Below are 124,868 nucleotides of genomic sequence, written 5' to 3'. Positions count from 1 at the left end.
GCCCGTCATAGAAACTGAAGACAACGTGATCAAAAAACAAAACAAAAAAACCCCCGAAAAAACCAAAAAAACAAGAGGAACAACAGATAATAGAAACAATTACACAGAAGATCCAGATAGTGGAATTATCAACCAAACTTTTAAATAACAATGCTTAGTGTATTCAAAGACATATAAGACAAGACCACAAATTATAAATTATAGAAAAGAACCAAATGGAGGGGCTTCCCTGGTGGCGCAGTGGTTGAGAATCCGCCTACCAATGCAGGGGACACGGGTTCAATCCTTGGTCGGGGAAGATCCCACATGCCACGGAACAACTAAGCCTGTGTGCCACAGCTATTGAGCCTGTGCTCTAGAGCCTGTGAGCCACAACTACTGAAGCCCGCACACCTAGACCCCGTGCTCCACAACGAGAGAAGCCACCACAATGAGAAGCCTGTGCACTGCAAGGAAGAGTAGCCCCCGCTCGCCGCAACTAGAGAAAGCCCACACACAGCAACGAAGACCCAACCCAGCCAAAAATAAATAAAACAAATAAATTTATTTAAAAAAAAAGAACCAACTGGAAATTCTAGAACTTAAAAATACAATAATAGAAATTAAGAACTCAGCAGATAGTTTTAACATCAGATTAGACACAAATGAAGAGAGAATTAGTGAAGTAGAAAATGATACTAAAATATTACAGCATAATATAGTTGTTAAGTATCTGCTGTGTGCAAGGTACTGCACACACTGGGGCTACAGAAGTGAAAAAAAAGGACATAGTCCCTGTTATTATGGAACTGACATTTGAATGGGGGAGAACATTAAAAATTATGGTAATTTAAGATTTCAGTAAATGCTATGAGGAAGTCAAAAGGGTGGTGTGAGAAAAGAGAAATGGGAGGAGGACATATTGTAGGTTAGTGTTCAGGGAAGACCACTCAAAGGGAATGTTTGTGCAGAACAAGAGGGACCTGGGTGAGCAAAACACCTCAGACCACTCCCTGTCCCAGTTTCACAGTGTTCTTTAATGACTGTTCCCAGGGCCTTGCACAGTCTCACAATGGGCAAGTGCTCAATATGTACTTGAGCTCAGTGACAGAATGGAACACAGCAAGGATGGGGAGAAAGGAAGGGGGTTGCAGCACATATTACAGTATGATCTGCCCTGCAGCTTTCATCCCCACTGAGAGAGGGCTGTGATCCAACAGCGCCACAGAACATTCCAAGGGAAACCTTCATCCGTTTGTTCATTCATCCATCTGTCCATCCATTCATTTCAGACAATTTATTGACACCTACTGTGTATCAGGTAAGATGAATGAGTAAAGATCCCTTCCCTTGAGGAGTTCATAGTCCAAGAAGGAGACACATACAGAAAAAAATCACAAAAAGGAATAAGGAATGCTATAATGGCAGCAGGCCTACTAGAATGTACAGTGTGATTCTACTTGGGGGGAGTGGGGGTATTCATGGAGGAGGGGACATTTGAACTAGTTCTTGAAGGATGGAGGGGGATTTTCCCAGGGGGAAGAGGCAAAGGAGGATGTTCCCATTGGAAGGAGAGGCCTCAACATAGGAGAGAGCATGATAGTTTCTGGAACATTGAGAAGGACACATAATATGAAGGTCTTAAATGTCAACAGGATAAAGGGAAGGCTTGACCCAAGGCGCCTGTGATGTGGGTGGAGAAGAGGGGGAAGGTGGGAGAGATAGCCAGGTTTTTATTCTGAAGGAATGCTTGGACTGAGAGGACCTCTTTCTCCGTTATTATTTACCTCTCCCTCCTGAGCTGCTAGGAGTTGATAAACTCTTTAGCCCCAAAGGGGTCATAACTGATAAGGGTTTTTCAGGAAATGACCTAGAAGCAAAGTGGACTCTATTCTCAAGAACAGAGGCCTCCGGAACCCTCTAACCCTCTAACCCTGTAACCGTCTACTTCCTCATCCCACAGGTGGGGAGCAGACCCAGAAAGAGCCTCCCTCCTCTCATTCCAGGGCCTTTGCACCATTGTCAGGCAATAAGCATCCACCCCAGGATGGAATCAAGAAGAGGCCAAGTGGCCCCCACCCCAGAAGTCCAGAGGGAGTCCTGGGTGAGCTTGGAAGCTGGACAAATTTTCCTCCAGTGTCCTTCTAACACTTAAATTTTTTTTTTGGCTGCACTGGGCAGCACGCGGGATCTTAGTTCCCTGACCAGGGATCAAACCCGTGCCCCCTGTAGTAGAAGCGCAAAGTCTTAACCACTGGACGGCCAGGGAAGTCCCTAGCACTCAAATTTTATGTAAGCCTGGAGACCTTGGAAAGATTTCCAGAACCATCTAAGATGGGAGATAGAAAAATATAAGTCAGAAAAATAACTATTAGGCAAGCTTAGACTCTTGTTTCATTTTCATAACTTTGTTTTTGGAAAACATCTTTTTAAAAACAATAATATGACAACGTTATGAGAAATTTAATTTGCACGATAACCCTACAAGGTGGGTTCTATTAGTATCTCTATTTTCCAGATATGGAAACTGAGGCTCAGTGGAGTAGCTGGAGCAGCAACAGCCAGCTAGTAAGTGACAGAGCCCAGCCCCGTAGACTTGTTAAGTATTGGTGGCCCATAATATTTCCTCAATAAATGATGACCATCACTATTTTCCAAGTTTCTATGATGAAAATGTATACTTTTATAATAAGGCCCTGACTTCTCCCAATAAATGTTTTTTCAAAAATAATAAACTGGGACTTCCCTGGTAGTGCAGTGGTTAAGAATCTGCCTGCCAATGCAGGGGGCACAGGTTCGATCCCTGGTCCGGGAAGATCCCACATGCCGTGGAGCAACTAAGCCCGTGCGCCCCAACTATTGAGCCCACGTGCCGCAACTAACGAAGCCCGCATGCTCTGGGACCCATGTGCCGCAACTACTGAGCCTGCGTGCTGCAACTGCCGAAGCCCGGGCGCCTAGAGCCCGTGCTCCACAGCAAGAGAAGCCACTGCAATGAGAAACCCACGCACCGCAACGAAGAGTAGCCCCCGTTCGCCTCAACTAGAGAAAGCCCGTGCTCAGCAATGAAGACCCAATGCAGCCAAAAATATATATATATATAATAATAATAATAAACTGCACGCCAGGTTAAAGGGCTCCCACTTCCCTCACAGGAACGAGATATTTGCTGAATGTCTGCCTACTGCAGAATCTCAGGCCATGCTTCCGGCCCTGGGTAGGAGGGAGGTATGTTGTAAACTCTGATGCTTGGGTAAATGCCAGTTCACTCCCCAGTCTTGCTGACGTGGGAGGCAGCGGGCACACCAGGACCCATGAGGCCAGAGCCCCCTGCCTCCCATTGCTATTGGTCCTTGCTTACCTTTAAGAGCAGAAGGAACATGAGCAAGGTGACAGTAAAAGGTTGCTAGTCCCCTGACTATGGCTCCAACCCCCCAAAACACTTGGCCCCAGCATGACCTCGAACTTTCTCATCTCATATATCTCAAGCCTCTGAGAACTTTCTGGGAGCAGCTCAGTGGCAAGAGAGCTCTCCCACCTCCACTTTCCAGTCACACTTTCCACCTGAACCCTTCCCTTGGCCATGGACCTGTACCACCTGCACCTTGGCTTACCTGTGCCTGCCTGTTTTACTAAAGTGGGAGCTTCTGGAAAGAGCACAGATTCTGGAGGCAGACAGTTTTGGGTTTGAATCCGCTTTTCTGCTTTCTACCTGCATAGTCTTGAGCAAGTCACTTTACTTCCCTGAGCTTCAGTTTTCTCATCTGTAAAGCTCATAATTTTGGCATCTGGCACTTGCAAGACACTCATTAATTGGTAGCTTCCTTCAGTCTTCAATTGGTGTGTAAAGAATGCCTCAAGGAGGCTGCCCTCCCCTAAATGCAGTAGATGAGAAAGTCAAATGGAAAATATTAGTAAGTGCAGTTTGAGACACGCAGAGAAAGGGCTTTGGTGGTTAAGCCAAGGCATAAGGAAGTGGGTGCCAGAAATCATAGACACCCAGATCATCACAGCTGGAAGACTGAGATAATGATAATGCTAGTTAAAAGCAGGAAATGTTTTGAAAACTTATTCTGTATGGGTATTGTGACATTCATTATCTCATTTAATTCTCATGGCAACTCTGTGGGGGTGGGTATTATCCCCATTTTACAGAAGAAGAAATTAAGGTGAGTAACTTGCCCAAGGACACACAAGTCAGGATCCACGACTCCAGAGGCCTAAGTCCATGCTCTTAACTAAACTATCTCTAGTTGCTTTAATCCAACACCTTATTTTTTCATGTGAGACTCGGGAGGGGAAGTGTTTCACCCAAAATCACACAAAGTGTCTTATCCAAAGGCAGGGGGAGTCTCACCCAAATTTTTACACAAGGAAACAGAATATGAGCGTCCCTTCAGGGCGCCGTTAGGTCAAGAATTTAGCAGAGAAATTCAGATTTAAGAAACATTTATTAAGTACTTGCATCATTTCCATTCATGCTTAAAAGAACTGCCCCCTTAGTACTGTACTGATCAGATGAAAAAACAGGCTCAGAGGGATAAATGTAATTTCTCCCAAAATCAATCTAGCAAAACAGTGGCATTGTCGGGATTACACATTCAGGTCCAGAGGCTTCCAGCAGCTTCGTGAATCTAATCCCAGGTTCTCCGCTTTCTGTGCCTTGGGGCGACATGAATGGACCGGACCCTCCCTTTCCCCAGACCCAGAGTCCGCTCAGAGCGGTGGATTCTGGGACTTGCAGTATCCAGCGATGAGTTTAGACTCCGTGGGCCAATAGAATTCGAGCACAGACGGCTGTACCCGCCTCCGCTGCCTGCTGGTTGCTCAGGGACACCCCTCGAATTAGCCAATGAGAAGCGCACGGGTCCTGGTCGCCTGGGAAACCGTGTGACAACAAGATGGCGGCGCCGCGGGCGGCTCTGCAGCCCTGCGTGGTGAGTCACGGCCCCAGACCTTTCTGCCCATGGAGCCCCACACACAGTCTGGGGCCCTCACCCCGAGAGCCTCGAGGACACTCGAGGCCCGCGGCCCGGCAGAGCCCCCCGCTCCCTGGGAGCAGATTCGGGACCCCGCCTACCATGGCTCCGCGTGGAGGCAGGGGGGGCGGCGACGCGGCTCCTAGGGCGGGACTGGTGGTAGAATTCACGTGGTGAGCGCTTCCAGCTGGGGATTTAGGGGTTGAAGGCGTACAGCCTGCTGGTCCCTGTCGGCGCTGGAGAGCACTGGGACCTGTTGGGGGATAAATTTGACTCCCAAAGATGTAGAGGCATAAGACAGAGCTTTCCTCTCAAAGCTTGAGTCTGAAGGGGCAGACAGCCTAACCTTTAGCCGCCTCCGGCTTGAGGGGGAAGACACAGTCCTCCCAGGAAGACCCCAAAGTGAAGGGCGTAGACCAGGGTCTCCGGTCTGAGGGAGGAGACACAGCCCTGCACTCAGGAGTCCCCAGGCTGATAGGAAGATACAATCGTCATCCTCACGGGTCTCCTATAATCCATGGGAAAATGGATCTGGAGACAGTGTGTTGGATTGGCCTGGAGTGAGACTGGAACCGGGGAAGTCAGTTTGGGGCCATTATGACAGCCCCAAAGAAGGGCAGTGAGAGTCCCACTAGGATGGCCAACAGTGGTCATGGAGAGGAGGAGCTATGTGTGAGAGACTTGCAGAGTTTAACCTGCAGGATTTGGTAACTGATGGGATTAAGAGGGAAAGAAGGAGGGAAAATTGTTGTGTTTGGATGATGGGGTCCCATTAAGAAGGGGGAAGTGGGAGGAGCTTATTTTGAGGGAAGATGTTGGTTTTGGTTTGGAGACCAGGTCCTTTTCTTTCCTATGATAGCTTTATTGAGCTATAATTCACATACTGTATACTTCACCCCTTTAAAATGTAAATTTCAATTGTTTTTAGTATATTCATAGAGTTGTGCAGCCCTCACCACAATCAGTTTTAGAACATTTTCATCAGCCCAAAAGGAAACCCTGTACCCTTTAGCAGTCCACCCCCACCCTCCCCGTCCCCCTTTAACACCTCCTACCCTAGGCAACCACTAACCTACTTTGTCTCTATGGATTTGCCCATTCTGGACATTTCATATAAATGGAATCATAACAATTGGTGGTCTTTTGTGACTGACTTCTTTCCCTTGGCATAATGTTTTCAAGGTCCATTCACATTGTAGCATGTATTTCATTCCTTTTTTGTTGCCAAATAATATTCCATTGTAAGGGTATACCACATTTGTTTATCCATCCACTGGTTGATGAACATTTGGGTTGTTTCCATTTTTTGGCTATTATGAGTAATGCTGCTTATGAATAGATATACAAATTTTTGTGTGGATGTAAGTTTTCATTTCTCTTGGGTATATACCTAGGTATGGAGGCCATAAGATAACTCTGTTTAACCTTTAGAGGAACTGCTAGACTGTTTTCTACAGCAGCTGCACCATTTTACATTCCAACAAAGGTTCCAGTTTCCCCTCATCCTTGCCAATGCTTATTAATTTCTGTCTTTTTGACCAGTTTCTTTTGAGGGGTCATTATGGTGATGAGAATTTGGAGAAAGGAGGGATAATCAGGTCTGGTGGGAGTTCATGCAGGGTAGTTTTCACTACTAAAGGCACAGTGCCTGGGGCTTTTTAGTGTGATGAAAATGTTCCAAAACTGATTGTGATGGTGGTTTCGTAACTCTGAATTTATGAATATACTAAGAACCAATGAATTGTATACTTTAAAAGAGTTAAGTGTGTAAATTATACTTCAATAAAGCTGTTTTTTTTAAAAAAAAAAAGGTCACATGCTATTTGATTCCATTTATATAACATTCTTGAAGTAAGAAAATTATAGAGATGGGAAACAGTAGTGGTTGCCAGGGGTTAGGGATAGTGGTGAGGAGGAGGATGAGTGTGATGCTAAAGGAGTAGCACAAGGGAGATCTTTGTGGTGATGGAATAGTTCTGTACATATTGTTTTTTAATATAAATTTATTTATTTATTTTTGGCTGCGTTGGGTCTTCGTTGCTGCGCACAGGCTTTCTCTAGTTGCGGTGAGCGGGGGCTACTCTTCGTTGCAGTGCGTGGGCTTCTCATTGCGGTGGCTTCTCTTTGTTGCGGAGCACGGGCTCTAGGCGCGCAGGCTTCAGTAGTTGCGGCATGTGGGCTCAGTAGTTGTGGCTCACGGGCTCTAGAGCACAGGCTCAGTAGTTGTGGCGCATGGGCTTAGTTGCTCCACAGCATGTGGGATCTTCCCAGACCAGGGCTTGAACCTGTGTCCCCTGCATTAACAGGCAGATTCTTAACCACTGCACCACCAGGGAAGTCCTCTGTACATATATTGATTGCAGTGGTGGTTACACAGAATCTATACAGGGGATGAAATGGCATAGAATGACGCACAAATTATACAATGGCAATTTCCTGATTTTGATACTGTGTACAATAGTCATGTAAAATGTGACTATTGGGGAAAACTGTGAAGGATACACAAGACCTCTCTACTATTGTCCTAATTTCCTGTGAATCTATAATAATTTTAAAGTAAAAAGTTAAAATATAACTAAAGAACAAATAAAAGCAAAAAAAAAAAAGAAAAGGAGTTAGCCAGACAAGGGAAGGGTGTGGGTAGGAGTAGGGAGACCATTTCGGGGGAGCAGGTTCCAGGTCTGAGGAGCCATGTGTGCAAAGAAAGCCCTGGTGCATTTCAGGGCCGACCGTTCAGAGTGGCTTAAGTGGAAGGTGCGATGCGGGGGGACTGTGGGTGATGATGGGTGAGGTCCAGAGACACAGGCAGGGACAAGATCATCCATGTTAAGGAATTTTGAATTTTTTTTCTGTGGGTGAGAAGGAGCCACTGGGAGTACTGAGCAGGGAAGTGACATGTCAGCTTTGGGTTTAAGAAGATTCCCCTGGCAGTGTGTGGAGACTGGTGAAGGGAGCCACAGGGGCCGTCACACTTGGCCACACATACCCTGAGGATGCCCGGACAAGACGGCAGGAACTGGGCAGGCTGGGGGCAGGTTTGGGAGGCTGGATGCTGGATGATGGGGATCAGGAAACTCTGGGCCTTGTCCTTGGAGGGCACCTCTGAGAAAGGGGCGGGGCATGAGTCCCAAACTCCAGAATAAAGACCAAGGGAGCTGCCTCCTGGTGATGCAGGTCCCCTTGGCTGGGCAGATTCAGGGGCTGGTGGAGGCCAGTGCCACATGTTTCCAAAGTGGAACGAAAGATTTGATTCAGGCCCTTATGGAGGTCGTTTGATTCTTCGATTTCTAGATATTAGCCACGTGATATTTAATTCACTGAATAGAGTAGTGACCGTTAATTGCATCCCTGATGTTCATTCATCTTTCCAGAAGGAAGAGGAAAGGAAGGGAAATCAACAGTTATGAGGACCTTCTATGTGCCAATAACAGCAGCAGCCACAGTTCACATTTTTAAGTAATTCCTTTGAGCGTGGCTCTGGGCTAGGTGCTTTATGTGTGTTACCCCTACCTGGCTGGCACTATTACCATCCCCACTTTACGCTAAAGGAAACTGAGGCACAGGCTATACTGGAATGGCAGAACCTATCCAGAGTCTGGGCTCTTGACCTCCCTGCCATGCAGGGTGTCTTGGTAGAATCCTGCCTTGGGGTTGCCCCTCTCTGGCTCTGAGAAGTTGGAGGTGGCACCTGGTTCTGGTAGAAGGGGAGGGGACACCTGGGCGTGATGACCAGCTCCTTGGTAGATATACAAAAGCCCCAGGCCTGCTGGGTAGTCTTGTACCAGGGCTTGAAGTCCGGGGAAGTCCCAGTCTTCCGGCCCACCTCTGCACCCCATCCCACCCCCATCGCCCTTTCCCAAGCACTGCTAGGCCAGAGACCTCCAAGAGCAGAGCAGAGAGCTGGATATCCAGCGGAGCAGGTGGACGTCAAACATAGGGATCCTGAGGCCAGGCTGCCTCCAGAAACTTCTGCAGAGGCAGTGGGAAGAAGTGAGGGGTGCCGCCCCCTGGACAGTGCTCCTTCCTGGGGAAAGTCGCCAGGGCAGAGGAGGTTTCAGGCCGCTCCCTGGTCCTGAGTGACTGTCCCCCAGGGCTGACTTCTTTCTTCTCAGGGAGTTCCTGACAGCTAGAGACTGGGAGTAGAATTATGAGCTCACCTTTGGCCTCCCTTGGCAAGACCCGGCGAGTGCCTCTGCATTCGGAGCCTGTGAATCCGGGGTAAGGAGCCGGCCTCGTGGGATCTTTGTGTCCATGCCCCTGCCTCCTCCCGGCCCCTCCCATGGACTAGGAGATTGACTCCTAGTGTCCTGGGGAAAACGATAAGAAGTTATGTATCTCTCTCTGACCACCTTATCTTTCTCGAACCTTCTTCTGGGAGGCTCTCCATGTGTCTAAGCACACACTGGGCTGTGCCATTTAGTGAGGTGTGGGTTGTGAGGTGGCTCAGCAGCCATCTGTTTATTCATTGCTCATGAATTAGTTTTCAAACACTGATGGCCCACCTGTTCCAGGCCCGGCCACATGTTGGGCTCTCAGTGAAGAGAATCCTGTTTGTCCATCTATCAGTTTCATCTTTTCAAAGCATTTTTTACCTCTCTCCTTGCTCTTCGGAACCCCACTTTGAGTCATTTGCATCATGGCCAAGGAAGTCCAGAGAGGTTAAGTGACAGGCCTGGAGTCCTGCAGCCATTTCAGAGCAGAGCTGGGGCTGGGCTCCTGGGCTTGGGGACTCTTGTAATCTTCTCTCCAAGGCTCTGCCCTTCAGCTCTTCCCCATCCTTCTTTGTTGGGAGGAGTCGGACACCCTGAAGCCTGCCCCTTGGCTCACCCCTGGGCCGGGATGGGATTTGGGGGTGGATGTCCTCAGGAGACACCTTCTTTAGGATTGATGGGGGACCTGGTGCCAGAGCCTCCCCCAATGGCAATCCAGGGGGTCCTAACTTGTCTGTCTTCCTTCTCCTTCCTGCCCCATTCCCAGGAGGCGAGGGATAAAAATTTACGGAAATGGTAAGTGTGGGCTCTGCCCTCGTGTCCTCCTCATGTCCTTGCAGTTGGGCGGATGGAGAGAAAGAGCATGATGAACTCCCGTCAGCCAGAGTGGCTGGCCAACTGCAGGGCTATCTGCAGCTCTCGGATTTGGACACCCCGCACCCTTAGTGGAGATGTCATCACTAACATTTGAACCCCTCCACTCACTGTGGGGTTGGCCGTGAGGGGGCAGACCCCAGCCCTCCTTCTCCGACAGCCACCTGCAGCCCGTTACAGCCTTTTCTCCCTGAAGCCCAGTCCTCATGTTGCTGCCCTGCCTCCTGCAGGCTCAGACCTTTGCATCCCAGCCCCCCTTTAGCCCCCAGCGTGGTGCTGGCATTGGCCACCCAGGTCCCCCCAGGGAGCCAGGTTGGGAGAAGTCCAAGAAGAGGCCTGTTCTGGTTGGATCCTTGCTCTCCAGCATCCCAAGTTTTCTATCCTCATATGCTGGGGGGACAGAGAACAGGCTGCTTCATCTTGACCAGGGCCCAGGGCCCCCGTTTCGCCTGGGCTTCAGCCCCAGAGCAGTGACCTGGGCATCCCTGTCTGCAGAAGATGAGGTGGACGTGCTGAAGGACGCGCACGGCTCAGAAGAAAGGATCTCTGTTCCTTCCTGCTATGGTGGCATAGGTGCCCCTGTGAGTAGGCAAGGTGAGTGCAGAGGCCCGAAGGGGTCTGTGTCCCTGGCAGCAGGAGAGGCCCCGGGGAAAGGGAGGCCCTGAGAGGCATGGCACCTTCTCCCACCTGCTGGGTCAGAGGCAGCTGCTTCTACTCCTGGCTGACTGTGGCCCTGGGCCTGCACCCCAGACCTGTTCAGAGCCTGGCTTGGCGTAAAGCCACACACAGGTCCGGCCGTTAGCTCAGGAGGTCTGGCAAAGCCCCAGGGCGGGCTGTGGCTGGCACCTCTGGAGTACACCTGGCTGGAATCCCCGTCAAGAGTGATGTCAGTGGCTCTAGGATTCAGGGTCCAAGAGGAATGAAGGGCCTGGGGGTGAAGTTCAGCCTCCGGGCATCTGCTTCCTGCTTCCGCAGGGCTCTGGACAAGGCCCAAGTCCCCTAGACAGTCCCCCTAGCCTGACCCACACCATCTGCAAAGGGCTGTGGCAACACTGCAATAGTGGAGGTGCCCAAAGTAGGCTGGGGCTCATTGGGGCGGCTTCCCAGAGGAGGTAGGACTGAGCAGTCCTGGGCACGGGAGATGTGTGGGCCGGCAGGGTGAGCTGTGGGGAGCACTGGGCAGGGGCAGGGTCTGAGCTGGGAGTCTGGGGGAGCTGGGGATGAGGTTAGAGTTTCCCACTAGCTGTGATATCTTGGGTGAGCAGCTTCCTGTCTCTCTGTCTCCGTTTCCTCCTGTGTGAAGTGGGAATGGGAGGAGGTGATCCTCCACCGAATGCCCCCTCCGCTGTACAGATCGGGAGGGGGTTGAGGTGGAAAAGGAGACCGGAAGAGCCCGGCCCCACAGCCATTCGGTCACAAAGCCAGGGTCTCCATCACCCCAGGGGGGACGCTTTCAACAGCAACCACGGCAACTGGCTGTTCCCCAGGTCTCTCTGCCTCTCCCCCGCCACCACCCCTCAGCCCACTCTCAGCCAGGGGCTGCCCCTGCCAAGCTCACAGTCAAGGACTTGCCTGTCCTGTCTCACTTCTCTGCAGGGAAACATTCCACACGGTTCCCTGCTCCCTCTTCTCAGAACACCCCGGGCTCTTGGCCTCCATAACACAGCCTCCCTGCCGTCCTCCTGCCCCCTCCTGCCCCCTAGGCTCTTCCCTCTCGGCTCCCTGCCAGCTCCAGCTTTTCCATGTGACGTTCCTCCTGCCTGGGATCTCCTCTCTCTCTCCGCTCCGCCTCAGACACGTGCTGTCGTCCATGTGCTGACAGTTCCCAAATGTCTATATATCAGTTAAGAAGCTTTTGACTAAAGTCAACGAAAACCCTGATTCAACCAAGGAACATCAGGGGGCTTTATTATCCCACATACCAAGAAGTCCTAGGGAGACAGCTCAAAGACCTTGTCAGAAGCTCAGGTTTCTCCACCTTTCCACTGAACCATCCTTGGGCCTGTCAGCTCCACATGGTCGCGTGGTTACAGCTACATTTCCGGCTTCACACAGAGAGAGACAACATCCAGGGGAAGAAGGGGGCCTGTTTCTTCCCATGTCTCTCTCTGGTTTTCTTTCACAAATGTTTTAACTTGAAAATTTGTCAGCAAACAGAAAAGTTGAAATAATGGTACAGCAAACACCCATACGTCCTCAGCCTAGATTCAACAGTTAGTGACATCTTGCCATATTTGTTTTCTATCCATATACACATATGTTATGAACACAAGTGTATTTTTTGGATGAGCCATTTAGAAATCAGTTGCAGATATCATGACATTTCAGCTCTAAATACTTCCCTTTGCATCTTCTAGGAGTAAGGAAGTATGTAACCACGATGCCGTGATCACACCTAAGAATATGAACAATTCAGTAACTCTCTCTAACATCCCAGTGTTCCAAAATATCTCTCATAGCTTTCCCCGCCCCCCCCAGATTTAGGTTCTAATTGAGGGTCATGCACTGCATTTGATTGTTATACTTCTTTAGAGCAGAATCCCTGCCTATTTTAAAAAATGACACTTTTTGAAGAGTCCAGGCTACTTGTCCCGCAGGATGTCCCCTGTAGTGATTTGTCCGGTGGTGTTTAACTTGCTCCTCTATCCACCGTATTTCCTGTGAATTAGGGGTGAGATTAGAGGTGTGAATCAACTGAGAGTGAACATTTTTTTTTTTTTAATATTTATTGGAGTTTAGTTGCTTCAAGGGTGAACTCTTTGACAGTGTTTCAAGGTGATGTAACCCGTATGTTGTACCACTCCCTTGTATATACATCTTCAGTGCATTACAGAATCTCTGTGCCTCAGTTTCCCAAAACAGTTCATTTCCTCAGAAAAGCTGACATATGAAAAGTGTGTAGAACTGTCCCCATTATCTCGGTGGCAGCTGTTGTTACCACCCTTATTTCCACTGCTGGGGAGCCCGCTCCCTCTCCCCCTCCCCTGGACCCCCATACCTCAGCCTCAGCTCAAGGCCCGGGCTCTAGGACTTTGTCTGGTTGGCAGTCCCTGTGTACCACGACCCGGAGTTGATGGCCGCCATGGCGAGGAAAGTGCGGGATCTGGAGCGGCAGGTGAAGGCCCAGGCGGATGAGATGCTTTCCAAGGTGGGGCCCCAGTGGGGAGAGGGCCAGGGTCTGGTCTGAGGGATGGAAGGGCCTGGGCTGGGGAGGCCAGTGAGGCTACTATTGCAATAGGCCATGGTGGATGGGTTCTAGAACCATCTCCCTGACCAAACCGCCCAACTCGAGGGCCAGGTCTGGCCTGGGACTGACCTGGGTCCCTGTGACCTGAGCAGAGAGGCTAGGGGTCTTCTCCACATCTGAGCAAGGCCTGTAGACCTCAGATTGGGTGGCAGCAGTGGCTGCTGAGAGCTGGGCACTTGGGGGTGCCCACCCCCTGCCCCCACCTCAGTGGGACCACAAGGGCCATCTGAGCACCAGAGCAGCGCCAGAGCGGGGCAGGGGCTTTAAGCCGGGTCTTCCCATCTGGAAGGGGCGCCCTGGGGCTCTGGGAACCACCAGGTCTGCTCCCCTCCTGCCTCCTTGCTGCAGGATCGGAAGATACGGGCCTTGGAGGAGCTGGTGGAGACCCTGCAAGAGCACCAGGGTAAGAGGCCCTCTCTGTGGGCTGGTCAGCCCCCCTTTGTACCCCTGGGCCGGCGACCTCTGGGTATCAGGGCTGCAAGAGCGTCAAGCTGAGTCCTGTGGTGGGGTCTGGGCAGTGGAGCCCAGAGGGGAGCTGTGACACCCAGGGCGGTGCCCTTCTGTGTGGGACTGAGTCCCCCGAGCGCAGCCCTAGCCCAGCCCTGAGCACAGGGCCTGCCATCCAAAGCCTGGAGGAAAGGCAGCCCCCTCAGGAGCCTCGCTCGGGTGGGGTGGCGGCCTCCCGAGAGCCAGGGCGTCCCCTCTCAAGGTCAGGGCGAGAGGCCAAGAGGTGCTTCTCCGGGGATCCCTCGAGTTCTCGTGGAGCAGGTTCTCCAGATGACCCTCAGGCCAGAGCTCTCGTCATGGCCGGAAGTGGCCTGGCAGCCTCCGTGCGGGGGGCACTGGAACCCCTCCCCGTCTTTTCCTGAAGGCACGGTGACCCTGCAGCGGCAGGAGGAGCTGGAGACCATGTGCGCGCAACTGCAGCGGCAGGTCGGGGAGATGGAGGTGAGGGAGGTGCCGGCCCCGGGCTGTCTGCCCCCAGGGACTGGGTCAGAGCCCACCTCTCTGGGGTCCCCTCACCGCACATCCCACACAGGGGCCCGGGGCACCCCCCACCCCGTTTCAGGCTTGGGCTAGCCCCTCCCCCTTCCTCAGTGTCGTCTTGAACTACTCTCCCCTCCAGCTACGGGGACCTGCCTCTGCTTCTTTGACCACAAAAAGCTCTTTCCCACCTCAGGACCTTGGTCCGTGTTGCTCCTTCCACCTGAAATTGCTTTTTCTACCTTCCCCTGGCGAGTTTTCACTGATCCTCAGTCTCAAGTCAAGGTGGGAGCCCTTTCCCAGGGGACCCCCTTCACCTCTGACCAGGGCAGGTTCTCCATCCTGGGCTTTCTTAGTACCACATCTCTCTTCCTCTGGGGACCGTGGACTCCACGAGGGAATGAGGGAGGGACCACTTTTCTCCTGTTCGTTGCTGCGCGCCCAGGACCTGGCAGGGGCCTGGTCATGCGTGTTTACTGCATTGGTCATGGCCATTCCCTGCCTCTGGACATGGCATCTCACTCACCCAGTGTCACCTTTCTTGCCCTCGTTCACACAGCAAGGCTTGAACTGGAGGGACCCCAAGCTCAAGGGAGGGTCCTAGACATGCATACATCCTCAGGGTCCCCCACTGCCTCACCGGCCCCACCAGAAGCTCCTCCTGCGGTCTAACCTCTCCCTCTCCACACAGAGTTGGTTTCCAAAGCCCCAACCTAATTTAAGACCACAGACGCAAACCCCCAAGCAGCAGCTGCAGCTGAGGGCCCTTCCCACCCAGGCCTGTTCATACCCAGGGCTGCGGGTAAACAGCTGCTCCCTGAGCGGCCTGCCAGGACTGCCGGCAGCCCGTGGGGCTTCTCTGAGCAGCTGCCACAGGAGTGAGGGCTGCCCCCTCATGGCAGAGGGCATTGGGGCTCCCACATTCACGTTGTTCACACATTTATTGCTTCATTCATTTAGCAAACTCAGACAAAATATCTCCTGTGCGCCCGGCACCCTGCTGGGCACTGGGATGCAGACAGGGTCCCTGCCCTCATGGCACTGACAGTCTAGAGGGGACAGACACATAAACAAGTACACAGGAAGAGACACAAGTACGGAGTATGGTGAAATATTTAAAAGGGTAACACATTAGAGACTAGCTGGGACATGGGCCACTCCCTGCCTTGGGAGGTGGGAGCAGGGAGGCATGACTGTTTGGGCCAAGTTCATTTTGAGATGCCTGTTGGACATCTAAGTGTAGATGGCTAGAAATTTGAAACTGAAAAGGAGGAACATATGTTGCAAGAGATGAAGGCAGAAGTGTGCCCGCTGGGTTAGGCAGCGGGCAGGTTGCTGATGGCTGCTCGTAAGCAGTTGCAGTGAGTTGTGGAGATGGAGGCCAGGCTGGAGTGGGTTGAGGGAAGGAGTGGAGATGAGGAAGCAGCAACAGGAAGCACAGACAACTCAGAAGTTTTCCTGTGGCAAAGGCGCTGGGAGGCCAGCCCTAGAGAGGCCACACGTGGGACATGTGGGTGGACATGTCCTCTCAGACCTGCAGAGCAGGTGTCCCTTCCTCTCCTCCCACTCGGGCCAGACCCACGTGGCTCCCTGCCGCCATAATGGCTGACTTAAGTGAGTTCCTACTTGTGCCAGGCCCTGTGCTAAGGACATGACGTGAATTACCTTATGAGTGCTCACAAGCTTCATTTTACAAGGAGAAGCCTGAGGGTCTGGGAGGTGAGGTGGCTTCCCAAGGCCACAGCCAGGAAGTGGCCAAGACCCCCGGGCCCATTGCCTCTATCCAGTCGGCTGGGAGCTGAGGCCTGAGGCTGGGGGCTGGGCTGATGCCACCTTTTCTCCTGGAAGGGGCTGAGCTGACAGCACCCCCGACATCTCCCTCTTCTCTCCCCACAGCGGTTCCTCGGTGACTACGGCCTGCAGTGGGTGGGCGAGCCCATGGATAAGGAGGACTCGGAGGATGGTGAGAGGGACTGGATGACGGCCAAGAAGTTCTGGAAGCCAGGTAGAGTCGGGGTCCACCCCGGCCCCTCCTGCAAAGGGAATTCCCCTACAGCTCCTGATGGCCCACAGCTGTCCAGAGGCCAGCTCATTCATGCCCCTCCTCCCAGCACAAGGTGCCCCAAGGCCTCCCACACCTTGCCACTGACACAGGGGCAGGAGGGAAAGGCGTCAGCCTCCATCCCTTACCACCTAACCCTAGACTCTGCTTGCTCATCTTTCTAAGGCTCCAGGGACCCAGGGATACAAAACGTAACAAGACCTCATTTGTCTCAGGCACCATAGTTTACAAAATGTCACCCATTCAAAAGCTGTGGCCTTTAGAAGCAATCCCCCTGCTTTGGAAGCTGCCCCTCAGTCCAAGGGCTCAGCCCCCTCTGTGGACTCCCTTTCCAGGTTCATTTGTAGCAAACTATTGAAATCTACCTGCATCTCTGGGCCCTCCACCACGTTTTATTTTTAACTCAACTGCTAATATCCCAGGGGATGCACTCCAGAGATTTGGGGCCATAGAACTGGCTACTTCCTTTTTATATATATATATATATATATATATATATATATATATATATATATATATATATATATATATATATATATATATATATATATATATATATATATATATTTTTTTTTTTTTTTGGCTGCATTGGGTCTTCGTTGCTGCGCGTGGGCTTTCTCTACTTGTGTTGCGGCGAGCGGGGACTACTCTTCGATGCTGTGCGCAGGCTTCTGATTGTGGTGGCTTCTCTTGTTGTGGAGCACGGGCTCTGTGGCGGGCAGGCTTCAGTAGTTGTGGCTCGTGGGCTCAGTAGTTGTGGCTCACAGATTCAAGAGCTCAGGCTCAGTAGTTGTGGCACATGGGCTTAGTTGCTCCGCGGCACGTGGGATCTTCCCAGACCAGGGATCGAACCCAGGGATCGAACCCGTGTTCTCTGCATTGGCAGGCAGATTCTTTTTTTTTTTTTTTTTAAAGATTGATTGATTGATTGATTGATTGATTGCTATGTTGGGCCTTCGTTTCTGTGCTAGGGCTTTCTCTAGTTGTGGCAAGCGGGGGACACTTTTCATCGCAGTGCGCGGGCCTCTCACTATCGCGGCCTCTCTTGTTGCGGAGCACAGGCTCCAGACGCGCAGGCTCAGTAGTTGTGGCTCACGGGCCTAGTTGCTCCGCGGCATGTGGGATCTTCCCAGACCAGGGCTCGAACCCGTGTCCCCTGCATTAGCAGGCAGATTCTCAACCACTACGCCGCCAGGGAAGCCCCGGCAGGAAGATTCTTAACCACTGCGCCACCAGGGAAGTCCCAGAACTGGCCACTTCTGAAAGCTGGGTCCATTCTCTTCAAAGAATGGAGGTCGTTGCCTGGAAGGTAGTTCTCCAGGCTCTGTTGGTCACACCTGGGTCCTCATCTCCACCGCCTAGCCCAGGTGTGACTTGGGTACTCGAGTTCCGTTCTCTGAGCCTCCAGTTCCTCATCAGTAGATGGGGGTGTATTCTTTCCCATGGAGTTACTAGGAGTCAGTGGGTTGGACGCAGGACCTAGCACTGACCTCGCATGTCATCAGCCCCACAAGTGGGAGCTCTCATTGTTTTCCACGGTCAGAAGGCAGTGGCAGTCTCACGGGAACATGAGCTTGGCTCCCGGGGGACTGTTTGGAAGACAACTGTACTTTCTTAATTTCATAAGTTTCCTGCTGGGTAAAAACCCAGACTGAAAACATGAGAGTCCCACCTGCTGCACTTTGGCTAGATCTCCCCCTAAATCTCAGGGGAAAACCCCCTCACCCTTGTTTCAAAAGCATCACTTCCCATTTGCACCATATTTGCCACTTTTCAAGCATTTTCACAAATAGCCTTGTCACGGGCCAGGGGTTATTCCATTTTACAGATGGGGAAACTGAGGCACTTAAGCAGTCTGAAGACTGTTGAGTGAAGGGGGCAAGACTTAAGGCTGGGAGCCCACTGGGAGACGATTACAGTCATCCAGGCCGAAGATGAGATGATGCCCAGCATAAGGGTGATACTGGTGGGGCTGGTGAGAAGGGGCAGAGCAGAGAGATTCAGGAGGGGAATCCATGGCCTTGGCGATTGCTCGAACATTAGGGAGGGGGTGGGGGGAACCTGGGATGACCCTGGGAAGCACGGCTGTCGGGGAAGATGCCCAGTCCATTTGGGACACGGCAAAGCTGGGGAGCTGTATGGCCCCCCGGGCCATGCCAAGAGCTGCACCCTGGGCTGAGTGCTATGGGAAGTTCTCCCTGGGTGAGAGGTGAGACCCTGGCAGGCAACTGCCAGAAGCTGTAAGAATGTCCCTTCCTGGGGTCTAGGGCCAGAGGCCTGCCAGCACTGTGGACACACACACACGCACGCACGCACGCACACACACACACCGCCCCTGTGTGGTGAGCTGGGCTCAGGCCTCATGTGGCCTTGCTGACTAGTTGGAGGGCAGACTTCCTTCTGGCCAGTGGGGGCCTCCCTGCTCCTTTGGGGAAGGGGTGAGACCAGACAGCTGGTTTCTGGACCTGGTTCTGTGGATTCTACCCTCTCCTCTCAAAAAGAGAGCAGCCCCCAACTGCTCTGTGTTGTTTGTTTTTGCTCAGAGTACGGCTGTTCTAAAGCCACTTGTTCTAAAGCCTGGCCACAAGCTCCTGATTTGTGTCTTTTTTCTTCTTTTGCCTTTTGATTCTTCAACATGGAGGGGCCTCAGTTTAGCTCTTCTGACAGATGAACAACATGTTTTTCATTTCTAGCAGTTTTTCCTCCTGGGACTGCCCCCCCCCACCCCTGTCCTGGCTTTTTCCCTTCCTCTCCCTATGGCCTTGTCCCCAGGTGCCAACTTGCTCCTGCCCCAAGGGCCCTTGGGTCCATGAAGCCAGCCTCTGGCTGACCCTGATGCTCTGGCTTGTTTCTCTGGCTCTCCCTCTGTTGGGTACCACTCCCCACAGGCCCTGGGGCAGCAGGCCAGTGGACTGGTGAGCTGGGGCATCTGTATTAGGCAGACTGGGGCTGATTCAAACATTCTAGAGCCTGGGACTCTTGCCTTAGGGAGGAGGGTCAGTTGGGCCCATGAAGGGGCTCAGGGGAGAGGAAGCCTCGCAAGGGCTTGGCCTCAGGCAAGATCATTCACCCCTTCCCACCAGTATGTTGAGTAGCAAACAGGATGCCCTGCCAGGTGCTTCAGGGTATGCGGAGACATGAAAGGGACAGTTCCGGCTCTGGTCCTACCACCTTCGGGTCAGGTGTTGAGCCTCAGGGCTGAGAGCTCCAGCCAACTCTGAGCTCCCCCCCCTCCTCCCCCCTTCGCCTCTGAGCTCCTCACTCCCCCCACCCCTCATCAAGTCCCTGCCCTCTCTCTACATCTCCCCCTCCCCCTCCCAGCTCCCACCTCCCCAACCCTTTTCCCCAAGCCCAGGCTCCGGCATCTGTGTGGGAGCCTCTTCCCTCCCCTGCTCAGGAAGCCAGACTGACTCCACCATGGGCTGTCCTTGGGCTGCCCTTGAGCCCCTGGAACTGGCCTGGCCTAGACCCCAGGCAGGCTGGGCTCCTCCCACCTGCCCTCCCACTAGCTCGGGCCTGTGCTGTGTCCTCCAAGTGCCCTGGCCCCTTTTCTCCCCTCCTGTGAAGCTCAGCTCAGACCCCACCTGCTCTAGCACATGTGCGTGGAGTGCCTGCTCGGCGCCAGGCGCTGTGCCGCCCTGCAGCTGCCCCGGGCGCGTGGTTAGGGGCTCTGCGTTGCAGTGAAAGCCTTAAAGGCTCTGGCTGAAGAGGGGGGCCTGGGTCAGATCGTACCCTGTGTGGGGAACCTGCCTCACCTCTGAGTCCACATCCTCATCTGTGAAGTGAGGAGATGGTACGATTGACCCCTAGGCCCTGAATTGAGAGCACTGAACACCACAGTGTGGAGTATGTGGAGTGTTCTCTCAGGCTGACATGCGGTCGGTGAATGATGACCGTGTCCATTTACTGCTCCGCCCCTGCTGTGCTCCAGAGTGCCAGCACAGGGCTCGACCCGAAGGCCAGGGCACGTGCACATGCAGGTGATTGGCAGGCATTGCCTGGGTGCCCTTGGCCTGGATGGTCAGAGCCCGCTGGGACGATCCTCTGTACAGGAGGAGGTGGGGACAAGCAGCGTGATGATCAAAGCAAGTCCTGCCGAGTCGCAGGCTGGCTGTGGCCCTGGCAGTGACCAGACTCTCGGAGCCCGTTTTCTCTCCGCCGGCTCCTCGGAAGAGCAGAGTGAATGTAGGTGAAGTCCCCAGAGCAGGGCCTGGCGTGCAGGTGTGTGGAAATAGTGGCTCTGTTTCCTTTCAACTGCCTTCGCCTGCGGTGCTGGGACGGGCCTGCTGGGGCGCGTCGGGTGCTGCCGGGATTTCACGGCAGCAGGTTGTCCTCCCAGTGAGGGTGCGAGGGGCCAGCCCAGGGCAGGCTCACCACTCACCTGCGCTAGGGGCAGGGTCTGGCCCTCCTCTGGGCCCTGCAGCCCCACGGTGGCACTTAACACATGCCACTGTCACTGTCTGTCACCCTGTCTCCTTCATTCAAGTATGAGCCTGAGGAGGGCAGGACTCTGGGCATGGGCGTGGCCATGCTGCTCAGGGCCTGGCAGAGCACGGGCACTGCGGACATACTTGCTGGATGGCGGGGTGGTGGGGTGGAGGGACGGATCCAGTGCTTCTTGAGCACCCACTCTGTGTCAGGCCCAGGGCTGGATGCTCTTGCCTGTGTTTAAGGAGTGACCGGTGTAGCTGGAGAGACAAATAAGCAAACAAAATGACACCAGCCTGTGATGAGGGTCAGGAGTGGCCCCAAGGGCTCCAGAAACCCAGGAGGAACAGAGGCCCAGGCTCAGGGGCAGGGGCTCCGGGCAAGGCTTCTCCAAGGAGGTGGTGAGAGAGCGCCTGAGCCCTGTGATGATCAAGAGGGTGGGGTGTTAGTGACAACAACAGCTCTGTCTGCCAGGCACTTCCTGTGAGCCTCACAGCAACCCTGGAAAGTGGGGCTGTTATTGTCTTCATTTTATAGAAGAGGAAGCTGAGGCCCAGAGATGTTGGCCCATGTGCCCGGGGTCACACAGCTTGGAAGTGGTAGCCTGGGCTGTAGGGCTTCCGAGTGTGAGCGGGGGAGCTTGTTGAGGGCAGGCTGGGGAGCCAGGGCTCTGAGGGTCTTGGGAGTTGGGCCAAGGAGCTTGGACTTGATCTCCATGCCTCTTCACTCCCCTTTTAAATAAAATCATGGGCTCTCAGAAGTTGGATGAGGCCTCAGAGATGATCTCCCTGCACCGTACCCCTCCTTGGAAAGGAACCCCAGTGAGCAGTATCTGAAGAATCGACACTGAGAGGCAGCCTGTGTGGTCACTGAGGACAGAGGCTTAGAGTCACCTGGGCCCTGCAAGCTGCGTGACCCGGGGCATGTCACCTTACAAGGCCCAATTTCCTCATCTGTAAAATGGGAGAAGGAAGACCTGCCTCTTGGTGCCTGACACATAGTAAATGCTGAGTCATCATCACAGTCAGTTCACCCCTGGATCTTGCGGGCAGGATGAAGATTTCTATTATCTACCCATTCCCTGGAAAAGAAAGCTGCGGCTCAGAGAGGAAATGCCTCACTTGACCTCTGACCTGCCTCATCCCATGTGACGTGGCTGCACGGGGCCAGGCTTCTGTTGAGCACTCCCGGCTGTGAGAATAAGGCTCTTCCTTCCTTACTGCGGTTCCTTCTCCCCGGCCCCTTATCTCACCTCCATTCTGCTGCATCTGATACCTGCCAGGCCCACCCTGCTTTCACTTCTCCACCCCCGAGCCCTGGCTGAGAGCCTTCGGGGCTGATTTTCTCGGCCAACTTTTCTTTTCTCTTTCATTGCTTCTTGGCATCCTCCCCTGGGTTTCCACCTGCCCCTTCCCCTGTCGACGCGTCAGCTCCCTGAAAAAGCCCAGGCCCCAGGAGGCAGCTGGATTAGCAGTCCACGCGCGCATCTGAGTTGTCCTATTGGCTGTGCTTTGTGGCCTGCCTTGGCCAAGTCATGTGACTTTCTAGGCCTCACTTTCCCATCTGTAAGAATATAGGGATGGGGGCAGGTGTTGAAAGTGATGAGCTTTTCTATTGTTATTTTTAGGTTTACCTAGGTGTTCTGAAAGTAGTTAGTTAGTTGTTAAAGGAAAATAGTGTCTTGAGATTGTTCTGGCTCATACCAGGGATATCCAGGATGTTCTGTGAGTTTTTCTTGGGACTCTCAGGGACTCCAGGGGACCCCAGGAAGAGGGGGGCGCAGGTGCAGCCCCTGCAGCAGTAGGAGATGTAGGTGAGAAGGGAAGGCCAGCTGGGGCCTACCGTTTCAGCAGCCACAAAGGCAACAGGAAACAGGGCCGCCCACATCTGTACTTCCCCGGTACAGCCACTGCACCACTGTGGGGAAAGGAATTGGGTCCCCAGAGTCCTGACCCACATCCTGCCTCAGCCTGGCTGTCCTGGTGAAAAACAGCTTCCAAGAAGGCCCAGAAAGTCACCAGTGTTTTATAGGGTTACACCCTAGTAGATGACTTAGTTCGGGGCCAGATCCCTTCAGGACTGAGAACAAGCTCCTGGCCTGTCCCCCACCAGCATCCCACCTGCCCTGTATTCTTTCTGCTCTGGCATCTGTCTTGGCTGTCTCCATTACCCCACCTGCACCCCGTGAACCTTATGAACAGCTCTATGGACAACACATTTTTCAGAAGAGGAGGCCAAATACATGTGCAACCCAAGGTCTCCCATGTCTGTTCTGTCCAGCAGGTGTCCCGACCCTCACCTCTCTCTCCTGATGGTGCAGATGGGTGGAAAAACAGACTCCAGGGTCAATCCCCTCTTCTAACTTGCCAAGTGGCCTGAGGCAAATCATTTTTCATCTCTGTGGGCCTGTTTCCTCATGTGTAAAATGGAGATAAATAACCCCTGCTGTGTGGCCTCTGGGTTGGCCTGAGGTCCATTTGTGCACGGTAGAGCTGGTAACAATAACTAACACAGACAGATGCTTGTTGGAATTCTTACGTGGTCATCTTGGACCCTCACAGCCATCCTGGTCCTATCATCATCCCCTTCTAGAAGAGAATGCTGTGGTGCAGAGCGTTAAATGACTTGACCAAGGTCACACAGGTAGAAGTGGAGGAGCTGGAATTTGAGCCCAGACAGCTGGGAACTCTGCACTGTGCCTTTCAGCTGCTAACCCAGTGCCTGGCACATCTGATCTGGGATCTGCTCCTGCTCCTGCCACTCACTGTGTGTGTCCCCTAGGCCAGCCATTAACCTCTAACCCTTAGTTTCCTAATATGGAAAATGGGGATGTTTATGGTCCCTACAGCATAGGGTTGGTATGAAGAAAGGATGGGATAATAGATGTTAAACCCCTAGCACAAAGTAAATGCTCACTAAAAGACAGCTATTATTATTATCTAGTGTTAGCTGTCCTTCCTCCTCCCCAGGTGGTCACTTAAGGAGATGCTAAGGCCCCTGCCCAGCATGGGAGGGGGCTGTGGAAGCCAGGGATCTGGAGCACACAGCAGCCGTGAAGAGAGGCTCATGGGTGTCAATCCTCTTTGCCAGGGGACTCACTGGTACCCCCCCAGGTGGACTTTGACAGGCTGCTGGCTAGCCTGAAGGATCTCAGTGAGCTGGCGGTAGACAGTGACACCCAGCTGACACCAGTGCCCAGCAGAGTGCCACACTGTGTCCTTGAGCCCATCCCACTGAAGCTCTACCGGAATGGCATCGTGATGTTCGATGGGCCCTTCCGGCCCTTCCATGATCCCTCCACACAGGTAGGAGTGACGGGGAGGGGAGACAGGCCTGTGCACCCTCAAGCCACCGTGGTGGCCCACCCCCTGCTCACCATTAGTTGGAGATGATGGGCCCAGCTCACCCCCAGCACCCAGGCTCATGCAGAACCTCCAGAACCGCGCCCCCCCCCCCCAACCATGTCCTGGGACTCTGTTTCCAGAGTCTGATCCAGAGAGTAATTGGCCCCATGATCCCGGGGCCCAGAGCCTGCCATCTAGACAGGAAGCAGGGTGTAGGGCACCGCACAGGTCCAGCCAGGCCTCACTCTACCTCTCCCCCTGCAGCGCTGCCTCCGAGACATATTGGATGGCTTCTTCCCATCAGAGCTCCAGTGGCTGTACCCTGATGGGGTCCCCTTTAAGGTGATGGGCTCTCCTCAAACCACTCACTCCCAGTGTGGGGATTTTGGAGGCGGTGGGAATGCTTCCTCAGGCATCACCTAGGGGCACTGCCCCACCTCAGAGACCCCAGTCTGATGACCTCCAGAAGGAGGGTGAGCCTGAAACGAGGCTGGGAAGGGAGCAGGGAGGCTGCCGTGGCCATACTTGCTGCATCAGCAGTGGGGAAAGCATGTAGCTGAACGGCAGGCAGTGCCCCCTTCTGGCATCCTGAAAGCAGAGCCCTCAGCTGCGTGGGACCACTGCCCCTCCTCCCCAGCATTCAGGACACCTGGACAGCCTGGGGAACGTGAGGAGTCCATGCAAAAGTGGCCTGGCTCCCCCCAGAGGCTCCTGGAGCCTCCTGGTTGGGGTGGAAGGCAGTGCCGTTGGGGGGCAAACGTTGGGACTAAAGGACTTGAGATGGAGCCGGCCCCCTGCTGTGGGGGCAGTCGCAGTGAGATGAGGGTGCTGTGATGGGAGCACATGAGGCCGTGTCCCAGAGGGTGGTGCGTTAGTTCCACAGTGAGGGCGTGTGAGGGAGTGTGTGCCACCATGGCTTGGAAAATAGCATGAGTCACGACCAGGGGTGTTTGAGATAGTTCATGCCAAGCAGGGCTTTGCCCTCTCCTAACATCCTCGTCCCGCCCCTCCTGGTCTGCTCCCGAGAGGGACTCTGTGAGGAGGATGTCAGTACTGTGGCGCCAGCTGGCGTGATGAGGGGAGCTTGCAGGAAGAGCAGGGCTCAGGTGGGTGGGAGCAGCATGAACTGCATGCAGCTCTCCTGCTCTTTCCCAGGGCCTCAGTTTCCTCATCTGTAAAATGGGGTTTGCATCAGACCATCCCTTGGGCCTATGCCTGGGGCCTCTGTTTGGGCAAGTAGGGGTGGGCATGGAGCCCAGGGCTGAAGAGCTGTGCCAGCAGCTGTTTCCCTTCCTTCTTGCCAGGTGAGTGACCTGCGCAATCAAGTCTACCCAGAGAATGGGCTGGACGCGTTCCCAGGCGAGAGCCGAGTGGTAGGCTGGCAGAGGATTCGAAAGCCCTTGGACAGGATGGAGCACCCAGGTGAGCTCGGCCCTGAGGCTGAGCCAGGTGGTGGGGGCACTGTGCAGGACAAGCTCCAGGTAGCCTCCTCCACCATCACACACAGTCTCTGCCCCAGCCAAGGCTCCCAATGCCCTCTCTGCAGGCTCCACGATGACCGCCGAGAAGTTTCTGAACAGGCTGCCCAAATTTGTGATCCGACAAGGCGAGGTGATTGACATTCGAGGTCCCATCCGGGACACCCTGAAGGTGAGGCCAGCCCTGGCTCCCTCAGCCTTATTGGCGGGGTTGGTGGGGGGGTGGGGGGAGGCGGGCTTTACCATCAACCCTGGCCCAGCCTACCAGAGCAGCGGCTTATCTGGAGGTTCAGGCTTGAGGGCCCCTGAGGATGGCCTGGATGGAGATGAGTTCCTCAGAGCTGTTCCCCTGTCTCCTGGAAACGATGGAGCTGGTGAGCTCTCAGGACTGTCTCCTGGTCTCTCTGAGCTGGGACCAGAGAGCAGCTGGCCAACGCAGGAGTGTGGCTGTAAGAGTGGGAAAGTCAGGGGAGTCTAGGTTGGGGGTGAGCCCAAGTTCAGGCCACCCTCTACCGAAATACACCTTCCTGGCCTTCACAGGACTCATCCTCCTCTCTCCTCACTCACTATCCTGCTACTCCTCTCTCATCTCCACCTGTGAAAGATACCAAACCCGTTTCCCAGAACTCTGCCTTCACCACACATGGCCAAGTCCTGTCAGATCTGTCTGTCCCCAGAACTGCTCCCGAATCCATCTCTTCTCTCCATTCCCGCTGCCCACCATCCTAGCCTAGGCTCCAGAGTGTCTTCCAGACAACTGCAGTGGCCCCTCACTGGCCTCCCACCTCCACTCCCGCCCTGCCAGCCATCCTCCCCCAGCAGCCTCTGTGCTTTTTTAAAAATGCAAATTGGATCTTGGCTCTTCCCTGTTGAAACCCTCCAGTGGTTCTTAGGTAAGGCCTGTCATTCCTTTCTGGTCCTCTTCCCACCTCTAACCTTTTCTTTTCTTCCAGTCCAACCTGATTCCCAGCTTCAGCCACATGAATGCTGATACTTTCTCAAATATATCACCTCTTCTCAGAAGTCTTCCCTGACCTATGCTGTCTGGAATATCCTTGCCCCCCATTCCATTTCTAAGGACTCCTCTTCATCCTTCAGTCACAGCTCAGGTGTCATTTCCCCAGGGAAGCCTTCCCTGACCCATGCTAGGTTAGGCACTCAGCCTGGTCACTGTGTGGGGTTCTGTCTCCCCCAACTAGAATGAGGGAAGGGAATGATGGGGCCACCTCCCAAAGCTTCCGTTCTGTTTCCTCTCCTTGGGCCCCCGTTTACACAGAATACCCCCTCCCCCTTTGGCTCACTGGTCTCATCCATCCCTGGTCAGGAGAAGTCCCCTGTAGGGGTTGGGGGGAGGGTGTGACTGGCAGGGCCCAGGGCTCTGTCCACTCCATCGATGCCTTCCAGAACTGCTGCCCATTGCGTGTCCGGATCCAGGAGATCGTGGTGGAGACGCCTGCCTTGACTGCTGAGCGTGAGAGGTGAGGGCAGAGTGGAGAGGTGAGGACCCTGGGACTGGGCTACCAGGGGGTATTGACGGCCTCTGGGTCCGCAGGAGCCAGGAGTCTCCGGAGTTGCCCGCGCCCGCACTCTCCACGCTGCGCATCAAGTCTGAGAATGGTGAGCAGGCCTTCCTGCTGATGATGCGGCCGGAGGACACAGTCGGTGATGTGCGCACCCTGCTTGCACAGGCCAGGTGGGCGCGGGGCTCAGCTGGCGGCCACAGCGGGGCTCTGGCCCCACGACCCGACCTGATTCGTTCTTCCCTGTCCCCAGGGCCATGGAGGCCACCACCTTCGAGATCTTCAGTACGTTCCCGCCCACAGTCTACCACAATGATGCTCTCACGCTGCAGGCCGCGGGCCTGGTGCCCAACGCCACGCTGCTGCTTCGGGTGCGCCGGGCTCCGCCGCCCGCCCCCGGCCCCGAATAAAGCGCCCACCCCGACACCGGCTGCTCTGCGAGGCTCTCTTGGCAGGGCAGCCCAGCAGCATTAGCTCCGCCGAGGAGGGGGCGGCGCCGAGCCGCCCCTCTGTAACTCGAGCCCCAGCTGGCGGGCCTGGCCGCTGGGTCTTTGTCCTCTAGGTTCCTCTTTCTGCCCAGAAGGGCTAAGCTGCTCCAGGGGAGAGAGGGCCCGCCCCAGCCCCGCGCCTCATGTGCCAGTGTGCAGATCCCTGCGCACAGACACGCGCAGAGCCACAAGCACGTGGGGACACTTCAACACTATGCACCAAAGCCACTGCCCCAATGCTGGCAGAACTGCATCTGGGCACCCACTTCCATAACACACCCACACCTAGCCGAGCTGTTGGGACACAGACAGGTGGCCACGAGGCACAACCACATTACTGACTGGCATGCAAACGTGCAGTATACACCAAGGCAATGGACACCATCACATGCATGTGCACTGGAGGGTGACCCACCCACACTGTCTCTAGAAACCGTTGGTCCACACAGGTATGTGTGTGCTGGGCATATATCCAAACACACGCACTATCAATCACACACAGAGGTGCCACACGGGAGCACAGCCTCAGCACAATCACATCTACCAGACTTGCTCAGAGCAGGGACCCAGGATGTCCAGGCCACACCAAACAGACACGATGCCAATGGAATGGAACGTTTAATTGTTTCTGCAGTGCTCCCGGATGGGGATTGCGGGGCCTTTGGCAGAGCCCTGGCTAATGGAACCAACAAAGGTGCCCATCAGCCAGTGCCAGGCAGGGTGGCAGCCTCAGGGCCAGGCTGAGGACAACCAGCACTTGGGCTGTTGCTTAAGACAATTTCTGAGACTAGTGGGTAAGGAATGTTGCCTTTGTATAGAGGAGAGAGGGCTACAGTTAGAGAGGGGAGGAGATAGGTCTTGGGTTGGGGGGAGGGGCTCCAAGGTCGGAAGGTTAGGAATAATGGAGTTGTCACAAGGTCCTTCATGGGTGATGGCTGGGGGGAATGTGGTGACGGAGTCCAGGGGGCTGACTCGGCTCAGGCCAGTTTCAGGAACTCCTGCAGTGTGTTTTGTTCCACAGCCTCCACAAAGAGCTCATAGTCCTGGGGGAGGGGACAAGAGGTGGTCACCTGAGTGCTGGTGCTTTGTCTCAGGTCTGACTCTGGCTGGTATCCTCCTACAACACTCCCTCCACCCCCAACCCCCAGGCCCATACTCCACAGTACTGGTCCCCGTTGACAATCTGGGGTGGGGTGGCCTTGGGGTTGCCCGCCAAGGCTCGCATCTCATCCCGCAGGGCGTTGTCTTGGGAGATGTCCACTAGCTGGTACTGGATGCGCTTCCCATCCAGGATGCGGGTCACCTCGCTCTGCTGGGACTTGATCTGGGGGCAAAGGGCGGGCAGGGGTTAGTGAGCAGACTGGAGGGTTTATGGGGGAACCCTGGGCAGAAAAAAAGGGACTATGGCCAGGAGCTTTTGTCCCACTGTCCCGCTCCACTCCCTAGGGGAGGGTTCTGGCCACTAGGAGTTGGGAGGAGGAGTCAGGATTGTGGTGGTGTGGAAGGAGAGAGGGACCACCAACCATGAGGAGGGGAGTCAGAGTGAACATAAGTGAGATAAATTAAGGGTGGGGAGAGCCAGGAGCTCGGCAAAGAGAAAGCAGGGCAGGCCTGGGTGGAGACGGGGAAGGCGCCACCTCCGCCCCAGGTACACACACAGTGGAGGAGAGAAAGGGCAAGATAAAGACATGGTCAAGGATCAGCCTGGTAGTGGGGGTGCAGAGGACCCAGGATGCCCGAAGGAGGTGTTCAGTGTTCAGGATGGGGCCGCGGAGCCTGCCCCCACCCAACTCAGGAGGCCGCCACCCCCGGGGGCGGGTCCCAGGCGCCGGGTCCAGAGCAACAGGACCACCACCCGCGCTCTACCCCAGGGCGCGCACTCACTTCGCGGGAGCCGGTGACCGACGTGCTGTAAACGCGCAGGCCGCTCATGCTGCGGATGGGCCGACGGGCCAACGGGCCGACAGGCAGACGGGGTGGCGGTGGCAGCAGCTGCACGGCCTGGAGACGAGGCCGCCGCGCTCAGGAGCGGTTTCCTTCCTGCTCAGCCCGCGAGTCATCGCTCTCGGGACCAATGGGCGGCGCGGACAGGCGCGCGGCCGGGGCGGGGCCTGCGCGACCCCGCCCCGCGCAGCGCCGGGCCCCCTCCCGCCCCCCTTGGGGACCGGGAGCGCCGAGGATCCCCGTCCCACGCAGGGCCGCCCTTTTCAGCCCTCCGAGCTGGGGCTGACAGTGTGAGGCTGGGGAGCAAGCTGACTGCAGGAAGGGCCGGGGAGGGCGTGGGTTTGGCAGAGGCCTCCCCTTCAGCCTCGCGCGGGTTTGCTGCACCCAACTAACTACCCACCCCCGGTGCCACGACAGCGCTGCTCCGCTCCGGGCTTTGAAGTCTTGAGCTGTTTTCAAACCTAAAGTTCCCCCGCTGGGGAGCCTCGCTTCACGGGCTGCCCCCCGACCCCAACACGCACACACTGCCCCAGGGGCCACCCACACGTAGCTAACCCCGGGGCACACCACAGCACGGAGGGCCTCTGATTAGAGATTTTCCCAGAGTTCCTCTCCGCTCAGATCGGCAGGTTTAGACAAGTGAGGGTGGTGGCAGGAGACTGGGCCACACCCTCACAGAGCCAGATGGAGGCCAAGGTATGAAAGAGGCTTCTAGTTCTGGACTGGGTGGAGGTAGAGGTTGGTGTCAGGACTCCTGAGAGTCTGGGCCCTTGTTAAAGATCCACCGCTGGTCTTGGGGTGGCCCCAGCCCCACGCCAACTCCTCGCAGCAGATGGCACAGGGTGCAGAGGAAGCAACCAGCCCAACCTTGGACACTCAGCCATCTGTCTGGGGTTGGACATGACACCCCTCATTAGTCCGCCCAGGTCCAGGGCTCCGAGAACAGCCCAGGAAGACAACCCTAGCTCCTGGAGGCAAACACAGAGTCCTGCCTTGCTCTGGCGAAGCCACTTCCTTACAGCAACCCACAGGCAGCAGACTTCCTCCTCAGAGGATTACTGAAACTCAAATGACAAACTTGCTCTGTGACTCAGGGCAGCTTCACCCAACAGAAAGTGCTGTGGGAAGAGATCTTATCTGTCCCCACAGAAAGAGAGGAGCAGAAGTGGTAGAAATATGGACATGAGGCTGGACCTGCCAAAGTTCCCTCCTTGCTGCTGTTTGGAGAACTTGGCTAAACACCCAGGCTTTAGCTCCAACAAGCCAAAATGAGGGGTGGAGTATGAGCTGACGGTGATGGAAAGCAATGGGAAACCAAGGAGTCTGTTAAATTTTTATTTTGTAATCAAAATAGGCAATACAAACCAGTTGACATAACAAGAATTCATATAAATAACTGCTTATTAACTTTATGAGGAAAAATACCCGTGAGCATGGTGGCTGGGCTGCCAATACAGGGTGGAGACCAACCAGGCAGCTCTGCCTTTAGGAGGCAGGAGCCCAGAGGCTGAGGGGATGGCTGGGTGGGGCTGCTCTGAATGGAAGGGATAAGTCACTCCATAAATAAAACACAAACTTGTAAAAACACTTAAGAAGGAGTCTCATTCAGGCCAGGAGTGAGGTCCAGGATGCTGCCCTGCCAGCCCAAAGCTTAGCAAGAATCTCCCAATGGCTGGCTCTGGACTCCTGAACTACTCAGTGCTCCCCCTTCCCCACACATGGCCTGGCTTGGCCTGGCTCCAGATCTAGAGGAGGCCTGGGGCTGGCCCAACAACCAGATACAAACAACTACGAGATGCTCCCTCAACGAGGAGGCAAGAGAAACCAGAAAGCAGAGGGTCCAAAGGCCCCGGAGAAACAACGAAAAATACTGAAAGCTGTACCTTAAAGCTGACCTGTACTGGGTACTCTGAACTCTCAAGGAGCCCAGAGCAGGAAAGGGAAAGGACCCCCAATCCCAAACACAAGAGAGGCACAAATCAGAAGGCTGGGCACTGGCCCCAGCCCCGGGGGGAAAGGGGTGAGCAGCTTGACAGTTGCCCTGCGGTATCCTGGGGGAAAATCCTGCCCAAACCCAGAACCATAGAGGAGTGAGTTTGCACTCAAAGCCCAAGAAGGGGGCAACCTGGCCAGCCTGAGAACAAAGGAGAAAGGGCTGTGCTAACCACACGACCAGGGTCCCAAGGGCACGGGACAACTAGAGTGGGGTCTCCTGTAAACGGGCATGGTAGCACAGATGAAGAAGCCCCAGTTATAATCCCTGGGCTCCCAATTCTAGTTAGTACTTTGCTAAGGAATAGATCACCCTGAGGCATCTATGAGAACAAGAGCCCTGAGGAAGAAGCAGTGGGACTGGGCCTAGGAAAACCCAGAGCCAGCTCAGGTCCCAGGAAGGCTGGCACATGGGGCCTGAGAATTCTCAAATGGCCATTGTTACTGGTACTCAGCCTTTCCTGGCCCCTCTAAGGAACTCTGGGCATCAGCACGACCAAGGTATGCAGTGGGAATGAATGTGGAGCCATCCCAAAGGATGGAGAAAGGAGGTAAGCGGCCTGCTTGCCTTTGACGTCAGCCTGCAACTGGGAACAGTCTGTGAGGACTTACCAGTCTACCTGCAAAAGTTAATTATTAACTCACCCTCAAAGGGTGAATCAGGATGACAGGACAAATGCAATCCAACAAGGCAAAGCCAGAGTGGGGCAGGGCAAACAAAATTCTCTAATCAGCCCTTGGCCCCAGATGCAGGCTCATACCTCCCCTCCATCCCTTCTCTCTGGGAATAGCAGCAGACAAGAGGCAAGAGATTGTCAGGGCAGGACCTGCTGGACCGGGCTCTCAGCAGACCAGATTCTCCCTTGGGGAATACAGCCTGTCCCACCCCCAGCATTCCTCACTGTGTGACACAGTTTTCTCCCATGTCCTGGGCGTATCTGTCTGACATGGTGGTCCTTAAGTCCTCGATGTCACGGCGTAGCTGTTGAACCTCTTCTAGTTTCCTCCTGATCACATCCGGCTTCTGAAAATCTAGCTGAGTCCCTGCGTGCTGTGTAGCTGGGGAGGAGAGCATTTCGAGAGATTATTAGTAAGTCACTCAGGAGGCACTTCCCTGTGAAAAGCGCAGTACGGATATGCAGTACCATAAGGCCTGTGGTCTTGGAACATGGCACTTTTCAAAAAGCACCTAGGGATAATGGGCTGAAATCTTGCTGCCTAAGGGCCACGTTTTTGTTTGTCCTTCACCCAGGTACCCCATAAGGATGCCTGTTTCCAAAACAGATTTACTGAACGTCTACTTTGCAAAACACATAAACTCCCAGAGGGTGGTGACCAGGTCTACGGAGCCCAGTTCACACATTACCAGTAATGATGGGAAAGGTGGATAGGGGTGAGAGGAGAATGAAAGCCACTCTCTCCTGGGTCCCAGACTGGCCTGAGGACTCACAGTGAATGCCCAGAAGCAGGGAGAGATTGGGGTCATGACCCTGGGCCCTCTGGGTCACAATGCTACAGACAGCCTGCAGATCTTGAAGGCAACTGGCCAACTCCTGATGCAGCTCAAATGCCAGCTGGGCCGTGTCTGATGAAGACGGGGACCCTGACTGGGCCTGGCGCAGGTGTTCTTGGAGCGTCAGATTCTTCTCAATGAGGTCCTGGTTCTGTACTGAAAGCTGAGCAGATACAGAGGCAAGCGCATTAACCCAGGCCCAGGGAAAAGCAGAGTATCCGCGCATGAGTGTGGATATATGTATATATGTGTGTGGAGGGGAAGCTATGAGTCAAAGGCGATGTCCCCCCTCCCTGCACTCCCCTCTTCCCCCTCAATATCAGGCCTAGTTTCTCCTGCAGGTAGGTTGGGCTCACAGGGCTGCAGCATTGGAGGGGAAACTGCACCCCAGCAGACTGAGTCAGCAGCCTCCAGGTTTCTGTTCAGGAACCAGAGAAGATACTCCCGCCCCTCGGAACTCTATCTGAAGCCAGTCCCTCAGCCAACTCTGTTAGCCAGGCTATCAGAGAAGGCTTAATGTGAACTGTGAAATCTGAGGAGACACTGGTTTCAATCTCTCCCTGCCACCCTGACAAAAGTGGCCACCAGCCAGCCGGATCAGAGTGTGTCAGAGGAATAAAGCAGGTAAGAAAGACAACATGACAGCTAGTGGCCACTGGGTGGGTAGGGACGAGGCGGGGCTGAAGAAGCTGGGGACCTGGAGGACATCGTGCTGAAATGTGTCCTGCCTTTTCAATCCTTCACCTCAGTGGAGTCAGGCTTCACTACAGAGACCAGCTATTCACGTCTATCTGTGCCTCTTTCCCTCCCTTTCCCAGAACAGCTTAATGCACACTCCTTTCCTTCCTACCTCTATTCTGTTTTAAAGACACTGAATAGAGTTTCTCCTCCAGTCCCCGCCCTCCACCCACACTGGGCCATGTGACAATCCTAGTTCCGGGAGACTCCTTCCTCAGCACTTGGGCAGTGACCTTGGCCGCCCCCTGCCGACAGCTCTGTTTACTCCATGAGGATCACCAAACCTTCAATCTTCTTGAACCCTTCATCCCTAACCCCACAAACCTGTGGCTGTGGGAATACAAAATAAGAGTGATTTTCCATATCCAAAAAGCATTCCTGGGTAATTATGGCCACTCAAAGGCTTAGGACCTTTAATATAAAGGATGATGCAATGTCCCTTCTTACTCCTCTGCCAAAAAAGCTTAGCAGGGACCTCCCAAACGTGGGGGGCTCCTGTGGGAGAAGGGATCGGGAGGATACACAGAGAAATCAGGTTTGTAAAGACAGTACCAAGAGGCCTAGCTGTTGCTGCTCACCTCTTTCACAGCTGTGCGCAGCTGCTGCAGGGCTGTCTCCCTCCTCTGGGCCTCCTCTTTCAGGGCCTGGCTTGTTCCTTCTTCTTGAGCCACTTCCTGCTCTAGGCTCTGAATCCCATGGCAAAGAGGGTGGGAGAACACATCAGGGGTAACAAGTCTACTTCAGACCATATCGCCTCTGGTCTGGACTATATACATAGTAAAGCTCCACCCCGCCCACACACTGCTGCTAAGAGATTATTTTACAACAGCCCTGATCTGTGACTTCGCATCAAAACCCTTCTCTAGCCCCTGACCATGTAGCAATAGAGGCCAGCTCCTCAGCAGGGCATTCTAGGCCAATCTGGCCCTTACTTACTTACTTTTTTTTTTTTTTTTAATGCAATTGAAAACACTTTTATTCTGGTCTTGTTAAAATTACTTTTTCTTTGGATGAAGTCATGAAAGATTAGACATTGACTTAAGAGATGGTTACTATTGGTAAGTTTGTAATAGATCAAATACTTTGGATATTAGAGAACATGGGCATTATTGAATTATTATTATTTTTTTCACACACACACACACTGTATTTTATTTTTATAAGAGATAGACTGACACCAAGTATTGTACATGGATGACCACAACAAAAGCAACAATGATTTCAATTACCAAACATGAAACACACTCATACTCTTACTTACTTTTCTAACCTTATCTCTTTCTACCCTCCGCACAGCCTCTACTCCAGTCACACTGAGCGACTAACTGGCCTTCATCCCCAAAGGTTCCAGTTCCAATACTGTTGCTCACTCCTCTTCCCCTTTGCCCAGAATGCCCCTCTGCTCTGCCAGAACCTTCCTTAATCTGCAAATTAGATCCAATTAATCCTAATATTGCCCTGCTACTCATACCTCCATCATGGCTCATGAGTACATTTGTTGGCTGTGCACATGATTCCTCCCTCCACTAGACCATAACTTTCTTGAGGGCAAGGAACGTCCATTGAATTGAGTTCAATTATTTATCGAGCACTTACTGTTGACAGGCACTGGGGATACTAAAAAGAATACCAAACTATCCCTGTCTTTGAGGAGCTCACAGCCAAATGCCCTTGACAATACTGTATATTAAATGCTTTTGACAGAGATGAGAAGGGGTAGAGAGAGCACTCTCTCAGGCACCTAATCTAGTTATAATGCGTGTGTGCGTGTGTGCGTGTGTGTGTGTGTGTGTAGGGGTAGTCAGGGTCAGGAGAGGGAGGTATTTATATTTGTTATCTTCTGCCTCTCATTCTGGTTCATTCCAATTTCCCCCCAGTTTTGAAACTGACTTGAATAAAGTATAAATAATATTTCTGAACTTTTCCATTTTGTATTAATATAAAATTTAGCAGCCAAGGAGAATGTCTCACCACTATGAAACACCCAAGGTGACCATTTTGAATCCACCTAATTCCACCAAAGTCTCATCATGGGTAAATATACTATTTTAAATGCTGTGGAACCTCAGAGTTCCAGGAAACATACTTTGAGATCCACTAAAAACTACTAAAATCCTGGGATTTTAAATGGATGTAGGGAATTCCCCGGCAGTCCAGTGGTTAGGACTCTTCACTTTCACTGCCGAGGGCCTGGGTTCAATCCCTGATCGGGGAACTAAGATCCCGCAAGCCGAGCGGTGCAGCTAATAATAATAAAATAATAATAATAATAATAATAATAATAATAATAATAATAATAAATGGATGTAAACACTCACTAGGCTTGACTATCTCCTTACAGGACTTGAAATATGTAAACTAAATAGACCCACATAATGGCAAGGGTAGGACTGCAGCTTTCAGTTCTTCCTCAGTGGACGTGCATCTCTCCTGTTTGGTGTGAAAACCTCTTTTAGAGTCCAAAGAGAATCTGTACCTAGGATTTCTTGGAGAACCCAATTAAGGACACTCCTACTCTGGCCCAAAATAGAAACCAGGAGTTGTCTGATTTTTCCTTATTCTTCAACCTCCTACATTCTATCAGTCACTGATTCCTCTCAATTTTACCTCCTAAAATTCATTTAAGTCTGTCCCCTCACAACTCCTTCTTGCAATGCTGCCTTATGCATCATCCTTCGTCATCTCTCACTAGGATTTCTGCTACAGTCCACTGGCCTCCAGCCTTGTCGCTCTCCAAGTGCCAATATTCTTCCACACTCAAGCCTGAGCTGCAAACCTGACCACATCATGCCCCAATTAAATACTATAGTAGATTCCCATCACCTACCTAAAGAATAAAAGCTAACTTAGTTGAACAGTGCCAGCCCTCCCATAGCCCAGTTCTCCATTTACCACCTTACTTCAACAATATCAAACTGCTTGCAGCTCCATGTGCAAACCCTGCTGTTTCATGCCTTCATGTTCCTACCCATGCTGTTCCTTCTATCAGGAAATACCATACTATCCTGCACCTCCTCACTGACTGGCTAACTCTTCCTCCTCCATCAAGAAGGCTCATGAGAGCTTCCCTGGTGGCGCAGTGGTTAAGAATCCGCCTGCCAATGCAGGGGACATGGGTTCGAGCCCTGGGCCGGGAAGATCCCACATGCCGCTGAGCAACTAAGTCCGTGCACCACAACTACTGAGCCTGCGCTCCAGAGCCCACGAGCCACTACTACTGAGCCCGCGTGCTGCAACTACTGAGCCCGTGTGCCGCAACTACTGAAGCCCGCGTGCCTAGAGCCTGTGTTCCGCAACAAGAGAAGTCACCGCAGTGAGAAGCCTGCACACTGCAACGAAGAGTAGCCCCCGCTCGCCGCAAGTGGAGAAAGCCCGTGCGCAGCAACGAAGACCCAATGCAACCAAAAATAAATTAATTAATTTTTAAAAAAAAAAAGGCGGCTCATGATCTCCAGAAACCCTTCCTTGACCTCCCTACTTCCACTGACTCTTTTATGCTCCCCCAGGGTAATACGGATGCTCTAACAGTACTGTGCTAAAACCCCTTCCCAACAAGAATGTAGGCTAAAAGCACTGATTGGGTCTCATTCTTGTGCTCCTAACACCGAGTAAATTGCATGGCAGAGAATAGTGTTGGTTGAATTCTAGAAATTCCATCATTAAGTCCTGCCCACCATGTCTCAAGGACTCCAGCTCACCTGTACTTGTGAACGCAACTGATCAATCTTCTGCTGTTGCTTCTCCACAATCTGAAAGGCAAAGTTATCAAGGAAGGCTGTAAGCACATGCTGATAGTGAGGTCAGAGGGCAAGAGGCTGTACTAGGATCTGTGGTCTGGCTCTTAGCCCAACTGGCTACAGCCAGTCAATAGTGAGAACAGAGTGAAGACAAGTTAGCTCTACCTACAGAAATATAACCCAGACTCCCTATCCTGGCTAACTAGCTTCACACTCCTGTGCTCTAGTCACAAAGAGGTTTAAACAAAGAGGAATGTAGTGTGGACCTATGACCACCATGGGGAAGTCAGGTGGAGAGAGACACCCTCACCCTGATGATTGTAGGCCAGTAGAATCAACTTCACAAACAGCCAGTGTATATTCTGGTTCTTTGGTAAAGGACATGACTGAAAATTCAGTTTAATGAAGCTTGCCCTATCCAGGGCTGTGACAGTTATCATTACTTATAGCTTTGGTCACACTGACTGTTCGAGGAGAGAACCTAAACAGGCCTAGTTTCCTGTCCTTTGAGACCTCAGGTACTCTCTGAACCATTTCTGGGTCTTCCTTTTTGCTGACCTTCAACCAGTCTCACTGCTAGGCCCTGAGCTCCTTCTTTTCTGCTGAATTAGAGCCCCCCTCACTGAGTAGAACTTTGCCCAATGCAAGAGGTTCTGAATAGGGCCTGAGCCATGAATGAAGTGCACCAAGCTTCAGCGCACCATTTTGGAGCATATAAATTTGGATGTTCAGAGGCATGTTCTTCCCTAACTTTGCTTGCCAGTCATAAGGATGAATATCTAAAATGCAAATTTATTACGCAGGGATGACTTCTCAGAAAAGAGAGAAAAACTCTAGGCAGCAGATCCTCGGGGGCTCAGGGTCAGAAATTCATGGTTCCCTACCAATACCCAATCTTTTCTTTCCTCTAAGCCTACCCCGTTACAGCCTGGACACCCTCAGTCACCTTTCGAAGGGAATCACATTCCTTCTGCCAGGACTCCATTTCCACTTGGGGACCTTCTCCCCGTTGAGCTGTATCTTCTCCACTGGCCGCCTCCACACACTGCTTATCTTGCAGGCTGAAAAACAGTGGCCTCTTAAAGAACTCTGAAGTTAGAGGGATGTGGCTTTGATTCCTGATTCCGCTACATACTGTATGTTTTGGGGCAAGACACTTACGCCCTTCCAAGCCATAGGTGGGGATAATGTCTTAGGTCTGTATAACGTAGGGAGTGCCACACAGAAGCTGCTTGCTCAGTCTATGCTAGTTCCATTCCCTAGAGGTCAGCATCTATACAATGGGCTACCAATTCTCTACCTGCCCAAGGTTTTTTTATTCCTTGTTTTGATATTTAAAAGTAAACATTCATCACATGTATTTAAATTATAAAAGTCACATGTATATAATGCAGAAATTTTAGAAAATACCAAAAAAATCTTTTTTCTTTGCACATACAGTCTGGGGCAGACCCAGCTATGTCCCCTAACCTTGCTTCTGACTCCAAATGTGGTTGAATATGGGATGAGAAATCCAATCCATCCCATTAGCAGCTGGATTTGGTCCAAGAGGCTGTTGAAACACAGCCACCACATTTTCAGAAACTGCTATTAACATGGAGGAGGCTCCCAAGACACCGTGAGAGTACATTATGGCATCTAGTTTTGTTCTCAGAACCTGCTGTGGCAATCGAGAGCAATCCCTAGGGCTGAGGAGAAGAAACAGATGCTCCTGGTAAGCTTTACCTTGCAAGATTCAAAATGTGGATAACCCCCAGTCCTCAGCACCAGGATCTACTTTTGCAAATATAGAGATACTCATTTTCCAGTTTATAAAGTGCTCCCGTTCATTCAACACATACATATTCAAGGATTATTATCTAGTATTATTATGCCAGGTACTGAGTTGGAGCCTTCCAAAGGATACAGTGACAAATCCCACCCCACTGCACCACTATACCCCCCATATTCCATCTCAAAGACATAGTCCTTGTCCATAAACAGCTTTCCTATTACTTACAATCCAAAGTAAATGAAGCTCAGAGAAGTGAAGTGATTTGCCCAAAGTCACACAAGTAGTGAGTGGGGTAGCCAGGACCAGAACATAGCTCTCCACTCCTTTCCTCAACCCCACAGGGGTATTTACCTATGTCTAGTGGAGGAGAATTCTGCTTCCCTCTGTCTCAGGCTTTCCAGTTGAACCTCCTTCTCTCTGCAGGCTGCCTGGGTCTCCTCCAGCAAACTCTCCAGCTCAGTCACTCTCTCCTGCAGCTCTGTGCTCTTCAACTCAGAATCCTTAAGCTGAAAGACAGGATTCCATGCTTAGGTCAACAGGCCAAGGAAGACTCTGTCTGGGTATCTCAAAAAATTTGCAGTTCAGTTGTGATATGAGTGTGGACATGACTCCTTTGGGATTTTCCTTTCAGGAAGCCACAAGGTAACTGCATGCAGCAGAGGCTGAGAAAGCCCCCCTGCTTGGCCACTCCCTTCTTGCCCCAGGTATGCCCCGACATTGCTGCTACCTGCTGGCTCTGCTTCTGATGGTCTTCCAAGGTGGGCAGGTCAGCCAGGTAGCGTTCCAAGGTCTCAATACGCTGCTGCTTCTCCCGGTTCTGCTCTGATTCCTTCTGACATTTCTTTTTCAAATTATTGATATGTTTATCACGACCCTTGACCTATTGGGAAGAAATGTCGAGAATCTGTCTCCATTGACTCCTCTACAACCCTGAACACCAACTTTTTCTGAAGTGATGTCTTTGCCCTTAGGGCTATAAATGTTTTCCACTACAATGAATGCAGGAAGCTGATAAAATTTTGCCATTTGAGATTAGGGCATAAAATGCAGAGGTAACACACAAGAACCTTCTAATCAAGGGCAAGGAAGGGGGGCTCCTTTGGCAGTTTTCAAAAATTGGTAGCTCTACTGTATAATAAGGAATTTGGGACTTCCTTGGTAGGCCAGTGGTTAAGACTCCGCATTTCCACTGCAGGGGGCTTGGGGTTCAATCCCTGGATCCCTGGTTGAGGAAATTCCGCATGCTGCACAGTGCAGCCAAAAAAAAATTTGTCTGGTCTTTGTCCAGCTTTCTGGGAGGTAACTTCTAAACTCTTAGAATATCCCAAATAATAGAACAGGAGTTATCTTTGTTTTTCTTAGTGGACCAGAGCCCACCATAAATGCATTTATGCTAATGGGATGACCCAGAATGCAGACTGGTCACTATAAAGACCAATGGAGTTGAGCCCAACTCCCTGTGAAGAGGGGACAAAGACAGGAGATTGAGTTCAATCATGCCTACATAATAAAACCCCAATTAAAAATTCTGGACACCGAAACTCAGTGGAGCTTCCTGGTTGGTGAACACATGGATGTGCTAGGAGGATGACAGGCTCTGATTCCAAGGGGGAAAAGGTATGGAAGCCCTGCTTTGAGGACCTTCCCAGACCTCAACCTATTTGTCTCTTTATTTAGCTTGTCCTGATTTGTATTTTTATAATAAAACTGTAATCCTAAGTAATCCTGAGTTCTGAGTTGTTCTGGTGAATTACTGAACCTGAAGGGGTCATGGGAACCCCTGGATTTATAGCCAGTTGGTCAGAAGTATATAGGCAGTCTAGGGAACCCAAAACTTGCAGCTGGCGTCGGAAGTAACAAATAAGCATAGTCTTTTGGGGGACCATGCCCTTAAACCTGTGGAATCTGATTCTAACTCTTAAGTGGTCTGCATCAGAACTGAATTGCAAAAGTAAACATAACTGTACATACAGTAAACATACAGCCAGTCTGGTCTGTTCTGGTGAGATAGATAATGCATTCTTCCCTAAGCACCACATATGATATAAAGCTAAGCAATCATCTGGAAAGGCTAATGAGACTCTAAACTCCTTGAGAGGAGGGGCTGTGTCCATTTTGCTTATTATCATATCCCCAACACACAGCACAATGCTTGGCACTGAGCAGGCAATCAATTAAGATTTGTTGAATGGGGATTCCCTGGTGGCGCAGTGGTTAAGAATCCGCCTGCCAATGCAAGGGACACGGGTTCGAGCCCTGGTCTGGGAGGATCCCACATGCCGCGGAGCAACTAGGCCCATGAGCCACAATTACTGAGCCTGCGCGTCTGGAGCCTGTGCTCCGCAACAAGAGAGGCCGCGATAGTGAGAGGCCCGCGCACCGTGATGAAGAGTGGCCCCCACTTGCCGCAACTGGAGAAAGCCCTCGCACAGAAACGAAGACCCAACACAGCCATAAATAAATAAATTTTAAAAAAGTGAATGGGGGAGACTTCCCTGGCAGTCCAGTGGTTAAAAAGACTTCACCTTCCAATGCAGGGGGTGCTAGTTCGATCCCTGGTCTGGTCGGGGAGCTACGATCCCACATGCCTCGTGGCCAAAAAACCAAAACATAAAAAACAGAAGCAACACTGTAACAAATTCAATAAAGAATTTTAAAATGGTCCACATCAAAAAAAAAAAACATCTTAAAAAAACAAAAAAGTGAATGGGGGGATAAATGACTTGGAGCAGAGGAGTTATAATCTGCAGTAGGAGTTACAGACAACTTGGAAAACAATGTGCCCTTCACAACCCGCAAGAACCCCTGTACTTGAAGCACCAGATACCTGAGGGAGGTATGTATCAGCCATAGACCTGAAAAATAGGGGGATTCACTAGAAGTCTATATTCAGGTTAGTTGGATACCATTCTCGCCCTAGGTTTCCCCAAAAGGAGACTGAAGATTTATTCTCCGGAGAAAGCAACTGAGAGTCAAGCTCAGGGATATCAGTCACGGCAGAGAGAGAGAGAGTGTGAAGCACTGTGTTGAAAATAAGTATAAGTAAAAATCTATGTATAGAACTGTGGGACTTTAAACCTAATCTCCTTCTCAGTGTTGAGAACCCAAAGGCCAAAATCATTCCTGTCCCCAGTCTCCCCACCAGGCAGCAGGCTGAAGATTCTTTCCTAGAGATAGTGAGATGAGACATTCAGATACTGATATTTGAGGGTTCCCAAGTGAAAAGGGCAGACTAAGTCTGATCATCCCACAGGGAAGCCCACCAGGCAACTACCATGAACCCAGAGCTTCCACGCAGCTTTAAAATACTACTGATACGTTTTTGTTGTTTGTTTGTTTTTTTCCGGCTGCAGCGCACGGCATGTGAGATCTTAGTTCCCCAACCAGGGATCGAACCTGTGCCCCCTGTAGTGGAAGCGTGGAGTATTAAGCACTGGACCGCCAGAGAAGTCCCTAAAATACTACATTCTTAAATATGAGCACTCTTTCATTCAAGGATCACCAAGCCTCTAACAAGAAAGACACCAAAACAAAATAAAAAGACCTGAAGGAAACAAGAAACAACACTATGAGCAGATGAAGATATCTCAAAAGGTATAATCAATATCATCAGAGAAAAGATATTGCATTCATGAAACAGAAACAGCAAAAAATGCAATAAAAGAATACTATTCAGAAATATAGAGGTATATATCAGAAGAAAGAAAAGAGGTGAGGACAGATAATTCTGTGGAGTGGGGCTGGGCACAGAACCACTAATTTTTACTATAAATATGTTGATATTTGATAACATGTTGGTTATTTAACTTAGATACATGTATTATTTTGATTAAAAGTTTCTTTTTTAACAAGCCTCTAAGTCTATGCTGTACCAATGGCACCAACATCACCTGAGAGCTTATTAGAAATGCAGGATCTCAGGGCCCCCTTCCCTCCCACAACTACTGAATCTGTATCTGTATTTTTATCATGATCTCCAAATGATTCTTAAGCACATTAAAGTTTAAGAAACACTGCTTTAGCTGACTTCAATGCAAGTGGTCCAGAACTAAACATTATTAAACTGGTCCCCCAAGAATGTCTGCATTAGTGCAACCTGTGAACAGAACCAAAAGATTTAGCTCCTTCTATGATAACCAATCTCACCCTAAGGCAATTCTAAGAGCACTGGCAAAAATGTTAAAACTCCCAAAATATCTGCATATATGGGATTCTTCACCTACTTTTTAGGTAGAGTGAGGAGAAAACAGGCTGAATGATGTACCACAGGTACATCTTGCCACAGTACAATCTCGTATGACTGCCCAGGCTGATTTTCCACCCAGGCCAGCTGGTAGCCCATCACAACCTGGGACAGTGAGGGATTATACGGCTTTCCCTGTCTGTGGTAGTTTTGTGCAGATGAAGCAGAAAGGAGGGGTTCCATTTCTAACACACCAATCCTGCATAAGAAGTCAATGTAGGGGGTTTCACCCAATTGGCTCCTCCAGGTTCCAAGAATAGGGGTCAGAAACAGCTTAGGGTCTGGCAGGAGAGGGCTGACTGCCAACTCCTTTGTGAATTAGAAAGCTATCAGTTCCTTAGCTCACCCTTTCTTCCTGTTTCTTCCCCTCCTCTGAATGCTTCTGCAGTGCCACTTTGAGTGACTCTCTGATGAGCTGGACTTCAACTTCTGAAGCAGAGAGTTTCTTTTCAAGCTCCATCTTTTCTTTGCTCAAGGCGTCTGTCTTCTGTGCAAACTGTGCACGTAAGAAAGTGTTCTCTCGCTGCAATTCCTGCAGAAAGATTCTCAGTATATAACTGTTCCTTACCCTGACAGTCCCATACACATTACTTATACCTAGTATACTTTGTGGTCAAATATCACTTTTCTCTAAGAATTTCTTTAAGCAGTGCTTCTCAAAGTGTGGTCCTAGGACTAACAGCTTCAGCATCACCTGGGATTTTGTTAGAAATGCAAATTCTTAAGCCCAACTCCCAGGCCCACTGAATCAGAAACTCTGGGGATGGGTCTCAATCTGTGTTTTAACAAGCCCTCCAGGTGATTCAGATGCATACTCATATTTCAGAACCACTGGCTTAAAGCAATACTTGATGAGTTGTAGTATAACAAAGGAATACAGGACACTGTATCAGAAGACCTGGGCTCAAGGCCTGGTTCTCCTCCACTCATTCTCTACATGACTTCAGGCAAATTCTTCCTCCTTGGGCCTCAATTTTCTCATCAGTAAATTAGAGGACCAAACTAGATTTTATCTAACGGCCCTTCTTACATTAACATTCTGATTCTACAAGATGGAACACTACCTTAACAGGCCCACTAGGTGGCAAAGCCAGTGCAGTACTATAATATGTCTAACAGACATCACTCAAAAGCCCCAATTACAGAAGAAGCTTGGCCAACTTCTTTTAGAGCTACTGACCTAAGTGAGAGTGTGGTTTCCTTCAGTCGCTCCTAGACATGGAAGAATAAAAGTGGGAACGGCTCTAAATCCTGTATTACCTCTGCTTCCTCCTCCATTTGGCCAGGGCTGGTATATTAAGACTTCTCAAAGCATCACTCAGTTCTAGGGTCTTACTACGTACCTTGCTCTGCCTTCCTTTTCTCCCAAGTATGTCCTGATACCAAGGCACCTGGACTTCCACTTGATCTACCCTCAAGCCTTTTCTGCCCCCACAAGGGCAGAACAGAAGATACTTTATAATTAAGATGTTTACTTTTTGAGGGCAGGGACACCTTATATCACTTGGTCCATTTTCTATCTCCTGGACGCCTAACAGTGCCAAGCACAGGGAAGATACTGAGTTATGACAAGCAGAATGCCATCCTGGCTGCCAAGGCTTACCTGCAGCCTCAGCAAGCAGACATCCCCAAAGGGGGCAGGGCGGCCCAAAAGAGCACCGTGGACTTGTAGTTCGCTCTCTCGCACTTTCTGCTCCAGCTGAGAGATATGTTTCCTCTGCCTGCAAAAGCCAGAATAGAATGAGGTCCAGGGTCCTGACACAAGGTCCTGCTCACTTGCAATATGAGCCCCCACTTTCCTTAGGTACAAACCACACTTTGTAAGCAAGGACCTTGGATTCTGGTCAGTGCTGTTTCCTGGAGGAGGAAGAGCAAATGAGAAAACTGACAGAGGAAATGAAACATCAGCTGCGAAGAGCCAGCTGCCTCCTTTAGGCACTCCTCACAGCCCCTGCAGAGATATGCAACTGGCCTATCACATTACTCACATACTGGACTAGGCTGCTTACTGACCTAGCTCTACCATGAGGCAAGGCAGGGTCCTAAACAGAGGAGGATGTGCTGCCCTTGGGAAGACCTCCTTAGTGGGGGCTGGGACAGCAGAGTCTAGCCCTATGACACCCCTTGCCCCCTTACTTGTCAATAAGGAGCTCCTTTTCCTTCAGAAGGTTTTCATTACTGTTCAAGATGCTGATCCACTGTGCTGGGTCTAATGTGGGCAATGAAGGAGAAAAAGCAGCAGGATGGTGGCAGATGGCTCCATTCTGAAGCTGAAAGACAAGCAGGCCCAGAGCGGCTTAATCTTGACCTATAGGCACCTGAAAACACCTGCGCTACAGCTGGGTCTGCAGTCAAGGCTTACTTTGGCTCAGTCTGAGAAGGCCCACTGTTTATGAAATAATTTTAGCTCTGATGTATGACTGGAAAGAACCTGCTAGGGAGACTTCTGCCAACTGGACACTCCCTGCTCAGAAAGGCTCCAGTTTCTAAGAAAAGGTCAGTTGTCTTTCATTATCTGGCAACAGAAGCTAACCAGGAGCTAAAATGTCCTCACCAACCAGGAAAGGAGAATGTGTCCTGCTTCCCTTCTTCCCATTCTTAAGCAGCACAAGGACTTTTTTTTTTTTTTAAACCCAAACGTGTTATAGTGGAAAGAACCTGGGATCCAAAGATAGTTTTTGAACCCTAGAACTCTGCCACTCACCAGCTCTGTGACCCTGGACAGATTACTTATTCTAAGAACCTGGTAAATTTCTACATTTACCTCATCAGAGTGCTATAAGGATTAAGTAAGATTCTGTATGTTAAAGTACCTAGCCTAGTGACTGGTAGATAAATACATACACACACAGTCAGTGTTGGTGTCCTGACTCTGGGTTTCCCTTTATAACCCTCTGCTTTGGAGAAACTATCTGGTGTTCAATTAGACCACCAACAGATTTGATGACATTCACAAGACTTCATTTCCTATCTACAAACATCTTTCCTCCTTTTTACAAATGCTTTCTTTGGAGTCAAAACTTACAGGACAAAACCTATACAGTTCTAAGATCAGCACAGAAACTGCAAAATCCAAAGAAAGAAGGGTCTCTACCTGCATTTGCTCCATCTGTAAACGGATCAAATCCAGCTGCTGCTGACAAGTGCTGAGCTCACAAGATCGCTCGCGGGGATGCCAAGGGTCAGGATTCAGTTGCCACACCTGAGAAGGTAGAGGCTTGGAGAGCCCAGGGGCAGGCTGGAGTCCCAAAGGAAGAACCCCGCTGCCACTAGGGTGTGGTCCATTCCGCTCACATACCGCCCCACTGCCTGGTGCCTTCTTGGTCTCAGGCAACACTTTGTATAACTCCTTGTTTGTGTCGGTTCTTGGGTTGTGGAAGAAGACTCGGTAGTGGGGATCTGAATAAAGTGTCTCCATCATTGCCGACTGATTGAGGGTAGACTCCATATTGGGAATATCAAACTTCCTCGCCTCTTCTTCTCTTTCATGGCCCACTGCTGGAAACCAGGACTGCTCAACTCCATTCTCTCCAGCAGCACCACAAAGATACATGAAATCTCTAGACAGGCCAGGAGAACGTTTCATTGCACCGAGGTCTCCATTTCTTGTCATCCCCACACTTTCAGTCAACCCTGACAAAGGAAGTTTGGAAGAAGAGGGTCCGGCAGGAGAATTTGCCTTGGCAGGATAGGTCCCCAAAGTAGAAGGCATCACATGGGCTGTTGGAATGGTTATGTGGCTTTTGATGGGCTGGAAAGAAGGACTGCTACTTGAGCTGCAAAAATCTGCGGAGAGAACAGTCTTCCATAAGTCAAAATTGAGGCAGCAAGCTTTCTTGACTTTGGCTGCTATGCCAGACATTCTCTGCCCGTCCTAAGACCAGGCAGAAAGCGTACTGTCATCACAAGTATCAGGCAAAAAACACAGCAGCCTAAACAGGAGATGTGTGTTCTAGGATCTCAAATGCCATTCACAAGGCAAACCAACAAAAGGCAACACTGGCTTCACTTTTAACTTATACTCTGTCCTTTGTATTTGAATAAAAAATCCTGCCAGTCAACAAAGCTGAAAACTGAACTTAAAAAAAAAAATCACTTACTTAAGGGAAATGGATTAGATCCTACTCTTCTAAGGGCTGGGCAACTCTAAGCTATAATCCAATCTAATAAAAATGTCTTTTCCAAGGGCTGCCAGAATCCTCTGTGATCTCCAAAAGCTCCCCTGTGAAGGTGAGCAATGAATCTAAACTATCCGAAAAATAAGGCGAACTGGATAGTGCTGCTTTGTATCTAGGGCAGGGAGCACAGCATCTGAATCAGGATTCTGTTCTCTCTCCCACACACCAGACCTGACTGCCGGGATATGTGAAGTTATTCTTAGTAACTCTCAGGTTTCATTCTAGCACAGTGAGCACTCTCAAGTGGTAAACAGTGAAATCCTCTATTTTATATTTTGCCTTTTATTTACCCCCTTGTTTGTATACAACTGTGATTTTTCACTTTCCTTCAGACTGGATTTATGTTTCCTTTAGCTCCTGCCTAGTCTTGGGAGACAACTCGCTGACTGGCCCTGCTGTAGAAGGTTTATTTCTACATATTTCCAACTTTCAAGTGCTACCCTGAAGAGGACTACGAGGTCACAGAATTAACGCGGGACAGTGGGCTGCAAGTGAAGAACAATACAGGAATATGAGGAAACACACCTGTTACCTTCAGCAGGCAGAAAACTGAGTGAGGGGGACAAGGAATATAAACGTCTTCCTTTTTCAACTATGTCTAGTATTCTTTTCCAAACTAAGCATGTCTACCACAGAGAAGAGTAGACCTCCGATTTGTTTCTTTTCATTTTCCATCAACCAACACAGAACACGCTCAGCTAATGAGGACAGATACTAACCTTTTCCAGAATTATATGAGTATAGATCAGCTATCATCTTCTCATATGGGTTTGTAAGCAGCTCTTTAAAAACACAGGCAAGCCAAATTATCCCTTATAATATATGCACAGGGTCTAATTTCCTCTACTCAGATGATCGTGGGATATATAAAATGCCATACTAAAAACAAACAAGAAGCAAAACAACCAGTAATTTTTGATGACATGCATCAGCTTCTCAGGACCAAGAAAGGGCATTTCAGAGTCAAAGGACACAGTTTTTGATGTCCCAAAACTTAAATACAGAACTAGTCAACAGGGTTAAGGTAGACTGGTGGTGATGAAGACTTCTAAGACTAGTAAGCTCTCTACTTGAAATCTTCCATAATGGCACCATAATATCCACTCTCACCAAGGGTCCCCACTCCCAAATATAATTATGGAACAGAGGACAGTAAGACTGTGGTTATGAGGGCTGCTACTATGCTGAACTCAGCAACACCTCCTTCCATTCTCCATCCACAGCACCACTCTCTCTCAAGACTCACCAAATTCAGTTTTGAGCCCATAATGCCTAAAGCAGTAATGGCAAAACCAAAGGCAAGAAGAAAGGTACCAACTGCCCAAGAGAATATGGTTTTTCTAATTTTCTGGTGAGTGTGGTCCACCTACAGATGATGAAGTGAGGTCTTTGTCAGCATTTGTCACTTATCTATTTGGTTTATCTATTTATATTAAGGCAACTGTGTAATCCTCAGAAAGTGCTATAAAATGTCAAGTTACATCACACTTTTAAGTCTGGTTTGTGTTTTAGAGCATTCTGAAACGAAATAGCAACACATTTTCAAAAGGGCCACTATCTTCTACAATTTTCAAAGGCTTTCCAAATTTAGTGTATGGGATATGTGATTTTTATGAGAAGTTTACAATTCCCCAAATCACTGGGTTTTTGCCACTTCAAGGATATGTTTCTAAATCTCTCCTTTCCTCAAACACACTCCCTGCCCCTCAACCCCCATCCCCCCCAAAAGCAATTTGTTCTTTCTAGCAACCCCCCTTTCTTGGTAAGGGGTAGACTTAGCTATTGCTAAATTTTGATCACTTCTGCCTACATCACTTACTGGTTTATGAAGTATGGTAGTCTGAATTAAGCCAGTGACAATTTCAGTCTTTATCAAAAAACTGAAAGCCTTCTGAGCTCTCCAGTACCCACCTCTATCCTGTCCCTTGAGAATCTTCAAGGTAAAACACCTTAGAGAAGGGCAGAATCAAAAGCCTAAATGGGGAATTCCCTGGTGGTCCAGTGGCTAGGACTTTGCGCTTTCACTACCGTGGCCTGGGTTCAATCCCTGGTCAGGGAACTAAGATCCCACAAGCTGCACAGTGCAGCCAGAAAAAAAAAAAGCCTAAATGTCCATTGACAAATGAATGGATAAAGAAGATGTGGTACATATACACAATGGAATATTACTCACCCATAAAAAAGAATGCAATAATGCCATTTGTGGCAACATGGATGGACCTAGAGATTATAATACTAAGCGAAGTAAGTCAGACAGAGAAAGACAAATATCACGTGATATCACTTATATGTGGAATCTAAAAAAACGTCACAAGTGAACTTATTTACGAAACAGAAAACAAGACTCACAGACTTAGAAAACAAACTTATGGTTACCAAAGGGGAAAGGTGTGATGGGGGAGGGATAAATTAGGAGTTTGGCATTAACATATACACACTACTATATATAAAATAGATAATCAATAAGAACCTACTATATAGCAGAGGGAACTCTACTCAATATTCTGTAATAACCTAAATGGGAAAGAATTTGAAAAAGAATAGATAGATATATGTATAACTGAATCACTTTGCTGTACACCTGAAACTAACACAGCACTGTAAATCAACTATATTCCAATATAAAAAAATTTTTTAAAAAAAGAAAAAAAACCCCAATGAACTATATTTTATACCAGTCGTAAGTGTTCTTGTCAACTGCACTCCAAATAAACCAAGCTACATTCATGAACAAAGTGAGCAAGAAATAAGATTAAGATAAAGATCACGGTATATATCAAACATGGCAGAAAAGACACCTTAGATTCTTTTAAGAGAAACTTCTAGACCGATAGCTTTGGCCACTACGTCAAGGCTACTACAATTTAAAAAGAACACACTACCAGGAATTCCCTGGCGGTCCAGTGGTTAGGACCGGGCGCTTTCACTGCCAGGGGTCCGGGTTCAATCCCTGGTTGGGGAACTAAGATCCTGCAAGCCATGTCACACGGCCAAAAAAAAAAGATGGGCTTCCCTGGTGGCGCAGTGGTTAAGAATCCGCCTGCTAATGGAGGGGACACAGGTTTCGAGCCCTGGTCCGGGAAGATCCCACATGCCGCAGAGCAACTAAGCCCATGCGCCACAACTACTGAGCCTGAGCTCTAGAGCCCACGAGCCACAACTACTGAGCCAGCGTGCCACAACTACTGAAGCCCGTGCGCCTAGAGCCCATGCTCCGCAACAAGAAAAGCCACTGCAATGAGAAGCCCACACACCGCAGTGAAGAGTAGCCCCCTCTCTCTAGAGAAAGACCCTGCACAGCAATGAAGACACAACACAGACAAAAATGAAAATAAATAAATTTATTAAAAAAAAAAAGAATGTACTATGCAATTAATATATATATTTCCCCAAAGGAATAAAAAGCACACAGAGTCACACACAATCTGTGTAACAATTTGACTGAATGAGATATAGCCAGTCAATTCAACGGGGGGAAAAAATCTAGACCATTGTTTGATTTTTATAAGTCCTATTATTTACTCAGAATGAAAAAGGTCCCATGACTGCACATGCAGACAAAACCTTAACAAGTCACAACTACATTGTCAGTAACACTTTTGATTACACAAGTGATGGAAAGAACACTACAGGTGGGAGATCTGAATCTGATAACTAGTTGTGTGACATCAGGCAAGTTACTTAACCCCTCAGGGAATTTTTGCTACTCACCTGCAAAAAAACTGGATTAAGTGATTTTTAAAGTTCTGTCTACCTTAAAATCTATGATTCCATTAATTCAATATTTATTGACACTGGGCCCATGTACACACAGCTGTCAAACTATTAAAATTAAATCCCAGGGACTTCCCTGGTGGTCCAGCGGTTAAGACTCCCCACTTCCACGGCAGGGGGCGTGGGTTCCATCCCTGGTCGGGGAACTAAGGTCCCGCATGCCACGTGGTGTGGCCAAAAAAAAAAAATAAAATTAAATGCCAGGTGTCCAGGAGTCAGTAGTAGTAGTAGATGTAGTGGATGTGTTTGTTTTTCTCCTTTTCATTCTTCTTTTATTTTTTCCAAACATTTTTCTTTTAAATGCTTTACTGAGATATAGTTCACATACTGTACAATTTTTACCCACTTGAAACATACAATTCAATGGTTTTTAGTACATTCACAGAATTATGTACCCATCACTACAATCAATTTTAGAACATTTTCATCACCCCCAAAAGAAATCTTTTTACCCTTTATCGGTCATGCTGCATTTACTCTAACTTCCCTAGCCTTAGGCAACCACTAAATCTACTTTCTGTCTCCCTACAGATTGGCCTATTATGGATATTTCACACAATATGTGGTCTTTCGCGCCTGGCTTTTTTACTTAGCATACATGTTTTTAAAGTTCATCCAGTTTGTGGGGGGTATTGGTACTTCATTTCTTTTTATGGCTGAATAATATTCTATCATATGGATATACTTCATTTTACTCATCTGTTTGTCAACTGATAGACATGGGGTTGTTTCCAATTTGGGGCTATGAAGAATAACGCTGCTATGAACATTTGTGTACAAGTTTTTGTGTGGATGTATGCTTTCATCAATTCTCTTGCGTATATATACCTAGATTTGCTGAGTCATAAGGCAATTCCATGTTTAACCTTTTAAGGAACTGCCAAACTGCTTTCCAAAGCAGCTACAACATTTTACATTCTCACCAGCAATGTACAAAGGTTCCAGTTTCTCTACATTCTCACAAACGATTGTTATTATCTTTTTGATTTTAGCCATGCTAGTGGGTGTGACATCTTATCAGATGCACCAAGTACCAAGGTAATTAGTTTTGTGACTTTAATCAACTCATTTAATCATTTTGAAACTCAGCTCTCTCATTTGTAGATTGGAAATAAAGTATTTCATAGAGTTCTTAAAGGTATTAACGAAAAAATATAGAAAAAATTTAGCACAGTATGCATCATAAAGTATTTGATAAACAGTAATTAATTATTATCATTAGGTTTTCTGCCCTCCTAGGAACCCACCATCTAAATGAAAAAACAAAATACTCTTGTAAAGGACAGCCTGACAGTTAATACTTAAGTGCAAAAACAAGTGGCAGAAAAAAATAAAGATATAAAATTGCAAAAAGGAAGATCAGTAATGGGAGGAAGAAATTGGAAAAGTTTTTTCAGACACGTCATTAAATCATGAAAAATAAGATAAGCATAGCTGGGAGGGGCAAGAGGAGATGAGAACAGCACAAAGGGGCCCAGATTAAAGAAGGAAAGAGCTCAGGTAACAAAACAAAAAAAAAGGTTCTGCTCGTAGCATAGTTAGACAACATACCTGGTGACAGTAAGAAATATGTTTGAATGGGATAGGGCCATATCACAGAATTGGGGACTCTGACCTTTATCCTCAAATAGAAACAACTGAGGATTTGCAGGAAAGGGAAACTATGAAATCAGGCTTTTAGAAAGATTAATCTGGCAGGAGAGGGAAAGACCTGATCCAAGAAACCTATTAGAAAGTTGTTTCAGACAGGACAAACAGTAGAAGTTGAGAGGAAGGGACCAGCTGTGAGGAGCATAGGATAAGAAGAATCAAGAAGACTCCTTGACTGAATGGATTGACTTATGAATACTCTGGAAATGACAATATACGTGGAATACAATTTGAAAATGACAACACATTTTGGTAAGCAAATCATTAATCCAAACTTACCCTCCGCAATGTCTGAGCATGATGTGCCTATGGCTGTGTCCCCACTGTCGGCTATACTTGAACAGCGGCTGAAGCGGCTCCGAAAGGCCTCCGAGATAACTGGGGTCTGCCATTCAGTCCCCAGGGAACCGCCCCTCTGAATCACATTGGAACCTGAAACAAGTGGCATTTCCCACCTTTAGTGTGAACCTGCTCATGTAACCCCACAAAACTTTTTTTAAAAATCACTTAAACCTATCAGAGAATAGTGGCACCCCACCCCTTTCTTTCTCCTGTGCCTATTTCAGCTACTCTGAATTAGTTAATTTTAGGGAGGTTTTTTTAAAAAAATATATTTATTTATTTATGGCTGCATTAGGTCTTCGTTGCTGCGCATGGGCTTTTCTCTAGTTGCGGCGAGCGGGGGCTACTCTTCACTGCAGTGCGTGGGCTTCTCATTGCAGTGGCTTCTCTTGTTGCAGAGCATGGGCTCTAGGTGCACGGGCTTCCGTGGTTGTAGCAGGCGGGCTCAGTAGTTGTGGCTTGCGGCCTCTAGAGCGCAGGCTCAGTAGTTGTGGCGCACGGCCTTAATTGCTCTGCGGCATGTGGGATCTTCCCGGACCAAGGCTCGAACCCGTGTCCCCTGCATTGGCAGGCAGATTCTTAACTACTGCGCCACCAGGGAAGCCCAGTTAATTTTAAATGGAAATAGCATAAGAGGTGAGAATGTTCAAAGACAGAAATAAAAACTACCAAGAACCCAGGGGTACTGGGACAGTAATAGTTAATAGCAGCTCCATTCTTTGCAATCTAGAAGCCACAGCACTTTACAAACATGATCTCATCTACCTACTCACTGAAAAGTATTATAACCCCTATTTGGCAGAGGATAGAGCTGAGATTTGAACCCAGGTTGTTCTGATTCCAATACCCACATTTCTTTCCTACAGGGTTTCTCAACAGGTGCTTTTGGCATTCTGGGCCTGACAATTCTTTAATGTATAGTCTACATATTACAGGATGGTTAAGCATTCTTAGTCCCTCCCTATCCACTAAATGCCAGCAGCAGCTCTCACTCCATCCCACCATCACTATAAAACCTGAAAACATCCCATATGTTTCCAAATGCTCTGCAGGGTAACAGGCAATCCAGTCCCCTGCTGAAAACCACTGCTTGACTGCATCAGGGTACCCTTGTGGTTAGGGTAAATCCAGATCAAGGTGAGTCTTATAAGTTAATCTGAAGAGTCTGTGGGGCGGGGGCAAGGCAAAGAAACTACTAAAGTTTCTGAGCAGGTAAGATGAAACAAGACTGATGAGATTTATTTGACTTTATCAGCTTGTTGTTTGAGGGCTGGTAGATACGAAGTGTTCAATAAATACTTGATTTACTAATATACTAGCAAAGAGTTAAATTCAAATTATTTTTTAAAAACCGCTATAATTTTTCTAAACTTTATCTGATGATCCATGTAAACAAACAAACAGGTAATGGTAGCTACTTACCCATTTAAAGCGTCAGAGTTTGAGCTGAAATCAGAAAATACGGTTCTACAGACTCTTATGATTTAGTGGGAAGCAAATGATATTTGAATTTAGTGCTTCTCCCATCTTTTGAACCTACTTTCTTCTACATTTGCTCTTTTTTGCTACCCTTACTTCTGCTTTCTACTGAAGACAACCTCACTTTCCCCAAGAACTCCTTTTATTCTTTGGGTCTCAGTGGACTGCCTGATTTGAAAGAATCTATATACACACAGTAATCTGTAACAATTTCTTTCTTTTTTTAATTTTTTGGCTGTGCCGCATGACATACGGGATCACAGTTTCCCCACCAGGGATCGAACCCGCATCCCCTGCATTGGAAGCCCAGAATCTTAACCGGTGGACTGCCAGGGAAGTCCCTGTAACAATCTTTAATAGAAAACACAGCCAAAAATCAGAGCATCTGATCAGCATTAAGATTAGCCAGTGTTACTATACTAAATTAACATAATTCTGGCCAGAAGCAAAGAAATTTGACCTCCTGGTGAGTCTATATGGCATTCTCTCTCTAGTCAGTGTACAATTTATCAGGTCTTTTGAAATGTGAAAATCAATTGAGGGTCTCTATTACCATGTTCCTGGCCTCCTACTGGAAACCACTCCCTGTTACTACTACTGATCTTCTTCACCACTACCACTTTTCTGTTCACCCACTCCATACATCAATTCTAAAAGTGATATTTGCTAAAATAAAAATATGTTTTAGTGTAGTTATAGAGACTTATTATTTCAAAATTCAAGTCTGAAAGCTGGTATCACGTCATATCAGCAGCATCCTTATCAAATATTAAGACCATTATCAATCAAATGAGAGACAACTGAAAACAAAGCCATCAGAAAAGCAGTGAGCTTTGTTAGGAATTGCTACATTCCAAAAACGTGCACTATACACATAAGTGTCATAAGAAATTGTATAATTCAGTCCTAAGACAGTGCGTGCCACACAGCAATGTTCAATAAATATTTGCTGAATGAACCTTGAATTGATTCAACAAATGCTTTTAGAAGTGCTTATTATATGCAAGGCAGTATGCCTAGCAGAACATATCTACCAAATGTCTGCTATAAGGCACTGTGGGATTTTTCAAGTTAAAGAAAACACACCATTAGTTCCATCAAATGTACTCCTTTCTTCATAAATCCCCCCAAATTCAAAAGTTATATTTCTAAAATGTTACTTCCTATTTGAATATACCATATCTACTTAATATTGTCTACTGAGTATGTATATATATTTACATGTTTTAATATATATATTAAATACATACACAAACTTCTAACATATCAACTTAGGATATCTACTGAGCTTTCAAAACCCTGTAAATCCATTCTAGAGATAAATTCGTGAGTCTCTAGTGACAACACAAGTGAGACTGTTGGCATCCAAGAAGAATTCCAATCTTTGTGGGCTAACAGATGACTGACCCACCCACAGGACTACAAAGACAACATAGAACACAGTAATTTATGCTGTGTTTTTCTGATTTCAAATGGAACTATCTTCCAAAGTCATTTTGTTCCAATCCTTTATGTGTCCTCCTCTCCCAATCAATCACGTGGTCTTGTTGGAAGCGACGTAGGACCAGAGATAAATAGTTGTTCTCTCAGAGAGACCTATTTTTCTATTCAGTGTAGCCCCATGTCATTTTTGTTCTTTAAGCACCAGCCTTTCAGTGAATGCTTGTTTGTTCAGTATTTCCTTTTAAGGAAATTTCTGTTATAAAATAATAGAGGAAAGGTCAGAATTTAACCCAGAAAACTTTGACTACTCACCTGGTGATGCGGCATGAGAGATCCGCTCACTTGGGTATTTCTCCTGCATGGCCATCAACACAGTTATTTGAGCCAGCTGTAGAATGAAGGAACCAGTCAGATCTCTCCACTATCTTTTAATTCCCTGTAACTTGTTCTCATTCAGCTGAAACTGTCAAAAACACACAGAGTATTCAAGTATTCTTCCACATGTTTTACTCCTGAGGATGTTTTTTTAAGGAAAAGCAACTCCCAATATTCCACTCTACTTCTCCTGAAGCAAGAAGAAAAAACCTAGAACCAAATAGAGATTCCCAATACTGATCCTATTAGGTCTAGAACCCCTCCAATCGTTGCAAAAATTAAAAATAATGTTACTTTTAATTAACAAACATTGCCATGGATCTTCTTACCCATGGGAACAGGTTGGAAGAGTGAGGTGGAAAAAAAACTAAATAACCGAACCAACAGTGAAGTATTATAGCTTCAATTATGATTAACGTAAAATGAATTCCCCGATTCCTTCCAGTATTGAAAGTTAGTCATATGATGTACAAAGATGGATTTTTTGGTCATAAGCAGAACCTCAATACTCAGCTGGGAACATGAGGTGTTCTTCCCATTACCCCATTCCTTAAAACATTTATATTTATTCTAATGGTAGGTTCTGAGAATTTAGCATAAGTCTGATTACTATCTATGTAAACAAAAGCTTTAATTAACTGTAACTAATAATAGCAAATAATAATATCTTGTAAATGCATAGTAATTGAGAGGCAGTACAGAGTAAGAGAAGTGGTTCAGAGTATTGACTTGTTTTTATTATAAATTTATTTATTTATTGGCTGTTTTGGGTCTTCATTGCCGTGCGCGGGCTTTCTCTAGTTGTGGCGAGCGGGGGCTACTCTTTGTTGCAGTGTGCAGTCTTCTCATTGTGGTGGCTTCTCTTTGTTGTGGAGCACAGGCTGTAGGCACGCGGGCTGCAGTAGTTGTGGCTCGCGGGCTGCAGTAGTTGTGGCTCGCGGGCTGTAGAGCGCAGGCTCAGTAGTTGTGGCACACGGGCTTAGTTCCTCCACGGCATGTGGGATCTTCCCGGACCAGGGCTCGAGCCCGTGTCCCCTGCATTGGCAGGCGGATTCTTAACCACTGTGCCACCAGGGAAGTCCCCAGAGTATTGACTCTTGATCAGACAGTTCGGGTTTGAAGCCTGACACAAGCAATGTATTAGCTGTGTAACCTTGGGCAAATTTCTTTATATCTTTGTGCCTCAGTTCCTTCATATAAAAATGAGGATAAAGACAGGACCTAATTCATTCTAATTCATTTATAATTAACTTACAATGGTGCCTGACACATATTAAGTGCTTAATTAATGTTTTTGTTATACTTGGCATATTAACATTTTATGTTAATAAAAAGTGACACAGTACAGTCCTCAGAAGATAAAGTACGAATTTAGAAACTCTGAATTTATAAGAGCCCCAAAAGAGTTTAGGACAAACCCTGTCAACAGAACACAATTCTGAAAGGTGAAATTTAACTTTGGAGTTGGGGGGCGGTGGGAAGCTATATGGTACTATTTCTCTGATGTGCTTTACTGACCTCTATAGTCTCCTCTTAGTAACAACAACACAAACCCTCACTAATTCATTGCATCTACAACAGAAATTGTACCATCCCCTGAAATCCCAGGTCTCTACATACTGGGTAAGAGAACCTTTGTTCAGTTAAAAAAAGATTCCATTTATGGCTAGTATTATTCAGTGTTTTATTCGTGACACAGAAGGACGCCCTACCTGCTAGTCATACTGAATCGTCAATATCAAAACGTTTTTAATCCTTTTCTTTTTTTTCTAAAGGGTTTTTCCTCCAGATGTGATTAAATTAAGGATCTTTTCTTTTATTTTGGCCTGGCTGCACTGCGCAGCATGTGGGATCTTAGTTCTCCCACCACGGATCGAACCTATGCCCCCTGCATTGGAAGCGTGGAGTCTTAACCACTGGACTGCCAGGGAAGTCCCCCTTTCTTTAAAATATAACAAAATGGTAGGCCCATTGGATTCTGAGACCCTTCCAAATTCAGAGGGGTTGAAAATGGGATGACAAAAGAACTCTCAGTTAAAGATGGAGTTATCCTATGACTCTAGTTCCACTCCTGGATATATATTCAAGAGAAATAAAAACATAGTCAACACAAAATCTTGTACATGAATCTTCATAGCAGCATTATTTATAATAGCCAAAAAATAGAAAGAACTCAAATGTCCATTAGCTGATGGATAAATAAAATGTGGTACATCCACACAATGGAATATTATTAGGCAACAAAAAGGAATGAAGCACTGATACCTGCTACTGAAAACATTATAGTAAGTGAAGGAGGACAAACACCAAAGGCTACATGTTGTATAATTCCATTTATATGAAATGTCCAGAACTGGCATATTCATAGAGACAGCAGATCAGTGGTTGTCAGGGACTAAGAGGAGGGCAGGGAGAGGGGGAAATGCGGAGCAATTGCTAATGGTATGGGGTTTCTTACTAGGGTGATCAAAATGTTCTGAGATTAGATAGTGATGATGGCTTGTGAATATACTAAAACCTCTGAATTGCACACACATAAAATTGAATTTTATGGTATGTGAATTATACCTTAATTAAAAAAAAAAAAACTCCAAGGAGTAAAACAGTACAGAATAAATAATTTTAAACTTCTTCCTACTTAAGTTCAGAAGTAGATGGTCTACTGGTGGAAATTTTTAGGACCAATTGAAGGAGACAGACTTCTTGAGATAAAAGTGAGAGAAATGAATGTATAAGAAGTTAACACAGGGACTTCCCTGGAGGTCCAGTGGTTAACAATCCGCCTTCCAATGCAGGGGATGCGGGTTTGATCCCTGGTGGGGGAACTAAGATCCCACATGCCGCGGGGCAACTAAGCCCATGTGCCACAACTAGAGAGCCCAAATCACAATGAAATACCCCACAGGCCACAACGAAGATCCCGCATGCCGCAACTAATACCCGATGCAGCCACATAAATAAATAAATTAATTAAAAATAAATAAATAGGGCTTCCCTGGTGGCACAGTGGTTAGGAATCCGCCTGCCAATGCAGGGGACACGGGTTCATGCCCCTGTCTGGGAAGATACCACATGCCGCGGAGCGGCTAGGCCCGTGAGCCACAACTACTGAGCCTGCGCGTCTGGAGCCTGTGCTCCGCAACGGGAGAGGCCCGCGCACTGTGATGAAGAGTGGCCCCCTCGCCGCAACTGGAGAAAGCCCTTGCACAGAAACGAAGACCCAACACAGCTAAAAATAAATAAATAAATAAATAAATTTTAAAATAAATAAATAGCAGTAACACAAATAACCAATTACACAGCCAAGAAAGGTAAGAATGAATGGAGGCAGACAGAAGAAAAGCACCCAACATTGATAGTTTCCATTTTCAAAGTTGTTTAAACTACAGAACTATGCATTCAACAAATTTAACATGTATTAAGTACAAGCATACATCTTTTTATTGAACTTCACTTTACTGAGCTTCACAGATTGCATTTTTTACAAACTGAAGATTTGCAGCAACCCTGTGTTAAGCAAGTCTGTGGGTGCCATTTTTTCCTACAGCATTTGGTCGCTTTGTGTCTGTGTCACATTTTGGTAATTCTCGCAGTATTCCAAGCTTTTTCATCATTATTACATCTGTCATGGTGATCTGTGATCTTTGATGTTACTATTGTAACTGCAGATGTGGTGGAAATAGCAAGAGGACTAAAATTAGAAGTGGAGCCTGAAGATGTGACTGAATGCTGCAATCTCATGATACAACTTTTAACAGATGAGGAGTTGCTTCTTATGGATGAGCAAGGGAAGTGGTTTCTTGAGATGGAACTACTTCCGGTGAAGATGCTGTCAAGACTGTCGAAATGACAACAGAGGATTTAGAGTATTACTAACTCTGTTGATAAAGCAGCAGTAGGGTTTGAGAGGACTGACTCCAATTTTGAAAGAAGTTCCACTGTGGGGAAAATACTCTCAAACAGCATTGCATGTTATAGAAAAATCGTCTGTGAAAAGAAAAGCCAATCAATGCAGCACACTTCACTGCTGTCTTGTTTGAAGACATTGCCACGGCCACCCCAGCCTTCAGCGGCCACCACCCCGTTCAGTCAGCAGCCGTCAGCATCGAGGCAGAATCCTCCACTAGCAAACCAGCAAAACGATTACGAATCACTGAAGGCTCAGACGATGGTTAGCATTTTTTAGCAATAAAGTATTTTTTAATTAAGGTACATAGATTTTTAAAAGACATAACGCTATTGTATACTTAACAGACTACAATATCGTGTAAACATAACTTACATATGCACTGGGAAACCAAAAAAATTTGTGTCTGGCTTTATTGCAGTGGTCTGGAATTCTACCCACAATATCTCTGAGGTATGCCTGTCCTTACTACCCATCAAGCATTGTGCTAAAGACTCTATAGTATCATGTGTTATGCTGAATGCTCATATCAAACCTATGAGGTAGTTACTACTATTATCCTCATTTTATGGATGAGAAAATAAAGGATTAGAAAGGTGAAGACTGTACAGTTAGGAAAAGGTTTCAAAGCCAGGACTGTGCTCTAATGCTACAGAAGTCTAGTCAGCATTCTGTCTGTGACAAAAAGAAATAAAGGAAGTTACTAAGGCACCACAAGTTGGAGTTTCTATGCCTCAGACATAGCCAGAGCTTCAAGCCCTAAAGCAGTTAGGAGCAGGGGCAGCTCATATCATTTCTTCACTCTGCCCTTGGTCACCACCCAGGCTCTATTTCCCAAGTTACTACCCAAGAATTAGATTTTGGCTGTTATAAGTATTCTCCCCTTGAAGAATTATAATCTTAGTGTGGAACACACTTGGCAGCTGTTGACAGAACCACATCAAGACAGGAGAGGATTTGAAGGGAAACACGGACAGCTGACACAGACACACTAAGAACCTCACACCATCACACTATTTTCATCGCCTTGATCATTCATTAAACCAAACCTAAAGAAAGAGAAGCCAAATCCTTGCCAAGGTGTTGCCTTTACAAAGAACAAGTCCTGAACACCACCACATAATAATAAAACAGACAAGGCCTAGGGGCAAGTAATGAGGCATGGTTCTCTTAATCGTCCTTGTATCACTACTCCTCCCTTCCCAGCACACAGTACTCAATTCATCAACCAAAATTTACTGAGTGCCTGTTTGCCTGGCTCTGTGCCATATCGTGGAAGTAGATGGTGTAAAAGACAAAACAGGGCTCTGATCCTCCCGGTTTAATGTGATGAAATAAGTTCTGAACACCTTCTATTGCATAAATAAGCTTTAACACACTTTCTGTTCATCCAGAGAACCAGCTCCTCCCTGTCTATAGCAGGGTGCCTCATGCTCTGTGCTAACGACATTGGAGGTCGGGTAAGTCTTTGATGTGCGGTTGTCCTGTACACTGCAGGCTGTTTAGCAGCACCCCTGACGTCTACCCATCAGACGCCAGGAGCAATCCCCGAGTTGTGAGAACCAAAAATGTCTCCAGACACTGTCAAGTATCCCGTGGGGGGCAAAATCGCGCCGGCTGAGAAACTCCAGCCTAGCGCCTTCACAAGGGCTCTCTGTCCCCCGACCTTCCTCCTCTATCTTTTTCCAAATCTCGGCTCAAACTCCACTTCCTCGGGGAGGGCTCCCCGCCCCCTCAGACTCCGTCGGCGCCTTGGGTTCCGCGCTCCCGTACTTCGCCACCCTGCACTACTGAGTGCTGGCCGAGCAACCACCCGCGGGACGTCTACTCTCCCGGGGCTGCGAGCTCCTGGAGGGCAAGAACTTCCCTCCCGCCGTGCCCTGGCGACCGGCACTGGGCCCGTCCATCGCAAAGGTCCCGAAACTGCTGCGGAGTGAGTGACGGGGAGAGAGCGAGGCGATGAGGGCGGGAGGCCACTGAGACCCAAGGAGGCGAGCGGGGGGCATTATTTCAGAAAGCCGCGGCGTCAGAGACCCAAGACGAACGGCTCAGTCGCTCTGCGCATGCTCTTCGCTCTCCCGCGGCCCTCCCCACCACGGAGGCCGGTCGAGAGTGTCTGAGGCTCCGCCAAGGCTCTCTACGCAGGGGACAGGGTCTGTCAGTCCGACGGGGGCCCCCGAAGGGAGGAGGACTTACGTGAGCTTGAAAGCGGGCAGCGAAATCCCCCACTCAGGGACACCAACCACTGCGACCACGTCGGCGGCGGACAGCGCTTCGGCGCCTCAGCTCGCTTAACGGCCGTTACACACCCGCCAGGCCGCGCGCCTCAGAGCGCGCACCGCCCCGGCACCGCCCCTTTCTGCCCCCCCTGCGACCAATCAGAAGTCGGGCCGCGCGGGTGTCCCGCCCCCGCACGCCACCCTCGGCGCAGAGAACCGACGGATCTCTCTGCGCATGAGCCCGCCGCGGCTCTCTGCCTTTGCCTCTACCCCTTGGCGGGTCTCGCCTCTGGGCGGAGCCCTGTTCACCCCGGCCTGAAGCGGCCTGCTTGGCCTGTGCAGATCGAGAAGCTGGCAGCCAGCGCAGCTCATTCCGGGATCCCACCCAACCTGCCCACCCTCCTCCCATTCCTCACCATCTATCTATCAGTACTCCCACTTGAAGCAGGGGGTGACGTTGTGACCAGGAGTTAGGGTGTGGCCAGAGTCACTGTCTTGTCAGGGTCAGGGCTTGGTCTGGATTAGAATCAGTGGTCGATCTGTGATCAGGACTCAGGTTGAAGGGTAAGGGATCAATCTTGCCTCCCTACTCAAACTCGGTCCCTAGGAAAAGGAACTAAGTTTATTTGCATTAATACATACTTGAAAAATCAGACTGAAATTGTTTAAAAGGAGGAACAAAGCCATCAGCCAAAGTACAGTAAAATTCCAGGTATCTGGAAACTCGACTTGGGAGGGAGAGGCATTAAAAAGTTGTGTGATACAACATGATAAATATAATTAACGGTGCTGTATTTTATATATGAAAGAGTAAATCCTGAGTTCTCATCACAAAAAAAAAATATTCTTTTTTATTTCTTTACTTTTGCATCTGTATGAGATGATGGATGTTCACTAAACTTACTGTAATCATCATTTCATGATGTATGTAAGTCAAGTCATTATGCTGTACACTTTAAACTTATACAGTGCTGTGTGCCAATTATAATCAACAAAACAAAAGAAAAATAAAAGTTGTGTGATTTCTTAACTTTGAAGAACCAGACATAAAGAGTTAATTACCGGACCAAATTCACTCTAGAGGAAGGGCTCTGGGGTTCTATCACTTGCCCTCTCTTATAGTGTTTTAAGGTAAGAATATAGATGGCAGAAAATAACATTTAATCGATAATGAATCTGGGTATGATATGATAGATGAATTTAGGGAGTATTCTCTGAAACTAAGACCAGAAGTCTTTATTAAAATATAAATGGTAAGGATAGGTGTGTAAATGAGTAAATTTGTGGACTGGTGGGTAGGAAATAGGCTGGTGGGTGGTGGGAACACCCACTTGATGGCTTCTATTTCTTTGGTGAAAAGCAACTGTAAGAAGGGAGGGAACAGAGGCATGTAGAGGGCTGAGAAGAATGGGGAAGATTTGAAAAGCTGATGCGGAGAATGGAAGAGAAACCAGACTGGGAACAGTGGAAGTGCTGAGATTTAAATTTACAATTGGCAAACAGTACATTTGTACAGTTTTCTCCAATGGGTATCTATATTTTAAAGGTAACTCCATTATTATAATACCAATTTTCAAATGTGAATGACTCCTCAATCATATTTTAATGAAAAATTTTGGCACTAATCTCAGAGAACATACACAATTTTTAGTTACGACATAGTAAATCTTCAGTTACTTTATTATTTTAAAACACTTGCGGGACTTCCCTGGTGGCGCAGTGGTTGGGAATCTACCTGCCAATGCAGGGGACACAGGTTCGAGCCCTGGTCCGGGAAGATCCCACATGCCGCGGAGCAACTAAGCCCATGCGCCACAACTACTGAGTCTGCGCTCTAGAGCCCGCGAGCCACAACTACTGAGCCTGAGAGCCACAACTACTGAAGCCCGTGCGCCTAGAGCCCGTGCTCCGCAACAGGAGAAGCCACTGCAATGAGAAGCCTGCTCGCCGCAACTAGAGAAGGCCCGCGCGCAGCAACGAAGACCCAACGCAGCCAAAAATAAATAAAATAAATATATTTTTTAAAAAATTTAAAAAAAACACTTGCTGCACACTATTTACAATAGCCAGTCATGGAAGCAACCTAAATGCCCATCGACAGACGAATGGATAAAGATGTGGTACATATATACAATGGAATATTACTCAGCCATAAAAAGGAACGAAATTGGGTCATTTGTAGAGACGTGGATGGATCTAGAGACTGTCATACAGAGTGAAGTAAGTCAGAAAGAGAAAAACAAATATCGTATATTAACGCATATATGTGGAACCTAGAAAAATGGTACAGATGAACCGGTTTGCAGGGCAGAAATAGAGACACAGATGTAGAGAACAAACATATGGACACCAAGGGGGGAAAGTGGTGGCGGTGGGGGGGTGATGAATTGGGAGATTGGGATTGACATATACACACTAATATGTGTAAAATGGATAACTAATAAGCACCTGCTGTATAAAAAAAAATTAAATTAAATTAAAAAAAAACCACTTGCATATTTCAGTAAGATATATGAATGGAACTATCACCTGACATGACTGAAAAAACACTAGAGTTGGTCAGTTATGTCCCACCCTAATTTAACCAAGGAAAGTGAGAAAATAAACTAACTGCATCTTCGTAATCATGTAATTAGAGCTACTTTCACATGCATTAAGTGTTGTCTGGTGGATTATTTTATAAGCATCTATTGTTACACAGCACAGAGGCTTCTTTAACATGGTCAACTAAATATAATTTAAGTTCAATAGCTTCCTTGTTAACTTCATTTTGTTTCACTCTATTTTCTTTTTGAGATATTTAAGCATAATATAGTCAATGATATTTTTCCCTTATCCTTTAGGATCTATTTTAAATACAGGCAAGGGTTAATGCCTTTGTCAAGAGGGATATTTAAACAGTTTCTACTCCAGACTTATAAAGTGAATATGAATTCCCAATGAAATGTAATTAACTGTACTGATTTAATAAGTGTGTGATTTTTATGTACATGAAAAAATAATATGGATTAATCATTTGACTTAATTTTTTTCTGGAGCTATTAAACCATTAAATGACAAGAAGAGATTTTGCAAATTAAATGTTGAGACTGTTAAATTTAATTTTTATTTTGTTGCTTGAAACAACATATTTTCCCAAGAAATTAATTTCTAAATGATCATAGATATCAATAAAAGTAGTATTTCAAAAATGAAACAACAAAAAGAGGCACAGGGCCTTCTTGTGATTTTGTGAAAGTGCCACCTCTGTCAACTTCTAAAGCCTGTCCTGCTTCCCAATCACACCACCTGCTTCCTGCACTCAACTGTCCTCTCTGTAAGGTCCAAGCCTGTGTCTTGTGTACTATTGAATTTCCAGGGCCTAACATAGTAGATTCCAACCTGTTTCTGAATGAATAAATGATAGCATACTGTTGCCTGTATCCACCCTCTATTAGGAAATGGGAGTTAATGAAGTTGGAAATAATTAATGGTCAGAACAATATTATATGGACACATTTAATCCTAATTCTGAAATTAAATAGCTCTTGCCCATTCTGCAGAAGAAAGGAGACTTGGAACCAGTTGGCCAAGGCCCAGCAACTTACCCTAAAATGAGAGTCATGGAGTCCCCATGTTGAAGCAGAGATCATCTGGTCAAATTCTTTTGTTTTACAAATGGGGGAACCGAGACCCATAGAGAACAAAGCGACTTCTCACATGCACACACACACACACACACACACACACACACACCCCATTTCTCATAAAGCCTTGAAGCTTTGTGGTCTGATAACACAGAAAAGGAGTCAGACAAAGTAGGAAAGTTCCCTGCTGTTTATTGGTCATACCCTCTGCCCTGCCCCTTACCATATTGAGCTGCCCAATCCCACCATTGGAAGAGTTCCAGAGATGGGAAGGGAAGGTGGGATGAGGAAGCACTGCCCAAGGCTCAGTGGTCACACTCCTAACCAGATAGTAGTTGGGTCACACATGGATTCCATCTTCACCCTCAACCACTCTGGTCCCTAACAAGAGGACAGACTACTTGCCTCTCCCTAAATCTTCCTCCACCCTACCCTTGGCCTCAGGGAACTAAACTAAAGGCTAAGGACTAGAGTTGGGGGAGGTGTCTGGGCAGGATTTTATCCTAGCATCCAGCCTATCGCCATCAGAAGAAAGACGGTCATCCAGGATCCTGCAGGAAAGAAAGAAATGATTATAAAGCAGAATTAGGTGGCTTTGAGAGCCTGGGAAACTTTTTAGGCTTAGATACTCCACTTTGAGGATTGTTTTGTAAGTCATTCATGCATTCTCTCAACAAAGCCTTCCTGGGACTCACCATGTGCCAGTTCTTCTGTTAGACTGGGGGTGAGGTGGTTAGAGACACAGAGATGAACTCTCTATCTCAGTGTGGACCCCACTCAACCCCTCTCACTTGTTTTACCTTCATGGCCTTGTATCTTGAAATTTCAACCCCTACCGGAAATCATTTCTGGAAAACCTCAGGTTCTGATGAGGGATAAAATTCTAAATACGACTACTAACAACCTCACAATGACAACTCTACCATGTACAGCTGAGGAAGCTGAGACTTAGGGTAACTGACCTCTCCCAAGTCACATACTGTTAAGCAGGGACGAGATCCAAGACCAGCACCCTCCAGAAGCCAGTGTGCACCCCCAGACCCTGGCACAGTCATCAGAACTTTATCACAGCAATCGCTGTGCACCAACCTGCCAAACTCCTGCTACTGGAGGCACTGGGCTCTGGAACCACAAAGGAAGAAAGATTAAGCTTAAGGAGGCATCCTGACAGTACAAAGTTAGCACACTCCCATCATTGAAAGATTGGGCAAAAGAACCCTTTGTTGAAGCAGGGACTCAGAAGGGTGTGATGATGAACCTTCTGCCTCTAAAGAATGGACTTACTAAGAAGATAGGCTTTCCCGCAAGGGTCAGAGCTTTGGAAGGTTGTCAGGGAATAGAGAGAAAGGAGAGATGGTTTCAGACCAGCAAGGAGGATTTACAAAAAGCATACTGGCACAAGGGACAAACAGACTGGTAGAAGACTGGTCTGGTGTGGCAGGAAAGATGAGAATGGGAGGAGAGAAGTTTAATGAGTGAGAATGGAACCGGGACAGGGTGAGGGGAGGAGACCTCTCCAGAGCAAAGGAGGCTGAGGGGGATATGGGTTTGGGGAGGATACGGACTAGAAATGAGGGAGGAGTCTGAGGACACGCAGGTAGGAGGAGGCTCAGTGAAGGGTCGGCGTCTCAGAGCAGGTCAGTGGGAAAATCTGGAAGAGGAGTCAAGGAGGCCCCCATCTGATCCAGTTACCACTTGATCTAATGAGCCCGAACACCATCCAGCCAGCGCCGCTCTCCAGACCCTCCCGAGCGATCTCCCAGGCTCGATTCCTCCCAGGCGGACTCTTCTGACTACGGGTCTGCGGGGACACAACAGAAGGGTAGCGAGGTCTCTTCCCGCCCCAGCCTGGGCGGGCCTTTGTCCGAGACCCCCAGGTAGCCCCAGTGAGTTCTCCAAAATCTTGCCCTTTAGGTCAATCCACAGGCCCCTCGCCCTCGGCCCCGCCCCCTGCAGGATAGGCCAATCCCCAGCACCGCCGCCCTCCAGGCCCCTCCTTAGTCAGGCCCCTCATTCGTGCCTCCCCTCCTTAGTCCCTGCAGGCCGCTCCTTAGTCCCCTACCCGACTGCATTGCTTGGAGTCCGGCTCCTCAGCTAGCCACCCGGAGCTGCGGCCGGCGGAGGCTGCAGCGACTGCCCGGAGCCTCTAGGGCTGTCTGTCTGCTCACCGGCGTCCCGCCCGCTTGTCACACAGGGTCACTCGGCTCTGCAGGTAGAGCGTATCGCTGGTCGAGAAGCGGAACAGGTTGAAGGCCAGCGTCACCTCCAGGGAGGCCCCGTTGGCCCGCAGGCCCCCCAGCAGCTGTTGCTGACTGGGCAGCTGTGGGGAGAGGCAGCGTCACCCACTGCTAGGAGCCCCGGCAAACACTGATTTCCCCTTTTTTGCTTGTCCTGTGGGTGTAGATGCTGGGTCTCATAATGAAAATTTACATGCGTTATTTCGTTTCATCCTCACATCAGTGCTAGGAGGACGACAGTTTTGCCCCCCTCCTCTTTCTTCCTTTCTTCTTCCCTCCCTCCCTCCCTCTCTCTCCCTTCCTTCCTTCCTTCCTTTCTCTCCCTTTCTCCCTTCCTTCCTTCCTTCCCTCTTTCCCTCTTTCCTTCCCTCTCTCTCTCCCTCCCTCCCTTTTTTCTTTTTCTTTCCTTCCTTCCTTCCTCTCTCCCTTCCTTCCCTCTTTCCCTCTTTCCTTCCCTCTCTCTCTCCCTCCCTCCCTTTTTTCTTTCTTTCTCTTTCCTTCCTTCTTTTTTTTTTCTAACACATTTTCTCCCCCTCTGTCTTTTCCTTTCTTCTCCTTCCCCTCTTCTATTATTATTTTGATGGTGTGGTGGTAGTAAATCATGGCAAGATGATCTTTAATTTTTTTGTTTGTTTTTCTAAGGCTCTCCCCTTCAATAAAGTTTGCTTCTTGACTGGGCATAGCTTATCAGTGATCACTTATTAGCAGTAACTTCTCCACATTAAAAAAGGAAACTTTAGTTACTGGTGGCAAACTCTGGTAGACATAGAAAATTCTGAGCTAAGAGATTTGGAGATAGGCTTGAACTGTTCACGTTATTGTCATGGTGACTTTTTTTGAGGTAACAATAACCTAGATGTAACCCTTTCACTATAACTGGTAGTATTTGGATAGACCTATGGTGTAGAGTCCATGGGCAGAAAGAAAGTCTTATTATACATAGGCCCTGTTCTAGGTGCTTGGGAGAATTAGAGAACTGAGTGAACAAAACAGACCAAACCTCCTATTCTCTTGTGGGTGAGGGGAGACAGACAATAAATAACTTAATAAAAAAAGTAAATGAGCTCATGTAATGTAGTATATAATAGGAGGTGATAAGTAGATAGAAGAAAGAAATAGGGATCTAGACTGGATGAGTGGAGGGTAGTTGCAATTTTACATAGCATGGACGGGGTAGGTTTCATTGAAATGGTGCTATTTTAGCAAAGACTAAGGAGATGAGAATTTGCCATATGGGTATCAGGGAGTTGAGGGTTCCAGGAAGAGAAAACAGCCAATGCAAAAGCCTAAGGGACAGCAAATTATCTTCCCACTGAGTTACCAGCCACACAGTCGCTACCTCCTGTGGGCATTAGGGAGTCACCTCTCTGAACTCTGTCTCTTGTGCTTCCTGAAGCCCATTTAGTCTTTTTTACCCTGTGATCTTTATTCCAGGAATCAAACTCACCATCAATAAGTCCATTCTAGTTTCCCCCCTTGATGGTCTTTTTCTTTTTTAAAGATGAGGAAACTGAGGCTCAGAGAAGTTAAGTAGGTTGTCCAAGTTTCTTCAGGTAGCAACTTGGCTACAGTGCCCTCCCATACCCTTAATCACTAGGTTCTCTTTCCTCCTGACAAAGGAAGAATTGCATGCTAGGACTGTTTTTGAGGTATTTCAGAACTGGGACTCTGGAGCATGAGTAGACCAGCATTATGTCCTTGGTCTAGTCATTAAACTCTGTACCCTCTCTAATCCCGTCATCTTTAAAGTGGGGGAAATAATACTTCACAGTGTTGTTTTCAGGTATAAATGAGGTAATGAATGATTCACTGTGTTCTGCGAAGACTTGTTAATAGTAATGAAATACAACCAGAAGGCGGGAGACACAGCTCCTTCCCTAGACCATGAGCTGTTGAGGGTAAGGACTTGGCCCAGCACTTAGCAAGGTCTCCTACTTCGAGTTGTGTGAACTGAGCCTAAGTTTCTCCATGTATAAAATGGGAACAAAAATATAACTATCTCATAGAGTGTGTTGTGAGGCTTAAGTGGGTTAATATATGTGAAGTGATTTGAACAGTGTCAGGCATGGAGTAAATGTCACATATATTACATGGTGTATAGCACCCTGAAATGTTAGTTTTGTTTTTGTTTTTTACTTTTATCACCGTAGGTCCTCAGTAATTGTTTGAGGAAAGAATACCAGGAATGAGTGTCATTAATTGGCTGTAATCTTGGACAGACCTTAATCTCCCTGCGCCTTAATTTACTCATCTGAAAAATGGGAATGGTAATAATACTTGCATATTTTTCAACAAACATTCACCCAGCACTTACTTTCTCCCATTGTCTATGTACCAGCGATACAGAGAAGAGTGACAGGATCTGTGCTCATAGGTACAAAACCATCCAGCACAAGCTACAGTCCAAGAGCTAGTGTGGCACTGAAAGGAGGTTAACAGAGTCCAACAGGTACTTACCTCTCCTTCACAAAGTAGTAGGTGGCCTTAACAGCACCTGTCCTGGAGATGTTGGTGCTGATAAAGACCTCATTGGCCACCAGGGCAAATCTGTCTGGGTCACTGCTTGTGGCTTTGAGGACCACGTAGAGAGGCTTGCCAAGGGGAACCGGTCTGTTCTCAAGTGGAGATGAGAGCTGAGGGTCTGTGAGGATGCCAAGGATGACAATGGTGTCCCCAGTGCCCGGAATATGGATGGTGATACATGTGGAGAGGGATGGGAACGAGACCCTCACCACAAAACCCTAGAGGTAGGGGCATTACTCGCATTCTGCCTTGCACCCTAGGTCACTGAGCACTGGTAGCCATAGAGAACTAGGGGAGGGGAGGAGCAAATCTGCTAACCTTCCTCCTGGACCTCGTAGAAAGTGAGGGGCCACATCACAGATCCCCAGACCCCAGGACCCTTGAAGCCATCTGAGGCATCCTACCTCAAGGTAATTTACATAAACAATCCATAATGCATTACTTCACAGAACATCTTTTTCTTCCAATAATACTCCGAGTCTCAATCTAAGAGGTACCTATGATGGGTGGGCATGGCGGGGCAACATCCTGAGGGTGTTGACTCCTTTTGCCTGGATTATAGGTAGCAGTGGGAACTCGAGAGCCTCCGCAGGGCCCAGCCCAAGAGGCAGCTGACAGAAAAGAACTCACGGGAAGAAGACCACCGGGTAGGGGTGAGTCTGGCTGACATTTACCACCAGAGGGTACATGCAGCTGAAGTTGAGCATTGTGGAGCCAGTATTGGTATAGTCAGGGTGAACCTGCAGAAGCTGCGCCTCCAGAGAATAAAGGGCATGGCTGTTGTTGGTCTGGAAGAAACAGGGAGGCAGCCATTACTCTCAGATCTCCAGGGGAATCACTTTCTTCCATCACCATTTGCTTCAAGTTGTTGATTTAAATAAGAGTAATGACTAAAGTTTACTGAGCGTGGGTTGTATTCCAGGCACTGTGGCCTGACCACTACTCTCTGAGGAGGGTTCTGTTATTAGTCCCATTTTACAGAAGAGTAAACTGAGGTTTTTTTTTTTTTTTTTTTTGGCTGTGCCGTGAGGCTTGCGGGATCTTAGTTCCCCGACCAGGGATTGAACCCGGGCCCTCAGCAGTGAAAGCACAGAGTCCTAACCACTGGACTGCCAGGGAATTCCCAGAACAGTAAACTGAGGCTTAGAAAGTTAAAAGATTTGCCCAAAGCAACTAACAAAGCCAGAATTCAACATCTCTCTGATCCCAGAGCCCATGTTCTTAACCTCTGTGCCAGTGGTTCTCAAATTTCAATGTGCATTTTAGAATCTCTTGGAAAAAAGTAAAAGAATCACTGTGGGGCTTGTTAAAATTGCCAAGTCCTGGTCCTTATCCCAAGATTCAGGTATCTTTTTGGTATTTCATTGTTTCCATAGGATTTTAAAAAAAGAATCAAAGTGATTTGTTTTGTTGCTATAAATCAAGCAGTTTATTAAAGAAAGAACACTGATAGAGAATTCTAGGGGCAGAGCCAAGGACTTAGCTATTACATGTTGAAACTGCCGATTCTGTTCTATGACTTAAGCAAGAGAAACCATGAATCTGTGGGTGGCAGAACAAGACACTGGAGGAACTAAATCACCCACCCCACCCTGCCGTTAGAACAAACTCTAGTTTTCAAAGTGAGCCCGGGGAGCTCCAGAGCCTCTTTGAAGGGGCGTTAAAGCCCCCCTATGCGCTAGGGGGAAACTGACCCAGCAGGGCACTCTTCCTCCTACTCCATTCAATCAGACCTGCCCTGCTTTTATATATTTATTTTTATATTTGGCTTTTATGTAAGATCCCTTCCAAGGAAAGGAGGTGACAGCACAGTGAGCAGTTAGGAGCACAAACCAGCTCTGTTAATAACTAGCTGTGTGACTTGGGAAAATCCCTCAACTTCTCTGAGCCTTAGATTGCTCATCTGTAAAATGGGAACCTCACAGGATTATTGTGAAGATTTAGTGAGATAGCGCACGTAAAAAAGAATTTGACCCACAGCACATGGTACACGGTAAGAAATTTATAAATATTGGTTGTGGTTGTGGTAGTTATTATTTTAAAGGATTCTGTGGCTGACAAGTTTGGAAACCAATTTCCCAGTCCATCAATCATGGCACCATTTATAAAGGCATTCCCAATCTGATGGGGGACAACGTGGTCTCTTCCCCAAAATGACTGGTCTGACTGCTAAGACTTGACTCCATTCCAGAGAATTATTCTTCTGTTAAATGGAAATAAAGTCACAACTTGTGCCCAATCATTCATTTCCCAGTCCCTCCCCCCAAACACACGTACAGCCCAACTTCCTATCAGAGGGCCCCTCCCAGATTGCTCACAGAGAGGCGGAGTCCACAGGTACCCTCCTTCTTCTCCATCGTGAAGACCTGGACACTAAGACCCTCCTCTGTCTTACTGACCCTGGAGCATCCTGAAAAGGCACCTTCTTCCAGGATCCAGTGGCGAGTCTTCAGGAAGCAGCTGCTCAGGACCACCTCAATTTCCTGCGGCTGGCAGCGCAGGGCCACCAACACCCTGGATAGTTCTGCAGGAGGACAAGAGCCAGGGCAGAGGCCTCCTGAGGCTCCTGGGATGATGCCATGGGCAAGGGTACGCATTCTAATCTGGGTGGAGGAAACACTGTGGGGATATTAGCCCAACCCATAACAACTCGCTTAAAGGAAGACTCTCCCCAGTGGGAGGTGAGACCCCTCTGCCATGATTGCACTGGGGGACCCTGATTCCTGGACTTAGCTGATCCACTCAGAACCACTTTCCCAGGAACTGAGCCTGAAAGGAGGCGGTATAAAGCTTGAGAGTTGTGAAGCAGCCCTTTTCTGCCATGTGGGCTGAGAGGCAGGACAAGCCAGTGTGTGGAGAGGGGAACAAAGGAGGTACAGGTGCAGAGGGGGAGAAGCAAGACTGAGAGAAGAGAGAGGCAACTCCCTGGGTTCCACCACATGCATGGTTCCAAGTCCCTGGAGACCCTGGTTGGAGGCTACCCTTGGGCTCTATGAGATGCCCTTGTAATAAATTCTCCTGTTTCCCCTTCTCCAGCCCTGTTGGTTTCTGTTACTTGCCTGGCAGATTATTTTTGGAGATATTAATTTGTTTTGTTCTTTGATTTCCTTCTCATTCCAGCAGGTAACCTGGGCCTTGGGGGTTTTTGAGGGACCTAAACTGTCTGAAATCAATGGCTCTTTCTGTCTTATAAAAGCCTAAACTCCCAAAGAGACAGAACTGAGGGAGGGGAGGGAGGGAGTGCCTTTGAGAGCCATGAGGGAGAGGGGTGAGTCTTCAAGTCCTTTTTAGAATTTCTTAGTTTCATGAGGCAACAAATTTTGTTTTCTTTTGTTTCATGTTTTCAATTTTTTAATTAATTAATTAATTTTGCTCAAGCCAGTTAGTGTTGATTTTCTGCCCTTGGCACCACATGGTGCCCTGATACATGTCGGGCACCAGTGGTTTCGGGTGATGAAGGAGAAGCTAATATCAATATTTAACCCTTCCCTCTTTCTGTGTCTGCTCTTTCCACACTTGCTGTTGAATTTGGGATGAACTGCTTATAGTCATTAAATAGTAAAATGTTATGGAAATACTAAATATTTCTGGACTTGTTTTATTACTTCGAATTTAAAGATTTTGTTTTCCTTTCCTTTTTTTAAAAGCTCACTGATTCTATCTTGGAAGGCATGTTTGGTCAGAGGGATGGGCCGCAGTATAAGAGCAGGTGCTTTGGGAGTTCCCTGGTGGCCTAGTGGTTAGGATTCCAGGCTTTCACTGCTGTGGCCCAGGTTCAATCCCTGGTGGGGGAAGTTACCCCACCCAAAAAAAAAGAGCAGATGTTTTGCACCAACCTGAGTCGGTGGCAGGGGAGCAGTATAAGTCAGTCACGTAACTTTCTGCTATTGCGATCAATAGTATATTGTGATATGGAATGCCAAATAATAATATCAGTAATAGCTAACACTCAAAAACTGATGCCCTGAAGTAAATGTGATCATATTATCCCCAGCAGAAGAAAATGAGTCATGATTCAAACCCAGACAGTCTATCTTGCAGAGTCCATGTTCTTACTCACAGGGAAGAAAGTTAACACGAAAAGAAAAGGTGTCTCATTCTCAATGCGTGAAAACACAATGATATACTTCCTATATTCTGTGGAGGGACACATGTTGCATTGTACAAGTGGGCACATAACCCTGGTCTCCCCAGGAGAGTTTGTTGAGATGGGGACAAACCTCTAATGAGCCAAAATTTGACTAAAGCCCCCCTGGATCAGACTTGTCATCCTGGTCACTTCTACCTTGCCCAGCCGGCTCAGCTCTCATCTGAATTCCCTCGTTGGCAACAGGGTATATTCCAAGGTACTGCTTATATGTTCCTAAGAATGAGATTTCTGGGGACATTCTTGGAAAATGCATGCCATAATCTGTTTTAAAAATCTGGCTTTGAAAGGAGTCACAGTGAACAGTGGAATACTAAATATTAAAGGCTCTGAAAAGTCCTACAGTCAAGAAACAGTTTTGTTTAATCCAGTATTTCCCAAGTATATTTGACAATACAACCCTTTTGTTTTAGTGTAATGTCTATTGAAATCCCATAGCATTGGTGTCCCACAAAATACATTTTGGAAAATACTGGCCCATAAGTTACGCACTGCCTAGTTTTAAATGTAATAGGAGCTTCATCCTAAGTCTGGATTATCCAATAGACCAAAACAGGAATGCCAAGGAAATATTTTTTGAAGAAATTTGATATTTTAAAAAGCAGTGTAGGACTTCCCTAGTGGTGCAGTGGTTAAGAATCCACCTGCCAATGCAGGGGAGACAGGTTTGATCCCTGGTCCAGGAAGATCCCACATGCCACAGAGCAACTAAGCCCATGCGCCACAACTACTGAGCCTGTGCTCTAGAGCCCACGAGCCACAAGTAGTGAAGCCTGCGCATTCTAGGGCCTGTGCTCCGCAACAAGAGAAGCTACCGCAATGAGAAGCCTGCACACAGCAACGAAGAGTAGCCCCCGCTTGCTGCAACTAGAGAAAGCCCACGCAGCAACGAAGACCCAACACAGCCAAAAAAAAAAAAAAAAAAAAAAAAGCAAGCTAGTCATTTTAGGAAAATCAGAATTTTGCTAACTTGAAAAGTTTTGGGGGGTTAGATTTATTTCAACTGTAGGAGGCATATGTTTGGGGGACACCATCATCTTTTTTGGTTCCCAGGACCCAGCTTCTGCCCTGCCAGAGGGTGAGCCTGGGAGTTAGTTGTTCTGCTTCTAACACAGGGACACCCTGTGAACCCAGCCACACTGGTCTTGCCTCAACAAGATTTTTGCCTCAGTTTCCCTGTCTAGCCCTCCAGGCCTGTGTTGGGGCTACAGCCTTTTTCTTTAGTGGATCATCATCTACTCCCCCCAGGAAGGCTTAATCTCTGGTCAGTAATTAGAATCCTGGGGGCTGGGGGTTGATGAATTGTCCATTCTACCTCTGCTATATACTGAATATTTGCACACACCCCCACCCCAAATCCATATGTTAAATCCTAATGTCCAATGTGACAGTATTAGGAGGTGGGGCCTTTGGGAGGTGATTAGGTCATGAGGGTGGAGCCCTTATGAATGGGATTAGTGCCCTTATAAGAGAGACCCCAGAGAGCTCCCTTGCCATCATGTGAGGACACAGCAAGAGGACAGCTGTCTATGAACCAGGACGGGGGCCCTCACCTAACAGCAAACCTACTGGTGCCTTGATCTTGGACTTCCAGCCTCCAGACATGTGAGAAATGTTTCTGTTGTTCATAAGCCACAGTGCATGGTATTTTGTTATAGCAGCCTGAATTGACTAAGACAAATTCATATGCTCAGCTACCTTTCCTCTCACTAGAAATCACCTCTGCCCAGATGGACTCTTTAGATGTCAATGTCTGACCAAACCTCACTGGCCCTCCCACACCCTTTGGACATGTGTTCATCCGGGCCTTCACAGAGTTGTGAAGAGTTCTTCGCCATATGACATGAGTTCCTCAGACTTACCTGAGTGGGCATAGTAGCTGTTATTGCACATACAAACTCTCCTGTCCGCCGGGTATTCATCCGAAGCACAGACTCCTGCTCCAGGACTACTGTTCTTGGTGTGTTTAGAGGAGGCTTGACTGGCTTCAGTGCTGGCAGCAGATTTTGTCATCCCCGAGGAGCTGGGGATAAGGGTTGTTGAATGAGCAGCTGTTGTCTCAGGTGACTGGGCCATTGCAGTGCCAGCACTGGGGGCTGATTCCACTGGATGGGAAGGTGCTTGTGTGATGGTGTTGTGATGTCTTCTGGACAGCGTGCTCATCGTGGGGCTGTTATTGGGGTTGAGGGTGCAGCGGTAGTTACCCCTTCGGGAGTCCCAGGCATGTCTGTCCCCAGGTGGTCACGGTTAGCGAAGTGGTGTAACTGCACTGCTTGTCACAGGTAAAGATTCTTTCACATCAGTGATTTCGTCCAATGTTGTGGGGGATAGCGTTGTAGCCGACTTCTCAGAGACAGTGGTTCTCATGGACCCCAATGATGTGACGTCATTGCCTGGTGTGTTTAAGGCCGTTGGAGCTGTGATCGTGGCTGACTTTTGGAGAGTCAGCGGCCACTGATGACTTCAATCCATTGGCTCTGGAGCTTGATGCGAATGGGGTTGCAGCTGGAGCACACTGGTTCTGTTTTGAGGGGTTTGCTGACGTGGCCATGCTGGATGAGACTGTGCTTCTGGTTGTCCCTCCCTGGTCCTTCAATGTAGAAGTCACCATGGAATTTGGCAGCGTTGTGCCCTCAGAGGTTGTGGTGATAACTGTATTTAATCTCTCCTCTTGAGTCTCATGTGCTGGGGTTGTCTGCTCAGTGGACCCAGCAGAGCTGCTGGCTGGTAGTGAAACTGGAGGAGCAGCTGATGTGGTATGCTGCTGGGACTCAGATGGTTCTGTCCTGCCGGTTGTTGGTGAGGCGTTAGGTGGAACTGCAGGGCCATTGTCTCTCCCATTGTTGGATGGAGATGAAATTGTGGAGGAACACTCTATAGTTCCCACAGTTCCAGAGTCTTTTGTGGAAGATGTTGTAGCTGACCCCCAGGTTGTCATAATGCCTGTAAAACGAACAAACGAACAAAAAGAAACCTATATACCTGTTCCCTCCACCAATCCAGAGTTCTTCTCAGATGTTCTCACTTTATCAAATATCTTTATTGGAAGATTCAATAAAAATGATATCAACACCAACTACATGGGACTTCCCTGGTGGCGCAGTGGTTAAGAATCCACCTGCCAATGCTAGGGGGCACGGGTTTGAGCCCTGGTCCGGGAAGATCCCACATGACGCGTAGCAACTAAGCCCGTGAGCCACAACTACTGAGCCTGCGCTCTAGAGCCTGCGAGCCACAACTACTGAACCCGCGTGCCACAACTGCTGAAGCCTGCGCACCTAGAGCCTGTGCTCCACAAGAGAAGCCACTGCAATGAGAAGCCCATGCACCGCAACGAAGAGTAGCCCCCATTTGCTGCAACTAGAGAGAGCCTGCGCACAGCAACGAAGACCCAACGCAGCCAAAAACAAAAACAAAAAACAAAACACCAACTACATTATTACTGGCGCGCATTCATTTATGTGCCAGCTCTGTGCTAATAGATCTCAGCTGATGCATGCCAGGGAGAGCGAATTTAACTAATTCTGGCAACTATGTCTCATTCCACTCAAGAACTATTACAGAGACAGAGTCAGAAAAAGATGGAAATCTATTATCACACTTGATCTTTGATTTCTCGATGCCTTTTTTGATGTGAGTTTCCTACTGCATTGAATATGATTATAATATTTAAAGATACACAATTTTTTTTTTTTTACAACGTGACCCCTAATCAAAAGCCAAGTGCTTCATTTAGTGCAGTAGCAGTCAAAGATAATTTTGACAACCTTTGGTTTTTCACTTTGTCTGAGTAAGGTGCTGTTCCAATGTGCAAGTGTTGGTGCACTGAATCCTCACATCCACCCTGAAGTACGGACAATTATTTCTATTTATCAGATGAAGAAACTGAGGCTCAGACAGGTGAAGGCATCTGTTCAAGGTCACACAGCCAGGAAGTGGTGGCACTGGATTTGAAATCAGATCCATCAGATCCCAGAGCCCAATGTCTTCCCTACCACGCTGCACTGCCTCACAAAGACATTGCTTCATTCTCATGTCCGGGCCAGCCACTCTCTCTAGAGAAAAAGGCCCAAATCAGCTACACTGAGCTGGATCCCTTGGAAACCTTCCTCTTTCCTCTGGGCAATGGGCAGAAATAGGAGCATCACCCGATGCCCTGTCATTGCAACCTTGGTCTTTGTCAAAGGACTAATTCAGAAAACTGGAGGTGATAGGCTTGTCCTTCCCACAACCTAGCTCCAAAGAGGCACTGACCCTTCTCCCCACCCCCGCCCCCATCTGGCATCTGCTCCTTCCACCTCCCACTTTCTTCTAGCCCTGAATAGAGCTAAGGGGTCACAATAGGGCAGGAGTGCTGGCCAGGATGCACGGAAAGAGTGGGGGATCTAGGCTCTAGACCTGGCTCTATTACTGACTTGCTGTGTAGTCTTGGGGAAGACCCCCACCACTCTCAGTGCTTCTACATCCCCCTCAGCACAGTGAGGGACTTGGGCTTAATATCGCAAGAGTCCTCTAAACTCTAGTGATCCGTGGGTACGTTTGCAACAAAATTCCAGGCTGAAATGAACAGATGTCTTGCTACGGGAGTCTCGAGTTTTTATTTGCAGGAAGAGATGTTTCCACTGGATCTGATTTTATGTTTTTTCCATGTGGTTAACCGGTTGTCCCTGCCCCGTTATGGAAAAGTCCATCCTTTTCCCACTGATCTATTTGTCATGCTACCTGTTATTACACATCCAGACTGATTTCCCTGCTCTTTCATTCCATTGGTTTGCTTGTCTATTGTTGCAACAACACCACATTCTCTTACTTTAATGTAAGTCTTAGTATCTGGTAGATTGAGTCTCCCATCTTGCTCTTCAAAGTTATCTTGGCTATTGCTGGCCTTTTGTTCTCCCTTATGTGTATTAGAATCGCATATCAACTTCTACAAAAAACCCTGTTAGGATTTTGATTGGAAGTGTGTCGCAATTAAAGATTTGGTAAGAATTGACATTTAAATGATATTGAAGTTTCCTGACGACAGCAGCTCCTTTGAGAAGCAATGGAATGTGGCCTGAACTCTAAAGTCAGACCTGGGACATACTCCCAGCTCTGATGAGGGGACAGATCACTTTATGTCTCTGAGTCTCGGTTTCCTCAACTGTAAAACAGCAGTGATAACAATACCTACCTCACTGGCGGTCATGAGGATTAAACGAGATAATGCATGTGAAGCACTTAGCACAGTGCTTAGCATACAGTAGGTGCTCAATAAGTAGAAACTGCTATTGATAATAATTATCCCCTTCTGTGCCTCTCACCAAAACTGGTATCTGCTTCCTGGGTGTTCTGCCAAGGATACTCCTGGCCTTGGAAAAAGTCATGACTCATGGGATTGCTTAAACATGTAATTTCCTGCCACCTCCCAATATCTTCCCCGATATTGCCCTAGGAGCTCAGGATCCAGGGCTGCACTCCTCCGTCGGGCTCAGTGAGGCATTGGGGGTGGTGGCTGATCTTTGCTGGAGTAGGGCAGGGGTCCAAGCCCCTGGGCCCTCAGTTCTGGGCCAGATTGAGAGGGAACTAGCCTACTGAAACCCCAAGCTATTGGCCCAGCCCAGATGGAAAGGACAGACAGAAAAGGGGAGACAGCTGAGTTGACAGACAGAATGGAGGGAATAGACAGACAAATATAGCATCCTGGATGAGGATGGATGGGCAAAGCCAGAAGCTCTTTGGAGGTCATCCCATCATGTTCCTGCCCCCAAGCTCATTGGTGCCCCAAGCCTTTCAGACAATTTAGGGGTGGGTTGGGGGATGGCTGTGCTCACATGAGATCTTCCTGGGGACACTACCTGATCTTCCACCACCTTCTTCCCCTCCCTGGTGAGCCAGAAAAAGGCTGTGAGCCCCCCCAGAGAAGGATGGATGGAAAGGGTGTATGTGGCTACTTACCAGGCAGATTGAGGGCTCCATTCCCAATAAATAGCAGAAGCAGCAGCAAAAGCCACTGGCTGCCCATCGTTCTGCTGGTTGATGGTCCTGGAGTCTTGGCCCAAACAGGGGAACAGATAGCACTCCAAGACAGTGAAGCACTGCTGGGGTGCCACCTCTCACCTGCCTGCTGAGTGCACCACCCCTGCCCCAGTTGTCCAGACTCCTTCCCGGCAGGCCCCAGGGGGCTTTTCAGGGCTGGAAGCAATGCCAGTGGGAGGGGATGAAGGGTGGAGTTTCCCATCACCTGCAATCAGTGGGCCTCTGGGGATTCCCATTCCAACTGGTGAATATCCCCAAGGCCCCTAGTTGTCAGTCTTTGCTGAACAGCTGGGCAGAACTCTCACACAACATCTCTTCCAGCCTTCCCCTCACACAACATCAGGGAACCTGAGTCTCAGCCATACAGCTGATCTCATCAGTCTCCCAACTCTGGGGCTGAGTGCTGGCCATTTGATTTTAGAGCTGGTGCTCAATCTTATCCTCTCCCGATTGCACAGATGGGGAAAATGAGGCCCAGTGATTTGCCCAAGGATGAGAATCCACCAAGGCAGCTCTTCATAGTGCCCGCGACTGCCACAGCTTTCTCAGACTCTGCATTGCCTAGCTCAGGAACCTGCTGTGGCTCTCGATGGTCTTTGGTATGGAGCTCCCAAAGAGGTCTCACAGGTCCCAAGTTCTCCACCGGACTTCATTCACCTGACCCTCAAATTCCTCCTGATGCCTTCCAGGAAGCTTCAGTGCTCTTCTCCCCCAGAGAGCCTGCCAGGACCCACACTTCGACCAGCCGTTCTCCATTGATCCAGGACAGAGCTTCCTGTACCTGCATGACTTGGTCGATGGTGACCCCATCAGACTAGAACTCCCCAGAGTGAGCACCAGTCTCCTACACCTTCAGACACAGGGAGAGGGTAGGGTGTCTCCTTCATAAGAGAGGCACTCCCAACTGTGAGGAACTGTGAGCACCAGATTTTCACCCCCAGAATTTAGGACCCTAAGGGCAGGGATTATATCTCTACCATTAAGTCAAAAATTTTCAGGGTGTGGATTTTCTCTCCCTTTAGACTGGAAGCTCTGGAGGACAGTCAGTGACTCTCCCATTGGACAAACAGGCTTTTGAGGGTCAAGGCTGCCCCAAGGGTTTGGAGATCCACCAGGCAGACACATTGATCCCAACACAAAAGTTTATTGTTGATACAGATACCTGGCCCCACTGGCCTCACCTTTCTTCTCTTGGTGCTTGGGCCCACTTAGACTCCATCTAGTTCTGGTCTAGCAGGATACCAGGGATGCCCATCCTTAGGGCAAATCCTGGCTGCCTTGGCCAGCACCCCCTTCTGTGCTCATCCTTGTGGTAGGGCTCCCACTCTCATCCAGCATCCTTCTCCATCCCGGCTCCTCTGGACCTGGGGCTCACAGGCACAAGCCCTAGAGATGCCGCCCCCTTCCATCCCCAGGCATCTGCCCGGGTGTAAGGGAGAGGATGGGTTCAGGCCAGGATGTGCCAGGTCATGCTAGTGATGCAGAAGATGCAGTGGCTGGGTGTGTGTGCTCATGCCCGTTGGCTCCCGTCCTGCCCTCTCAGCGGCTGGACTTGTGTTTGTTCAGGAGTACATTTGTGTTGGATTCCTGAACCTGCAAACCAAGAGGTCTTCTTGTCAATGCCCCAACCCTGACATGGCAGACACCCCCTTACTCCCCTCCTTCAGCTCAACAGCTGTTCATCCAGGCCTGGCAGGAAGTCCTTCACGTCTAACTCTAGCCTGCCGAGTCTGCTCTCCGACCGTGGGAGCTCAGGCGGTGGACATTCACAAGGCTCCCAGTCTGATGGTGTGGGAAGCAGAAAGAAACTAAATATTGTGGGAGTGTGACTTTTTCTCCATAGACTCTTCCTCCCTCAGGAGGCTGCTCCTCTTATGCACCCTAGACAGGACCTGGGGGTCCTATGCCCCCAGTGGGCCTGAGTATCTGCCACTAAGCAGGAACCGAACCGCTCAAGTCTCACTAAGAAAGGGTAGGTTTGACAGCGTTGAAGACCGAGATGGCTTCGTGGGTGGAGCCCTATGGGAGGGGCGGGGCCTCCCGGAGAAGGAAAAGTTGGAGCCTGACCAGATTGGCGGTGACTGCTGGGGTGCTTGGGAGTCTAGGGGGCGGACCAGATCTTGGAACAGACAGAGACCTTGACTAATGGGGTTGAGGCTGAGCTGGGTGGGGTGGCGAGGTGAGTACCGATTGGGTAGGAGAGGGAAGCTTCACCTTTTCCCTGTTGACGAGCGCAGTGATCAAGTCTTGCTGACAAGTCATCTCACGGATGGCTATGGAGGACCCGCTCGCCCTCGACAGGCTCCACGACAAGTGCCTCTGCATCAGCTCCTCCTCCTGCTCCTGGTTGAAGCGGATGGAGCGTACTTCGTCCACTATCCTGAGGGCGGAGGGGTGGTGCGTTCCGAGGGTGAGGGTTGGAAGGCTGCCCTCCCATCTCTTCCCTGGTGTCCAGCCCCCTTCGCCCTCCCCCTTTACTCTGAGAGAGGCCGAGGCTCGAGGCTCTTGTGAGATGCGAGGAACCGGGAGGTCTGGATTCCAGTTCCCTCACCGACAGGCTGGCGAAACCTGGGCAATTCACTTAACCTCTCTGGGCCCCAGGGTCCGCATTATAAAACGGTGAGGGCGTGAGGCCAGAAGAAGCTGAGGCTTCACTTAGCCCTGACTCACGAGACTCGAGGGTACCCCCAGTACCCGCCCTACGTGTTGAGCTCATCTCGGATCTCCTTGTACTGCGTCAGGTTCTCCTGTATTGCCTCGAGCACCAAGCAAAAGTTGTCGAATGTGTCTTCTGAGAGGTTCGTCGGGAGGCCCCCCATAAATGGCTCCTGGGGGACGCCAGATGTCTCCAAACGGGCGACCACGCAGTGCACCAGCGGCAGCTCGTTATTCCCATTTCCCTCCTCGTTGCCTGTCTGGGGAGGGGGAAATGGAGAGGGAAGGGCGGCTCAGCCGGCACCCCCTCCCCTTGCCCCTTCCTGCTTGGCTTCAGGGAAGATGAGTCTCAGGACACCGGGGTTCTAATGCCCCTCGTTTCAGCTCTAACCAATCTTAGGCTCTCTCCTTCGCTGTGGGAGCTCAACTTGAAACGCACGAGCCCATCCCTCACCTTTTTGGAAATTCTCACCCCTTTTCAAAACTTAGTGCTTCCCCCACCATTTCACTCCTGATAAATCCTACCCAGCAAACTTCTGAAACCCTATCTACTCTCAAGTCACAGCCCACAGCCCTCAACACTTTAGGCAATACTCCACACTACACTCCCCAGCCTTTCGGAAGCTCTACCCCTGAATGAATAACACTATAGCTAATATTTATTGAGTTCTTAGTATGTGCCAAGTACTGTTCGTTTACCCATGAAATTATCATAATAGCCCTATGAAGTACTATTATTATTTCCATTTTACAGGAGAAGAAATTGAGGCTTAGATTGGTTAAACGCCCTAAGGTCACTCAGCTGCTTAGTTTTTAGTTGCCATAGAACGAGACACCTAGGAACCCCACACCCCTCAGAAGCCCCCGTTGGTGAGCTGGCGGTGGGCAATGCTGCCTCCACGTCTCAGGCTTGGCTTTCTTCAGGCCCCCGAGTGTGCGCGCGCACACAAACACACGTGCTCAATTCAGCACTCATATACACTCTGCCCCTCCCCCCCTGCCCTCCCCATCTCACTCACCTCACTGAAGGCTATTTGACGCTGTTGCCCCTGTTCGCCTGCCTTCATCATTTGCTCCAGATTGGTGGTCACCACGACGACCAACAGGTTGATGCCAATGAAGGCACCGACGGTGATGAAGATGGCAAAGTAGATGGCGCCCCCAATCTCCACTGCGTACTCCCTTGTCTCCATCCTGGAGATGGCAGTCAGGGGCCCTATCACCTCCCTGGCCCTTTGGGCCTCAGTTTCCTCGTCTATGAGATGGGGAAATTATCTCAAGGCCCACTGGGACTTCTGCTGCCTCACTGCTGTTGTGGAGATCTAACGCCTTACTCCTAATTGTCCCCGCAGCTGCTTTTTACTGAGCACCAGCTGTACTGCCAGACAGTGGGCGGTCCTCAAGCCAGCCCTGCAAGGTGGGGATTTGTACGTCAGCATTATCGAGTTTAATCTATTGGCTATATTCTTTAGTCATGTCGTTCTTATTATAAAAAGTAATTCAAGCTCATTATAGAAAGATCAGAAGGAAAATATACAGGAAAAAAATCCCACCCACTGTTAATACCTATTGTAAATCTCCCATAAAATATTTTCCCAAATAATAGTTTTCTCTCTCTTGCTATGCATGTGTGTGCATGTGTGTGTACACAGTGCCAGTCTCTACTAATTCTCACAGCAATCCATGACACGGTTAATAATGTATTATAATCCCCAGCTGACAGATGAGGAAACTGAGGCTCAGACGGCTGCACGGCTAGTGCAGTGGAGCAGGCTCAAAACCCCAGGCCACCTTTATTGCACACTCCATGATTTTTCCACTGCCTGCATCATAATGGGTAATGAGTGCAGAAGCCCCTTTACCAACTGGGCTTCTACTCTCACACGAAGGAGATAAAAAGAAAATCAGTCAGGGGGACCCACTCGCTGGAGTGGACTGGAAACAAATAGGGTTTAGGCTTAATGGGAAAGAGGTAAAGAACAGAACCCAGGGAGCCATCTGTGGCCAATAATGACCTTGGGCAGTGGGTCTCAGAATGAATAAATGAGACCCTAAGCTCTCAGGAGTCCAGGCAGTTTGGTGGGCTCCAGTGTGGGCTGGGAGGCTGCCTTGGAACCCTAGGTGCAACCACAGACCTGCTCCCTTGCCCAAGGCCTAGTTGCCCAGCTGCTGAGCATAATGGGAGAAATCTCCATGAATAGCCTGCAGTGGGACCTTGAATGGGTGGAGTTTCATTGGGATATCGCTTCAAGTAGACTGCAAACCCAGAGGTCTCAGCTCCAGGGAGTCTGCTTTTCTGCAGTTTAAAGCCCCAGGCATCCCCCTCCTGCTGTGCCATCCTCATCCCAAGCCCTGGAGCCGCACTCCCACCCAAGAGCCCGTCTCCCTCCCCAGTCAGTTTTTTGCCCCTGGGAGCCCAGCCCCTCCCTGCCTAGCTCGCCTGGACTGGGCCCCCCCTCCCCTGGAAGCCCCATGGGCACTCACTGAAAGTCACCGTAGATGTCCACCCAGCCATCCTGGGTGATGCAGATGAAGAGGGTATACAGGGCAACCTGCATGTTCTGGAAATGCATGGGCACGAACGCACCAAAGAGAGTGACCCCAAATACTGAGAACACCTGCCAAAGAGACCAGAGACCCGCCCGGACTTCACCCGAGGGCCTTGGGGACAGGACATGCAAATGAGCTGTCAGGGGAGTCACAGGGCTTCAGGCCCATAGCCTCTTCCTCTTCTCCAGACACCCTGTATCCCCAGGGACCTAGGGGCCTGTTCAGGGAAGGGGAGTAGCCGGGGCCAGGGGAGGGCACTGACCAGCATGAAGAAGAGGATGAGGGCCACGATGTTGGCCATGTCGGGGACTGACTGCAGGATGACACGGATGATCCGGGCCAGGGGCTCCACTGCCGTGCACACGTGCACCAGACGAAGTGCCCTGTGGCAGAGCCTCTCAGGGGTGCCCCTCGGCCCTTCCCAGACCCCTCCTCCTCACCATCCCCCCACCTGCCCAGAAAGGCAGAGCTGATCCCCACCTGGTAACAACTCCTTCCTCTCTTTCCCAGGGTCCAGACAGGTCCCTTCTTTTCTCAGAGTTCCCAGCTTACCTGAGGGTGTAGGTGATAGAGATGGCACTGAGTTCATTAACGAAGAACCCCAGGAGCAAGATAAAGATGATAAGGAAGTTGAGGATGTTCCAGCCGTCCTGGGGGGTGGGCCAGCCCCAGCAGGGTCTGTCAGGGCCAGCCCATGGGTTCATCCTGGGTCTGCCCTCCCTACACCCCAAGGATGGGGGACTCAATGGTCCTCTCGAAGCAGGGCCAGTCATCTGCCATCCACTGCTGTTACTCATCCTGCTGTCGCCCCAAACATGCCACAAAACGTGCATGCGCTCGCTGTCTCATACACATGTCAACAGCCAAGCGCAGTGTCTGAAGCACACAGTGGAGTCTCTCACATATACACAGCCAGTTCCTAAGCTGAGCGCCCACCTTGGCTAGTGCACTGCTGACAATGGCCTTGCCCTGCAGTTAGGTGACCTGAGAGTGTTTGGATGCTCCAGCTTTGTGTGACACACACTACAATTAATAATAAAATGAAAATAAATACTGATTAAAACATTAAGGAACAGTGCTTCAATAGCCAGGTCAGAGAACTCTCACTGTAGAAGAAAGGCACATTTTGCAAGCCCTTTGTCCAATATGGCACAAACTCTTTTAGAATGGGGATGGAGGAAGGAAGCTCATGTGTATGACAAATTCGAGCACAACCACTACAGAGGAGAATTTGCTCTAATAAACAATCCGCATTTACCTTTGACCAGTGATCCCACTTCTTGAAATCCGACCCACACAAACTCTAGTACAAGTACAAAATGACATCCGTAGAAGGCTGAAAATAACCAGTGTTCAGCAATTGGGACACTGGTTGAATAAACTATTGCACATTCATTCAGTGGAGTACAGGATAAGGAGAAAGATCTCCATGTACTGATATAGAAAGATCCATTAAGTGACAAAAAGGAAAGTGCAGAACAGTGTTTACAGTATGTTACTGTTAGGAAAGGGAAGACTAAAAATATGTACATATTTGCTTATGATTGCAAAATAAACACTAGGAGGATAAACAAGAGATTATAAATAACAAAGATTATCTGAAGAGGGTGGGGATGAGGGGAAGGGATGAAGGGTCAGGAGTGGCAACAAGAATTCTGTGTGTGCCTTTCAATAGTCTTTTTTTTTTTTTAATTGTGGTATAGTTGCTTTACAGTATTGTGTTGGTTTCTGCTGTACAGCAAAGTGAATCAGCCACAGGTACACATATATCCCCTCTTCCTTGGATTTCCTTCCCATTTAGGTCACCACAGAGCACCGAGTAGAGTTCCCTGTGCTACACAGTCTGTTCTCATTAGTTATCTGTTTTATACACAGTAGTGTATACATGTCAATCCCAATCTCCCAATCCATCCCACCCCCCCTTCCCCCCTTGGTATCCATTCGTTTGTTCTCTACGTCCGTGTCTCTATTTCTGCTTTGCAAATAAGTTCATTTACACCATTTTTCTAGATTCCACATATATGTGTTAATATATGATATTTGTTTTTCTCTTTCTGACTTACTTCATTCTATATGACAGTCTCTCAGTACAGTTTTGACCAATATGTAGCTGCATTAAATATTCAAAAAGAAAATGATTTTTAATGGAGAAAAAGTTCTTAAATTTATTAGGCAGTCCAATAAACACAAGCCCTCCTGGTGTTTCACATTCAAAGTGTCGGTGCCTAAACATACACAGGGAGACACAAGTCTGCCTGTCTACAGATCCATCCCTCTATCCATTCAGTATTAAGCTCCTACTATATGCCACACCTCAAATCATATCCTGAAGATATAGGATTTCTGCCCTGCTCGGCTCACAGACTACTTTGAGGGAGGTGGATAGACAGTTAATTTTAACTCCAGGTGAGAGGTGAGTACAAAGCATTAGGGAGACAGAGCAACAACTAACCTAGCCCGGGAGAGACAGGAGGACTTCCTGGAAGAGAAGACATCTGCATGAGTCTTAAGCTGTAAGTAGGAGGAAAGCAAGTGAGTAAGTGGCAAAGAGATTTTATAGACTAGGGGTCAGCATGGGCATGAGGTGAGAAACAGCAGTGTGTGTGTGTGTGTGTGTGTGTGTGTGTGTGTGTGTGTATGTGTGTGTGCATGCATGCACTTGAAAGTGTGTATTGGGGAATGCCACTACAAGCAGCCTGATGTAGCTGGAATACCCAAGGGTAAGGCCAGGAGTGATGAGGCTGCAGAAGCAAGCAAGAGCCACATCATGGAAGGCCTTAATCACAGTGAGGCATTTAGACCTGATCCTATAAACAATAGGGAGCCACTGGAGGAGTTTAAGGGTACTTTGTCTTGGGCCTTTGGAAAATTACTTTGATGGCAGGTGGGGTACACAGGAAGCCATAGCAACATCCTGGTGAGAGAAGACAAAGTAGGAGCTAGAACAGGGATAGCAGAGATGCAGAGGCAGCAAGAAATCTGAGAAATATTTAGGTGGTGAAATCGTAATTAATAGGCTATGGAGGTGAGAAGGAGAGGGAGGAGCCACACGAGGGCCATAGAAAAGGGGGCACTGGGGGCAAAACTTTGGGGATCCCCACGTGCCTGGGTAATATTTGAGATATTAACTTGCAGACTTTCCTCCCTCCCCTGCATTCTCCCTTTCCATCTACCCATTCAACAGGGAGCAGTCCTTGTACGCTGGGATCAGGGGAGGGGTTGGGGGTAGGGAAGGAGACAGCAGAGGGCCTCTAACAAGCCCTGGCTTTTGGCCCTGGGAGGCTGGCCCCAGATGAAGGTTAGGGTTTGGGACATTAGTTCTCAGCCATTAGTGCTGGAGGGTGGTTTTGCCTTCCAGAGGACATCTGGCAATGTCTGGGGACATCCTTGATTGTCACAGGTAGGAAGGTGCTAACGTCATCTAATGGGTAGAGGCCAGGAATGCTGCTAAACATTCTACAATGCACAGGACAGTCCCCTGACAACAAAGAATTATCCAGACCAACATGTCAACAGTGCCGAGGTTGAGAAATCTTGTCCTTGAGAGGACAAGCAGAGTGGCTTGGAAGAACAGAAGATTCTCAGGCTTGCTCCAGTTCTCTTGTGCTAATGAAACACTGGAGCTTAGCTTTGAAAGTGCAGGCCCCTTGAAAGTGCAGGCCTTCCTAACCGCTGCTAAAAGCGAGACAGGCTGGGACCTGGGACCCTTGGCTGCAGTGCTTGCACCTGATACACATCTCCTCGAGCAACAAAATACAAAGCAACTATAAGGGACTAAAAATAACTGCCCGCATGAGCAGCTGGGGCAAATTATGGACAAAAAGATACAAAAGGCCCAAATGCCACTTCTGAAGAGCAGGGAGCAAAGGCAGGGGGTTGGGAGCAAAAGCAGGGTACTGTGCATGCCCCCTGCACACAACATCACCAAAGGGGTGGGCAGACCACCCAAGCCACCCCTCCAGTCCGACCCCAGGACAATCCTCTACCCTCACCCCACATAAGGGACAAGCTCATCCCCCCTCGGGAGCGAGTGAGCAAGGGAACTTGTTACTTGTTCTCTCTCCCCCCTGCTGCAGCAGGGGCCCCAATAAAGCCTTGCCTGAATTTCTTGTCTGGCCTCTGATCAGTTTCTATTAATTAAGGAGGCCAAGAACCCTGGCCGGTAACAAAAGAAATCTCAGGTCTACAGGAAGGAAGAAATGTTCTGTCTTATGCAACAGATGTCTGCCTGTAACCTAGAGCTAGTTCTGAAAAAGTGGTGCATTGAAATGTTCACAAAAAGCATGGTACCTATTCTCCTCTCCAGCGTGGAGACATGTAAATATGCACCATCCTATTCTATCTTCTGTTAATAAACATCCTCCCAAGTGTTGTTTTCACAAAGCAGTCTTTAAGACATCTGGGGCTTACCTGGTGGCACAGTGGTTAAGAATCCGCCTGCCAATGCAGGGGACACGGGTTCGAGCCCTGGTCCGGGAAGATGCCACATGCCGCGGAGCAACGAAGACTGTGCACCACAACTACTGAGCTTGTGCTCTAGAGCCCACAACAAGAGGAGCCACCGCAATGAGAAGCCTGTGCACCGCAAAGAAGAGTAGCCCCTGCTCGCCACAACTAGAGAAAGCCCATGTGCAGCAACGAAGACCCAACACAGCCAAAAATAAATGAATAAATAAATAAATTTATAAAAAAAGAAAAACAAAAAGACATCTGGACTTCAGAAATATTGTTCTAGGTTCTACATTCTGTGTTCTATGAAGTGACATCTCTAACCCCTGGAAAGCTTGTAATTCTAATTGGTTTTCCTGGTAATGGTATTTAAATGATGATTCCTTTTTATGAAAGGTATAAAAATCTGACGTGTTCTTTTTTAAAGCCTCTTCTTGCACATGCCCAAAGGCAAGATAGATCCCTTGACTCCAGAAATTCCTTGACTCTAGAAGTCCTATTCAAACAAAGAATTTGAGTCTTTGTCTCATTTTATGTAATGTTAAGATCTGTTCCCACCCAGACAGCTTTTTGATACCCTCCAGAATAGGGGTAGGCAAACTATAGCCCAAGGGCCAAATTGACCAGCAGCCTCTCTTTTTAAAGACTCTCAGGTTTAGAATGGTTTTTATATTTTTAAATGGTTAGCGGGGAAATCAAAAGAAGAATAATGTTTTGTGACATGTGAAAATTACATAAAGTTCAAATTTTAGTATTCACAAATAAAATTGATTTGGAACACAGCCATGCTCATTTGTCTATGTACTGTCTATGGCTGCTTTTGTGCTCTCACAGCAGAAGTGAGTGTTTGCAACAGAGACTGTATGGCCCACAAAGCTTAAAATATTTATCTGACCCTTGTGAAAATTAATAAAGGGAAACCTCACTACAATGGAATTGGGAGGCCAAAAGGGGGAGCTCTCACACAGTATCACTAGATGTCAATTACAGGATGAATTGTCAATTACAGATTTCAACAGAAAAATCCCAAAGGGGAAAGAATTATCAATTACAGGCCCCAACAGGAAAAGATGAACATTGCATCTCCTGCAAGAAATCGACTATTCCAGCAACTCAGCCAATGAGAGACCATCATCGCCCTGAACTCTCACTTTTCTCCAGTAGATTTTGGTTCAAAACAACCCTTCCCAACTTCCTCCTTTTTCTCTATAAAATAACGTTCCTCTCCATTGTTTGTTGGACTAGCCTATGGCTTTTGCTGTAGTTTGCTAGTCCTGATTTGCGATTCCTCTGCTATTCCCAAACAAACCCTTTTTTGCTGGTAAAATAACTGACTGTTTTATTCTTCAGGTCAACACCCTTTACAGAAAATCTTTGCTGACCCCTGCTCTTGAACCCTGTAAATTAAGGTGGATACTCTCAACTGTATTTCTCCGATAAGGAAATGAAGGTTTTCCCAAGATCGCAGAACTAGGGAAGGCTGGGTCAGGAATTGGAACCCCAGGAGGCTGCACTTCGAGTACAAATTACTTTCTGCAACATCACAGACATCTCAGAAGTAGTTAGTTTCTCCTTCTGCATGAGCACGCATGCACACACATGCACACACCCCCCTCCCCCTATGCACCTTGCAGGGCCAGGTGCACAGGGATGGGGATGGGGATGGGGTGGGGTGCCGTCCCTAAGGAGGAATAGATGTGATGGCAGGGAGGGCCCAGGATCTCACCTTCCAGAAAATCCAGAAGCCATTTAACCAGCCGAGGAGAAGTTCACAGATAAGGATAGTCAGCACAATATCATCTATGGTAGAGAACAACTCATAGTGTTTCTACATGGAAGATAGAGAAAAGGAAGGGCAGAGAGGTGAGTAGGGGGGTGGCAAGACCAGGGAGAGAGCATGTCTGCAGGGGAGGGGAAGCCCAGATTCTTATTGCTCTTCATCCTCAGCATCTTTGTAGCTCCCTTTAGAGCACCCCTTCCATGTATGTGCCAGGCACCATGCTAAGGCCACAAATGTATTATTTCATGTTACCATCACCATCGTCCTATGAAGTAGGGAACCTCAGAGAGGTGCCCAAGGTCAGACAGTTAATGATAAAGACTGTTGTCTGACTACAAACCCTTGTTCTTAACCTCTAGAGTAGGAAAAGGGAGGTGGAGAAAGGCAGAACAGACTCCAGGATTGGGAGGAAAAGACCTGGCCCTTGAGATGGAGGACACCAAGCCCCATCCTTGCTTCTCTGAGTGTCCCAACCACTCCTGCTGCTCCAGCTCCCAAATCCCCCCAGCCAGGCCTGACCAAACTCCTGGGTATCCCCCTACTCACGGGTCCAAGACATGTTCCCTGGGTGGATGGATTGATGGATGGATCCATGACTTTGAATTCTGTTTAAAACCCAACTCATGTTCACGCAGTCTCCTGTTAAGCTGTGACTCTGCTATAGTTTGGGACGTGAACAGCTCCCAGCCCCCGACTCCACCCTGGCAGCTACCAAAGTCACCTGGACTCCTCCCTTTCCTCACCTCCATGGCCCACAGACTCAGTGCTTCGAGCCTCTTGCTCCCCACACCTTGCCACCAACCCCATCCACCAGCCAATGCGAGGCTGGGCAGAGTTTCTTCTTCTTTTTTTTTTTTTTTTGGCCACACCACGCAGCATGCGGGATCTTAGTTCTCCAACCAGGGATCGAACCCAGGCCCCCTGCAGTGGAAGCGCGGAGTCCTAACCACTGGACCACCAGGGAATTCTCTGGGAAGAGCTTCTGAAACTCAGATGGGACCTAAAGTTTATGGGCTTCCAGCCTGTTCCAAATTCCCAAAGGGCATCATGGGCCAGGGACGTCTGCCTACAACAAGGAAGGGCTTTCTTTCCCTTCATCTTTCCCTTCAGCTCTACCCCACTGGCCACTGGTGGCAATAGGCTCTCCTTACTATTTATTGAAAGAGCTTCCTAAACAGTCCCCCTGCCTTCTCCAAGTCATGAATATCTGTGGCTAAATCAGAGTTGCCTTCTCCACCCACAAAGCTTCCATGGCCCCCTATGGCCTGCAGGGTGAGATTCAAAACCAGTCTGGCATTCACAAGTCTCTAGGATTTGACCTTCATGGGCACATATCCTATATCAGGGTTTTTAGCATTTTTGACTGGGACTCAAAGAAATATATTTTACGTTTTACACCATAATGCCTTCTCTCCCTCTCCCCTCCTCCCCTCCCTCCCTCTCCCCCACTACAATTTCTACTTCATTCTTTTTCATTTTATTTCATTCTACTTCAAAATGCTGCTATCTACACTCAGAACTCATTTCATGAGCCATTGACGGGTTTTGATCTGCCCTGTAGTCCACGCATTCTGCAAACCTTGGCAATTGGGTTTCTGCCTCCACTACATCAGAGGCAGCTCTTGTCAAGGTCACAAGAGCTAAACAAGGGATGCTTCAGAGTCCTTTCCTTGCCCTGTCTCCTGGCCACATCTGACCCTCTGCCTGCTCCCTTGGTAATGCGCTCTCCTGGGGTTCCTCCCACTCCTCTGGCCACTCCTCCTCAGCATCCTTTGGCATCTCCTCCTCTATTTTCTGCCCTCTACTTGGAGGCTCTCCTCAGAGCTCTGTCTTGGTCCTCTTCTCACTCAACACTCTCTCCCAGGCAACCTCATCCATTCCTTGAGCTTCAGCAGCCATCCACCTAGATGCCAGTCACTCTCATGTTGCCATACTTTAAACCCTGGCTTTCCTGGATAAACAACAAGTCCTACTGTATAGCACAGGGAACTATACAATATCCTATGATAAACCACAATGGAAAAGAATATAAAAAAAGAATGTATATACATATGTATAATTGAATCACTTTGCTGTACAGCAGAAATTAACTCAACATTGTAAATCAACTATACTTCAATTAAAAAAATAAAAGTAAAGTAAAATAAAATAAAATAAACATTGGCTTTCCAATGACATAGGATAAAACCCATCCTCTTTAACAAGACTTAAAGACCCTGTGTGATCTGGCTGCTGACCACCTCTCTGAACTCATCAGTCACCACACTGGACATTTTAAAAATATTGATTTTCAATAGCACAATTCATGTATGTGGTAGACTCCTCGTAAGAAATTAAAACATCAAGGGTAAGACCCAAGCCATAGCAAACTTCAAGTTGGACACACAGAACTCACTTCCATGCTGTTTGTTCTGCCCAAAACACTCTTCTCCACCTCCCTCTGCCTGGCCAACTCCTATTCATTCTTTGCTCTCTGCTTAAGTGTCCCTTTCTCCAGGAAGCCTTCCCTGACCCCCAGATTAGGGTCAATGCCTCCTTTGAGCTTCCACATACTCTGTGACACCCAGGCATTTGGAATGATATGTCTGTGTCTATCTGAGACAGAACTGGGTCTGTTGTGTCCATACCTGGCACTGAGTGCAGTATCTGGTACAGAGTGATTCTCACTTAGTGGCTATTGATTAAAATGGGATACCCTTCCCCACAAGGCACCTATTTGCCTGCCTCTGCTCACACCATTTTTCTCTTGTCCTTCCTCTGCAAATCCAATGCATTTCTCAAAGCTGGGTCCCCCCCACCACAAAGTCTTCCTTGATCTTTAGGAAAGTCAGCACTGACAGGTCCTTGAAGAGCATCCAATCCAACCATCATGAACAGATGAGGAGCCTGAGGCCCAGAGAGGGAAGTGACTTGCCCAGGCCCCTGTTAGATCAGTGGGGTCGGAGGTCAGGCTGGAGTCCCACCTGGCCAAGAACGGAGTTGGTGCGGAGAGCGATGGTGATGGCATTGACCACCAGCAGCACGGCCAGCAGCAGCTGGAAGGCCGGGTGTCGGAGCAGCTCCTTGACATACATGCGAATGATGAACTCCTGCATGTCCCAGGCATCCTGGGAGAGGGCAGGAGACCTTCCTTCAGGCAGGTATCACCGTAGGAGGCCTCTGCCTGGAAGTTTGCTCTCAGTGAATAGGGACCCTTGGGGGCCACTGTTGGGAAAGAAGTTGCCTGAGAGGGGATCATGGAACGGGGGCCTCAATGTAGAGGTCACTACCTAAATGGCCACAAAAGCGGGTCACTGCTGGGTGGTCTTTGTTGGGGTCATCGTAAGGGAGACTCCTTTGGGGTCTCTGCTGGCGAGTGGTTGTCATTATATAGGGGCTCCTGTAGGTGCACAGCCGGGTGGTTACTAACATACCCTGGGGGGGTCACTGCAGGGATCACAGCTGGGACATTTAGAAGGCAGAAGGGGCAGAGGTATTCTGGGGGCCGGTTGCCCCGTAGACACAGCTGCACAAGGGTCACTGTGGGGGTGAGGATTGCTGCAGGCCCCCCGACAGGCTGCAGGCCCGGCCTCGGCCTTACCTTACTGCTAGTGATATCTCGGCGGTTGATGAGCACTTGCTCCTCTGGCCGGAGGTAGGGCTCGTGAGCGGCCCTCTGCAAGGGTGAGGAGAGGGCCCATCAGTGCAGCCACTGCCCCTCCGGACCCAGTATGGTCCTCCAGTGCCTCGTCCCGCCCCAGGATGCCCAGCTTGGGCAGTGCAGCCAGGCAGGTACCACCTACCATGTGGTTCAAAGGCTTGATATAGGTGGTGTCGGTCCAGTGCTGCCACCAGGTCCTCTGGTTATGCGCCATAGTTGCTCAGTGTCCCTCCCACTCCTCAAAGAAACTTCATTCCAAGCTGTCCTGCCCCCCTTCGTGGTGATATCATAGAGGCCTCTGTGACCTCCACCTGTCCGCATTCCACCAAGGAATTCTCATACCAAGAGAAACTCTTCCCACTGACTCCCCTTGGTATGCCACAGAGGAGGCCACGGACACCAAGGGGCTGGGTGGGGTCAGAGGTCAGAGGCTGATGAGAGCAGGTCAGGTCTCCTGTGCAGCCTGGACGGAGACACAGGGGCGGGTCCCTGCTCTGCGTCCAGGAGCTGGAGGTGAGACTGGGCTAAGGAGAGAAGAGGAGAAAGGTGTTTCGTTCTATGGTCCTCCTCCTAGCAGACCTCAGCCTGCAACCCTGCCCACCAGCTACCCCATCCCATCACTCCAGTCTCCAGGGCTGCCCCCCCCGGCCGCCTTTCTAGGCGAGGTACGTTTCCCCAGCTGTAGAGTGAAAGGCTGGTCTCTGTTTTTCACCTTTCGCCCCTGGAGATGGGGCAGGAGAGCACTCCGGTCTCTGAAGGGCTGGGGAGAGATGGGCATGGGTAGAAGTACCCACCACCCTGGTAGGCATGGGGCTTCAGGTACAGAGCCCAGGCTGGTGGGCCACAGTGTGAGCTAGTTACCAAAAGCGCTCACCGCCCCCCTCCCCCGACAGCTTTTCATCCCAGTCCCCTCTGGGAAGCAGATTCCAGATTCTAATACAGAAGTCAAAGGCACATGTAGATTTCTGTTAAAGAAACTGACTTTATTTAGTTGAAAAGTGTCTCCTGGGTAAAGTGAAGAACACCCATACAGACTGGCTTGGGGAACGAAGTGCCGCGGGGCGGAGGGGGCAGGTCTGTGACCCCACAGAGCACAGGGTAGGAGAGAGTTCTTTCGGCCCCGTCTCTTGCTCCTTCCTTGGCACAAAGCTCACTTCACTTCACCCCACTCCAGGGGAGGGAGGAGCAGAAATGGCAGCAGCTCAGGCAGAGGCAGTCAGCTTGGGACAGAACATGGACAAGCACTACTTCCAAACTGGAACAGAATGCAGGGATGCTCTATCCTAGATGTGTCAGAGGTGGTCCTCAAGGCCAGAGGTCAGGAACTAGGGTACTGGCCAGAGTTAGAAGTCAGGAGGTCAGAGGTCACTCTCTGGGGTCAGGGGGCGGAGACAGGAGTGCTCCTCAGGCTGAGAGGGTGGCGGGTGGGAAGACGGTTCCCTGGAGTCAGAGTTCGGGGCTTGGGAGCTGTCCTCAGCCCGCTCCACTCCGCAGGCCCCCAGGCCCTCTGAGTAGAGCTCCTGGTTCTGCTCCTTCCACCTGCGGAATTTCTCCCCAGTGAGCTCGGGGTCGCCTAGCACCTCCTCCAGGGCCTGCAGCTCCTGCATCTTTGCCTGGAAGAGGTGTAGGGGTTAGGGCCATGATCACCCAGGGAGCGGGCAGAGCCTGAGTCCAGAGCTAGCTCTGGAGTCCAGTGGCCCAGAACCCAGCACCTGGCCCGGTCCAGCCCCCATCCTCAAATCGAGAGCCTGGCTCCAGGAACCTAGAACTCGGCCCGGTCCACAGCAGAGCCCAGGGCTGAGGACCAGGAACCAAGCCGAAAGCCCCAAGCCCAGCCCCGAAGGGTGCCCTGCGCCCGCTGACCTTGAGCGTGCTCTGCAGCGCCCGCACGCGGTGCACTCGCTCATTGAGCTGGGGGTCTCGGTTGCGCCGCATGAAAGAGCTCCGCCACTGCTCGTGAGTGAGGGGCTGCGGCCTGCCCAGGAGGGACACGCCACCCAGCCTCAGCCCCCGTACCATTCCTTCCAGGGCCCCTTCGCTGCTGTCTGTGGGAGGGGGAGCAGGGTGAGCGTGTGCCCGCCCCCGCCCCCAGCCCTCCGTCTCGGCTCCCACCCCCCCTGCCGCTTGGCTCAGCACCTGTCGGAGGGCTGAAGGAGGTCCGTGGGCTGCCCTGCATGAGGGCGGCCGCAAGTGATGTGTCTCCGTGGAGCGAACTCCCAGCTTGGGCCGGGCTGGGCTGGGGGCAGGGTGGAAGGAGAGGCGGGTATCAGTCTGAGTTCCACGCCCTGCTCTTCACCCCCCGTCAGCTCCCACTCACCGAGGCTGAGCAGGATCCAGCCTCATCGTCGGGGTCTTCTGCTTCCGTCTCACTGTAGCAGTCTGGGGTGGACAAGAGTGGCTGGGCAACCCATTCAGCTTCACAGGGTTTGGGCAGGCCAGGGGGTGGGCTCGGGGGAATTGAGCTCCCAGCCCCCATCCCAGGGAAGGCAGAGGCTCAGGGGAGACCCAGCCCTGTGAGGCACCCACCTTCCTCTCGGGGCAAGGGGGCGCGGCCTGGAGACCGGTACTTGGAAATGCAGGTAATGAGATGGCGCACCCACCTGTGGAGGGGCAAATGGGTCTCAGGGAGTTTCCACTTACTGTATGCCAGGGGCTTTCACCTATATCATCTTCTAATTTAATCCTCAGAGCAACTCTGAGAAATAGGAATTCTTACTAGTCCATTTTAGAGAAGATGAAACTGAGGCTTAGAGGAGTGAGTGTCTTGATGAGCCCTATCAGAGAGCTGGGCTCTGAATCCAGGCTCCTGAGCCCAGGACCCCGAGCACTCCCGTGCAAGCTGTGGAGGTCAAGGGGGTGGCACTCACATGCTCAGGTCCGTCAGGGTATCAGCAGCGAAGATGAAGGGTTTGTACACGTTATGGGTGAGCTGGAACACACTGCCAGGGAGCAGAGGGGCCTCACTCAGCTGGGGGTGCCCATCCAGGATGCAGAGAGGCTGGGCTGGGTATCCCAGCTACCTGTTGCCCCCACCCGCCCCTCCTGTCACCTACCTCTCCCTTTCTCTCCCCACCCCCAGCCTGTCACACCTCAGGACTTAACTATTTTTTCTTCTGATCTTGTCCACTTTCCAGACTGTACCTGGAGACATTGATGAGGCCCTCAGCCTTCTCATCCTGGGGAGATCATAGTGTGAGGGTCAGCTTGAAGCCCCAATACCCTCAAGGCCCAGTCAGGCTCCTGAGGGCGGGGGAGGGGAGAGGGCATTTCCTGGGCTCTCTAACTGCTCATCTCTCAGTGCCCAGAACTCAGGGCAGGAAGCTGGGGTGGGGTCAGGAGGTGTGACCAAGGGGTGCCTCTGAGCCTGGCAAGGGGAGCCAAAGATATCCAGAGAAACAGCCAAGGAAGAGGAGCCCCCTCATGCATTTGCTCCATCACAGACACAGACAAAGCTGCTTTGCAAATGCTCCTCTCCCTGCCTGGTTTTCTGTCTCCCTTCCATCTGACTAACCCTCAGGCATTGATTTTTCAGGAAGCCTTCACCACTCTTCAGGTGGACTGGCCACCTTTGCTGGGTTCCCACCCACACCTGGCTCTTCTGCCATCATAGTATGTGTTCCCATATTGTCCCTGAGTGCGTATTCATCCCTCTCCCCACCAGCCTGAGTAACGGAAACGGTCCAATTCTTCCCTGTGTCCCAGGGCCCAGCCCAGAGCTGGGTATGCAGTAGGCACCTTGAATGTTAGTTGAATGAATAAACAATTGATTGAACGGCCCATAACTAGGATGAACAGATTAACAGAAGAGGAAGGAAAGGCGGGTGGAATCAAGGAGATTCTACCCGGCCTTTGATACCTTTTCCAGACCGCTTTTATACACACGTCTGTTCAGTTCTCTCTGAAGAGTGTCCCCATTTTACACATAGGAACACTGGGGCCCACCTGTGACCACAGATGGGAGTGGACCGTGAAGGAGGGACAAGAGCCGAGGCCCTGAGGTGACTCACTTGCTTACCTGTGTGTGTGTATGGGGTCTCACCTGGGGCTGGCGGTACCAGTAGAGCGTGTGTCCCTTGAGCACAAACCAGCAGCGGCGCCAGCGCGGGCCCATGAAGCCCCCGGGCACCTTGCGGAGCAGGAGCCAGCCATCACAGTCAGGCCGGCCCAGCTCCCGGCAGGACACCTGCCGGCGGCTCAACTGCGTCGCCACGCCTGCAGCAGCACAGCGCGGCCGGTCAGTGAGGGGCTGGCGGGGTGTCCCGGACCCCCAACCTGCTCCCTTGCCCCCCACAAGCACCCCCAGCTGGTATTTCTGAACCCATGCTCTGGGCTCAGAATGTTACACGTGTCACTTCTGAGGTGGGGATGACTCTTCCCATTTTAGAGACAGGGAAGCTGAAGATCAGAGGACGAGCTGTTTGCCTGAAGTCACAGAGCTGGCGAGAGGCCCAGGCTGGGAGCATAGGTCTGTGTGACCCCAGAAACAGCTGTTTCCAGGAGAGGCTGTGCGTGAAGTGTGTGTTGGGGGTGGTGGTCTTGCCCAGCACTGTAAAGACCTCTAAGAGCTCCTCATATCAGGGCATCACCCCCCACCCCGTCAGGTGCATTTCATACCTTTTGATTTCTTGCGACCAGGGACAGGACTCTGAAAGAACCACAGGAGGTTAGAGAAGCGTATGGGTCCAAAGCCACACACCCCTCCTTGCTGAGCCCCAGAGCTTACCTTGTCAGGGTGTTCTGGGGGCTCTGGAGCTTCTGCTACCCCAGCTAGGAGTGTGGCTGAGGGTGCATGGAGGCCGGGCAGGGGCTCCGGGTCAAGGGAGGTTGAGGCTGTCAGGGAGGCAGGAGAGAGAGGGAGGGTCCCTGAGCTCAGACCCGGGCCCAGTGGTAGGGTGGGGGTGTAAGAGTCCAGGGTCAGGCAGCCCACATGCCTTGTCCGGGGCATCTGCCGACTGGTGGGGCTTTGAAATTACCTGTCCAGGCAGCAGGGCTGGGTCCGGGACTTGGGTTTGAAGTCAGGTCGAAGGCGAAGACGTCTTCCGATGGGGCCCTGGAAAGATCAGGAAGAGATGAGGTGAGCCATGGCCCACCCGCCAGGACCTACCCGGGGCCAAGACCTACCTGGGGCCCGAGCCTGTTACCTGGGAGACGGCAGGGCCGGAGCCAGCGATGGGCTCACTGGGCGTGGGGGGCCCAGGGCCTGAGGAGGGGTCTGAGGAATAATCAGAAACAGGTGATGGAGCTGGAGACAGACAGGGGTCTGAAAGCAGACTGGGGGCAGGGGAGGGCGGCAGGTACCTGTGAGGGTATCTCCGGCGCCAGGACCTTCTTCAGCACTAAGCTGACCCCGTCTGGCTCCCGGAGCAGCTCCCTCACCACGTTTTTATGGGGCCAGCCCACCTGGGGGACAGGGCAGAGGGCAGGGCAGGGATGCTGGGCAGGACTGAACTGGGCAGGAGGCTCTGAAGCAACCCGACAGCCTTGGCCTCACAGCACTCTCTCAGCCTCCCGCTCAGCCTCAACTCATCCTCCTCCAGGAAGCCTCCACGAGCCCCTCTGACCTGTGTGAGCTGGCTGGCCTCACGGAAGGCAGCTCCCACAGCCCTGGTCTCCCCAAGGGAACCTCCCCACCCACCGACCTGGGTTCTACTCAGGACCCCCTTCCTCCCACCACGCCCCTCCCCTCACTCACCACCACCTGCTCATTGATCTGGACAATCTCGTCTCCAGGCAGGATCTGCAGCCGGGAATCAATGGGGACCTGGTGGGGGGTGGGATTCAGAGGGTGCACCCTCATGGGGCTGGAAGCTGGCTTGGCTGGCAGGTTGGAGGGCCACGGGGGTGGGCGGCCAAGAAGGGTGTAGGGGTCTCACCTGGGTGCCCACTCGAGACACAAAGTGCAGGCAGTTGCTGGTGGTGTGGATCTCCAGGCCCTGCAGGGCAGAGGCTGCAGTCACTAAGGGTGTGGGGACCGCCGGGCCAGGACCCCTGCTAGGCACCAGGACTCACAGGTGAGTGGAATGGGGGAGAGAGCTGGCCTCAGCTTGGCACTGCTCGACTTGCTATGTGACTTTGGGTTCACCGCTGCACCTCTCTGGGCTCTGCCTCCTCCCCTAAGGGCTGAGGGGAGCAGGCTGCAGACTTCTGAGGTATAAGATTCTCAGCAACTTTCCTGAAGAATCTCATACCTCAGGGACAGGAGCGGGACAGGGCAGGGCTGGGGCCTCTGGTTTTCCCAACTGGTCAAAGATTAAAGCAAAAAAGTTCATGTCGTCTCCCCTCTCCCCTAGGTCCGTGTCCCAGGGCTGGGATGTGTCACCTGAGACCACACCAGCTGCAGCCCCTCAGGACCAGAGAAGGGGCTGAATGACGGTGAGACCCCAGGGAAGTCCTCTGGGCCTTTAACATCTGTACAAAAGTTCCCTGGAAGTCCAGTGGTTAAGATTCCACGCTTGCACTGCAGGGGGTGCAAGTTTGATCCCTGGTGGGGGAACTAAGATCCCACATGCCACGTGGTTCGGCCAAAAAAGAAAAAAAAAAAACAGGGCCTTTCAGCTGTGACAGTATAGGATTCTGTGGGATCCTAGAACCAGATTTCAGGGCCCAGACAAGGCTGCCGAGGGGTCAGGGGTGAGGGTTGAGAGGTCAGGGCTCACCGAAGGATGGTCCAGCTGCACGTGCTGTAGCACGGCCTTCTGCTCCAGCAGCTCCTCTGGGCTGCAGCTTAGGATGTTGTGGCAGATCCCGGCCACGTGGCTGCTCTGGCGGATGGAGAGCAGGATGTCTAGCCTGAGCCCCGTCCCACCCCATCCCCACACCCCACTCACTCCCCAGACTCACAATCCTCAGGACTTTGCTCTCCTTCTCAGCCGCTGGACAGTCCTGGAAGCAGAGTGAGAGAGCAGGGGCCTGCCCTGAGCAGGGCACACTGCCTTCGCCTGAGGGCAGGGGGATTCCCTGCAGTCCCTCCCGGCGTCCCGTACCCTGGCCCCCTTCCCAGAACTACATGGCCTTAGAGCTTTCGCCCCAAGATCTCATCCCCCTGACGCCAGGCCCCCAGAAGTCACCACACAGGCCCTCCCCCGCTCCACCCTCTCCTGAGAATCAAACGTCCTGTGCTGCCCTCGCCAGTTAGGAGCTCCCACGCCCCCATCACCCCCTACCCAGTGGCCGGGCCTCCTCTCTTTCTGCCCTCGCCTCTTCCTGCTCTCACACCTGATCCTGTGCTGATTCACAAGTTATAAAAAGCTCTAGCCTGACTTGGTCTCTACAGCCTGGGCCAAGCCTGGCCTCTGGTTCTCCTACCTCCTGCAAGGCCTGGCCCAGCTCCCCGCACAATTCCCCAATCTCCTGGCAGGATGAGAAGTCATTTAAGTGGGAGAAGAGGTACCTGGCAGAGGGAAGGATGGAGCAGTGGTTAGGGAACTGAGCTTAACAGTCAAGTCACTGAACCACCCTGCGCCGGCTATGCATCTGAGACTCTGATGGGTTTTGATTTGGGGTAAAGGAGATGACTGATACATCTAAAGACCTTAGTCAAGTGCCTAATAAATGCCAGGCCCTGTTCTAGGCACTGGGGAGACAGACATTAAACATCTAATTACATCAATAATGATTTAACTTCTACTGCTGTGAAGTGTAGGGAGCTCTGAGAGTGTGTAACAGGAAAGCCTTCTCTGAGGAGATGACATTAGAGCTGGGACCTATGGGACAAGCAGCGGCCAGTGAAGGGGGTAGAGAGCTCTTTATATAATGCTGTTGATGAGACTGTCACGATTACAAGCTGGAGGTGGGGTGGGAACCCAGGCAACCCAGTGCCCCTACACAGACCAATTAACCTCTTTGCCCAGTTCCACTGTATCTGAACAAGAGCAAAGCTCTATTTTACTCTCCCAGGTCCCAGAGGAAGCCAAGGATGAGAAGGGTCCCCTCCCCAGTTACTCAGACCCTAGGAGGAGACCGAAGTACCTGTTGAGCCAGAAGAGGAGGGAACGGGCCGCATGCACCAGCTCCATGGCTGCGGTGAGGACATCTGCAGGAGGCTCAGCACAGCCCCCCAGGCGACCTTGGACTAAGCTCTGGAATGCCCGGATCCCCTCCAGCAGCCCCTCTGTCAGGCTCCGCAGGTTCTCTGACTGTAGCCCGGAGCTCTGTACCACAGAGTGGCAGGTTAATTCCTGGCAGCGGCCAGCCCCCCATCAGCACCGCCACGGTGGGTGGAAGCTGCAGCCAGTGTGGCCGCCATTCACTCACCAGGGCCCGGAGCTGTTCCACCCCTTCCAGGATGAGCTCCTGGTGGCCCAGAGGCCACACAGTTAGAGCTTCCAGGCTTCGGGGGCAGAGCTGGAGCAGGTACTTGCCAGGCAGCTCCCAGTCCTCAAAGTGATAGTCCTGCAGGGAATCATCGAGGCCTGGTGGAAGAACGAGGGTCACCATGGGGGAGCCAGGGGGTGTCAAGGCCTTTCTGGTCAGTGCAAAAGTCCTTCTCCTAATGACCCTGAGACCCAGGCAGTGTTCTGCCCTGCCCATTTCACAGATAAGCCTACTGAGTTGAGAAGTAGGGTCATATAGGGCAGTGGTTCTCAAAGGATGGTCCCCAGACCAACAGCCGCAGCCTCACTGGAAAACTTGTTAGAAATACAAATTCTGGGAATTCCCTGGTGGTCCAGTGGTTAGGACTCAGTGCTTTCACAGCTGTGGCCCGGGTTCAATTCCTGGTCGGGGAACGAAGATCCCACAAGCCACGTGGCATGGCCAAAAAAAAAAAAGAAAAATAGCCAAAACATGGAAACAACCTAAGTGTCCATTGACAGATGAATGGATAAAGAAACTGTCACACACACACACACACACACACACACACACACACACACACACACACGGGAATATTATTCAGCCATAAAGAAGGAAATCTTGCCATTTGCAGCAACATGGATGGACCTTGAGGGCATTAGGCTAAGTGAAATAAATCAGACAGAGAAAGACAAATACTGTATTATCTCACTTACATGTGGAATCCCAAACACCCAAACTCATAGAAACAGAGAACAGATTGATGATTGCCAGAGGCAGGGGATGAGGGGGTAGGGGAAATGGGTGAAGGTGGTCCAAAGGTACAAGCTTCTATTTATAAGTCAGTTTTGGGGATGTAAGGTACAGCATGGTGACTATGGTTAGGATTCTGGGCTTTCACTGCCATGGCCCGGGCTCAATCCCTGGTCAGGGAACGAAGATCCCGCAAGCCACACGGCATGGCCAAAAAAACAAAAACAAACAAACGAATTCTCACATCTGCTGAATCAGAACTCAGGGGCAGGGCCCAGCAATTTGCATTCTAACAAATCCTCCAAGTGTTCTGATGCTGCTCAAGTCATGCTTGATGGGGCTTTGGAGTCAGGGAGACCTGAGTGACAGCGATTGAGCAAGTAACTTAATTACTCCGTGCCTCAGTTTCCTCACCTATAAAATGGGGAAAATAAAGACACCTACCTTCTAATCATGTGTATTAAATGACACGACACATGTCAAGCACTTGGCCAATTGCCTTGGTTCATGGTAGACAGTCAGTAACAGCCCCCGTATTATTATTGCCAGACTCTTTACCGTGATCCCCAAGGCCCTGTATGATCCGGCCACCACCTGCCTCTCCAGTCATCTCTTGGCGCACAGGCCCTTAAACTCAACACTTCAGATCCGGAGCACTAACTCCCTGCAGCTCTTGGAATGCTCTCTTGCCTCAGGGTCCTCACACGTGCTCTTCCTTCTGCCTGGACTGCTCTTCCAGCTCCTTCACGTCCTTTTTCATCTTACTCCTTCCAGGAAGCCTTCCACAACTCCCCAGGCTGGGATGGGAGCCTCTGCTGCTCTCACTGCCCCTTGCACCTCCATAAACCCCTGCATCAAAGCACTAACCTCTCCTACTTGATCACGAGCTCTTCAAGGACTGGGCCTTAAACAAGTGTTCATCTCTAATTCCAGCCCAGGCCTCTTACAAGGTAGACACTCACAAGTAAGAAAAAAATCTAGTGAATGCTTACTATGTGTTAGGAAACATTTAAGGGCTTTATACATATTAACACATTTAATCCTCACCGAATCTAGAAAGCAGAGATACTGTTATCCTCATTTTACAGGTGGGAAAACATACAAATAGAGGTTAACAGTCAGCTTTCTCAATCTTTGAAGGAACCCCTGCCATTCCAAGCCAGGGTCTTTTGTGATCAATAGCTCTCCCTCATTCCCTGTGTGACATTAAGAGCACCTGACCAGGGCTTCCCTGGTGGCGCAGTGGTTGAGAATCTGCCTGCCAATGCAGGAGACATGGGTTCGAGCCCTGGTCTGGGAAGATCCCACATGCCGCGGAGCAACTAAGCCCGTGCTCCACAACTACTGAGCCTGCGCGTCTGGAGCCTGTGCTCCGCAACAAGAGAGGCCGCGATAGTGAGAGGCCCGCGCATCGCGATGAAGAGTGGCCCCCGCTCGCCGCAACTAGAGAAAGCCCTCGCACAGAAATGAAGACCCGACACAGCCAAAAATAAATTTAAAAAATAGATAAATAAAATTTAAAAAAAAAAGGAATTCCTTAAAAAAAAAAAAAAAGAGCACTTGACCAGGAGTTCATGAACCTGTTACTCCGTGGCTCTGGGCCCTCGAGCACCTCCCTTGCCGTGCACACAGCAAATGTGCTGTGCTGCCTCCCTCCCAACAGACCCTGGCGTTGAACTGCACGTGCCAGGCCCTCGACATGATTGTCTTATTTGGTTCACTTCATGAGATCAGATTTGCCTTTCCCATTTTATGGATAGGGAAACTGAGACTTGTGGTCACAGAACTGGTGAGTGGAGGGGCTGGGCCTGGAACTCAGTCTGGGAGTCTGACGCCAGCCCTGAATCCCTGCTTTTACCGGGGCTGGTCACCCTGAGCCTGCCCTCAGTGGACTCCGGCCGCCCCTCCACTCTGGCTCCTCCCTGTAGCAGGAGTGTCCTGACTCACCTCCCGGCTCCCAGCTGCATGTCAGAAGGTCTTCACTTCTGGGACCTTTCCCACCCAACTGGGCTCATCCCCCCTGGAGGCCTAGGGAGGGGCAGTGCCGACCCTCCAGTCAGGCGGGGGCTTCTGCTCTCACTGGGAGCTTCGGGGTGGGGGTAGGGAAAAGTCACCCCACCGGCCCTATTCCAAAGCCTCAGCAAATCACTTCCTGGTTCACTGTGTATTTTTCGGCTTCTGAAAAATGGGTTTAATAACAGCCCACTGCGCCCTGGGGCAGAGGGAAGATGAAGGAGATACAGTGGGGGCGGGCAGCTGGGGAGACACCGTCTGTGTTCATTACACAACCACTGCCTCCCCATTGCCACCCTGGAGGCTTCTTGGGCTTCTGGGGGGATGGGAGTCCCCCTCTGGGTCCTCCGGGCCGGGGCGGGGGCCCGGGGTCATCTCCATTATCCTTCTGCCAGGTTCACGGCAGACACTCTGTAAATACTTGTTGACTGACTAACCAACTGACAAACTCGGCAGGTCCTTTGTCCTTTTCCTCTCCCCGTCCCACTGCCCCTCAAGCCCGACACTGCCCCAGCCCCACCCACCTCTCAGCCAAGCCGCCACCTTCCCGGGGGTCCAAGTCGCTACTGGCTCCATGGCCAAGTTCGGCTTCTCGGATCCGCACCCGCTCCGTCTCTCCAGCGCAGGAATTTCCGCTCCCAGAGCTCTGACCTGGGGAGGGGCTGGGCTGGGCTGGGCTGGGCTGGGGGCGGAGCCACTAGCATACCTGGGCCCACAAAGCTGGCTAGGTGAGGTGCTGTGACAGCCATTGGCCTACTGCCTGTCCACCTCCTGCCCCGCCCTTCAGGCATCCTAGGGCAGCTGGGCTGCCAGACCAGGGGGTGGTGCCACTGATGTGTGTGACCCAGGGGATCTCAGAGCTGGCCTGGGATCCGCGCCCAAAACTGGCCTCAAATGGCAGGGTGCGACCCTGACCTTCAAGGCTCCTCAAAAAGGGGCCAAAAAGTGAGCAGTGAGCATGGCAGCAAAGCGCAGAGGTTAGGAAGCCAGAGCCTGGGTGCAAATCTTGGCTTGGCAGCTTGTTAGCTGTGTGACCAAGGGCTAAGCTTACCCACCAGGCATCACTTTCCCTGTCTGTAAAATGGATATAATAGTTCCTACTTCAGAGGGCTGCTATGCAGAGTACCTGTGTTAATAGCTCTACAACCTTTAGAACTGGTTTTTAGCCCCCTCTTTTTTTGCACCGTGGACCCTTTTGGCAATCTGGTGGAAACCCTGGACAGTTTCTTAGAATGATGCTTTTAAAAGCATAAAGCAAAATGCTAAAGATTACAAGGAGGACACTTATTATCAAAATATATTAAACCCCACAAATTTATGATATAGTAATATGCATTTATCAGCATTAAATAACAAGACTGGCAAATTAAATTCCTTTTCTAACGGTCAGCATGTTGTTACTCAGCATGAATAACACTGAACTGTGGAGGTCGTCTCTGACTCACCTCCTTGCACTTACTGATCAGCGAACACCTACAGGTAGGGGATGCAAGAGAGTAACAGATAAGCTGGGTGACCAATGTGAGAGCAGGTGGATTCACCATTTGGTCACTGACCCTCTACTGGGCACCATCAATGGCAGCTATGCTGCAGGAGTGTCTGAAACAGTGTGATTTAGCAGTGGGTTAATAACTGTCACCATTTTGAGATCGTTATGAGCGTAAGTGATATTTTGGGATACTTGTGATAACTACAATTTGATATGAAAATACCTGTGATTTCTACTGGTGACAAAGCCACAGATACTGCTAATACTTCAATCCATAAAGAAGGAAATGGTAAATTTTAGTTAGAGGTTAGTGAAAATAAATATATAATTTTTTTGCCATGCAAGTTTATAGGCCCCCTGAGTTGGGAAGCCCAGGTTAGGAGCTTTCCTCTAGAACAATGTCTCACACAGACTAAGTGTCTGCAGTTATCATCATCATCATCATCATCCCAGGCCAGGGGACTCCCAGGACTTTGGAATCAGGCAGAATCAGTTCCACTTGTTTGAGATTAACATACACACTGTTATGTATAAAATAGATAACCAGCGAGGACCTACTATATAGCACAGGGAACTATACTCAGTATTTTTTTTTAAAATTTATTTATTTTTATTTATTTATGGCTGTGTTGGGTCTTCGTTTCTGTGCGAGGGCTCTCTCTAGTTGTGGCAAGCGGGGGCCACTCTTCATCGTGGTGTGCGGGCCTCTCACTATCGCGGCCTCTGTTGTTGCGGAGCACAGGCTCCAGACGCGCAGGCTCAGTAATTGTGGCTCACGGGCCCAGTTGCTCCGTGGCATGTGGGATCCTCCCAGACCAGGGCTCAAACCCATGTCCCCTGCATTGGCAGGCAGATTCTCAACCACTGCACCACCAGGGAAGCCCTATACTCAATATTTTGTACTAATCTATAAGGGAAAAGAATTTGAATATATATGCGAGAATATATATATATATTCTTGGACCTCCCTGGTGGTCCAGTGGTTAAGACGCTGTGCTTACACTGCAGGGGGCACGGGTTTGATCCCTGGTCGGGGAAGTTCCGCATGCTGTGTGGTGCAGCCAAAAAAAGAAAAAAAAAATATATATAATATGTATTCTAATATTATATATATATATATATCACTGAATCACTTTGCTGTACACCTGAAACTAACACATTGTAAATTAACTACATCTCAATTAAAAAAAAAAATCAGTTCTGGGAATTCCCTGGTGGTCCAGTGGGTAAGACTCCATGCTCCCAATTCAGGGGGCCTGGGTTAGATCCCTGGTCGGGGAACTAGATTCCACATGCCGCAACTAAGAGTCTGCATGCTGCAACTAAAAAAGATCCCGCGTGCCTCAACTAAGACCCAGGGCAGCCAAAAAAAAAAAAAAAAAAGTCAGTTCCACTTGCTATGTGACTGAGCCCACCCCTTACACCTCCCTGAACCTGTTTCTTCCTCTCTAAAAGCCGGGGGCTGGGGGGGATGTGACTAGACCTTAGCTCTGTGAGGATGTCTTTAAAATATTTTGAAATCTGTAACATGAGGTAGATATGAGTTATTATTGCTTTAATTCCGTGGGGAGGGGCCTGGGAGGCCTGCCGCCTCTGTGTCACCTAACTTGGAATCTCTACCAGTGCCCCAATACCTGGCCTCCAAAGCCTGTCATGATCTTGATTGTCACCCAGAGACCTGAAGTCTGAATTTGGCCCACAGATGTCCATGTGGTGTGTGTGTTTTGTCATCATTTAACAATTTCACATACAAATTGAGTTCTCTGAAACTTGGCCAGCTCTGTTCACCCCATCCCACCTTCACACGTGGCATCAAACATGAGTGCAGATCGTCGGCTGCTTCCTTTCAAGGGGACTCCAGCTCACCACGTCCCCACAGGACTTGCTCCCTCATTTGTGAACCAGTAGGCTCCCAATTTGCAACTTGGCCCTCACCTCTCTGGCTTTGGCCTTGGCCTCATGTCCTCATACGCTGCACTGTGTGTATCCCTTTAACACTCCTCGGTGCTTTCCCCTTTAATGTTTTTGCCTCTTCTTACACTGGCCTCCCTGTGGCACTCTGGGGAAACCCAATAAACACAGACCTATCTCCACCATCCTGATTTCATCAAACGCCTACCCTGAGCTGGCACAAGATAGAGGGGAGAAGCCAGCCAACCTCTGCCCTCCCTGAACTCACAATTCTGTAGGGGAGAAACCAACAAGAACTCACCACGTGTACTCAGATACTCCCTGTAAAGGACTGGGGTCCTAACAACCACACCAGTGCCTTTACCCTGGGCCCCCAACACGTGGCAGGGCTAGGCAGTTAGGGGCACAGTAAATGGCAGCTTCTATTTTGAAGGTAGTTTTATGAGTTTATGAAAGGTCTTTGGATCTATTTGCTGTAAAAATTTCAGCGATAACAGTAGGTCATTAAGTGGAAGGAGGACGTGCCCTTTCCCCAGCATGTCCCCATCCTGTTGCCCAGGTTGGGCCACTGTTAAGTTTTCTGGGTGTTCTTCCATTCTCTCTATATGCAGATACTCTACATGCTATTCTGGAAATATGCTTGTCCCCCCACATTTTTATGAGTTAATCAATACCAAATGAAATCATACGAATAATGCCCAGCACAGTCAGCTACTATTTTTTCTTTTTGGCCACGCCACGTGGCTTGCAGGATCCAGGTATTGAACCCAAGCCATGGCAGTGAAAGCCTGGAATCCTAACCACTAGGCCACCAGGGAACTCCCAGTCAGTTACTATTTTTTAGCACACCTCAGACAGCTTTCTTAAGATGCAGATCTTTTATTATTGTCCCCAAGCTGAGGTAGGGAAGTCCCTACAGGAACTCCATCTTGGGGAAAGGGGTGGAATGTGCCTTCCCCCAAGGTAGGTGTGGTTGATCCAACAGAAACCAAGTGAAAAAGGCCTATTCCTGTTTGGAGGGGGTGCTAATAAGGCACCCAACCCCTCCTTTGCTGAGAGCTGACTGGTGACATCCAATCATCTGAGGTAGGGTTAGGGCCACGACCAGGGCTGGGAGGCCCTCCCATACCTGGTCCAGGCCTGAGACTTCTCAACACTGCCAGGCCTCTCCTGCCTACCCGGCCTGGACTCCCTGGTGGGTGGGGGAGGTGCTGCTCAGGCCTGATGCTGATCTCTCCTGACAGCTGCTCCTAAGGCTGGCAGGGCGGGCAGGCGGGGGAAGGGACAGATTTAAAGGTCTAGCTGCCCCGCCCCCTGCCAGACCTGGGAAGGCAGACGCTGGTGAGCATCCTCTCTGTCCTGATTTCTGCTTCTTGGTACCATGAACGCCACTGGTCCTCATTCCCGCTTCCATCCCACAGGACATCAGGAAGACTAGCGGCACCCACCATGCGATTTCGACGCCTGACACCTGGCTACTTCCGAGTGCTACAGGTAAGCACCCCAAATGGTGGCTTCTGGGACCGACCCCTTCCTCCCCCTACCACGGCTGGGATGATACCCAGCAGCCAGGCTGTCACGTTCCCTGCCGCCTGAGCAGCCAGGGCCCACATAGGCAGTGAAGCGAGAGGGATTGGGGTGGAATCTCCCTGGGGCAGCAATGGTATCCATATCTCCTTCCCTCAGCTGTAGCTTCTCAGCCCCTTTCTACCCCCCACCTTCCCAGAAGTCTCAGCTGACCCCTCAGGTGGACCCTCTGTGCACCTCCAGATGCAGATAGCCGGGGAGCTGAAGGCAGAGCCCCGGAGTCCGCTGGTGGGGATCGTGGCTGCACTGCTGGCTATCCTCGGGCTGGGCGGCTCCTGCTATGCTGTCTGGAAGATGGTGGGGCAGCGGCGGCCGCCACAGGCTCCATGATGAAGTGGGCAGCCTCTCACCTGGGCCCTGGGGGGTAGGTGACTCGCGGGGGCTACAATCTCAGGAGCCTACTTCTTTTCTGGTGGTGGGGGGTCACTCCCTGCCCTCATTGGAAGCAAGATAGTATAAACCTGATCCTACCCATCCCCCCCCACACACCTGGGCTGCAATGGGGGGCTTCAGCTCAGATGCCAGGACCCCTGAGGGAAGGAAAGGATGCAGGTTCTAAAGCTGAATCAAGTAGGGAGTAAACACCCTGGGCCCTGTACACAGGAGTAGAGAGAAACCCTTACAGGGCTTGAATTTGGAGGAGTGGCCTGGAGGTTAGCGAGTCAGAGGCAAGCCCTCTTTATCCAGTTCTTTTATTGGGAGGGAGGGCACCCGGAAGAGGCCATCTACTTCCCAAACCAAAAGAGACTGGCAAAGTCTCTCCCAGCCTGGCCCTTGCACCACTGTCCATGGGCAGCTCCTCTGCCTTGCATCCTCAGGCCATGTCAGGTAGACGTGTCCATCTCAGGGACCGCGGTGGATACTTCTGTGGGCACTGCCAGCCTTTGGGGAGGAACATAGGAACCCATACCCGCTGCCCTCTCTGCTTCTTCCTGACTGTAGGGCTCCACACTCAGCTGCTTCAGCCTGGGAAAAAGAATAGGAGTTGAGAGCTGACCAGATGCAAGCCCTGTCTGCCCGGCACACATCCATCAATCCTCTCCTTACTCCTTCATACCTTTTCTTGTGGTCTTTGGATCGGAAGTGCGTCTTCAGGTTGGCAGAATCGATGAAGTACCTCCTGTAGGGATGGGGGGTAAGGAGGATAGTTAGAAGGTGATGCCTCTCAGGTACGCCTACTTCCCTGACCCTAGCTCATTCCCTGATGCTAGGCTCCGGGCTTGAAGGGATGGGAGGCCGGCAGACCCACACTGGTCCCAGGAGAAGAGACCCTGCGCGTCCCGGGACCCGGATCTCACACCCCCGGCCCGTACCGCGGACCCTTCTCCTCCTCAGGCTGGGCCCGGCCGGAACTCACGCGCAGGCCAGACAGCGATGCAGGCCGCCCCCTGGCAGGTCGGGATCGGGTTCCGCGGCTGGGTCTGGCCGGGGCCGTGCGGCAACCTGGGGCCGCAAATCGCGGTGAATCTCATCCAGGTCCGGCTGCCGCCTCTTCGCCTTCATCTGGCGGGCCAGGGAGTGCGCTCGGTGCGCGCCCGTCCGGCGGGAGCGACCCATGGCGGGTGACAGCAGGACTAGGGGTCCCAGAGCCGAGTTGGGAGAACACGTGTGGGCGCTTCCGGACTGCTCAATGACGCCTTGTGACGCCCTGGGAATGATCAGGCTCTGCCAGACCGCCTCTGATGACGTCACTTGCGCGGGCCGCGCCTCGAGCGCCCCCAGGCGGCCGTCGACGTCAGTGACGGAGCTCGGGGTCGGGCCCCACGAAGCGTCCTCTTCCGTCGCTGGAGAGGCAGGGTGGTGTGTGCCCTGGGGGGATGCCGGCCCGTCCGCTGCCCTGCCTGCCCCGCCTGGCCCACAGCACCGTCCTCTGGCCTTACCACCCCTTCCTGGTTCCCAGATCTTAGACTCCGCGTTGCGGGTTGGGGGGGGGGGGGATGCTGCATCATTGGGAGGAACTGAAAAATGTCTGTGATGTTAATAAATTAATAAATGAATGAGAGTGAATAAGTTTGGGATCCCGGCCCCCACAGAAATACCTCTAGTCCCTGAGAAAGCCCTCGCCACTTCTCACTCCTCCCCAGTTATTCCTCCCCAGAGATCACAGTGCTTAGGCGTACTGTCAGACTCAAGAGGGGTCAGCTCCTCTCACAAGAAAAGTCGATGCTCACAGAAGGACCTCCCATCTTTGAGCCCCTTCTCTGAGCCCTGGACTCCCAGGCATGGGCTGGCATCAAAGGGAGAGATACAGCCCAGGTGTTGTGTGCTCAGAGTGGGGAGAGGGCCAGAGAGCCTTTCCCCATGCACCAGAGCCTGGTGCCTTCCAGGCTGACCAGAGGAACTCAGCAATAATTCAGGGGCTCCGGTTCTTTGGAACCTGTTGCCAGGAAACAGGGAGACCAGCACGTGCATCCCTGGGGAGAGGAATCAGTTTCCAGCCCAGACAAAGCAGTGAAATGTAAGCCCAGGGCACCGACTGGGAGCCTTGGGACCTTCCCACTCCAGTTCACAGAGGCTGAGTGCGGACATAGGGCAGAGCCCTGTTGAGGGCACAGCTGGTATGGCTACAGTCACAGGGGAGCCACTGTGGGTCCTGAGCCCAAGGACTTTGTAAATGGAATTCGTGAATGAAAGAGGATATTTCTGGAGCCATTTCAAATGATCAAATTCAAGAACTCTTAGGCCCAGGAAGGAGGCTTCTGTGGAGGGAGTCTTCATTATGTCTTCATTATTCTTGGCGAATATGGGTCAAGACGAGGGGCTGAAGTGGCAGAAGCTGGCTCTCACCACAGACTCCTTTGGATCGGGTTCACCTGCTGGGCACTGTGCCATCTGGGGAGGCTGGTGCATCTTTAATGAGGTCACCTGATCCCTGGGACAGGCTCTCAGCCTCACCAAGTTCCTGGAGCCAGACACACTGGGTGCTTCCCGTGCCTGGGTGCCAGGCCCATTTCCCCTGCAGCCATGAACCAAGCCTTCTGGAAAACCTACAAGTCCAAAGTGCTACAGACCCTGAGTGGGGAATCTGAGGAGGACCTGGCAGAGGAGGTGGGTAATATCCTGCTTGCTGGATGGGGCATGGGCAGAGGGGCAGCAGGAGTGAAAGATACTAAGAAGGGCAAGGAACTGGCTATGAGAGAGAGAGAAAGAGATTTGTGCAGAAGCAACTGGCAGTTCATGGATGACCAATGGCACGGTGCAGTGTCAGAAAGTCAGGACGTTCCAGAAAACGAAGGGAAGAAAAGAAGACTTGGGGGGCACTGGAGGAGTGGTCACGGTCTCCAAAGATCTCAAGGGCTGCCACACGGAAGGGATCCTTTTAGGACCCATGTGCAGTACCTACACAGATACACTCAGCTTGACATAACTTTCTAATGGGCAGAGCTGAGCAAAAGCAGGATGACTCGCCTTGAGAGGAAGCAAGCCCCCGGGAAGTAGGGGAAGTGGCACTTGTACACTGAGGGTTACTGTAGCAGCATCAGAACAGAGCCATACTTGGACCATGTTTGTTCTGACATTTAAAAATAAAAATTGAAAAGGCTCCAAAACAGTCTTATCTCTGGAGGCTGTGATAAATGGCAATTGCACAAATAGATATGGCAGAGGCAGGAACTAGTGCTGGGGTGTGTGTATGTCAGTGTGAACACGTGTATGTCTACACAGGTTGGTGTCTAGGGCTGGCCCTGTGTAGAAGTATCTGTGGGTCAGTATTGGGATTGGCGTCCATGTGGAATCCCCAGTTAAGGTGTGTGTGCAGGTGTGAACTGGTTACAGGTATTTTCAGGTGTGTTTTTTGGGGGCAGAAGTCTACAGAGGCATGCAGGCATTCGCAGGTACTATGTTTGTATGGCGTGTGTGTTTGGGTGTGTGTGAACATCTGTGTCTTGGTGTCTGTGGATGGGTGGAGAGGTTTTGTGTGCTGTGAGTGGGCCTCCATGCAGCTGTCTTCAGTTGTGGAAGTGCACAGGTGTGAATGGTATAATTGTGTAAGTGTCCTTGTGTAGGTGCCTCACAGCACATATATCTGTGTACATACAGGTGAAGAGCTGTAGCCATGTGGAGACACGCTCCTGTACAGGTGTGTGTCTACATTGGCGTGCAAGCCCTTGTCCACATGTTTTGCAGTGTGTATGCATGTGTCTGTGGGTGGGCAGGTATGTGAGCTCAAAGGTGTCTGCAGGGATTGACTGTACAGCAAATGTGTGTGACAGGTAGCTTTGCGTAGAGGTACAGCTGCGTGTATTTTTGGAGGGTGTCAGGGGCCTAGGTGTGCGTCTTGTTCCTTGGGGTTTGGAGTGCCAAGTCTATGTGTACCAGGCTAGCAGTGGGGGAGGGAGGTCGTATTCCTCTGGGACCTCTCTCATGCTGGGTAGGGGTCTTGTGTCCCAGAAGGAGAACCCAGCGTTAGTGGAATCTGAGGCGGCAGAACCAGCTGAAGAGGCCTTCAATCCCATGTCACAGCTGGCCCGCCGGGTGAGTTCTCCCGTCTTCCACCCCAACTCTGGGGAGCCTGGCAGAAGCTGCTGTGGAGTCCTGGGAGGTGGTGCTGGGGGCCCTCCTTGACTCCCAGCCCCTCTCTCCCAGGTTCAGGGGGTTGGGGCGAAAGGCTGGCTGACAATGTCGTCTCTGTTTAACAAAGAAGACGAGGACAAGCTGCTGCCACCAGAGCCCTGTGCTGACCAGTACGTGTGTGTGTTGAGGGGGTCTGGGATGGGCCTGGGGATCCCCTTCTTCTATGTCCTTTCCTTCTGGTTTGTTTGTCTTTCTGACTACAGAGGACTGGGGAGGGCCAGCCCCTGGCTGCTTCTGTTTCTTTCAGCAGGAAAGAGGCCCAATCAGCATATCTGGGAGATTAGGTTAGATCTCAGGAGGAATTTACCAGCTGTTGGGATTGAGATGCTAAAAGGTATTATGGGCTCTCTCTCCCCTTCCATGTGGGAGGGGTCATCTCCCTAGAATAAGGGAACCCAGGAGAGAAGTTTTAGGTGTTTGGAACAGAGAGTGGTTCAGATCAGTGGTTCCCAAGTATTGGTCTAAACCCTCATCCTCCCAGGGAACTTGAGACAAACACAAATTCCCAGACCCTCCCTCAAAGATTCTGATTCAGCTGTTGGCTGAGGCCTGGTATCTACATTTTCAGCGAGCTCCCTGAAGACTTGAGGACAATAGTTTAGGAACCACTGTCTTAGCAGGTCTTTGATGCTGGGGGCGTAGAGGGTCAGACCCGGGGCCTTGTCTTCCTCCTAGCTCTATTCTGGCACACACTCCATCTCTGCCCTTTCCTCCAGCCCAGTCACATTTCCCTTTTGGCATTCCCCTATTCCTTTCTTCCCCAGGGTCCCCCTGACCCACCCATCTCTCCTGCCCCAGGGTTCCTTTTCTCCCTCCCGCATCCCCTCTCCCTACCTCAAGCCTCATCACTGCTCCTTGATTGCCCTTCCCCCCACAACTACTTGCTACCTCCATAGTCCCCCTCTCCCCTAAGCCTTTGATTTAGGCCTTTCTCCTTCCCTCGGGGTCGCTGCACCCATCCTTCTCCCCAGCGTCGCTCATTTTTCTGGACCCTCTTTTCCTACATCCCAGAGCCAGACCCCTGTCCCCGCTCCGTCTCTTTCCCCAGGGCTCTGCCCTCGTGTTCCTGAACGACCGCCCCCAGAATCTGACCCCGCCCCCTCCCCGGATCTAACGTTCCCCTTCGGGTCCCACAGTCTCTTCGCATCCTTCCGCCCGTCCCTCTCTCAGGGCTCCTCCTCCTCCACCTTCCCAGACCCCGCGCCTCTGGCTCCCCTCCTCTGGCCTCGCCCCTCTCCTCTACCCTAAACCCCTGACCCCAGCTCTCTCCCCAGGGATCCTGATCCCGGTCCCCTCTTCCCAGACCCCTCACCTAATCCCCTGACCCTGTCCCACCCCAGGCCCCTTTCCCAGTGCCTCTGAGCCCTCCCCTTGCCTCCAGGCCCTGCCCCCAGTCTCCCGGGCCCCACTGGCCCCACTACTGGTCCCTTGACCCCGCCTCCTGTCCTTTGTCCTCTCCGGGGCCTCTCGGCCAGCCCCTGACCCCGCCTCTCTCCTGCAGCCCGCTGGCGGCGCAGCCCTCCTCTCAGGCGGCGGCGGCAGCGTCGGCGGGGACGCGCGGGCCCGGGTTCTGGGACGCGTTCGCCAGCAGGTGGCAGCAGCAGCAGCAGCAGGCGGCGGCAGCGTCCGTGCTGCGCGGCGCGGAACCCACCCCGGATCAGGACCCTGAAGCCGGGGACGAGGCCACCGAGCGCCCCGAGCCGCGGGAAGCCGATCCCGCAGCCGGTTTCAAGTGGGGCTTCCTCACCCACAAACTGGCCGAGATGAGGGTGAAAGCTGCGCCCAAGGGCGACTAGTCTGCCGGCCTAACTGGGCGACCGCTCCTCCCCTCCCGCGATAAAAAATACCCTGGCCCGACACCCCGTGTGACCGCGTGCTTTTGTCTGTACGGCGGGGAAGGCTGCTTTTGGGTGGGCGACCTCAGGGCGGGGTCCAGCTGGAGTGGTCCTCGCCTTCTCCCCCCACAAACGTACAAGGAGAAAATGACCAGAGACCTCCCAGGTATCAGGATAGATTGTGTTCGATTTAGGGTACAACTTTCCAGGAATCTGGGGAACCCTAAAGGACAAGTCCCGCCGCCCTGTCCAGCCCCTTTTAGTTCGGCAAACGTTCCTTGTGGCCTTGCTACGTGGGCTGTCCCTGTACTAGGGGAAGGTCAGTGACTAACAAGAGAACCCAGACTACCAGCGGGTCCCACACAAGGTGATAAGTTGAAGCACAAAAATAAGGCTGTAGTTGGGAGCTCAGAGGAGATGAGCCCGGCTGGGAAATTCAGGAGTTCCTGAGAGAGAATGCATATATGTAATCTTAGAAGGATGAGTGGAGAGAAAGGGGAAGGTAACCCAGGCAAAGGGAGGAGGCCGTGAACAAAGACTTACAGGTGTGAACGTGTGAGGAAAACAGGTGACCTTGTTTGTCTTTGAGGGAAAGGAAGACAGTGACAAGATGTGAGGCTGCGGGTTGGCAAAGTCCTGGTTTGAAGAGTCCTTTATTGTCCTCGATTCTGGATCCTCCACATCTCAGCCCTTCATATCTAGTAACCAAAACGGGTAGCAAAGCTCCAGGAATGGGAGCCTTCAGGGGCTGGTGAACCCCAGATTTCTGGAGCACACCCCTCCCCAAAACTCCCCAAACGCGCGATTCCCGGCTCCCAGCTCTAATTTGGACCCTCCTGGGGGGTCGGTGGCGGAGACGATCATAATAGTGTTAGTGCTAATTCGGTAGTGGTCATAGCGGCTTCGTTTATTGAGCACCTCCTACATGCCGGGAACTTTGCCAAGCGCTTTGTGACCATTTCAAATATACTTCGATCACCGAGGGGTGTGTCTGCGGTCCCGAGAGGCACAGTCAGACTGAAACCCACACTCCAAAACCCTCGCGCGTCTGCTCTGTAATCCAGCCTCTCGACTCCTTTAAATAACTTTTTGACTTTATTCAGCAGGTTCTCTGATCTCCCACCCCAGTCTTCACTCGCCCAGTCTTCACTAGCCTCCCGGCCTCCACAGGGGCCACGAGGTCGCCCCCTCCCCGTCCGCCGCCTGCGCCGGGAAGGGCCTTCGGGATCTTTTTGTCCCATCCTCCCAAGGTTCACGAGGGGAAACCGAGATCCAAAGGGAAGGGTTTGCCCAAAAGCACCCGGCGCGTTAGAGGCAGGGTGTCCCTGCCCGTGCCTGGGTCCAGCCCCGCGCTCACCCCTTGCCCTTCCCCGGACCCCGGACTCCACCAGAGCCTGCTCACGAGCGGCGGCGGTCACACCTCGGACTCGCGCGGCGGGCCGCGGGCGCGCTGGCAGCCGTACAGCCACTGGATGACGCGCGCGTTGCGCTCCACCACCGACACCTGGGGGCGCCCGTCCCGCGCCGAGCCCCCCGCTTCCGAGCCACCGCCCTCCGCACGGTCCCGGCGTTCTGTGCCGCCGTCGCTGGACGTCCAGTCGCTGGCGTCCCCAGAGCCGGGCGGCGGCGACATTCCGGGCTGGGGGCTGGCGTCGGCACCCCAGCTCTGTGGAGAGAAGCGCTCGGCGCCCAGCACCTCTACCAGCGCGCGCTCCAGACCGCAGTAGTTGAAGAAGCGCTCCTTCTCCGACAGGGGCAGCGAGCACGTGGGGCACAATGCCCGCTTTCCCGCTGCTTCTGGGGCATCTTGGGGCGCGGCCCAACCCCCAGGAGCCGCGGGTCGCTCCGTTGAGCCTGGGCTGCTTGAAGCGACGTCTCGGGGGGCGCCCAGGAAGAGGCGACGCACCAGCCCCTGGCCCTTGGCGTTCTCTTTGTTCACTGAAGCCTTGCAGTCCCGCTTCTGGCGGTAGAAGATGAGGGAATCAGGCCTTGGCAGCCGCCTGCCACTGCCCCGGCGGGCGGGTCTGGGCGTCCTGGGCGATGGAGGGGGCCCCAGTTCGTTGCAGGGGTGCGGGGTGAGCGGCCCGGGACCCCCACGCAGAGCTGGCTCCTGGCGTCGCGCTATCACCTGGTGCGTCTTGACATACTTGGCTTTGTCGGCCTCCAGCCTCTCCACAGCGCTGGGGGTCCGTCCCCTGGATGGGGTGGAGGGAGAGGCCAGGAGCATCTTAGCAGAACTGGGCAGGACAGTGCCCCATAAGCCACTGGAGGTAGGCAGATAGTTGAGGAGCTGAGAGCAATTGGCTGGGGCCTCCTGGGACCTGTGGAGAAAGAGGAATGGTCAGGGTGAGAGTAGGAAATGTCCCGGGCCCCTCTCCTGCAGGCATTCCTGGGAATAGGCTCAGCCAGCCACCCCCTCCCCCATCCAAGTCAGCCAGGTGCCATGCCCAGGGGGCAGAGGCTCAGGTATCCCTCCCACCCCCATCCCTCAAAGACAATGGGCAGGGGCTCCCTGGCCACCCAGAAACCTATGCCCCTTTGAGGGTGTCCCATTCTGGCCACAGGGCCATGCCAAGCAGGCATCAGCAAGCAGGACACTTGGAAAAGGAAATGGGGCTGGTCCCTGCCCAATTCCCGAAAGTAGCCTCAACCGGAAAAAATACCTCTTCCCAACCTAGCAACTTTGAGTCCAAGACAAGGAGGCTTCCCAGCCACATGCTGGCTCCAGCAGGACCCACCCATCCCGCCCCCAAACACAGAGGTCAGGGATATAACCACAGGGTAGGAGCCTCCAGTAATTGCAGTCAACTGCCCTGCCCAGGCCCGGCAGGGTCATCAGGGAAAGAGAGGGAGATGGTCACCAGGTCACTTCAGCCAGCTACCTGCCACCTGCTCTGTGCCCCTGCGAAGGGAATTCCACAATGCCCAACTGTATGCATCACCTTGTTTACCTCTGCATTTCCACTTCATAGAAGAGAAAACTGGCCCAGAGAGGAGGAGGCTTGTTCAGGTCTTACTGAGAATTTGGACACAGGACTGGAACCCAGATCTCTTGCTTTGCAGTCCAGAACTAGTTCAAAATGAGTATCTCACTTGCCTATCAAAACTTTCCTCTATGTTTTGCTTCTATTCCTGCTGCTATAAAACCAAGCACTTTCTGCTAGAGATTGGCCCCTTATCTCACTAAAAATTTCCTTCCACTAATTCTTCCCAATAACCTGCACTCCCAGAAATCTGCCCTCAGGGTCCCTCATCCTAAAACCCCGTGACCCTTCTCATCTAGCTCCCTTCTGCTGGGGAAGGGGGGCCCGGAGGGGTTGTAAATCAAGAGCTGACAGTTCCCCTGGCAGTAACAGAATGGGCCACCCACACGGCTCAGTACACTCTACCCCATCCCTGTTTCCCTGCTCCCCCCATCCTCCATTCAGCTGAGAGGGACACATCAGTTCTGGGGGCTGAGGAGACCTCGGGTCTGCAGGCAACAAAGGAACAGAACTTGCCAGGGATGGGGGGAGGGGAGCCCTGGTAAGGGGCCTTGGGGCAGAGACTCTGCCAACCCTACCCACCCCAGGGCAGCCTGTGTGTATACACACACACACACACACACACACACACACACACTTACATACACCCATCTAGGGTCTAGCAAGTCAGTCCATAGGTAGTTGGTGACTGGGAAACCAGACAGCAAGGAAAGCCTGGCAGTGCCCTCCTTCCTGCCTCCCAAGGACTAAACTTGGCAATAGGTCAGATTCCAAGGTCCCAGGAGGGCACTGTGCTTGTCTGACCTCAAGGGTACCCTCCCGTCCCCTCCTTCTCTTCCGAGCCCTGAGCAGGCGGCTATAAAAAGTTCCTAAACACAGGGACCAAAATAGTTTGCTGTCCACTGCCTCTTCCCTGCCTTCTGGGCTGCCTTGGTGCCCAACCACAGACATTCCACCCTAGAAGCCTGGCAGACATCCTTGTGCCCGCCATCCCTTTGCCCACCCTCTCCCAGTACTGGGGTTAGTGGTCCGAACTTTGCCCAAGCATTTGGCTTTGGATGCAGATGCAGGCTGGGGGACTGTGCTCACTGGCTTGGTGCCAGCCTCCTTGCCCTTGGGTCCCTGGGTGCCCTCCCACCCCAGCCCTGGGCTCAGGATGCACTCACCTCTGCATGGTGAGGCTGAATGCCAGGGTCCCCAGGCAGGTCCAGACTGAAGGCAGGAGGGACAGCAGGGACTGGAAGTAACTTTGGTGGCAGCCAAACCTCACTCTCCACAGGAAAAGCCAAGAGAGCCTCCACCCCCCCAGGTTAACCCTTGCCTTCCTGAGCTGGAGCCTGGCCTCTGTTAACCCCTTCCTGGTCACAGTCTCAGTGCTGGAGAGGACCTTTGGACAACATCCAGCTCCTTTACTTTACAGATGGTCATACGGTCCCTGACAGGTTAAGTGATTTGCACAGAGGCACAGTGAGCTTGGGGCACAGCCAGCACCCCAAACAAGGTCTCCTGATTCCCAAGCTTCCTCCAGAGGCCTGGGGTGGGGACATGCGATTCACATGGGGTCAGCCCCCTCTGCTGGGCCTTGGCAGATCCTCCTCATTCAGATGAGAAGGCGCAGGGTTCTAGTTAACCAGCTTTTTCGCTCTGTAGCAGGTTTAGACCTGTCCTGGTCCAGGTGTGTGGATGGTGTCAAGCTTGCTCTCCCGAGGGGTGAGGCCAGGAATCTGCAACCTAAAGGCGGGGGCAGTGGTGCTGCAGATGTGCCGGGTGAGCCCCTCCCAGCAAGTCTTGGCATGAAGGTCACAAGGGAGCCCACTGGAGCTGCCTCTGCTCAAGGTCCTCTGATGGCAAATGGGATTGTCTGGGAAGAGGGTGATGAAGGGATGATTCTGGGGCCAAGCCTGGGTAAAGGACCTCCTTCCTTCTCTGCCCCCATTGGGAAATTCTAGAGCTAGCACAGTTTCTTATTTGACACCTCATGTCTCAAGGGCGATCCCTGGCTCCACAATGCTGGTTCCAAGAGAGCCCCTCTTCTCTCCCCAGTGGGTAAACTCTGCAGTACCCAGAGCTCAAAGACCAATGTCCTTGCCAAGGGGTTCCTGCACCACCACCCCATGGCCACTTTTCACAAATCCCTTTCCCTTCCTTCTAGCACTTTTTAATGTTTGCAAAGCACATTCACACCTGTGCTCTCTGATCTCCTTTGTCCCTCCCAAGGACCCTAAACAGAGGACCCAGCAGGAGGGACCACCCCACTTTATGGGTAAGGAAACAGGATTAAAGGGGGGTACTTAATTCCAACCCCAAATCCACTCTTTCCACTGCACCCTCTGCCTGTCAAGTAAGGTAATAAGTCTGAAAACCAGAAGGCCCATCTCCTGGTAAGACATTTTTATTACCTAGTTAGAGGGAGTATTTTTTTTTTGTTCATGATAGATAGTTCCATATTGTGTTGTTACAGCACTCTACAAAATGCTCTCATATTCATTATCACAATTCATCCCCAGGACTATGTTTCGGAAGTAGGTTTGTTGCTTTCTCCATTTGACTGCTAAAGAGACTGAGGCTCAGATACGTGAAATGACTCACCCAAGCTCACACAATTAGGAAGAACAGCTAATTTTTATTGAGAGACTAATATATCCTAGGGCACTGTTCTGAGTACGTCACACAATGATTAACACATTTAATCTTCAAAACAACCCAATTATTTTCCTAATTTTATAGATGGAGGTTGCGGGTGCCGGCCAGTAGCCCTGAGATCTGGTCGCGAAGGGGTTAAGCATGAGGCCGGGCAGGGCCCAGCTGGGATGCTGTCAATGGCAGGAAACCTGGCCTGTGAAGGAGGGGGAGGATGGGGCTGTTGTGTCTGACTCTTATACAACCCCCATCCCTTTGGTCTTAAA

The 124,868-nt window shown here is 50.3% G+C and overlaps 9 protein-coding genes across 15 annotated transcripts; 3 read left to right on the top strand and 6 right to left on the bottom strand.

Moving 5' to 3' along the window:
• Positions 1-4,858: 4,858 nt before the first annotated feature.
• On the top strand, positions 4,859-27,579 carry UBXN11 (UBX domain protein 11). 7 transcript variants are annotated; one of them, XM_068539213.1, is made up of 15 exons: positions 4,859-4,916; positions 9,071-9,176; positions 9,936-9,964; positions 10,538-10,636; positions 13,090-13,190; positions 13,638-13,692; positions 14,161-14,237; positions 16,170-16,278; positions 23,854-24,068; positions 24,372-24,449; positions 25,412-25,529; positions 25,654-25,757; positions 26,990-27,063; positions 27,138-27,252; positions 27,359-27,527. In XM_068539213.1, exons 2-15 carry the CDS (start codon positions 9,106-9,108, stop codon positions 27,419-27,421), a joined length of 1,308 nt encoding a protein of 435 aa, XP_068395314.1. In that variant the 5' UTR covers positions 4,859-4,916; positions 9,071-9,105; the 3' UTR covers positions 27,422-27,527. The 7 variants fall into 7 exon arrangements, with proteins under 7 accessions (XP_068395314.1, XP_068395313.1, XP_068395311.1 ...); XM_068539212.1 differs by having other exon boundaries at positions 27,138-27,278; XM_068539210.1 differs by having other exon boundaries at positions 13,090-13,157; positions 27,138-27,579.
• Positions 27,580-28,192: 613 nt separating this feature from the next.
• Positions 28,193-29,664, bottom strand: SH3BGRL3 (SH3 domain binding glutamate rich protein like 3). The gene is given in 4 exon segments (XM_068539214.1): positions 28,193-28,636; positions 28,750-28,917; positions 29,478-29,552; positions 29,555-29,664. Coding segments are annotated over 4 exon segments (408 nt in total). The 5' UTR covers positions 29,654-29,664; the 3' UTR covers positions 28,193-28,570.
• Positions 29,665-30,858: 1,194 nt separating this feature from the next.
• Positions 30,859-62,991, bottom strand: CEP85 (centrosomal protein 85). Its single transcript, XM_068539206.1, has 14 exons — positions 62,879-62,991; positions 56,713-56,788; positions 53,416-53,568; positions 46,629-47,320; positions 45,671-45,804; positions 45,138-45,255; positions 43,881-44,066; positions 40,019-40,171; positions 39,643-39,797; positions 38,464-38,578; positions 37,479-37,529; positions 34,359-34,466; positions 32,980-33,205; positions 30,859-32,588 (listed from the first exon to the last, which is right to left on the bottom strand). Exons 2-14 carry the CDS (start codon positions 56,765-56,767, stop codon positions 32,428-32,430), a joined length of 2,307 nt encoding a protein of 768 aa, XP_068395307.1. The 5' UTR covers positions 56,768-56,788; positions 62,879-62,991; the 3' UTR covers positions 30,859-32,427.
• A 20,000-nt stretch (positions 62,992-82,991) lies between these two features.
• Positions 82,992-96,740, bottom strand: CATSPER4 (cation channel sperm associated 4). Its single transcript, XM_068537806.1, has 11 exons — positions 96,669-96,740; positions 96,467-96,541; positions 95,850-95,993; positions 92,833-92,934; positions 87,210-87,307; positions 86,920-87,040; positions 86,592-86,725; positions 85,127-85,301; positions 84,156-84,367; positions 83,667-83,832; positions 82,992-83,045 (listed from the first exon to the last, which is right to left on the bottom strand). Exons 1-11 carry the CDS (start codon positions 96,738-96,740, stop codon positions 82,992-82,994), a joined length of 1,353 nt encoding a protein of 450 aa, XP_068393907.1.
• Positions 96,741-97,869: 1,129 nt separating this feature from the next.
• CNKSR1 (connector enhancer of kinase suppressor of Ras 1) lies at positions 97,870-108,196 on the bottom strand. The gene is given in 21 exon segments (XM_068537516.1): positions 97,870-98,139; positions 98,390-98,571; positions 98,663-98,762; positions 98,844-98,905; positions 99,053-99,126; positions 99,394-99,465; positions 99,629-99,702; positions 100,566-100,738; positions 101,141-101,171; positions 101,250-101,356; positions 101,500-101,576; positions 101,668-101,738; positions 101,825-101,926; positions 102,219-102,287; positions 102,400-102,459; positions 103,183-103,287; positions 103,367-103,408; positions 103,832-103,916; positions 104,495-104,676; positions 104,780-104,937; positions 108,109-108,196. Coding segments are annotated over 21 exon segments (2,148 nt in total). The 5' UTR covers positions 108,161-108,196.
• Positions 108,197-112,433: 4,237 nt separating this feature from the next.
• On the top strand, positions 112,434-112,901 carry ZNF593OS (ZNF593 opposite strand). Its single transcript, XM_068537805.1, has 2 exons — positions 112,434-112,478; positions 112,755-112,901. The coding sequence occupies exons 1-2, from the start codon at positions 112,434-112,436 to the stop codon at positions 112,899-112,901; spliced, it is 192 nt and encodes a 63-aa protein (XP_068393906.1).
• A 346-nt stretch (positions 112,902-113,247) lies between these two features.
• ZNF593 (zinc finger protein 593) lies at positions 113,248-114,240 on the bottom strand. Its single transcript, XM_068537804.1, has 3 exons — positions 113,929-114,240; positions 113,629-113,691; positions 113,248-113,537 (listed from the first exon to the last, which is right to left on the bottom strand). The coding sequence occupies exons 1-3, from the start codon at positions 114,126-114,128 to the stop codon at positions 113,396-113,398; spliced, it is 405 nt and encodes a 134-aa protein (XP_068393905.1). The 5' UTR covers positions 114,129-114,240; the 3' UTR covers positions 113,248-113,395.
• A 1,295-nt stretch (positions 114,241-115,535) lies between these two features.
• Positions 115,536-118,939, top strand: C3H1orf232 (chromosome 3 C1orf232 homolog). The gene is made up of 4 exons (XM_068537803.1): positions 115,536-115,619; positions 116,961-117,044; positions 117,156-117,253; positions 118,645-118,939. The coding sequence occupies exons 1-4, from the start codon at positions 115,536-115,538 to the stop codon at positions 118,937-118,939; spliced, it is 561 nt and encodes a 186-aa protein (XP_068393904.1).
• A 1,453-nt stretch (positions 118,940-120,392) lies between these two features.
• Positions 120,393-123,181, bottom strand: FAM110D (family with sequence similarity 110 member D). The gene is made up of 2 exons (XM_068537802.1): positions 123,129-123,181; positions 120,393-121,299 (listed from the first exon to the last, which is right to left on the bottom strand). The coding sequence occupies exons 1-2, from the start codon at positions 123,134-123,136 to the stop codon at positions 120,393-120,395; spliced, it is 915 nt and encodes a 304-aa protein (XP_068393903.1). The 5' UTR covers positions 123,137-123,181.
• Positions 123,182-124,868: the final 1,687 nt, after the last annotated feature.

Source organism: Eschrichtius robustus, chromosome 3 (assembly GCF_028021215.1).
Source record: "Eschrichtius robustus isolate mEscRob2 chromosome 3, mEscRob2.pri, whole genome shotgun sequence".
NCBI lineage: Eukaryota > Metazoa > Chordata > Mammalia > Artiodactyla > Eschrichtiidae > Eschrichtius > Eschrichtius robustus.
This window is presented reverse-complemented; position numbering and strand designations above follow the sequence as displayed.

Bases quoted from the DNA above. Each gene is read 5' to 3' on its own strand.
- CATSPER4 (XM_068537806.1), bottom strand. From the start codon at position 96,740: ATGGCGCATAACCAGAGGACCTGGTGGCAGCACTGGACCGACACCACC. The intron at 92,935-95,849 runs GTGGGACTCCAG...TCTTCCATGTAG, and splicing joins CCAACTCCGTTCTTGGCCAG to AAACACTATGAGTTGTTCTC. The intron at 87,308-92,832 runs GTGAGATCCTGG...CCCACCCCCCAG, and splicing joins GCTTCTGGATTTTCTGGAAG to GACGGCTGGAACATCCTCAA.
- ZNF593 (XM_068537804.1), bottom strand. From the start codon at position 114,128: ATGGGTCGCTCCCGCCGGACGGGCGCGCACCGAGCGCACTCCCTGGCC. The intron at 113,692-113,928 runs GTGAGTTCCGGC...CCATCCCTACAG, and splicing joins CATCGCTGTCTGGCCTGCGC to GAGGTACTTCATCGATTCTG. The intron at 113,538-113,628 runs GTATGAAGGAGT...TCTTTTTCCCAG, and splicing joins TCCAAAGACCACAAGAAAAG to GCTGAAGCAGCTGAGTGTGG.
- ZNF593OS (XM_068537805.1), top strand. From the start codon at position 112,434: ATGCGATTTCGACGCCTGACACCTGGCTACTTCCGAGTGCTACAG. The intron at 112,479-112,754 runs GTAAGCACCCCA...GTGCACCTCCAG, and splicing joins GCTACTTCCGAGTGCTACAG to ATGCAGATAGCCGGGGAGCT.
- C3H1orf232 (XM_068537803.1), top strand. From the start codon at position 115,536: ATGAACCAAGCCTTCTGGAAAACCTACAAGTCCAAAGTGCTACAGACC. The intron at 117,045-117,155 runs GTGAGTTCTCCC...CCTCTCTCCCAG, and splicing joins TGTCACAGCTGGCCCGCCGG to GTTCAGGGGGTTGGGGCGAA. The intron at 117,254-118,644 runs GTACGTGTGTGT...TCTCTCCTGCAG, and splicing joins CCAGAGCCCTGTGCTGACCA to CCCGCTGGCGGCGCAGCCCT.
- UBXN11 (XM_068539207.1), top strand. From the start codon at position 9,106: ATGAGCTCACCTTTGGCCTCCCTTGGCAAGACCCGGCGAGTGCCTCTG. The intron at 10,637-13,089 runs GTGAGTGCAGAG...TCTGGTTGGCAG, and splicing joins TGCCCCTGTGAGTAGGCAAG to TCCCTGTGTACCACGACCCG. The intron at 13,191-13,637 runs GTGGGGCCCCAG...TCCTTGCTGCAG, and splicing joins CGGATGAGATGCTTTCCAAG to GATCGGAAGATACGGGCCTT.
- CEP85 (XM_068539206.1), bottom strand. From the start codon at position 56,767: ATGGCCATGCAGGAGAAATACCCAAGTGAGCGGATCTCTCATGCCGCA. The intron at 47,321-53,415 runs GTAAGTTTGGAT...TTCTCTCCGCAG, and splicing joins ATGCTCAGACATTGCGGAGG to ATTTTTGCAGCTCAAGTAGC. The intron at 40,172-43,880 runs GTGAGCTAAGGA...TCTTCCCAATAG, and splicing joins GGAAGAAACAGGAAGAAAGG to GTCAAGGGTCGTGATAAACA.